The sequence below is a fragment of the Salvia miltiorrhiza genome, chromosome 1 (assembly GCF_028751815.1).
Source record: "Salvia miltiorrhiza cultivar Shanhuang (shh) chromosome 1, IMPLAD_Smil_shh, whole genome shotgun sequence".
Classification (NCBI taxonomy): Eukaryota; Viridiplantae; Streptophyta; class Magnoliopsida; order Lamiales; family Lamiaceae; genus Salvia; species Salvia miltiorrhiza.
The window spans coordinates 74,244,347-74,368,789 of NC_080387.1; the positions used below are offsets into that span (position 1 = coordinate 74,244,347).

Here is a 124,443-nt window from a genome sequence, read left to right on the forward strand (position 1 = left end):
AGATTATCTTGTAGATTGTTAATAGCTACTAAATTTTCATTGTAAATGCAATATAGGCCTATGTGTAAAGTTAACAAAAATATAATTAATATTGTAGTATCTACACTTATCTTCACACTTGCATTGATTGTACTTAAAAATATACTATATTGTAGTATTTACACTTATCTTCACATGATTTGCATTGGTTGTACTTTAACTCTTGACTGAGTCTCATATTCAGATATAGCTCAAGGCTTTTTCCAATATTCAAAGGAATCATTAAGCTAAATAAAGTTCGTGAAATTAATATTTACTTAAATTTAATTACTTCATCTAATCCAGCAAAATCTTAGCAAAGTTAACCATATGAATTATACATTTTCATATATCTTAAACTTGGTGGTCAGTAGATTGGATGTCATGTCTATAACTGATTGAGTCAATCGGGTCTATGTTCTAACTTCATAAAAAATAGTGAAAATTCTTTGATAATTAATATAAAACCATACAATTAGCTTGTTTCCAACATAAACTAAAAAAAAAAAAAACCTATAACACAAATAATATCGATTTAATTGACAAAAAAAAAATCTAAGAGATTTTTAAATACAAATCTAACTCATTCTACATTCTTAAAAGAAATTAATATTACAAGAGGTTATAACATCTATAATCTATAGTATATAAATTAAAAGATGATATCAAAACAATAACAAAATATTAATTATTCAAGATCCAATTAATTATATTTCTCATTTTATGGTTTTGCACCTCAACTTTAAAATCTGCCTATAAATACCTGAACTTTGTAGTCTTTCTAATTTTCCACCCAACGAATTTTTAACCCCAAGTCGTTGCTAACATGGCACCTGAATTGACATCCCAAATCTATAATTACATGTTCTAAATCCGACATTGACAACAAACTTATCTGCTTCGTTATGAATTTCAAACTTCCTTCTCAATCTGGCTGTCATGCATCTCATTAACGATTTGGAGGTAAAAATTCGTCAGGTGCAAAATTAGAAAGAATACAAAGTTTGGATATTTATAGGCATATTTTAAAGTTGAGGTGCAAAACCAGAAAATACAAAAAGTTTGGGTATTTAGAGGCTAATACCCCTTATATTTATTACTTGATCATAGTTTGGCATGATGTTCTAATGATAATTAGTATAGTTTTGATACTTCGATTCAATAAACAAAATTTATAATCAAAATCGAAGAATTTTAATATATTAATTGTTCCAATGGTAATTACTAATTAACATCTTTAATTTGTCAAAATTGGAGAAATGATGCATAAAGTTGTGTGTTATATTATTCATTCACAATAAAGTGCACATTCTAAAAATGTGTTATCCTATATATATATAATTCATCACATCCTTAAGTAATTACATTGATTCAAATCTTTATTCGAAGGGTTAAATTATTTTTTATTTTAATATATATTAATGTGATCATATTCAAAACTTTTAATATATACTAATATATAAATTTAAAATAATATTTGTAGTAATGATATATAGAATTTTAGTAGGATTAAAAATAGAACTTAAACCCTCTCAAAAAAAAAAGAAAAAAAAATTAAGCTAACACTCTAGAAAATTAGTATAAAATAACTTAAAAGTGCATCAATATATACTTATTTGGTGTGTTATAAAAACTTTAAGTCGAAATTGCAAATTAATTAGATGAATAGTTTTTAATGAAATAACCTTTATATTGATGACGTCAACAAAATGTGCTTCTTTTCTATTTAAACATCCAATAAATTGTTTTATTTGCAATACATATTTATTGTTTCATAAAGAATAGTAAGTAGAGGTCTGATATACTTGAGTCAAAATCTTGGTCAGCGAAAGTAATAAAAGGACATCTTGCATAGTTTCATTAGAAAAAATGATTTTAGCTTTAAATAAAAGGACATCTTGCATAGTTTCATTATGCAATTAACTTGACTTCTAAATCTATACTAATAGAAAAAGAGCCTAAGCATTCTATGGGACAACTTGTGGATTGCCTATTTTACCCCTATTATTTATTTTGTATTATATATTTATAAAATAAATCTATTTGATATATATTTATTTGCCACCCAAATCTATAAATAATATTTTATATTATAAAACCAAATATATACATAAAACCGTTGTCAAATTAATTAGATCAAAAATTTCTTCTCTACTTAGGTCCAATATTGCTGTTTCCCTCATCTAATCTAATTATAATTTCTAAATAAATCCCTAATATAATTGGTAACTATACATCACAATTCATTTTTCCCTAAAAGAAGTTCATCAATTAAACCAACGATCAAGGGGATTCCAAAATCTTATCGCATTAGAATTCTATTTAATTTATTACATATTTTATTTTAAGGTTATTTTACAGTATTATATATTTATAAGAATATATTATTCTTTAGATATTACACTAAATCTATGTGATATATATCCTATAAATAAATATATTCATCCAATAAATTATCTAATAAAAGTGATAAATTAATAAATTTTCTAAAATAATAGGTTATTAAATAAAATAACATTAATTACACGTACAACATACGTTCTTTCTAGTAGTAGTCTCCAAAATTGACTCATTTTGCAGTGGGACTTGACTTAGAAAAAATGATTTTAGCATATTGGAGTCTCTTGTTTAGTTAAGTAATCAAACATTACTTCTTAACAAAAAAGTAATTAAATAGTTGCTTTAGTAATTAAATAGTAATACAATAATTAGTCAAACAGAAAACACATTTTATCACTTGACATTTCATCAAACAGTTGGAGGCTTGGAGCATGACAAGGGACGGCCGAATGGAAATTGGGAAATGGAAAGGGACGACCGTCTGGAAATTAATTAAATACGTCAAACACTGCAGTGATTCTTACTCTAACAATAATTTATTAAATTGATTTAGTTTCATTATTCAATTGACTTGACTTCTAAACATAGTCTGTCGCTTTTGCCTCCAAAAATGACTCATTCTGTAGTGGGGTCTGACTTGGAAAAGATGATTTTAGCTTTGAATAAAAGGGCATCTGCTTAGGCTTCTTGTTTGCGCACATAATTACAGTTAATTAGCACTCTGCATTTACAAAATTTAGAGTTTGTAAAGTGTTGCACTACATAGCTAGGTGTTTTTGTTTTTTAATTCAAGGTTGATTTTTATTTTTTCCACATTAAAACAAATTGATTGGTTTTTATTAACTTTTTTCAAAGAAATCACATAAATGATGTCGCAGTATAAATGCCACGCGTTAATCTAATTACCGATTGGATTTTTTGGCACCCGAAAATATTCTGTCACATGTCAACTTCTAGTAAAATATTATTTTACAATATTATTATAATACAATCTTTGGGATTATTTGATGAGGTGTTTGTTAAAGGTATGCCAAATAAAATGAAAAGTAATGTCGTCTCAAACTAAGCAAGAAAATCTATTCTTTTTAATGCTATGTTTGATTTTGCATAGAAAATTAATTCTAGTATATCTCTGTATCTCTATAATCGAATGTGGTAAAGACAAAGAATAATAGGAATGAATTGATTTACCAAATTGCGAATTACATTTGAAGCTTACATTCTGGTGGTAAAATCATGACATGCACAGACTAGTCAAAAAATTGAAGTTAGAATTGATTATTAGATAAGCTTCCCTCATTGCCCATTAAAATGAGATAAATGGTCTTTGTCTCCAATCAATTTTAACTAATTAATTAATTGGAGTGTGAAATTGAAGAAAATTATTTACAAGTGAAGCCAATTGCAGAATGAAATCAATTCTAACTTCTTTGATCCCATTAATGGAAAATGAAATCAATTCTAACTTCTTTGATCAGTCTGTTGCGCAGACTTTTTTTTTGAGCAGAAAAAGGTATTCAACTTTCATTGAAAAACCGGTACCATCAGTACCAAAGAAGAACAAAGGAAAGAAAAACTACAGAAAAAGAAAAAACAGAAATAAACCCAGCTCAAGCACCCGACCATCTCACTACTCTCCTGTTCTTGCTGCTCCAAACCAGCTCCTAAAATCCTCAGGTGATTTCTGAACATTAAAAATCGTCATCCAGCTCCATAGTCTCGACTTAAGCTCCGCTTCAACTTTAAAACAATTCCACTCGCCTTGCTGGAATTTGCATTCATTTCTCATCTTCCAAATACTCCATATCACACCAGCCCACACACCAAGCAAAAAACGTTTTTCTTTCCTACAACCGAGATTGATGAAGGCATTAAAATGATCTTTTACCTTACACTGCAAAGCCGTTTTCTTGCCAAGCCACGCGACCAATCCGCTCCACAGTTGATAAGTTTTTTCACAACTAAAGAACAGGTGATCGATCGTCTCCGTCGTCGTCTTGCAGAGAACACACAAGGCCTCCTGATGTTGAATGACCACCTTTCTTTTCAAAAGATTATCACACGTTGCCAATTTACCTCTGAGCACTTTCCACGCCGTTGTAATTACTTTTGGTGGAGCCGGGGCTTTCCAAATGGAAGAAAACTCCGTCTCAAATCCCCTGTTGGGGCTGTGACTTCCGTCTGTGCTGATTGCCCTATAGGCAGATTTGACCGAGAAGATATCGTCTTTTGAGGCTTTCCATCTCCATTTGTCTGCTTTCCCTTCTTCAATTCGGATTTGGCTTATCATGTTCTCAAGACACTGTACCTGCTCTTTCTCTCTGTCCCTAAGTTCCCTGCTCCAAAAGAAATTCCACACCCAATTTCCTTCCCTCCACTCCCCCATACTCGAAATCGATCCGTTCTGGTTGGTACTAAGGCGCCAAAGTCTTGGAAAAATCTCTGACAGAGTCCTCTCTCCTATCCAACAGTGGTGCCAGAAAAGAACGCAGACTAGTCAAAACGGAAGCTTCTTCCATTTTGCATTAGTGGGGCCTTAAAAATGTGGCTATTTTTTTATTTAGTTTCATTATGCAATTGGGTTGACTTGTAAATCGTCTTTGCCGCTTTTGCCTCCAAAATTCTACCTTCACCACAATTATTCACACTCCCATTTATAAACTCGGCGTTGCTTATAAGATAATGAAAAAATAAGTTGGGGGTAGAGGAACTTATTTTTTAAGAAGTTTATAAGCTCTCGGAGCTTATTTTTACAGCTTATAAGCTGGTTAGGAGCTTATTTTGCCAAACACTTTGAAGGAGGTTAGAAGCTTCTAAACAACTTATAAGGTATTTTGAAGAGCTTATAAGCTTAGTCAAACACCCTCTAAGTCTTGGAGTGTATTAATGTGTTCGGTACAACATTAAATCATGGCATTAACTTTTCCCATTTGCCACAACTACCTTATAGTGACTTAATTCATTTCCCTAATTTCGAATATCATTTGAAACTTTCAGACAAAATAACTGTTGCTCGAAATTATAATAGAAGCTTCTTTCATTTTCCATTAATGGGACCAAAAAAATGTGGCCATATAAATGGCATGAGCTAGGCTTCTTGTCTGCTCACACAACTACAATTAGCACTCTGCATTTGCGATATGGAGAGAGTTTCTTCCTATTTTCTCGTGCTTGCACTACTCTTACCAATCCATTATTTGATGGATTATAGCTCAGCCAAAAACGATATCAACACCGATCGTTCTTCACTTCTTGCCTTGAAATCTCAAATCACTTTAGATCCTCAAAATATATTGACCCAAAATTGGAGCACTGAAGCCAAGGGTCTTGTGGGAACCCTCCCACCAGAAATTGGGAATCTTTCTTTCCTTGTCTCTTTAAATGCGAGTGAGAACTCTTTTCATGGCCCCATTCCCCCATCTATCTTCAACATGTCATTTCTAGAAGTTTTGGAAGTAAGGAATAATAGTTTGTCTAGTAGTTTACCTCTTGATATGTGCAAACGCAATCTGCATAGACTCAAGAGGCTTCGTTTGTCTTACAACAAGATGTATGGGGAAATACCATCGAGTTTGGGGCAGTACTGTTCACAGCTTGAGTATCTTTCTTTGTCCAACAACAATTTCACTGGATTTGTGCCGAGAGAAATTGGGAACTTGACGAAGCTTCAAGAGTTGTACCTTGGTGTAAATAAGTTGACTGGTAAGTTCATTCCTATATTTATGAGGTCAAATCATGCATTTAATGCCATATTATTTAATTCTTTAATTTATGTGCTTTGCGTTTGAGGGTCAAATTTAAACATTATATCGGGTGATAAAGTAATATTTTCCCTATACGTTTCAATCTAGAATTAGCTAAACTAACTTTATATTGATCTTTGTCTTCCGTTGATTAGTGAAATAAATATCATTATACTTAAAATAGTATACAGCTCAATCTCCCAACCGATCGAATCGCGTATTTTATTTATTATTGTTATGATCGTTATACTTAACAATATGGAACTAGACTTTGATGACTTCATTATTCTGCAGGTACTATTCCGAAAGAGATTGGAAATCTTCATAATTTGCAGGAATTGTGGTTGCATTCCAACGAACTTAGCGGATCAATCCCGAGAGAAGTGGGGAACATGACAGCTTTGGTCAACTTAAGCCTCGGCAATAATAGTTTAAGTGGTATGATTTATTATTCACCTAGCCACAAGTTTAGCTCCTCAAGCTAGCTTACGAGTTAATTTCTTTTTCTCTTATTTCATTTTATCTTCGTTAATTATACTATGTTTAAAAAGAATGCAATACATCTATACTAATATAAAAAGAGTTTTGGACACAACACACAACGTGTGGATTGTCTCTATTTTACACTTATTACATGTTTTATTTTAAAGTTATTTTACATATTGTATATTTATAAAAATATATAAGGTTTTAATGAGGTTCGGCCCTTAGTCTGCTCCTTCTGTGCTTTCAAGGGTTTTTTTGGTTTTTTCTTTTCTTTTTTATAAAATCGTCATTTAATAATATTTATAAAAATATATTAATTCATCAGATATTATACTAAAACTATGTGATATATATCTATAGTTGTTGATAAGACTTATAAATAAATATATCTATCAAATAAATTATTCTCCTTAATTCACGTGCCCAAAAGTTTGAGCCACTTATAGTGGGACGGGGGGAGTATTTAGTAGAAGTAATAAACTAATAGATTTTCTAAAAAAATTATTGTATGACTAAATAGACCAAATTGTTAATTGAAAAATTAAATATAATAAATATTATATTTATATTTTTTATTCTATCAAATAAAATAATATTAATTATGCGTAGAACGTACGCTCTTTCTCCTAGTTCCTTATAATTGTTGTTTTTTTTTTTTTTAAATATAGTTCCTTATAATTGTTAAGTAAGATGTTAAACCTTATGTAAACCAAATGTTTTGTGCATTTTTAGATATAAAGAAATTTGATTCATGTCCTTCAGTCTTTCAAGTAATAAATTTGAAGGTCTCGTACTAACTTTCAGGTCAAATACCATCTACCATTGGGAATATTCGATCATTGAGTGTTCTACAACTCTCTTCCAACATATTAATCGGTGAGCTTCCATCCTCCATCTGTAACTTGACATCTCTTGATGCTCTTCTTCTCTCAAGTAACACTTTGGAAGGAACAATTCCACAATGCTTTGGAAACTTGAGCTCTCTGGTCATCTTTCATTTAAATAAAAATCAGTTTCGTGGTCTCATTCCAGCAACATTTAGCAAGGGGTGTAGTCTTGAATCCATCAATTTGAATGGTAACAAATTAAAAAGATTGGATTTTTTGGCACCCAAAAAATATTCTGTCACATGTCAACTTCTAGTAAAATATTATTTTACAATATTATTATAATACAATCTGTGTATTAATGAAAATATTATTTGATGAGGTGTTTGTTAAAGGTATGCCAAATAAAATGAAAACTAATGTCGTCTCAAACTAAGCAAGAAATCTTTTCTTTTTCATGCTATAATCGAATGTGGTAAAGACAAATTAAGAATAATAGGAATGAATTGATTTCCCAAATTGCGAATATTTACATTTGAAACTTACACTCTGGTGGTAAAATCATGACATGCACAGACCAGTCAAAAAAGTGAAGTTAGAATTGATTATTCACACTCCCATTTATTCACCACAATTATTCACACTCCCATTTATAAACTGGGTGTTGCTTATAAGATAATGGAAAAATAAATTGGGGTAGATGAACTTATTTTTTGAGGAGCTTATAAGCTGACCTAATGGTAAAAATAGGACCGTAACTTTCAGGATTTTTAGAAAAAGGACTATAAGTTACGGATTTTGAAAATAAGGACTATACTTTTTTTTTTAACATTTACACTCCTTTTTCGGGCCCAAAATTAATTGTTCGGGCTTTTGATGCCACGTAGAGCCCGTTGCTGACGTGGACTGCCATATTGTCAACTTTTTTGCAAAAAAAAAATTTGTTTCTTTTTTGTATTCCCGTTTTAACAATTAACAGTTATATTTTTTTTAGGAAAATTAACAATTATATTTGTTTTATCTTAATTAATTTAATATCCTAAAAGAAAGCTACATATATACGTTCATTATAATGTTAAAAGGCATGTATTATTTCTTTTTTACATTTATTTAGAAGAATAAATTATAAAAAAATATGCCATCAATTTTGAATAATACATGTCTTTTGACATTATAATGAACGTATATATGTAGCTTTCTTTTAGGATATTAAATTAATTAAGATAAAAAAAATATAATTGTTAATTTTCATAAAAAAAATATAACTGTTAATTGTTAAAACGAGAATACAAAAAAGAAACAAAAATTTTTTTTGCAAAAAAGTTGACAATATGGCAGTCTACGTCAGCAACGGGCTCTACGTGGCATCAAAAGCCCGAACAATTAATTTTGGGCCCGAAACAAGAGTGTAAATCTTTAAAAAAAAATTATAGTCCTTATTTTCAAAATCCGTAACTTATAGTCCTTTTTCTAAAAATCCTGGAAGTTACGGTCCTAATTTTACCATTAGGTCCTTATAAGCTCTTGGAACTTATTTTTACAGCTTATAAGCTGGTTAGGAGCTTATTTTGCCAAACACTTTGAACGAACTTAGAAACTTCTAAACAACTTATAAGGTATTTTGAAGAACTTATAAGCTTAGTCAAACACCCTCTAAGTTTTGGAGTGTATTAACGTGTTTGGTACAACATTAGAGGGTGTTTGGCTGAGCTTATAAGCTCTTGAAAACAGCTTATAAGCTGTTTAGGAGCTTATAAGCTCTTTCAAAGTGTTTGGTAAAATAAGCTCTTAAAAAGCTTATAACCTCCAAAAATAAGCTCTAAGAGCTTATAAGCTCCCAAAAAAATAAGTTCCTCTATCCCAACTTATTTTCTCATTATCTTATAAGCAACACTCATTTTATAAAATAATTCAACTACAATTTTTTATTTTCATTATATATCATTTTAATTTCATTTTTCTTCGATTTTCTTTTTCTAAATTTTTTTTTTCTCTCACTAATTAAAAATTTTCTCTTTAGCTTATAAGCTAAATTACCCAAACACTTTGACAACTTATAAGCTACTAATAAACATCTTATAAGCTCTTGAAACATCTTATAAGCTCTTTAAAATAAGCTTAGTCAAACACAAATCATGGCATTAACTTTTCCCATTTGCCACAACTACCTTATAGTGACTTAATTCATTTCCCTAATTTCGAATATCATTTGAAACTTTCAGACAAATTAACTGTTGCTTGAAATGATAGCTTCTTTCATTTTCCATTAATGGGACCAACAAAATGTGGCCATATAAATGGCATGAGCTAGGCTTCTTGTCTGCGCACACAACTACAATTAGCACTCTGCATTTGCGATATGGAGAGAGTTTCTTCCTATTTTCTCGTGCTTGCACTACTCTTAGCAATCCATTATTTGATGGATTATAGCTCAGCCAAAAACGATATCAACACCGATCGTTCTTCACTTCTTGCCTTGAAATCTCAAATCACTTTAGATCCTCAAAATATATTGACCCAAAATTGGAGCACTGAAGCCAGTGTTTGTAGTTGGATCGGAGTTACTTGTGATTCACACTACAATAGGGTGACTCAGTTGAACATATCGGACATGGGTCTTGTGGGAACCCTCCCACCAGAAATTGGGAATCTTTCTTTCCTTGTCTCTTTAAATGCGAGTGAGAACTCTTTTCAACATGTCATTTCTAGAAGTTTTGGAAGTAAGGAATAATAGTTTGTCTAGTAGTTTACCTCTTGATATGTGCAAACACAATCTGCATAGACTCAAGATGCTTCGTTTGTCTTACAACGAGTTGTATGGGGGAAATACCATCGAGTTTGGGGCAGTGTTCACAGTTTCTTTTTCTTTTTCTCTCTTTATTATTCACCTAGCCACAAGTTTTGTTATGATCGTTATACTTAACAATATTGAACTTGACTTTGATGACTTCATTATTCTCCAGGTACTATTCCGAAAGAGATTGGAAATCTTCATAATTTGCAGTACATGTCGTTGCATTCCAACGAACTTAGCGGATCAATCCCAAGAGAAGTGGGGAACATGACATCTCTGAGAGGCTTACAGCTCGGCAGTAATAGTTTCAGTGGTATGATTTATTATTCACCTAGCCACAAGTTTAGCTCCTCAAGCTAGCTTACGAGTTAATTTCTTTTTCTCTTATTTCATTTTATCTTCGTTAATTATAGGGATAATTGCGTGAAAATACACAAACTTTGCCAAAAATCCATATTTGACGCGAAGTTAGGATTTTACATTTTAATACACCAACTTTCGTTGTTGTCCAAATTTGACACGACTTAATTCTTAAAATTCAAAAAACAACCCCTTTTTGTAAATAATTATACAAAGAGCCACTTATGTTATTATTTGAGACATTTAAACCAAAACAAGATATTTCCTTATGATGTTTTCTTTTAATATTTGATCCGCGCCAAATATGGTTTAAAAGAAAACATCATAAGGAAATATCTTGTTTTGGTTTAAATGTCCCAAATTATAACATAAGTGGGTCTTTGTATAATTATTTACAAAAAGGGGTTGTTTTTTGAATTTTTAAGAATTAAGTCGTGTCAAATTTGGACAACAACGAAAGTTGGTGTATTAAAATGTAAAATCCTAACTTCGCGTCAAATATGGATTTTTGGCAAAGTTTGTGTATTTAGGTGCAATTTTCCCTTAATTATACTATGCTTAAAAAGAATGCAATACATCTATACTAATATAAAAAGAGCTTTGGACATAACACACAACGTGTGGATTGTCTCTATTTTACACTTATTACATATTTTATTTTAAAGTTATTTTACATATTGTATATTTATAAAAATATATTAATTCATCAGATATTATACTAAAACTATGTGATATATATCTATAGTTGTTGATAAGACTTATGTTGTGAAATTTGTTCGGGAAAGCAATCAACGCAGCAAGAACTTAAAAGAAAAGAACACAAAGGCGATTTACGTGGTTCGGATTTTTCAATCCTACATCCACGGTGCAGAACAATCAATTCTATTTCACTATGAACACTCAAGAACTTTACAATTACAATTGAGAACACTCAACACTAGAAGAAGTGTATAGCCTACAAATCTATCAAGATTGCTATAATTCCTCACTCTCAACTAGCTTACAGTAAAGTAAATTCTTAAGCTACGACTCAACAACTAATCTAGGTATTTAATCAAAAGAAATAGCAGTTGAGAAGATTTGAGCTACGCGCCGACTTCTTGAATGACGGAACACAGATCCGTTGAATCTGTTGTAACTAACCTAAAACTGAACTCCCTTGACTCTTGCATATTTGCTAACAGATCCCTCAGCAATAGACTAAACACCTGTGCATATTTTACCCGTCAGAGGAATCGAACTCCAGACCAGAGAAATCACGATACCAGAGAAGTCAATATGCCAGCGGAGTCATCGTCAGAGAAGTTGATGCCAGAGGAGTCGAATGCCTGAATGCCAGAGCAGCGAACTCACATCACCAGAGAACTCAGTTTCAGAGGACTCAAGTCCAGAGCAGTGAAGTCACCAGAGAACTCAGTTTCAGAGGACTCAAGTCCAGAGCAGTGAAGTCACCAGAGAACTCAGGTTCAGAGAACTCAAGTCCATTCCGCTGGTGACCCATTTCTCTGGCGAAGTCAGAGAAAACGTGTAGACTAATTGTACGTAGATACTTTACTCACAATTCTCCACCTTATCTAATACAATTAGAATACATCAAACTACCTGCAAGAATTAGACAAACAACTTGCTCTCCTCGAGAGAGCTCATACCAATCAAAGAACAACACTTTTGGAACTTAACAGTTGGTAATGCTTTAGTAAGAACATCTGCAGCATTATCATCAGTTGAAACTTTCTTCACCACCACATCACGTTTTTCAACTAAATCTCTCACAAAATGGAATTTAACATCTATATGTTTAGACCTCTCATGAAAAGATTGATGTTTAACAAGATGAATGGCACTTTGATTATCACAAAGAATAGAGACAACCTGTTGATTAATGCCTAACTCAGATAGCATACCTCTCAGCCATATACCTTCTTTCACTGCTTCTGTAACAGCTATAAATTCAGCTTCTGTAGTGGAAAGAGCTACCACCGATTGTAGTGTAGATTTCCAGCTCACTGCTGTTCCATAAAGTGTAAAAACATATCCAGATTGGGACTTCCTTGTATCTGTACTTCCTGCATAACCCGAGTCAGTAAAGCCAACTAAAACTTGATCTACATTAGTGGCTCCACCTTGAAACATAATTCCTTTATTAACAGTTGCTTTCAAGTATCTTAATACTCCTTTTAAAGCATCCCAGTGTGCCTTACCAGGATTTGACATGTACCTGCTTACAAGACTTACAGCATAAGCCAAATCAGGTCGAGTACAAAGCATAGCATACATGATGCTTCCTACCACATTTGCATAAGGAATAACACTCATGTTCTTAAGTTCTTCAACAGTAACAGGACATTGCTTATTAGACAACTGAATATGTTGAGCTATAGGAACCTGAGCAACTTTTGCTTCATTCATATTGAATTTTAACAATACTTTCTTCAAGTAATCAGATTGAACAAGCATAAGTTTCATATTTTTCCTATCTCTCTTGATATCCATACCAAGAATTCTTCTAGCAGTCCCTAGATCTTTCATATCAAACTCAGCACTCAGTGATTGCTTTACTTTATCAATCTCATTACTAGAACTACTAGCAATAAGCATATCATCGACATACAAGAGTAAGTAAACAACCACAGACTCAGCAACTACTTCTTTCAAGTATACACATCTATCATGCAATGTTCTCTTGAAACCTATACTCATCATGAATTCATCAAACCTTTTATTCCACTGTCTTGGACTTTGCTTCAGTCCATACAAAGACTTTTTCAAGAGACATACCTGACCTTCACAGCCAGCTACTTCAAATCCCTCTGGTTGATTCATGTATATAGTTTCCTCTAACTCACCATTTAGAAAAGCTGTTTTAACATCCATCTGTTGCAATTCTAAATCTAGGTGTGCAGTTAGAGCAAGTATAAGTCTAATAGAACAGTGTTTAACAACAGGAGAAAAGATTTCATTAAAATCTATACCTTCTTGCTGAGAGAAACCTCTAGCAACTAACCTTGCTTTATACCTGATTACCTCAATGCCTTTGTGAACCTCCACCTTTTTCTTGTACAACCATCTACATGTTACACATTTCTGGTTCTTAGGTCTGTCCACCAAGATCCAAGTCTTATTTTTCAATAAAGACTCTATTTCCTCCTCCATAGCTTTGATCCATTGCTTGCTTTCAGAGCACTGAATTGCTTCTTTATAAGACCTAGGCTCTCTGTAATTTACCTCTTCAGCTGCTGAGAAAGCAAAGCTAACTTGATCTGCTTCAGAGTATCTGGCTGGAGGTTTAATGACTCTTCTAGCTCTGTCTCTGGCTAGATGATACTCACTGAGGTCCTCAGTATTAGCCTGTTGTTGATCATCTTCTTCCTGTTTTATACCTGTCACTTCTGATACTCTAGACACTACATCATTAATAGGAGTGTTATCACTAGTTTTATCAGTGTTTACTTCAACTCCTCTACCAGTAAACTCAGTAGTAGATTGCTCCTTAAGAGGCATTATGTTTTCTTTAAACACTACATCTCTACTGATTAGGAGTTTTCCCTTTCCAGATTCTATGCACCAGAGCCTATACCATTTAACCCCTGTTGGATATCCCACCATAACACATTTCAATGCTCGGGGTTCCAACTTATTCTGCCTAACATGCATATATGCTAAGCATCCAAATTTCCTCAAGTTTGAGTAATCTGCAGCCCTACCAGTCCACAGTTCTTCAGGGGTTTTAAAATCAATAGCACTAGAAGGGCATCTATTTATAAGATAAGCAGCAGTGGTAACTGCTTCTCCCCAAAATTTAGGTGGCAAACCTGAGCTAGAGAGCATACACCTAACTCTCTCAAGGAGAGTTCTATTCATTCTCTCTACAACCCCATTCTGTTGAGGATTTCCAGGTACTGATTTATGTCTTTTAATTCCCCTATCTTTACAAAATTCTTCAAATTTTCCAGAGGTGAATTCTAAGCCATTATCAGTCCTTAAACCTTTCAACTTACATCCCTTTTCATTCTCAACAGCACTACACCACTCAACAAATTTATCAAAGGCATCAGACTTGTGTTTTAAAATGTAAACCCAGACTTTCCTAGAGAAATCATCTATTAGAGACATGAAATATACACCTCCACCTATAGTGGTGGTTTTGGATGGGCCCCACAGATCACAATGAACATATTGAATAGGTGCAGATGAGACATGTTTGCCAACAGGATATGAGAGTTTCTTGCTTTTACTTAATTCACATGCATCACAAGTGTTCAGTTTTTCATCAGCAGATAAACTCAATATACCCTATTTCTTTAGTTCAATTAACCCTTTTTCACTAACATGCCCAAGTCTCTCATGCCACAATTCAATATCACACGTAGAGGCAATTTCAGACTCACCAACAATAGTTTCAGCAACTAAATGATACAAAGTCTGTTTTCTGGTTCCTTTCAACACAATCTTATCTTCCTTTAAAACATATATATCATTAACACATGATTTAAACTCATAGCCTTTCATTTGTAGTGATCCAAGGGATATCAAATTCCTTTTTAGACTAGGAATATATCTAACTTCAGTTAGGAGCCTTACAGAATTATCATGTAGCTTTAGCTTGATTGAACCAATGCCTCTGACAGGGCAGACTTGGTTGTTCCCCAAAACTACAGATCCCAGGTCCTTCATCTGCAAATCAACAAACCAATTCAGGTTAGGACACATATGGAAAGAACACCCTGAATCTAATATCCAACTATTCTCAGTTTTAGAAGATGTGATGTTTAAAGCTTCAGCTTCTTGGATATTTTCAGCAAGGTCGGCAGTGTCTGATGAGCCTTTTTGAGCTTGTTTTCTTTTCCAGCTGTAGCAGTCTTTCTTGATATGCCCTGGCTTCTTGCAGAAGTGGCACTTCTTGGTTTCTTTCTCATCATCCTCCTTCTTCCCTGATCCTCCCTTCTTTTCTTTGAAGGGCTTCTTGGATTTTGCTTTGTTGAACTTTGCTTTGACATTGAGGCTTTCACTTGCGGTTTCTTGTCTACCATCAGAAGCTTTTTGCAACTCCCTGGATTTCAAGGCATTCATGACTTCATCCAGGGAGATAGCAGTCTCCCTCCCATACAGCATGGCATCCCTCATGTTGTCATAGGATTTGGGCAGGGCACTCAGGAGCTGGATTGCCTTGTCTTCATCTTCTAGCTTTACATCAATATCCGCCAAATCATCCACGGCTTTATTGAATTCATCCAGTTGATCAGAGAGATTCTTCTCTTCTGAAACTCTAAAGGAATACAGCCTCTTCTTCAAGAAGAGCCGATTTGCCAGAGACTTAGTCATGTAGAGGCTCTCCAGTTTAGCCCATACTGCAGCTGCAGTGTCTTCTTTTGACACCTCTCTTAGCACTTTATCTCCCAGATGTAGGATGATAGTGCTATGCGCCTTCTTTTGCATTTCAGCAAATTTCGCCTTCCCATCTCCTTCTTTAGGTGCCTTTTCTTGAGTCAGAACATCATCAAGGCCCTGTTGGATGAGAACGGCCCTCATCTTCATTCTCCACAGGGAGAAATCATTCTTCCCTGTGAACTTCTCGGTGTCGAATTTGGCAATCGACATTTGGTAGTGAAAAGAATGGTGATTCCTCCACCGATCAAGAACTCCTCCGATTCAGATCTCGAACAGTTGGTGTGCGTCGATCTTCCGCTTCCCACAGACGGCGCCACTTGTTGTGAAATTTGTTCGGGAAAGCAATCAACGCAGCAAGAACTTAAAAGAAAAGAACACGAAGGCGATTTACGTGGTTCGGATTTTTCAATCCTACATCCACGGTGCAGAACAATCAATTCTATTTCACTATGAACACTCAAGAACTTTACAATTACAATTGAGAACACTCAACACTAGAAGAAGTGTATAGCCTACAAATCTATCAAGATTGCTATAATTCCTCACTCTCAACTAGCTTACAGTAAAGTAAATTCTTAAGCTACGACTCAACAACTAATCTATGTATTTAATCAAAAGAAATAGCAGTTGAGAAGATTTGAGCTACGCGCCGACTTCTTGAATGACGGAACACAGATCCGTTGAATCTGTTGTAACTAACCTAAAACTGAACTCCCTTAACTCTTGCATATTTGCTAACAGATCCCTCAGCAATAGACTAAACACCTGTGCATATTTTACCCGTCAGAGGAATCGAACTCCAGACCAGAGAAATCACGATACCAGAGAAGTCAATATGCCAGCGGAGTCATCGTCAGAGAAGTTGATGCCAGAGGAGTCGAATGCCTGAATGCCAGAGCAGCGAACTCACATCACCAGAGAACTCAGTTTCAGAGGACTCAAGTCCAGAGCAGTGAAGTCACCAGAGAACTCAGTTTCAGAGGACTCAAGTCCAGAGCAGTGAAGTCACCAGAGAACTCAGGTTCAGAGAACTCAAGTCCATTCCGCTGGTGACCCATTTCTCTGGCGAAGTCAGAGAAAACGTGTAGACTAATTGTACGTAGATACTTTACTCACAACTTATAAATAAATATATCTATCAAATAAATTATTCTCCTTAATTCACGTGCCCAAAAGTTTGAGCCACTTATAGTGGGACGGGGGGAGTATTTAGTAGAAGTAATAAACTAATAGATTTTCTAAAAAAATTATTGTATGACTAAATAGGCCAAATTGTTAATTGAAAAATTAAATATAATAAATATTATATTTATATTTTTTATTTTATCAAATAAAATAACATTAATTATGCGTAGAACGTACGCTCTTTCTCCTAGTTCCTTATAATTGTTTTTTTTTTTTTTTTGAAAATATAGTTCCTTATAATTGTTAAGTAAGATGTTAAACCTTATGTAAACCAAATGTTTTGTGCATTTTTAGATATAAAGAAATTTGATTCATGTCCTTCTGTCAAGTAATAAATTTGAAGGTCTTCTACAACTTTCAGGTACAATTCCACAATGCTTTGGAAACTTGACATCCCTTTACAGCATTGAGTGAGGCAATTTTTTTTTTCTACCTTTTATACTTGATAAATATTTTCCCCCTATATTTATGTATGAAATTTGAATTAAAATTTAGCGCTTGGAAAAGCATAACCATAATATGAAAAGAAAGCGAGTAAATATAGAAGTAAAATGTTGTTTGGTAATTAGACGAAGCGATGGCAGTTGATGATGAGTGGATGATTGTTGTGTTGTAATGAAATGGGAGGTGGGGACACACACTACAGTGCGCATACTGTCTGTATCACTTTCGACATTTTCTTCTCAACAATTTAACGTTATTCAATTTGTTCGTTGGGGGCGGGGGGCCTTATCTTCTCCCCCTGCGCAACACTTTGGAAGGAACAATTCCACAATGCTTTGGAAACTTGAGTTCTCTGGTCATCTTTCATTTAAATAAAAATCAGTTTCGTGGTCTCATTCCAGCAACATTTAGCAAGGGGTGTAGTCTTGAATCCATCAATTTGAATGGTAACAAATTGCAAGGACCATTACCTAAATCCTTGATCAATTGCGGAAGTCTACGAGGCCTCGATGTTGGAAACAATAGAATACAAGACGAATTTCCCTTTTGGATGGATGGCCTCCCTTGGCTTCGAGTGTTGGTCTTAAGGTCTAACAAGTTTGATGGGAACATGTCACTTCTATCACATTATTAGAGAGATTGTTGTCAGCCTTTACAGCAATTGACTTATCCTCCAATAGATTTTCTGGGAGTATTCCAAATTCCATAGGAAATCTTAAGATTCTCAAATACTTGAATTTATCCCACAATAACCTCATAGGTAATATACCTTCATCTCTTGGAAATATGAGTGAACAAGTTGGATGGAGAAATTTCAAATGAATTGACAAGGTTGACATTTCTTTCAACACTAAACCTTTCAATGAATAATCTAGTTGGACAAATACCACAATCTACTCAATTTTCCACATTTGAGAATGATTCATACGTCGGAAACTTGGGATTGTGTGGAGTTCCGTTGACGAGAAAATGCAACAAGGAGAATGGACATCGAATGCAGCCAGAAGAAGAAGATGGCGAAGATGATGAGTATGGATTTATAGATGGATTTGGATGGAGAAGTGTGGTGATGGGATATGGAAGTGGATTCATAGTTGGGATTGGAATTGGTTACATCATTATTAGAAATGGAAGGCCAAGATGGTTAGTGGAATTCTTTTTCGGCATTGGATATAATAATAAGAAGAAGAAGAAGAAGAAGAAGAGACGCAGCAGAGCTACACCAACACCAACACGCAGGAGAACTTAATTGAAGGATTGTGCTCGAATTGTGTTTTCTTTTTCTTATCTCCTTTTTAATGGCTACTTTAGTGTACTGTTTGTGCTCGATTTCAACTTTAGAGTTTATGAAATATTGTTGTTTGTTCGTGTTGTTATGTCTTGAATCTCCCGTTTCGAACTACGGGGCTCTCGCTGAGATCTATAAATACTATAAATACTTGAGATCTGTAATAATCTGTAACCCTAGCCGCATAATAAAATCTGTCATCCTCTCTGTCCGTGGATGTAGCTATATTGGTGAACCACGTAAATCTGTACATGTCTTCTTTACATTTTCTGTTTGATTGTGCTCTTTAAATCCTATTCTGTCACAACAGTTCGAATATGTTATGTTTTAATTTCATCTCGTTTAGGTAATTTTTTTTAGATATATTATAACAGTTTTGCGATATCATGTGGCATCTAATGTCCGTATTCGTATTCAAACCTTGTGACCTATTAAAGAAGGAGTTAATATATTAAGTTAATAGTTTTTTAATATCATACTATTTTTCTTAGAGAATTACTAATAGTCAAAATTTATTTTAGCTTGCAATATAAATGGCATCAACTAGGCTTATTGTTTGTGCACAAAATTACAATTAGCACTCTGCATTTTCAGTATGGGGAGAGTTTCCCTATTTTTCCTACTCATATTGTTTTCTTGTCTTAGCCTCATCAAATCAAAAGTGATGAATATTCACTTCTTGCCTTCAAATCCCTCATCACTTTAGATCCTCACAAACTATACCTATTATAAAATAGCCTTATTTTACAAAATTTGATTTGCCTATTGTATCCTTCATATATACTTAAAATAAAGTTAATTATGTAATTTAATATATTATACATATAATAAATCTAAAAATATAGTATTATTGTTTATCTTTTATATTTTAATAGTTATTTAAGTAGTAGTATCGATTAGGACTCTTCATCCACATAAGTTACTATGTTTTATTAATGTAAATTTAATAATTCGGAATTACAATACAAATGATTACTTTTAGAAGTCTAGGTTTACTAGAATCCTTGTAATTAAAATTAATAATGTAAAGATGAAACCTAGAAAATAAACATGACGAAAAAATGGGGTGATATTTAATTATTAAAATTATTTTTTATACTCCCTCCGTCCCACGAATCTTGACACATTTCCAAATAAGGTAATAATTATTACATTCTCTCTCCTACTTTATCATTTTTACACTTTATTAACTACACACTTAAAATACTAATCTACAACTCCTTAATTCTCGTGCCGAAACAAAACGTGTCAAGATTCGTGGGACGGAGGGAGTATTAATTTACATAATTTTTTTTTCAATTTTATGAATTCTACAAAATTATACTTTTACAAAATTATACGATAATTAATTCAAAAAATACATTAAAATAATAAATATTACTATGAAATGAAATATAAATTTACACTCATAAAATATACTCATTCATTAAAATAATTTCTTTTTATATGCAAAGAGGCAGACTTTTCACACTCGCCTCTACCAAAAACAGAACAGAACCCATCTTAAGCCAATTCTACCTCAAGAAAAACCTTTAAAATTTCATTATTCACATCTCGAACTGTTCTACACATATAATTCTTGATGAGATATTCCACATCTTCAATCAATAATCTCATCAAATCGATCACTAAACAATCAATGGAAACCAAAAATGTGGAAATTAATGTACAATATGCATCTTAAATGACTGAATTCATAAATTCTCATCATTCATCATCTTTGGACTCGGTAGCATTAAAGGAGCCTTCTTCATCAAAGGAGCTTTCATCATCAAAGGAGCCTTCTTCATCAACATCAGCAGCATGAACACCCACAACATCAATCTATACTATAATAAGACTATAAGACTGAGCTAGTTTGAATACAAATCAAATTTAATCACAAATATAATCCATCTATACTAATAGAAAAAGTGTCATGAGTACAAAATATTACTCCCTCCGTCCACTAATTGTTGGCCTACTTTCCTTTTTGGGACGTCCACCAAAAAATGTCCTACCCATTTATAGTAAGTCTTTATAATTTTTTAATTGGTGGGTCCCAATAACCAATACACTTTTTCTCCACTCAACTAATAAACAATACACTTTGTGGGTCCCTTTCTCCACTCAACTAATAAACAATATATTTTGTGGGTCCCTTTCTCCACTCACTACATTTTTTCTTAAAATCCGTGTTTTGCCTCCTAGGCCAACAATTAGTGGACGGAGGGAGTATATTAAATCTATTTATAGGAATATATTAATTCATTCAATATTATACTAAATCTATTTGATATAAATCTGTAGCCATTTGATAAGACATATGAATAAATATCTAATATCCAATAAAATATATTTAGAAGAATATATATATATATTGATTCATTGAATATACATTAACATTCTATCTGGTTTCATTTTGTAAACAGCTACAAATTATTATTATTGGTACTTAATTAAACCTAATGATGACATGTGACACCAAAACAAAGAGAAAATTGTTCATATCAAAAGATTAGCTTCCTTCAGTCACATTTATAATAGTAATTAATTAAGTCAGAGCTTATAATCTTCAACACAATCCAGAATAGTACTCCCTCATGTTTTTTTTACAAGTGTCCTATTTAGCTCATTTTTTTGTTTCTCAATAAGTGTCCCATTTCAAAATTTGAGAGTATATTTATGACATTTTTCCTATTTTATCTGTATTTAATACTTGTATGAATGTAATAATTAGTTGTATATATGCATTTATTATGATAATTACTAAGGTTACAAATATAAAATATCTTATTTTATTGGTATGTGTATTTTGACGGCTGAGGACACTTAATAAAAAAACGTGAGATGACAATCTAATACTAATACAAAGACTGAGAGTGGGAATGGAGAATATGGTGCCTCACCTTTCTGTCTCAATCTTTCAAACGTCCCATGCCAGAAAATTAACAGATAAATATAGGGTGTGAAAATAGATAATATTCTGAGGATAATCATGTGTTTGTGTCAAAACGTTGTAGCAACCACAATGAACCTACACACACCCACACACATTATAGAAACACCTCCCTCATTTTAATTACTTGTGAAAATTCTCATCTATAGACTTATTAATAAGAAAAACAAAAGGTTGCAAAGTAAAACACTTTGACCAGAAGAAAATATTTTATACCATCAAAATGTAAACTAAAGTATAATTTGAGAATGATTAGAATTTGAAATCCCATATTCAAAAATTGATCAGCAGTTGCAATACTAACCTTGTAAACTTGATAGCAATGGGTTTCTAGTCGAAAGAAGAAGTGGCAGTAACATCAACGGAAGCATATCTTCCCAGTTGTAATTGCAGTTTCTTAACTCAATCACTCCGAATGAAATTTTAGACGGCCAATGGATCTCTTCTAGTTTGTAGCAATGTTTCATGCTTAGGCACACAAGATCAGGGAAGCTTCCAAATTTTGGTTTCCATTGCACCAAATCACTGTCTTCAATTAGAAGAAACTGAAGTTTCAAAAAACTACCCTCTTCCGCTTCCCACTTTGAACCCCGAAAGGCGTAGGCTCGCAATTTGAGCACTCTAAGATATGGCAAAGAACCAATTACATCCATGTATTCCCAAGGAAAACCCATACCACTCAAATGTAACTTTTTCAATCGACGTGGAAAGATTATCAACGAACTAGGAAACACATAATCGTCCTTAGCCACAGGATTTGTGATACTACATTTCAATATCTCCAAACTTTCAAGTGTTGAAATACAACCAAAGCAACTCAAAAGGTCATTATGGTCATCATAAGGTGTAAGCTCGATCTGAACTCCTAATTTCCTTATACAAGGAAATTTCCAAGAGTGTTCCAAGATAGTACAAATGCTGGCATTCACACCTACAAGTGTTGAGAGTTTTTCTAAAGATGCTGTGGAGTGTTGGCCCAATATCATTAATTCCCCAGCCCAAACCCAAGCCCAAAATCCCTAACCCTCATTTACCCTAAGTCCAAATCAGTCTCACCCATTTTCCCTCTCTCTCATCTCTACGCCGCTCTACTCTCCCTCTCCCGAGACCCTTCATCTCCCCCGGCTTCTGGTCTGCTGATCCCTCGAGCTCTCCCCCCAATTAATGGCTGCCGTTATTGTCTTCCCAAATACCATTTACTCGACCCCTATTAATCCCCGCTGTATTGGCTTTCCATTGGAGAGAGTTTTACACACTGTTTTGACCGGAAGGCTCTGCTATTCCTTCCTGAAGTGTCGCCGGATTCCTGTTCGTGGTTTCCTGATTGGTGACTGTGTGTGTGAACCTCGCTCCGATTGATTGCGTGTATCGCCGGATTCCTGACCGTTGGATTCCTGTTTGGTGATACTTTGTGGATTTTGGTGGCTGTGCAAAGCAAGACTTGAGTGCCGATTAGTTCTCCCTGTTTCCCTAAGCTGTGATCATTGAGCTGCCGGAAGAAGCCGTGCCTACCGTGGGAAAATCTGAGCCAAAGTGTCCCCCAGGACACACTTTTCCCACCTTGATTCTTCTCTGGATTTTCTTCTTTTTCTGTTTTCTTTTGTTTCCCTCTTTGAACTGTTAACTTGCTGTGTTTCTGGTGTTTTGCAGGTACCAGCAGGTAGAAGAAGAAATTGGAGCTGAAGACAGAAGATCTGGAAAGGAAGAGTGAAGTCCTAAAGAAGATTAGAGTGAATTTGGTGCTTGAGCACGAAGTGAGACGGACCGGAGGTTCGGGAACCAAGAGGAGTAATCCCGGCAAGGCGAAGATACCCAACAGATGCAGAGTGACATGGAGCTACAAGGCTCTTCCCCAATATCTCAATATGCTCTAACTCTTTCATATCCCATATTTCTCTTGGTACATATGACGGAGCTCCACAAATTCTAATGTTGTTATGCGGATGTATAATCAAGATTTGAAGATTGAAAAGTTTGGATATGGTAATGGTTGTAGGGAGTTCTCCGTTGCAAGTTAGAGCAAGGTACTTTAGTAGGACTAGTGCCAGAATTTCTGTTGGGAAAGTGTACAAACGTAGATTAAGAGCATCTAGTTTCCCAAGCAACTTGAAATCGTCACCTATTGGGATTGGGTACTGGTGGTATGGACCATAAAAAAGGAGAGAACGTGCACAGGATGCACAGCTCAATCTCACGGAGTTGCAAAAGTCTTTGATACCAAAAAAGAGGAAATAAATAACTGAAGGGAAAAACAGAGTTACATCACATTCAACGATTAGAGTTAAATGATCTTTAAAATAAAATTTCATAATGAAAGAATTAATTAGTTCTGAGAAATTTGAAAAAAAAAATACTCCTACAAGCTTATACGTGTATGTAACGTATTTAAGCCAGCTTTTAAATATATATTCAAATTTAAATATTCAATATTGCTTCTATAAATTAATCTAGTTTGTAACAGAATTACAAAATGTACATATATGTGTTATATTTTCAGATAAAATAATATATTTTTGAAATAAATAATGAATTTTAATATATACCTAGAATTTAGAAAGACCGTTCATGATGCAATTTTGCGTCGGAGTTTTGTTGGGCCTTCTTCGTGGTAGGATTTGGGCTGCGTTGCTGGGCCTCAATGATGGGCTTCTTCCAGGATTCTCTTGAGATGGGGTTCTTGTGGGCTGCCGCTGTGGGCCCTCTCTCCTTATTATATATCGGACTCCGTCCTGCTTTGGTTGGTGGTTTGCAGGTCTTTTAGGGGTTATGGGCCTTATGGCAAAAAAATACACGAATTTTGAAAAAAAATGTAATTTTGTTGCAATTTTCACCTGAGTTTGACTTTCGACGAAATTAGAGCTTAGTTGACAATCGAAAACATCAGGTATAACTTCTGATGATGAGGAGTATTTAGAAGTTCGGAGGTTTAAGAAAGTAAAAATTAATATATTTGACTAAATTTTGACCGTCAATTAAGCTCTAATTTCATTGAAAGTCAAACTTAAGTGAAAATTACAACAAAAATATAAATTCATGTATTTTTTTTGGCTTAATTGAAAGTTGAGGTGAAAATTGTAACTTTTTTTAAAGTTCGTGTATTTTTTTGCTATAATCCTTTTTTTTATTTGTTTCCTATTCACCTTTTGTATGCTCTTTATATGAGTACTCTAGTCCGTTAATAAAAAATTTGTTATAATTTTTTTTTCGTCCACAAAATTTATTCTAATCATTTTTTTAGAAATTATTTCACTAACTATTATCTTTCAGATTTTCATATATTTACACATATTGTCATTACTTTGTGGGGGTCATTCTCCACTCACTAACTATTATGACACAATCAACTTTTCTTAAAATTGATGTCAACCTTCTCTTGGACAAATTTTCGTGGATTAAGAGAGTATATCTTTTCTTTTATTGGTGTTTTTTGCTTTAGGTTTTTTTTAGAAAGATTTGAATGAGACTCGACTCAAAGTCTGTATCTTGTGATTTCAGGTGTTTTAGATTTTTTTTCTCCTTCGGTCTGTACAAAATTAGATTACTACCTTCACATTCACATAGAGTGCTTTGTAAATGAATTATTTAGGAATCTTGGTATGTACAAAAACAAAATAGATTGTAAATAGTTTCAATTAAAAGATTAAAATTGTTAATTAAATTTTATAAACAAATTAAATTATAAGGTTAATTATCCAATCAAATAACCAACACTATATAATAGAAAATTACCAAATTAGTATGCGTGTGCCAGCCTAATAATAGAGTGGTTAATGCTCAGGGTCAAATGTTTCCGATTTGAGTCCATCATGATGATCGATCTTTAAATTTACTCATTAAAACCTCGCAACAAATTGAGGAAAAGAGTGCCCTATGTTTGTTCAGCAACACACTACCAGTTAAGCAGACAACAAATGGAAAACACACACAAATACAACACAAAAGCTAAGTTATTTTGTTTTTGTTTTGTAATTTGGATGCTTGATTTTGCGTAGATTTAGGGCAGCTTATGCAAATGTGGGATTCTATAATATGTGTTGAACATTAACAAAAGAGAAAATTGCACTTAAATACACAAACTTTGCCGGAAATTCATATTTGACGCGATGTTAGGATTTTACATTTTAATACACTAATTTAACAACTTGTTCAATTTTGACACTTTTTTCATTTTCCCCAAATTAAAATTCGACGTAGCGCTTATGTGTCTGGCCGGCACACGCCATTCCGTTCGCCGGTGTAAACACAAAACGATATCATTTTTTGTTAAATAAAACGACGTCGTTTTACACTCGTGATTATTTAACCCCAAATTTAACTCGAACAAAACCGATCTCAAATGAATCCACGAAGAAGATGACAATGACAAAGACGGCGAGGAAGCGGACGACGTCGTATTATTCGACCCCAGAAAGGTGTGGATCCGCCTCAGAGCTCTCATCAATGGTTGTTTTTGTACCAACATTTATGTATACCTAATTATTTGTGTCTACTTCATCAAATTCAAACCTATACACAAAAAAAAAAAAATCTCCCAAATCCGTCTGCTAGGGTTACAACTAAAAATCAATTTCGATGATGAAAAGTCATGATTGATTTGATTTGATTGGTGTTCATCTTTACCTACGGGAGGAGTAGACGAGGGTGGCGACGAGCGCGAGACTGGCCATGGCCGTGACAACGATGGCTATTCTGACATTGAAAGAGGAGGGAATGAGGGCGTTTCCCCCTCTGCTGGAGCCGCCGTTGGCCTCCACGAAAAAGAAGATCCGGCTCCGACCATCACCGCCGAGAAAGATCTCGGGCATATTTAACTCTATCAACTCGAATAAACGACGTTGTCTGCTTCATATTTAATCGGAAACCCTATTTTTAATTCCAAGAACAAAACGACGTCGTTTTTATAAGTATAAAGCGACACCGTCTAATTACACGCAAGCAATACGCTGTCGTTTCCATTCCACGCTGGATAAGTGAATGACACGTAATAGCCACGTCAGATTTTTCGGTAACCGAAAATGAAAAAAGTGTCAAAATTGAACAAGTTGTTAAATTGGTGTATTAAAATGTAAAATCCTAACATCACGTCAAATATGGGTTTTCGGCAAAATTTGTGTATTTAGGTGCAATTTTCCCTTAACAAAATAATTAACGACTTGCACGGTTTTAGTCAAAATTGTTGAAGTTAGAATTAATTGGAAAAGCTTCTTTAATTTTCCACTAATGGGACCATAAATATGTGGTTGTATTTGATCAAATGGGATCCTTTGTCCCAAAATATAGTGTGTACCACTCGTATTATGTTATAATTTTTAATTATTTTTTATTAAATTTTACTCCCTCCGTCCCGCGAGTCTTGACACGTTTTTCTTTTTGGGTCGTCCCACGAATCTTGATACGTTTCCTTTTTGGGCAATAATTATTACCTTCTATCTCCTACTTTATCACCTTTATTATATTCTCTCTATACTTTATCACTTTTTTATTACCTTCTCTCTTCTACTTTATCAATTTTATACTTTATTAATTACACACTTAAAACACTAATCTACAACTCCTTAATTCCCGTGCCGAACCCAAACGTGTCAAGACTCGCGGGACGGAGGGAGTAATTTATTATGCTTTTATATAATATAAAGATAATTAACAAGGGTTCACTCATCCATTTAGGGTTTTATAATTATTTTTTATATTTATTTGAATTAATAATAGATTATTTGGGTTCATTAATTCAAAGTTAGGGTATATAATTTTTTAAATTTTAATTTTTCAATGATAAATGTAACACCCCGATAATTTAGATTTATTTTATAAGTTTAATTAATAGTATTTTCTTGTATAGCTTATTTTTTTAAATAATTACATGATACATATAGATATGCACCGTTAATTTTATCTAGACTATTATTATTATTATTATTATTATTATTATTATTATTATTATTATTATTATTATTATTATTATTATTATTATTAGTATTATTAATGATTCCTATCAGAATTAGAACTCCTTTTATCATCTTTATTCTTTATCTTAGTAGGAGATATACATAGAAAATATTTTTTTTTTATATTTATCAAAAGCTCTTTAGAAACTAGTATAATTATGGGATCTATTTTCAAACCCTAAAGGAGACGGACACACTAATTAATTAGGGTTTTAGAGAGCAGAGAGGGCCAGAAACGTGTAGAGTCAGATTTTCGCAGGAAATCAAGTTCTGGCAGTTTCGGGAGAACGGCCATAACTTCCTCCACATAACTCCGATTCAAGCGAAACAGGTGGCCACGGAAAGCTCTCTCGAAGAGGAAGAAGTCGTATTTCTGGGAAAAATACGATTTGAGGACGTTTGAGGCTTCAAACGAAGGCTTGAAGCTGACTGGTCTGTTCAGCTGCGATTTTGACGATTTCTTCGGGTGCGGCGCTATTAAGACCTTCTTTCCGGTTTTGTTTTGTTTCGACATTAAGGTGAGGGATTTTACGCTTATTCATATAGTTATATATATTTTTATTTTCGCGCTTGATTACTTGTTTACGTGCATCTTATGACTATGTTATGTGCGATCATGGGACCTAAGCCATTGATCTATGTTATGTGCGATCATGGGACCTAAGCCATTGATCTATGTTATGTGCGATCATGGGACCTAAGCCATTGATCTATGTTATGTGTGATCATGGGACCTAAGCCATGATCTATGTTGTTATGTGCGATCATGGGACCTAAGCCATGATCTATGTTGTTATGTGTGATCATGGGACCTAAGCCATGATCTATGTTGTTATGTGCGATCATGGGACCTAAGCCATTGATCTATATTATGTGTGATCATGGGACCTAAGCCATTGATCGATCATGGGACCTAAGCCATGATTTATGTATGTGTTTGGTCATGGGACTTAAGCCATCGACTCAAACTATGATTATGTTTGTCAAGGGGCTCTAGTCTCTTGGCGTATGTTTGCAAGTATGATAATGTGATTTAATTATATATGTGACATATATGAATATTTTGTTATGTTCCTCACTGAGTATATTTTCAATATGCTCACCCCTTATCTTTTCGGTTTTGCAGTTTTAGAGTCGAGGTGGCCATGGAAGTCGAGAATGACTAGAGATTTAGTATTTCCATAGAAATTTAAGTTGAAACATGTTACTTTTTAGTTTATCATTTTATTTCATGTTACTACTTTAGTTTTGACAAGTTGATTTTAAATTGGTTTAAACTTTTATAATTCAAGAAATTTTATTTTTTATATATTAGTTTTCAAAGATTTTATATTGAAAAGTTTATGAAAATTGGGGTGTTACATAGTGGTATCAGAGCGGGTCTACGTTCCTGTAGACTCGTGCTTTAAAAAAAATTGTTTTGTTTTTAAAAAGGTTTAAGTAAGCTTAAAGGGTTAAATAAGCCTAGTCATTCGAAACTCATGTGCTGCATCGACTCCAAGGTATGTGTTTTAATTGTTTAAGTATATGGCCGTTATGATGTTTTACATGACTTTTTTTTTTATGATGCTTTTATGTTCTAGTACTATTATGTTTAGCTTCGTTAGAAATAGTTGAAATTGTGAAATCGTTAGATGGCACGGACACGTCAAACTCCCACTAGAGCTCAAGTCACCCTACAAGCACGAATTGAGAAATTGCGCGAAGAATATGAAAGATTAAGTGAACGTTGTGAATTCTTGCGTGTACAATGCGAGAGATACGAAAGGATTAGGAGGCTGCAATCGGTGTACGACTGCTATACATGGAGTAGCGACTACGGGTTCGTGGAACACGTGCGAAGGATGAAGTTACCTCACAATAGAACTAGATTATATGGCTCAAGAATCGTGACTAGAATTTCGAGGACGAAATTATTTTAAGTGGGGTAGGTTGTAACACCCCGATAATTTAGATTTATTTTATAAGTTTAATTAATAGTATTTTCTTGTATAGCTTATTTTTTTAAATAATTACATGATACATATAGATATGCACCGTTAATTTTATCTAGACTATTATTATTATTATTATTATTATTATTATTAGTAGTAGTATTATTAATGATTCCTATTAGAATTAGAACTCCTTTTATCATCTTTATTCTTTATCTTAGTAGGAGATATACATAGAAAATATTTTTTTTTTATATTTATCAAAAGCTCTTTAGAAACTAGTATAATTATGGGATCTATTTTCAAACCCTAAAGGAGACGGACACACTAATTAATTAGGGTTTTAGAGAGCAGGGCCAGAAACGTGTAGAGTCAGATTTTCGCAGGAAATCAAGTTCTGGCAGTTTCGGGAGAACGGCCATAACTTCCTCCACATAACTCCGATTCAAGCGAAACAGGTGGCCACGGAAAGCTCTCTCGAAGAGGAAGAAGTCGTATTTCTGGGCAAAATACGATTTGAGGACGTTTGAGGCTTCAAACGAAGGCTTGAAGCTGACTGGTCTGTTCAGCTGCGATTTTGACGATTTCTTCGGGTGCGGCGCTATTAAGACTTTCTTTCCGGTTTTGTTTTGTTTCGACATTAAGGTGAGGGATTTTACGCTTATTCATATAGTTATATATATTTTTATTTTCGCGCTTGATTACTTGTTTACGTGCATCTTATGACTATGTTATGTGCGATCATGGGACCTAAGCCATTGATCTATGTTATGTGCGATCATGGGACCTAAGCCATTGATCTATGTTATGTGCGATCATGGGACCTAAGCCATTGATCTATGTTATGTGTGATCATGGGACCTAAGCCATGATCTATGTTGTTATGTGCGATCATGGGACCTAAGCCATGATCTATGTTGTTATGTGCGATCATGGGACCTAAGCCATTGATCTATGTTATGTGTGATCATGGGACCTAAGCCATTGATCGATCATGGGACCTAAGCCATGATTTATGTATGTGTTTGGTCATGGGACTTAAGCCATCGACTCAAACTATGATTATGTTTGTCAAGGGGCTCTAGTCTCTTGGCGTATGTTTGCAAGTATGATAATGTGATTTAATTATATATGTGACATATATGAATATTTTGTTATGTTCCTCACTGAGTATATTTTCAATATGCTCACCCCTTATCTTTTCGGTTTTGCAGTTTTAGAGTCGAGGTGGCCATGGAAGTCGAGAATGACTAGAGATTTAGTATTTCCATAGAAATTTAAGTTGAAACATGTTACTTTTTAGTTTATCATTTTATTTCATGTTACTACTTTAGTTTTGACAAGTTGATTTTAAATTGGTTTAAACTTTTATAATTCAAGAAATTTTATTTTTTATATATTAGTTTTCAAAGATTTTATATTGAAAAGTTTATGAAAATTGGGGTGTTACAATAAATACTAATTATAGTTTATAATATAATAATAATTTTTATTTTTATAAAAAATAATTTATAAAATGAAGAAATGAAGAGTGGTACACGTGGTACACACTATATTCTGGAGCATCTGGTATTTGATTTAGTTTCATTCTACAACATGGCTTGACTTGTAAATAGTCTTTGTCGCTTTTGCCTCCAAAAATCACTCTTTATAGTTCCACAACTTTTTTCTTCGTCTTTGCCCCAATCACACTCCAATTATTTATTTTTCATATGAGGGAAATGTAGGATTGTGTGGATTTCCTTTGACAAGAAAATGCAATGTGGAGAAGTGTGATGAGTATGGATTTATAGATGGATTTGGTTGGAGAAGTGTGGTGATGGGGTATGGAAGTGGATTCGTAGTTGGAATTGGAATTGGTTACATTATCATTAGAAATGGAAGGCCAAGATGGTTAGTGGAATTCTTTTTTGGCGTTGGATATAGTAATTTATAAGATGAAGAAGAGACGCAGTAGAGCTACACCAACACCAACACGCAGGAGAACTCATTTGGAACTTAGTGTGTTTTGCTCGAATTCAACTTTAGAGTTTATGAAATGTTGTTGTATATTCGAATATGTTAAGTTCTAATTTTATCTTGTTTAGGTCATTGTTTAGATTTATTTTGACAATTTTGTGATTTTTTTGTTTTTGTTTTTTGTTTTGAGGGACACTTTTGTGATTTTATTTGGTAAATTTCGTTTTAGGGACATAGAACACTTGATTTTCCACACTAATAATTTTACTCGAGCAAAAATGCTACGTGTGAAGACAAAGAATTATGATTTGCACAGACAAGTTGAAAAGGTTAAGTTAAAATTGATTATATAAGCTTCCTTCGTTAATAGGCTAAAATTGCATAGTTTCATTATGCAATTGACTTGACTTAGAAAAAATGATTTTAGCTTTAAATAAAAGGACATCTTGCATAGTTTCATTATGCAATTAACTTGACTTCTAAATAGGCTCCAAAATTGACTCATTTGAAGCTTACATTCTGGTGGTAAAATCATGACATGCACAGACTAGTCAAAAAAGTAAAGTTAGAATTGATTATTAGATAAGCTTCCCATTAAAATGAGATAAATGGTCTTTGTCTCCAATCAATTTTAATTAATTAATTAATTGGAGTGTGAAATTGAAGAAAATTATTTACAAGTGAAGCCAATTGCAGAATGAAACTAAATCAAATATAGCCACATATCTTTGGTCCCATTAATGGAAAATGAAATCAATTCTAACTTCTTTGATCAGTCTGTTGCGCAGACTAGTCAAAACGGAAGCTTCTTCCATTTTGCATTAGTGGGGCCTTAAAAATGTGGCTATTTTTTTATTTAGTTTCATTCTGCAATTGGGTTGACTTGTAAATCGTCTTTGTCGCTTTTGCCTCCAAAATTCTACATTCACCACAATTATTCACACTCCCATTTATAAACTGGGCGTTGCTTATAAGATAATGGAAAAATAAGAGGGTGTTTGGCTGGGCTTATAAGCTCCTGTTTAAGAGCTTATAAGCTCCTTCAAAGTGTTTGGCAAAATAAGCTCATCAACAGCATATAAGCTCCAAAAATAAGCTCCAACAGCTTATAAGCTCCCCAAAAAATAAGCTCCTCTACCCCAACTTATAAGCTGTTTAAGAGCTTATAAGCTCCTTCAAAGTGTTTGGCAAAATAAGCTCCTCAACAGCATATAAGCTCCAAAAATAAGCTCCAACAGCTTATAAGCTCCCCAAAAAATAAGTTCCTCTACCCCAACTTATTTTTTTATAATCTCATATGCAACAATCTTTTTACAAATATTTTTCAACTATAATTTATATATTATTTCCATCATATATCATTTAAGTTCATTTTTCTTTGATTTTCTCTCTCTAAAAAAATATTTTCTCTCTCTAGCCAAAAAATTCTTTCTCTAAATTATAAGCTCAATTATCCAAACACTTTGATAACTTATAAGCTCTTAAAAATTACATCTTATAAGCTCTAAAAGCTTATAAGCTCTTTAAAATAAGCTTAGCCAAACACCCAGAGGAACTTATTTTTTGAGAAGCTTATAAGCTCTCGGAGCTTATTTTTACAACTTATAATTAAGCTGGTTATGAGCTTATTTTGCCAAACACTTTGAAGGAGCTTAGAAGCTTCTAAACAACTTATAAGATATTTTTAAGAGCTTATAAGCTTTAGCCAAACACCCTCAAAGTCTTGGAGTGTATTCAATGATATAATGACTCAGAAGCGTCATTAATGTGTTTGGTACAACATTAAATCATGGCATTAACTTTTCCCATTTTCCACAACTACCTTATAGTGACTTAATTCATTTCCCTAATTTCGAATATCATTTGAAACTTTCAGACAAAATAACTGTTGCTCGAAATGATTATAGAAGCTTCTTTCATTTTCCATTAATGGGACCAAAAAAATGTGGCCATATAAATGGCATGAGCTAGGCTTCTTGTCTGCGCACACAACTACAATTAGCACTCTGCATTTGCGATATGGAGAGAGTTTCTTCCTATTTTCTCGTGCTTGCACTACTCTTACCAATCCATTATTTGATGGATTATAGCTCAGCCAAAAACGATATCAACACCGATCGTTCTTCACTTCTTGCCTTGAAATCTCAAATCACTTTAGATCCTCAAAATGTATTAACCCGAAATTGGAGCACTGAAGCCAGTGTTTGTAGTTGGATCGGAGTTACTTGTGATTCACATTACAATAGGGTGACTCAGTTGAATATATCGGACATGGGTCTTGTGGGAACCCTCCCACCAGAAATTGGGAATCTTTCTTCTCTCGTTTCTTTAGACGTGAACGAGAACTCCTTTCATGGCCCCATTCCCCCATCTATCTTCAACATGTCATTTCTAGAAGTTTTGGAAGTAAGGAATAATAGTTTGTCTAGTAGTTTACCTCTTGATATGTGCAAACACAATCTGCATAGACTCAAGAGGCTTCGTTTGTCTTACAACGAGTTGTATGGGGAAATACCATCGAGTTTGGGGCAGTGTTCACAGTTTGAGTATCTTTCTTTGTACAATAACAATTTCACTGGATTTGTGCCGAGAGAAATTGGGAACTTGACCAAGCTTCATGAAGTGTTGAACCTTGGTGAAAATCAGTTGACTGGTAAGTTGATTCCTATATATATGAGGTCAAATCATGCATTTAATGCCATATTATTTAATTCTCTGATTTATGTGCTTTGCGTTTGAGGGTCAAATTTAAACTTTATATTGGGTGATAAGTAATATTTTCCCTATACGTTTCAATCTAGAATTAGCTAGACTAACTTTTTGTGATTATTTGGATATGTGAAGGAGTTATTCCAGAAGAGATTCATCATCTTCATAATTTAGCAGTGTTGGACTTGAGTTGGAACAAGTTGTCAGGCACTTTGCCACCAACCATTTTCAACATGTCTTCCTTGACAATGATTGACTTATCAAGTAACACATTTAGCGGGGCATTGCCTTCAGAAATTGGGGACATGAAAGCACTACAGGATTTATACCTTGAAAACAATGCTTTAACCGGTAAGATTTCTAACTCTTGTAGGGTTTTACACACATTCAAATGTTTCTTAATTTTCATGTATATTTAGCATGTGCAGCCATTGTGAGAGCTTTAAATTCTTCTCATCAAATCTATATCTGACTTTTCCATACAGCATTTACAGCTATGTTCTTCTCAAAACTATATTGATCTTTGTCTTCCGTTGATTAGTGGAATAAATATCATTATACTTAAAATAGCATACAACTCAATCTCCCAACCGATTCCATAATCTGTGATGCACATTAAGTCTTTGCTTGAGTCAAAGTCCATTCTATTCCCGTAGTGTAAGGCATGGGCTGCACTTGGAAATTATCAATTAAATTTCCCTTTCAATCAGTTATCTCCAAAAAAGTTAATGTGACAATATCAAGATCAAACCATTAAATACGCAAATTAATTCTAGTATACGTCTCTATGTCCACAATAAAAGGTGGTAAAGACAATTAGAATTAGAGGTGACTTAATGCATTTCCCAAATTTCGAAGGATTCTTAAGTTTAATGTCGTCTCACACTAAGCAAAACTTTTTATTTTTTTTAAATGCTATGGATGCTTGATTTTGCGTAGAAATTAATTCCATAATATGTGATGCACATTAAGTCTTCTGCTTGAATCAAAGTCCATTCTATTCCCGCCGTGTAAGGCATGGGCTGCACTTGGAAATTATCAATTAAATTTCCCTTTCAATCAGTTATCTCCAAAAAAGTTAATGTGACAATATCAATTATCGTTGGTTAACTTATAAATCGTTGGTTTGTATTTGTTGCTTGATTTATAAATAATGTTTTATACATTTTTTTTGGCTCTTTGTTTTTTTAATTAATTATATCAATTACAAAATATCTTACTTCTTATGTCGAGAGCATATTGCAGGAGTATCTTACAAAATATCTTACAAAAATAATACCTTTGTTTATATTTCTATATTCTTTGATAAAATATCTTTAAAAGAATTTACTCAATCTTCTCTCTCGAATTTTATTATAAATTATTTACTTTTTAATATGTGTATTCGTATTGATAAATATCCCGGACACAATTTCCACTCCTTCAGCTCAAAATCACTAAATTTATACTCCTTCCGTCTCATTGATCTTGTCTCGTATTCCTTTTTTGTTTGTCCCACTGATCTTGTCCCATTTCTATAAATAGTACTCCTACTTTATCACTTTATCATTTTATCTCTCCTAATTTATCACATTCTCTCTTCTACTATATCACTTTATTACATTCTATTTTCTACTTTATCTACACACTTAAAACATTACTAATACTCTCCTTAATAATCGTGGCGAAACCAAATGGGATGGTGGTAAAGATTTATGTATTTCGATCCACATGATATCTTATAGTCAAACTAATTGCATAAAGACAAATTTATTGCGGCTTTAGTTTAAAATTCCGAAATTCTACACAAAATTGTTTAATAATTTTTTCCAAAATTCACTATGATTAGGGGTTTATTAAATTCTTTGTTTTAATAATAATAATAATAATAATACTCAAGTTAGATTGAGCAATTGTACTTGGCACCTAATCCGATCAGTTCTTCGCCCCAAATTGTAGCAAGCGGGCCCCGCAACTTAAAGCGCTATATATACGCACCAAATATTTCAGCGTCGAATTAGAAAAAAATAAAATCTAAAAAATATATCGTTGTTAATTAGTATAAAATAACTTAACAAAAAAGTAATTAAATAGTTGCTTTAGTAATTAAATAGTAGTAATACAATAATTAGTCAAACAGAAAACACATTTTATCACTTGACATTTCATCAAACAGTTGGAGGCTTGGAGCATGACAAGGGACGGCCGAATGAAAATTGGGAAATGGAAAGGGACGACCGTCTGGAAATTAATTAAATACGCCAAACACTGCAGTGATTCTTACTCTAACAATACTTTATTAAATTGATTTAGTTTCATTATTCAATTGACTTGACTTCTAAACATAGTCTGTCGCTTTTGCCTCCAAAAATGACTCATTCTGTAGTGGGGTTTGACTTGGAAAAGATGATTTTAGCTTTGAATAAAAGGCCATCTGCTTAGGCTTCTTGTTTGCGCACATAATTACAGTTAATTAGCACTCTGCATTTACAAAATTTAGAGTTTGTAAAGTGTTGCACTACATAGCTAGGTGTTTTTGTTTTTTAATTAAAGGTTGATTTTTATTTTTTCCACATTAAAACAAATTGATTGGTTAACTTTTTTCAAAGAAATCACATAAATGATGTAGCAGTATAAATGCCACGCGTTAATCTAATTAGCGATTGGATTTTTTGGCACCCGAAAATATTCTGTCACATGTCAACTTCTAGTAAAATATTATTTTACAATATTATTATAATACAATCTTTGGGATGATTTGATGAGGTGTTTGTTAAAGGTATGCCAAATAAAATGAAAACTAATGTCGTCTCAAACTAAGCAAGAAAATCTATTCTTTTTCATGCTACGTTTGATTTTGCATAGAAAATTAATTCTAGTATATCTCTGTATCTCTATAATCGAATGTGGTAAAGACAAAGAATAATAGGAATGAATTGATTTACCAAATTGCGAATTACATTTGAAGCTTACATTCTGGTGGTAAAATCATGACATGCACAGACTAGTCAAAAAATTGAAGTTAGAATTGATTAGATAAGCTTCCCTCATTTCCCATTAAAATGAGATAAATGGTCTTTGTCTCCAATCAATTTTAACTAATTACAAGTGAAGCCAATTGCAGAATGAAACTAAATCAAATATAGCCACATATCTTTGGTCCCATTAATGGAAAATGAAATCAATTCTAACTTCTTTGATCAGTCTGTTGCGCAGACTAGTCAAAACGGAAGCTTCTTCCATTTTGCATTAGTGGGGCCTTAAAAATGTGGCTATTTTTTTATTTAGTTTCATTCTGCAATTGGGTTGACTTGTAAATCGTCTTTGTCGCTTTTGCCTCCAAAATTCTACCTTCACCACAATTATTCACACTCCCATTTATAAATTGGGCGTTGCTTATAAGATAATGGAAAAATAAGTTGGGGTAGGAACTTATTTTTTGAGAAGCTTATAAGCTCTCGGAGCTTATTTTTACAGCTTATAAGTTGGTTAGGAGCTTATTTTGCCAAACACTTTGAAGGAGCTTAGAAGCTTCTAAACAACTTATAAGGTATTTTGAAGAGCTTATAAGCTTAGCCAAACACCCTCTAAGTCTTGGAGTGTATTCAATGATATAATGACTCAGAAGAGTCATTAATTCATTTTCCCATTTTCCACAACTACCTTATAGTGACTTAATTCATTTCCCTAATTTCGAATATCATTTGAAACTTTCAGACAAAATAACTATTGCTCGAAATGATTATAGAAGCTTCTTTCATTTTCCATTAATGGGACCAAAAAAATGTGGCCATATAAATGGCATGAGCTAGGCTTCTTGTCTGCGCACACAACTACAATTAGCACTCTGCATTTGCGATATGGAGAGAGTTTCTTCCTATTTTCTCGTGCTTGCACTACTCTTACCAATCCATTATTTGATGGATTATAGCTCAGCCAAAAACGATATCAACACCGATCGTTCTTCACTTCTTGCCTTGAAATCTCAAATCACTTTAGATCCTCGAAATATATTGACCCAAAATTGGAGCACTGAAGCCAGTGTTTGTAGTTGGATCGGAGTTACAATAGGGTGACTCAGTTGGATATATCGTACATGGGTCTTGTCGGAACCCTCCCACCAGAAATCGGGAATCTTTCTTCTCTCGTCTCTTTAAAAGCGAACAAGAACTCCTTTCATGGCCCCATTCCCACCAGAAATCGGGAATCTTTCTTCTCTCGTCTCTTCAACATGTCGTCACTAGTGGTTTTGGACGTAGGGAATAATAATTTCACTGGATTTGTGCCCAGAGAAATTGGGAACTTGACGAAGCTTCAAGAGTTGTACCTTGGTGTAAATAAGTTGACTGGTAAGTTGATTCCTATATTTATGAGGTCAAATCATGCATTTAATGCCATATTATTTAATTCTTTAATTTATGTGCTTTGCGTTTGAGGGTCAAATTTAAACTTTATATCGGGTGATAAGTAATATTTTCCCTATACGTTTCAATCTAGAATTAGCTAGACTAACTTTATATTGATCTTTGTCTTCCGTTGATTAGTGGAATAAATATCATTATACTTAAAATAGTATACAACTCAATCTCCCAACCGATCAAATCGCGTATTTTATTTATTATTGTTATGATCGTTATACTTAACAATATGGAACTTGACTTTGATGACTTCATTATTCTCCAGGTACTATTCCTAAAGAGATTGGAAATCTTCATAAATTGTTGTTCATGTGGTTGGATTCCAACAAACTTAGCGGATCAATCCCAAGAGAAGTGGGGAACATGACAGCTCTTATGAACTTATACCTCGACAATAATCGTTTAAGTGGTATCATTTATTATTACCTAGCCACAAGTTTAGCTCCGCAAGTTAGCTTGCGAGTTAATTTCTTTTTTTTGGAATATTAGAACTCTTTGTCGCTCACACCTTTTTAACATTTATTTAACTTTTCCGCCAGGTACTATTCCTAAAGAGATTGGAAATCTTCGTAATTTACACTACTTAAGTTTGTCTTCCACCAAACTTAGTGGATCAATTCCGAGAGAAGTGGGGAACATGACAGCTCTGGGCAGCTTACAACTCGACAATAATCGTTTAAGTGGTATGATTTATTATTTAGCTAGCCACAAGTTTAGGTAAAGATAATATTGTTTGTTAAAATATTAAAATAGTATACAGCTCAATCTCCCAACGGATCGAATCGCGTATTTTATTTATTATTGTTATGATCGTTATACTTAACAATATGGAACTTGACTTTGATGACTTCATTATTCTGCAGGTACTATTCCGAAAGAGATTGGAAATCTTCATAATTTGCAGGACATGTGGTTGTCTTCCAACGAACTTAGCGGATCAATCCCAAGAGAAGTGGGGAACATGACAGCTCTTATGAAGTTATACCTCGACTATAATAGATTAAGTGGTATGATTTGTTATTCACCTAGCCACAAGTTTAGCTCCTCAAGCTAGCTTACGAGTTAATTTCTTTTTCTCTTATTTCATTTGATCTTCTTTAATTAAGAGGTATGTTGTCTTGAAGTTGGTAGGGGTCATACATTGTCTTGTGGGATTATTCTCCAGGTACTATTCCGAAAGAGATTGGAAATCTTCATAATTTGCAGGACATGCGGTTGCATTCCAACGAACTTAGCGGATCAATCCCAAGAGAAGTGGGGAACATGACAGCTCTTATGAACTTATACTTCGACTATAATAGATTAAGTGGTATGATTTATTATTCACCTAGCCACAAGTTTAGCTCCTCAAGCTAGCTTACGAGTTAATTTCTTTTTCTCTTATTTCATTTTATCTTCTTTAATTAAGAGGTATGTTGTCTTGAAGTTGGTAGGGGTCATACATTGTCTTGTGGGATTATTCTCCAGGTACTATTCCGAAAGAGATTGGAAATCTTCATAATTTGCAGGGCATGTCGTTGGGTTCCAACGAACTTAGCGGATCAATCCCAAGAGAAGTGGGGAACATGACAGCTCTTATGAACTTATACCTCGGCAATAATAGTTTAAGTGGTATGATTTATTATTCACCTAGCCACAAGTTTAGCTCCTCAAGCTAGCTTACGAGTTAATTTCTTTTTCTCTTATTTCATTTGATCTTCTTTAATTAAGAGGTATGTTGTCTTGAAGTTGGTAGGGGTCATACATTGTCTTGTGGGATTATTCTCCAGGTACTATCCCGAAAGAGATTGGAAATCTTCATAATTTGCAGGACATGCGGTTGCATTCCAACGAACTTAGCGGATCAATCCCAAGAGAAGTGGGGAACATGACAGCTCTTTTGAACTTATACCTCGACAATAATAGATTAAGTGGTATGATTTATTATTCACCTAGCCACAAGTTTAGCTCCTCAAGCTAGCTTACGAGTTAATTTCTTTTTCTCTTATTTCATTTTATCTTCTTTAATTATACTATGTAAAGAGCTTTGGACACAACACACAACATGTGGATTGTCTCTATTTTACACTTATTACATGTTTTATTTTAAAGTTATTTTACATATTATATATTTATAAAAATATATTAATTAATTCATCAGATATTATACTAAAACTATGTGATATATATCTATAGTTGTTGATAAGGCTTATAAATAAATATATCTATCAAATAAATTATTCTCCTTAATTCATGTGCCCAAAAGTTTTGAGCCACTTATAGTGGGACGGAGGGAGTATTTAGTAGAAGTAATAAACTAATAGATTTTCTAAAAAAAATTATTGTATGACTAAATAGACCAAATTGTTAATTGAAAAATTAAATATAATAAATATTATATTTATATTTTTTATTTTATCAAATAAAATAACATTAATTATGTGTAGAACGTACGCTCTTTCTCCTAGTTCCTTATAATTTTTTTTTTTTTTTAAATATAGTTCCTTATAATTGTTAAGTAAGATGTTAAACCTTATGTAAACCAAATGTTTTGTGCATTTTTAGATATAAAGAAATTTGATTCATGTCCTTCTGTCTTTCAAGTAGTAATAAATTTGAAGGTCTCGTACTAACTTTCAGGTCAAATACCATCTACCATTGGGAATATTCTATCATTGATTGTTCTACAACTCTCTTCCAACAAATTAATCAGTGAGCTTCCATCCTCCATCTGTAACTTGACATCCCTTGAGTATCTTCTTCTCTCAAATAACACTTTGGAAGGAACAATTCCACAATGCTTTGGAAACTTGAGCTCTCTGGTCATCTTTCATCTAAATAAAAATCAGTTTCGTGGTCTCATTCCAGCAACATTTAGCAAGGGGTGTAGTCTTCAATCCATCAATTTGAATGGTAACAAATTGCAAGGACCATTACCTAAATCCTTGATCAATTGCGGAAGTCTACGAGGCCTCGATGTTGGAAACAATAGATTACAAGACGAATTTCCCTTTTGGATGGATGGCCTCCCTTTGCTTCGAGTGTTGGTCTTAAGGTCTAACAAGTTTGATGGCAACATGTCACTTCCTTCACAAACCAAGATTCCATTTCCTAATTTGCAAGTTTTAGATATATCTCACAATAGATTTGTGGGTTCTCTGCCTCAAAGATATTTCAAGAATTTCAGAGCAATGATAGAGGTAAATGAAACAAACTTGTCAAATGACTACGCCTTCTTTACAGATTATGTGGAGATGAGGCTCACCTTGAAAGGTCTGGATCAATTATTACAGAGATTGTTGTCAGCCTTTACAACAATCGACTTATCCTCCAATAGGTTTTCTGGGAATATTCCAGATTCCATAGGAAATCTTAAGTTTCTCAAATACTTGAATTTATCCCACAATAACCTCATTGGAAATATACCTTCATCTCTTGCAAATATGAGTGAACTTGAATCTTTGGACTTGTCAGTGAACAAGTTGGATGGAGAAATTCCAAGTGAATTGACAAGGTTGACATTTCTTGCGAAATTAAACCTTTCAAGGAATAATCTTGTGGGGCAAATACCACAGTTTAAGCAGTTTTCCACATTCGAGAATGATTCATACGTGGGAAACTTGGGACTGTGTGGAGTTCCGTTGACGAGAAAATGCAACAACGAGAACGGGCATCGGGTGCAGTCAGACGAAGAAGAAGAGTATGGATTTATAGATGGATTTGGATGGAGAAGTGTGGTGATGGGATATGGATGTGGATTCATAGTTGGGATTGGAATTGGTTACATTATTATTAGAAATGGAAGGCCAAGATGGTTAGTGGAATTCTTTTTCGGCATTGGATATAATAATAATAAGAAGAAGAAGAGACGCAACAGAGCTACACCAACACCAACACGCAGGAGAACTTAATTGAAGGATTGTGCTCGAATTGTGTTTTCTTTTTCTTATCTCCTTTTTAATGGCTACTTTAGTGTGTTTGTGCTCGATTTCAACTTTAGAGTTTATGAAATATTGTTGTTTGTTCGTGTTGTTATGTCTTGAATCTCCCGCTTCAAACTACGGGGGTCTCGCTGAGATCTATAAATACTACAAATACTTGAGATCTGTAATCTGTAACCCTAGCCGCATAATAAAATCTGTCATCCTCTCTGTCCGTGGATGTAGCCATATTGGTGAACCACGTAAATACGTGTCTTCTTTACGTTTTCTGTTTGATTGTGCTCTTTAAATCCTATTCTGTCACAACAGTTCGAATATGTTATGTTTTAATTTCATCTCGTTTAGGTAATTTTTTTTAGATATATTAAAACAGTTTTGTGATTTTTTAGGTAGTTTTAAATTTTTAGATTAATGTCATCACGTGAATAGGTAGCTTTAAAACAGTTTTGGATTTATTCAAGCAAAAATACTACACGTGAATCTAGTTGAACAGATTATGTTAAGCCTATGCACTGTTAAGCCTCAAAACATTTATCGGATTCTGTTAAGCCTATAAACCGTTGGTTTGTATTTGTTGCTTAATTTATAAATAATGTTTTATGCAGAAGCCATGAATTCACCTGAAAGGGAGAAATGGTTGTTAGCTATGAAAGAAGAGATGGAATCTCTTGAAAGGAATGGTACATGGATGTTGGTTACCAAACCAACAGGCAGGAAGTTAGTCACTTGTAAGTGGATTTACAAGAGGAAGGTGGAGTGTTTTGAGAAGGAGCAGGTGAGATACAAGGCAAGACTTGTAGCTAGAGGGTTTACTCAGAAAGAGGGTATTGACTACAATGAGGTGTTCTCACGTGTAGTGAAGCATACTTCTATAAGAGTTCTGTTGGCTATAACTGCTCATTTTGATTTGGAGCTAGAGCAAATGGATGTTAAGACAGCATTTTTGCATGGAGATTTGGAAGAAAAAATACATATGTGCCAACCTGAAGGATTTGTTCAACCAGATGCAAGAAACAAGGTATGTCTTCTTCAAAAATCCTTGTATGGTTTGAAACAAAGTCCTAGGCAGTGGCATATTAAGTTTGATGAGCATATGGAAAGAATAGGATTTGTTAAATCTGAACATGACAATTGTGTGTATGTGAAAAGAAGGAATGGAGTTGCAATAGTTTATCTTCTCTTATATGTTGATGATATGCTAATTGCTGGAAAGAAGAGATCTGATGTTATGGAAGTTAAATCTGATTTAAAGAAGTGTTTTGATATGAAAGATTTGGGGGCTGCTAAGAGAATTCTGGGTATGGATATAAGAAGAGACAGAGCAGTTGGTGTCATTTGGCTAGGTCAGGAAGATTATATCCATAAGGTCTTAAGGAAGTTCAACTTACATGAAGCTAAGGTTCTGTCTACTCCGTTAGCTCCTCATGATAAGTTGTCTAATAAACAATGTCCTCAAAGTGCAGAAGAGTTGAGAGATATGAGAGATGTGCCTTACTCAAATCTAGTTGGCAGTCTAATGTACACTATGGTATGCTCTAGACCAGACATCTCTCATGCTATTAGTGTTACAAGTAGATATATGTCAAAACCAGGAAGAGAGCACTGGGAAGCTCTTAAGAAAGTTCTAAGATACCTAAAAGGAAGTGCTGATAAGGGTATTCTATTCCAAAGAAGCTCAGAAAGTTCAAAGTCTGTTCTAGTAGGATATTGTGACTCTGATTATGCAGGAAATGAAGACAATCGAAGGTCTCAGTCAGGCTATGTGTTTACTCTATTTGGTTCAGCTATCAGCTGGAAATCTTCTCTTCAACATGTTGTAGCTTTGTCTACAACGGAGGCTGAATATATGGCTATTACTGAGGCTGTGAAGGAGGCCATATGGCTTAAAGGTTTGCTTTCAGATTTTGATATCAAGCAAGATTGTGTAGAAATAAATTGTGATAGTCAGAGTGCGCTTTGTCTGGTAAAACATCAGACATTCCATGAAAGGTCAAAGCATATCGATACAAAGTTACATTTTGTCAGAGATATCGTTGAAAAAGGTATAGTTCTTATGAAGAAAGTATCTACTGATGAGAATGCAGCAGATATGTTGACTAAAGCAGTTCCTGTTTCAAAGTTTGTTCACTGTATGGAGTTAATCAAGTTGGTTGCTCAGGCCAGTTCCTGAGTTGCTCTGGTTAGTTTTATTCTTTGTGTGGTGGAGTGTGATGAGTGTCTGTCAAAGTCAATTTTCGGAGGAGGAATTTGAGCTGGTTTTCTTCAAGGAAAGGTGGCTGGTGATTTTATGAATCAAGGTGGAGAATTGTTGTGTGTGATTCATTAAATTGCATTTCATCTTTGTGTAAGGAGAAACACGTTGCTGCGGAAGGACTAAGCTGCAAAAGTCAGAAACACGGAGGGACTAAGTTGCAATACTTATTAGTTCCTTTGTGGTTAGATCTTGTCCGTTGATTCTGTTCAATGGTTGGGATTAGATCTGAGCTGTGAATTAGTTATAACTAATTCAGTCTTCTTCTTCGTCGAGCTAGAGGTTTTGCAGAGAGTAATCTACAGCAAGGGTTTTCTTCTTGGGTGTGTGAAATTTGTATTGGGTAGCAATCTAGATCTCTGGGTTTCTCTCTTCAAAGTTTGTGAGGTTGTTTGAGTGTTGATTGCTGCTGTTTGTACATTCTCAGTTTGTGAGTTGTGAATAAAATCGAGCTCTTGTTCTTGGCCCGTGGACGTAGGGAATTTTCCCGAACCACGTAAACTCTGAGTTGCATTCGTTTGTTGCTTTAAATCTTCAAAGAATCTTTGCTTGTTACAACAGTAAGATTTCTAACTCTTGTAGAGTTTTACACATATTCAAATGTTTATTAATTTTCATGTATATATGGCATTTACAGCCATTGTGAGACCTTTAACTTCTTCTCAAATCTATATTTGACTTTTCCATATAGCATTTACAGCTATGTTCTTTGTCTTGCATTGATTAGTGGAATAAATATCATTATACTTAAAATAGTATACAACTCAATCTCCCAACCGATCGAATCGCGTATTGTATGTATTATTGTTATGATCGTTATACTTAACAATATGGAACTTGACTTTGATGACTTCATTATTCTGCAGGTACTATTCCGAAAGAGATTGGAAATCTTCATAATTTACGGTACATGCGGTTGGGTTCCAACGAACTTAGCGGATCAATCCCGAGAGAAGTGGGGAACATGACAGCTCTTATGCACTTATACCTCAGCAATAATAGTTTAAGTGGTATGATTTATTATTCACCTAGCCACAAGTTTAGCTCCTCAAGCTAGCTTACGAGTTAATTTCTTTTTCTCTTATTTCATTTTATCTTCATTTGATCTTCTTTAATTATACTATGTTTAAAAAGAATGCAATACATCTATACTAATATAAAAAGAGCTTTGGACACAACACACAACATGTGGATTGTCTCTCTATTTTACACTTATTACATGTTTTATTTTAAAGTTATTTTACATATTATATATTTATAAAAATATATTAATTCATAAGATATTATACTAAAACTATGTGATATATATCTATAGTTGTTGATAAGGCTTATAAAAAAATATATCTATCAAATAAATTATTCTCCTTAATTCACGTGCCCAAAAGTTTTGAGCTACTTATAGTGGGACGGAGGGAGTATTTAGTAGAAGTAATAAACTAATAGATTTTCTAAAAAAAATTATTGTATGACTAAATAGACCAAATTGTAAATTGAAAAATTAAATATAATAAATATTATATTTATATTTTTTATTTTATCGAATAAAATAACATTAATTATGCGTACAATGTACGCTCTTTCTCCTAGTTCCTTATAATTGTTTTTTTTTTTTTTGAAAATATGGTTCCTTATAATTGTTAAGTAAGATGTTAAACCTTATGTAAACCAAATGTTTTGTGCATTTTTAGATATAAAGAAATTTGATTCATGTCCTTCTGTCTTTCAAGTAATAAATTTGAAGGTCTCATACTAACTTTCAGGTCAAATACCATCTACCATTGTGAATATTCTATCATTGATTGTTCTACAACTTTCAGGTACTATTCCATTCTCTCAAATAACACTTTGGAAGGAACAATTCCACAATGCTTTGGAAACTTGAGCTCTCTGGTCATCTTTCATTTAAATAAAAATCAGTTTCGTGGTCTCATTCCAGCAACATTTAGCAAGGGGTGTAGTCTTGAATCCATCAATTTGAATGGTAACAAATTGCAAGGACCATTACCTAAATCCTTGATCAATTGCGGAAGTCTACGAGGCCTCGATATTGGAAACAATAGAATACAAGACGAATTTCCCTTTTGGATGGATGGCCTCCCTTTGCTTCGAGTGTTGGTCTTAAGGTCTAACAAGTTTGATGGGAACATGTCACTTCTATCACAAACCAAGATTCCATTTCCTAATTTACAAGTTTTAGATATATCTCAGAATAGATTTGTGGGTTCTCTGCCTCAAAGATATTTCAAGAATTTCAGATCAATGATCGAGGTAAATGAAACAAACTTGTCAAATGACGACGCCTTTCATGCTTATGTGGAGATGAGGCTCACCTTGAAAGGGTTGGATCAATTATTAGAGAGATTGTTGTCAGCCTTTACAACAATTGACTTATCCTCCAATTGGTTTTCTGGGAGTATTCCATAGGAAATCTTAAGATTCTCAAATACTTGAATCTGTCCCACAATAACCTCATAGGAAATATACCTTCATCTCTTGGAAGTATGAGTGAACTTGAATCTTTGGACTTGTCAGTGAACAAGTTGGATGGAGAAATTCCAAGTGAATTGACAAGGTTGACATTTCTTTCGACATTAAACCTTTCAATGAATAATCTTGTGGGGCAAATACCACAGTCTAAGCAGTTTTCCACATTCGAGAATGATTCATACGTCGGAAACTTGGGCCTATGTGGAGTTCCGATGACGAGAAAATGCAACAAGGAGAATGGACATCAGATGCAGCCAGAAGAAGAAGATGGCGAAGATGATGAGTATGGATTTATAGATGGATTTGGATGGAGAAGTGTGGTGATGGGATATGGAAGTGGATTCATAGTTGGGATTGGAATTGGTTACATCATTATTAGAAATGGAAGGCCAAGATGGTTAGTGGAATTCTTTTTCGGCATTGGATATAATAATAATAAGAAGAAGAAGAGACGCAGCAGAGCTACACCAACACCAACACGCAGGAGAACTTAATTGAAGGATTGTGCTCGAATCGTGTTTTCTTTTTCTTATCTCCTTTTTAATGGCTACTTTAGTGTGTTTGTGCTCGATTTCAACTTTAGAGTTTATGAAATATTGTTGTTTGTTCGTGTTGTTATGTCTTGAATCTCCCGTTTCGAACTACGGGGCTCTCGCTGAGATCTATAAATACTATAAATACTTGAGATCTGTAATAATCTGTAACCCTAGCCGCATAATCCTCTCTGTCCGTGGATGTAGCTATATTGGTGAACCACGTAAATCTGTACATGTCTTCTTTACATTTTCTGTTTGATTGTGCTCTTTAAATCCTATTCTGTCACAACAGTTCGAATATGTTATGTTTTAATTTCATCTCGTTTAGGTAATTTTTTTTAGATATATTAAAACAGTTTTGTGATTTTTTAGGTAGTTTTAAATTTTTAGATTAATGTCATCACGTGAATAGGTAGCTTTAAAACTGTTTTGGATTTATTCAAGCAAAAATACTACACGTGAATCTAGTTGGAACATATTCTGTTAAGCCTCAAAACATTACCTCAAAACATTTATCGGATTCTGTTAAGCCTATAAATCGTTGGTTTGTATTTGTTGCTTAATTTATAAATAATGTTCTATACATTTTTTCTTTTGGCTCTTGTTTTTTTAATTAATTTAATCAATTACAAAATATCTTACTTCTTATGTCGAGAGCATATTGCAGGAGTCTCTTGTTTAATTAAGTAATCAAATAGTAATACAATAATAATTACTCAAAACGAAAACACATCTTAAACAGAAGGGTTGCGATATCATGTGGCATCTAATGTCCGTATTCGTATTCAAACCTTGTGACCTATTAAAGACGGAGTTAATATATTAAGTTAATAGTTTTTTAATGTCATACTCTTTTTTCTTAGAGAATTACTAATAGTCAAAATTTATTTTAGCTTGCAATATAAATGGCATCAGCTAGGCTTCTTGTTTGTGCACAAAATTACAATTAGCACTCTGCATTTTCATTATGGGGAGAGTTTCCCCATTTTTCCTACTCATATTGTTTTCTTGTCTTAGCCTCATCAAATCAAAAGTGATGAATATTCACTTCTTGCCTTCAAATCCCTCATCACTTAATTTAGATCCTCACAAACTATACCTATTATAAAAGAGCCTTATTTTATAAAATTTTGATTTGCCTACTGTATCCGTCATATATACTTAATATAAAGTTAATTATGTAATTTAATATATTATACATATAATAAATCTAAAAATAACATTCAACATAATTATTCTTATATTCCAAAATAATAATTATAATAATAAATTTGTAAAATAATAAATTTGAATTTAAATCTATATAATATATGAATTTAGAATGCTAAGTTGATGAGTTCATCAATTTTTTCATCAATACATATTAAATCATTAATTAGTCATGTAACGTTATTGAAGAAAAATAACTAACTAATTAAATAAGAATATGAAACAATAATTTGACTGCAATTTTAATTACTTGATTCTTCTAGTTGAGTTTGAGCTAATTTATGGGATGTAAATCATTGATAAATAAAGCTGTATAATGAAAATTGATTCATAATTTAATTTAAGGAAATAAATAATTTGTTATTAAGGAAAGATATAAGATTGAAATTTGAATTGTACATTCCTTAATTATCTCAAAGGATGATTACGTAAATTAATTCCATAATTTATGGAAATTTATAGAATGACAAAAATATTCAATTATGTGCGCACATATTATGTGAATTGAGCATTTCCCTAATAAAATTGCTAAAAGTAATTATAAACACGTGGATGGAGAATAGCAATACCTCAAAGTTAATATATAGCAAAATAGAGGGCGTGACACCTTTCTGACCCTTTTATTCAAACCCAGACCAATACCTGAAATTTAATAGCAAAACAGAGGGTGTGAGCACATAAATATTCAAAGAGTAATCATGCACTCTTGTGATATATGTGGAAGTTGTTGTAGCAACCCACAATGAACCTACACACACCCACACACATTGGAGCAACACATCCCTCGTTTTTATTTCTTGTGAAACTATTTGACCAAAACAGAATATTTTATAGCATCAAATTTGAATTAAGGGGAGTGTTTACTTTGTATCCTCAATTATCGAGTTTAAAATTATTTCAGGCCATTATCTTAGGGCGATTTGCAAAAATAGGCCACTATTTTTCGGACTTGCAAAAATATGCTAATTATTTTAGTTTTTGGTATTTTTAGGCCACATGTGTACCCAATCAGGCTATTTTGGGCCACATTTTGACCCAAAAAAGTGGCCTATAAATGCTGAATTGAGCTCAAATGTGGCCTAAAAATGCCAAAAACTAAAATAATTGGCCTATTTTTGCAAGTCCGTAAAATAATGGCCTATTTTTGCAAATCGCCCTAAGATAATGGTCTGAAATAATTTTAAACTCAGATTTATCTAATCCCACACTTTCAATGGGATAAGAATATGCAAAACTAGTTTAAATGATAAAATTAATCAGGGGCCTTAGAATATGCCAAAATTTCAATCCATAAAAAACAAGGGATTAACCTTATTATTTTTATCTATTATGAGCCCCATTTCAAAGTAATCGCTCCCTAAGTCTATTATGAGCTGTCCCCAAGGGGACACCAAGCGGTGCGGCCTCTTGTGTGTGAACAGTGAGGTCTCGGGTTCAAACCCCACCGCTCCCCCTCCCCAACCCCCCAAGTCAAAAAAAAAAAAAAAGTCTATTATGAGCTAGTGTGATTTAAAATGAAATCTCATAGCTAATTTGAAGTATATGTTAAGTAGGACATAAATTGATGAGTAATTGCAAGACTAACCTCGTAAACTTGATAGTAGTGGGTTTCTCGTCAAAAGAAGAAGAGGCAGTAACATCAAAAAGAGTAGGTTGAGTCGGTTGTAACTGCCTGACACAAGTCAAAGCTATTGGATTGCAATTCACTAATTCAATCGTTCCCCTCCCCGAACGAGACGACCAGTGGATCTCTTCTAGTTTGTAGCAATGTTTCATGCTTAGGCTGACAAGATAAGGGAAGCTTCCAGATCTTGGTTTCCATTGCACCAAATCACTGTCTTCAATTAGAAGAAACAAAAGTCTTAAAAAACTTCCCTCTTCCCACTTCGAACCCCGAAAGGTAGGCTCGCAATTTGAGCACTTCAAGATTTGGCAAAGAGCCAATCACACTCATGTATTTCCAAGAAAGACCCATGCCACTCAAATGTAACTTTTGCAATGCATGTGGCAACATCATCAATGAACTACGAAACACATAATCGTAGTTAACCACAGGATTTATGATACTATATTTCAGTATCTCCAAACTTTTAAGTGTTGAAACACAACCAAAGCAACTTAAAAGGTCGTTATGATCATCATAAGGCGTTAGCTCGATCTGAACTTCTAATTTCCTTACAAAAGGAACTTTTTTGGAGAGCTCCAAGATATTACAAATGTCGGCATTTACACCTACAAGTGTTGAGAGTTTTTCCAAAGAAACAGAATGACATGGAGCTACAAGACTCTTCCCCAATATCTCAATATGCTCTAACTCTCGCATATCCCATATTTGTACGGGTACATATGATGGAGAACCACAAATGCTAATGTTGTTATGTGGATGAATAATCAAGACTCGAAGATTGAAAAGTTTGGATATGGTTGTAGGGAGTTCTCCGTTGCAAGTTAGAGCAAGGTACTTTAGTAGGACTAGTGTCAGAATTTCTGCTGGGAAAGTGTACAAACGTAGATTAAAAGCATCTAGTTTCCCAAGCAACTTGAAATCGTCACTTACTGGGATTGGATATCGGTGGTATGGACCAAAGAAAAGAAGAGAACGTGCAAAGGATGCACATTTCAATCTCACGGAGTTGCAAAAGTCTTTGATGCTAAATAAAAGGTTATTTTCAAGACACAAGCAACGCTGACCTTTTACACCATCTTCTAAGACTTGAACAAGCTTTTTGATAACATGATAAAACTTGTTCTTCCGAGCTTCTCCTCTACACACATGACGCCATGAAGAATGAAGGCGACAGGTTTTAAACGCAATGGCATAACTAATATTCCAAGTCCTTGAGTTGGATAAAGCAAGATTCCTAAGATTACAAAGCTCCTCCAAATATTCCGAGATAGATTCCTCCAAAGATTGTTCTGTCTTAATGCTATGAAACCAGCCCTCAGTATCCAACATATTCATGAACTTAGAAAAGGGGATGTCATAATCCGGAGGAAAGACTCCCATATACAGAAAAGGCATTTTAAGATATTGAAGTAAGTAGTCGTAGCTTGGAAAAAGTACCTTCGATATCTCATTATATGCATCGGTGAAGACTGAATTTCGCAATTCTGCTACGTCCTCCCAATATTTCGGATCTATGTTATGGGCTTTTGATAGGATGCTAGCCACTGTGACTATCATGAGAGGAAGACCTTCACAGTTCTTGACAATTTTGTTAGCGGCTTTATCAAGTTGAAAAGGGCAACTCTTCTCACCAAACACCTTCTCGCATAGCAGCTCCTTACCTTCGTCCTCCTTCAAAAACCGCACTAACATTATAGAAAAAGGATTAATCATTGCAAGAATTACGTTTCGATCTCGAGTAGTAACCAAGATATGAAATGATCCATTATCAATGTTCCTGAAGCATCGTTTCAAGGAATCCAATATCTGTTCCTCCCACACATCATCGAGCACAATGAGACATTTCATTCCCTCCGATCTTTCTTTCAAGTAGGCACCTAATTCATGATCTCCTTGTGTGATTCCATACATTTGAGCTAGAATGTCTCGTGAAACATCGTCGAATTGAGATTTTCTGCCCACAGTAACCCATATGCGATGCTCAAAATGGCTAATGATTTCAGGATCTTCAAAAACTGCCTCAGCCAGAGCTGTCTTCCCAACGCCTGCAGTTCCAACAAGTGCGGCGAAGAAACATTGCTTGGAAGTTGCCGTAAGACTCCATTTTAGATGTTGGAATTGATCCGATAATCCAATCATCTTGGACTTGGTCCCACTTCTTGAGGAAATAGATTCGACCTCGTCGTCATCTTCATCTTCAGGCATATTGTCTACTTCATAAATGTATTCCTCTTCCATTTCCTCGAGCCTCTCGATGAAGGAAGGAATATGATGTTGTAGGAATTGCAGATCAATGGTGAATCTGATTTTCTCACCGCCAACATCATCTTCATCTACTTGGTCTGCAGGAAACTGTGAAAGAATATGTTGGTAGACAAGTGATTCCAATATATCCTCGAATTCCCAAATCAACTCTTTGATTCTTTCATCCAAAGCATTCACCTTCTTCCTGCTCCTGCTCCTGCTCTTGCTCGTGCTGTCCAATCTTTCAAGAATTTCTTGCAATGGATTCAACTCCTCGTAGGCGACTTGTATGATATTTGGAGAGGGATCAACGAGGCTAAAATGAGAAGAATGGAGAATATAATCAATTGTATTCCTCAGAGAATTCACTGCACCATAAGCCGTCATTCCTCTCTGGTTGCCTGTAAAAATTAGAATAAATTTTAAATCATAACTACTCAATTATAATATTCTTGAAAATAATGAAAATGGACATACTATGAAGAATTTAAGGTGGGATTTGGAGTGAGCAAGAAGAAGAGTAGATGAAAGCAGAACAACTTCTCTTCTCCTCTCTTAGATGGAATCTTAGCTTCTTGTCTTGATTTTCAATTGCAAGAAATCATTTGACTCAATCTTGCCGCCATTGCCATTTACAGAGTTTGGTGGAAATTAGATAATTTGCTACTTAATTTCACAAGCACTAGTTTATGATATTTTTGTATATGGTGATGAAATGGGAAATTCCAAAATTTTAGCCCACATATTATTTTTTATCTTTGCATGTGATTGGTTGGTGTATATTATTGTAGATTGGATTTGGATGAGAAAAGTCATATACAACTTAAGACATTCTGCTTCACTAGAAAATTCTAGGGGCAACTCGGATAAGCAGACTTCATTGACTGTATATTTTATTATGGTGTTTTTATATTTTTGAAGCACATAATAATAATAATAATAATAATAATAATAATAATATATAACTTTGAGTTCTTAATTATACAGTTTATAAACTGCTTAAAACACATTGCAATTAATTCAAATTTAAAAAGACCTAAATCTATCAGAGAACAAATTCGAACATTCTAATTGCAATAAGAAACAGTCATATATGACATTTACACACATTAATAACAATTAAAAACCCTCAAAAAAGAGGAAAGAAATAACTCAAGGGGAAAAATAGAGTTACCAGCTGTGACAAAACGGCGGTTGTGAGCGCAGCCGCAGAGCTGCTTCTTCTTCTTCTTTGGGCTGAGAAAAGGTTATGTTTGAGTTCGGGTTTCTGAATTATAGTAAAACTGCGTCGTTTTTTGAAAAAAACAATAAAACTACGTCGTCGTTTTCTGTAAGCACAACATCCACGACTTTTTAAACAATAAAATTGCGTCGTTCTCGCTTAACACAATCTCAGGATAAAAGTTCTTATTTAATTCAATCAATTCAGTAAAAAAATTTAAATATTCAATATTTCTTGTATAAATTAATCTGATTTGTAACAGAATTATAGTATGTACCTATGTTTTTCTTCTTCATGGGCCGCTGATGTGGGCCTCGCTCTCTTTTTAATTTTTCGGACTTCGGCCTGCTTTGTTGCAGCTCTTTTTTTTATTTAGGAGATTAAATTGTTAACTGAATTTTGTAAACAAATTAAAAATGCATTTAAGAAGCTTGACTGGCGTGGACCACACCACTTTTCCCCTTCCCCTCAAAAGTAAATTTCTTAATACAATTTCTATTCATTCTTGCTCATGTATTCAATAATATTTGTATGCTTTATTTGATGAATGCTATTGTACCCCCAAATTGTGGGCCGAGTAGGGGCAGGCCTCATTAAAAACCTCGAGACAAAACGAGGAAAAGAGTGCCCTAAGTTTGTTCACCAACACACTACCAACTAAGCAGACAACACGTGGAAAAACACTCACAAATGCAACAGAAATGCAAACTCAACATGAATAAATGAATGAAAAAAGTTTTGAGAGATGAAGAAATGAATGTGGAAGTGAGGCTACTCAATACTGTGGGTTGATCCGCACTCCCTTTGCGGCTACGAATTTAATAATGATCCGACGAGATTTCACCTGATGATTTTAATAAATTTTTAGTAAGGAAAACGGGTCAAGTCTTGAAAATAATTATTTGAAATTAAACATCATGACCGAGCGAAATTAACATGTATAAAAATAAATAAAAAAATTGATCGGGCGACGACACGAATTTTAAGGAAAAATTGTAAAGTGTATTGATAATAGAGAAAAAAATGTTATAGTTATTATTTTAAGTTGTGAAAATGTGTTATAATTAATATTGAGAATGGTTACATAAAAATTGACAGAAAGTTTGGGGAAATAAGCAAATATTGCATTGTATTAATATTGTATTGACCATCATCAATTTATCCGAACTAAAAATAACCTAAAACAAAGAGAATACCTGATTGTGTGTTCTCTTATGATGGAACACAAAAATTTAGGTACAATCTGGTGTACCGTACAATCGGGTTGACCTGTACCGATAATACTGTTATTCATACAATTCGGGTCAGAATACGGATTCAAATCAGGGTGCGGGTTAGGATCTAAGTGTGAGTATAACCCGACTGTATCCAAGACCATCTCTCGATGGAAAATGGTGTAATACATATATATTTCCCTCCCTTTTCCATTCTTTTTATACGTTTTCTTTGTTGGAAAATTTTTTCCTCGAGCAGGAGGAAAAATTTTCACAGGTAGTTCATTTTCCCATCTTTTCACTCAATCTATGATAATACTATCACAAGTTATAGGTGTGATAATATTTTTTTATATTTTTGAACAATTTTTTTTATGTTATATACTTTTAAGATCTTTCAATTTTATTATAAAAACTTATACAATTTAACTCATCTCTCTATATTTCTCCTTCTCTCAATTTCTTTTCTCTCTCTCCTCTCTCTCTTCATAATATTTTGCCACCAAATTAGAGACATGAGACAAAAAAAAGTGAAAACCACTAAAATATGATAAAATTTTCCTATATTTTCTTTTCTCTTATTTTTTACTGATAAATTTATTACCAAAAGAATAAAGCTTAAATGGAGAAACAGCATAAAAGAAACAATGCAGGCCGAAATCTGAATAATAAAAGAAAGAGAAGCAAGGCCTAGAAAAAGGCCCATCACTGAGGGCCCAGCAATGTAGCCCAACATTACCAATACGAAGGCCCAACACAATTCCGACCAACACCCTGCAAATCCCAATCTACTGACTGATTTTGGTAAGAAGAATTTAGGGGGAAATTGTCAGCAGCACATGAGATATTTATAAGATATTTTGAGAGTTTATAATTTGTCAAAATATTTGAATAATTGAGCTTGTTACAAACTAGAGAAAGAATTGTGAGCTAGGGAGAGAATCTTAGCTAGAGAAAGAAAATTGACAAAAAAAAAATGTATTGGAAGGAGGATATATGATAGAAATAAACAAATTATATTAGATTGTTTTTGTAAAATGATTGTTGTTGTAAAAAAGATTATAAAAGAATAAATTAAGGTTTATCTGAACTTATTTATATAAATCACTGGAGCTTATATTTACAATTTATAAGTTGTCACGAGTTTATAATCCAGAAGTTGTAAAACAAATTATATTTACATTTCCGGAGCCCAACCCCGAGCGCACCCAGAAGTTGTAAAAAGCCCCCGAAAAAGCTCCAGCAACAACCACCAATCGCTCCCAAAAATAACAATGAGAGCAAAAATAAGAACGGGAGCAAAGACCCCAAATGACGGGATGGGCGCCGGCTGAACGCCGGCAGAAGCTGCCCAAGCGGAGACCGCCTAAGAAACGTGCACAAACCCCTCTTCGATCATAGACGACTAAGTAATCCTTTATCATTTATGTAAACAAAACTAGTATACGCTCATTCGTGCGATGCACGATGGACATCGAAATTAAGAGGTATTCAGATTAAAAAGTTTAAGGAGGTTGGTATATTTTAAATAAAAATATCCTTAAATTTTATGAAAAATATTTTAATACACATTCTTCATAAAATAGGGGATTCAAATATTATATGAAAATTTATTCGCATGCCTAGTTTATAAATGGATTGGTTATTGTGAAAATTATGTTTTTCGTAAGAATGTGAGAATACTGTATTGAATTTATAAAGTTAATGTATTTAAAAATATATATATTACCAAAAAAATTATTGTTAAATTAAATAAATATAAATCATATGTTCAATTTTACTTTTTTTTACAGGAAAAATAAATTACAAATCTATGAATTTATCTTTTTTTTTCTATTAGATTAAAGAATTCTAAAATAAACCAATATAAACTCCTACACCAAGTTGGATTTAAAAAAAATATATTATAATTAAAACTCATGTAAAACTCAATTTTATATCATTAAATTTTATATTTTTATATATAACCAATACGAAATAATCTATTGAAGCAATCCAAACATATGACAAAACATATGAAAATAATTAAATGCACTATGGTCCTTATCTCTCTACACTAATAACAAAAAAAAACCTATAAGTATAACGCAAAAAGAAATTATGAAAAACTCATGCAAGTTTAAAACATGAATATAGTGAAAAAATAAAATAAAAACTTGAAATAAAAGAGTAATAAAAATAATTGCAGTCTTGCATAATAAAATGTACATAATTTTCATGATTTCATAAAATATTTTATGCAAATAACAAAAAAGATGAAAAACTAACTTCATTTATAAAATAAGAGAGAGAAAGAGATTAATTTAAAAAAAATTAATTTGAATATATCTTCTTTTTACTTTAAAGTTTTTTTATATACTATTATAAATTAAATTAAAGCTCATGTCATGATATTTAATTCATATCGTATTAAATTTTTTAATTAATTTAAATGTATAAATTTTAGGGAAAATAAAAATTCTAAATGTAAAAAAAAAAATAAAGAAAAGAAAACAAAAATTGAAAACTTGCAAAGAAAAAGAAAAAGGAAAGAAGAGGGAGAGAGAGAGAAAGAGTGAGTGACGGGTAGTTGGTTAGAAGTGAGAGAAATTGGTTAAATTTAGAGAAAATGGGAGAGAGAAAATTTGGCGGTAAAAAGTTACCGTTATACTGATCTTTTATATTATATATAGATAAGATACTCATCAAAGCTGCATAAACACCAGCAAACACAAACTAAAAGAGGTAAGTTATTTCTGTAGGTCAAACAGCAGAATGGTTAATGCCTAAACCCAAAGATCTTGCGTTCGAATCCACCTTAGTGCGGTAAACCCCATGAAACCAACAGCAAAAGTACGATAAACGAGTCGAGCTCATATAAGCACAGACCCAAGCTCAGAACAACTCCAACTCGGAAGAAATCTTCATCAACATCTGCATCACGAGCTGAAAAATTACTCAATTCTTTTTATATCTAAACTATCATCCAAAACAAACACATGAAATTCTTTAGGTGTATCATGAAATTCTCATACTAAGATGGGCACAAATTCAATTGCTCAAAAAAAAGTGATGGACAAAATTCACAGAACCAGAAACAGAATGTGATTCAAAAATATCCACTCATTTGATTATTATCATAATTGATACTCCCTCCGTCCCATGAAGCAAGACCAAGTTTCCTTTTTGGTCTGTCCCACGAAGCAAGACCAGTTTCTAAAAGTAGCAAAAAATTTACTATTTATTCACTTTTTCACCAACCACGCTTAACACACAAAATATCAATTTCTTAATTCCCGTGCTGAAAAGAACTTGGTCTTGCTTCATGGGACGGAGGGAGTAGTTAATTAAACCTAATGACGACATGTGATACCAAAACAAAGCTACTACAGTTTTCATTCCATACATAATTCAGTCAGAGCTTATGATCCTCAACACAATCCAAAATAAGTCACAATTCTTAATATGGTGTCTCACCTTTCCATGTCTCTTCTTTAGACCCATACCTGAAAATTTATAGATAGTATAGTGTGTGAGACTATATAAATATTCACAGGATGATCACGCAATATTAACGTGAAATATATATTAAGAGTAGGACATGAATTGATGGGCAGTTGCGAGACTAACCTCGTAAACATGATAGTAATGGGTTTCTCGTCAAAAGAATAAGTGGCGGTAACATCAACCCAAGTCATTGGACACGGTTGTAATAGCTCAGCACAATTCAAAGCTTTAGGATTCCAGTTCACTAACTCAATATTTCCTCCGCATGTACAATGAGACAGCCAGTGGATCTCTTCTAGTTTGTAGCAATGTTTCATGCTTAGGTGTCTAAGCTCAGGGAAGCTTCCAGAACTTGGTTTCCATTGCACCAAATCACTGTCTTCAATTAGAAGAAACTCAAGTTTCTGAAAACTTCTATCTCGCGCTTCCCACTTTGAACCCAGAAAGGCGTAGGCTCGCAATTTGAGCACTTTAAGATATGGCAAAGAGCCAATTACATCCATGTATTCCCAAGGAAAACCCATGCCACTCAAGTGTAACTTTCTCAATCCACTTGGAAACATCATCGATGAACTAGGAAACGCGTAATCGTACTTAACCACAGGATTTGTGATGCCACATTTCAGTGTCTTCAAACTTTCAAGTGTTGAAACACAACCAAAGCAATTGATAAGGTCATCATGCTCGTCGTAAGGGGTTAGCTCGATTTGAACTCCAAATTTCCTTATGCAAGGAACTTTTCTGGAAAGCTCCAGGATAGTACAAGTGTTGGCATGAACACCTACAAGTGTTGAGAGAATTTCCAAACAAGCAGAATGAGATGGAGCTACAAGGCTCTTCCCCAATATCTCAATATGCTCTAACTCTTTCATATCCCATATTTGTATTGGTACAGACGATGGAGCTCTACAAATTCTAATGTTGCTATGCGGATGGACAATCAAGACACGAAGGTTGAAAAGTTTGGATATGGTTGTTGGGAGTTCTCCGTTGCAAGTTACAGCAAGGTACTTTAGTAGGACTAGTGTCAGAATCTTTGTAGGGAAAGTGTACAAACGCTGATTAAGAACATCTAGTTTTCCAAGCAACTTGAAATCATCCCCTACTGGGATTGGATATTGGTGGTATGGACCATAAAAAAGGAGAGAACGTGCAGAGGATGCACAGTTCAATCTCACCGAGGTGCAAAATTCTTTGATGCCAAATAAAAGGTTATTTTCAAGACACAAGCAACGCTGACCTTCTACATCATCTTCTAAGCCATCAACAAGCTTTTTAAAGACATGATAAAACTTGTTCTTCTGAGCCTCTCCTCTACACACGTACCGCCACGAGGAGTGAAGCCGGCAAGTTTTAATCTTGGGAATGGCATAACTAATATGCCCAGTACTATGGTTGGATAAAGCAAGATTCCTAGTACAAAGCTCGTCCAAACATTCCCAGACAGAACCTCTATGAAACCAGCCCTCAGTAGAAAGCATATTAGTGATCTTGGAAAGAGGGATGTCATAATCTGGAGGGAAGACTCCCAGATACAGAAAAGGCATTTTAAGATATTGAGGTAAGTAGTCGTAACTTGGGAAAAGTACCTTTGATATCTCATTATATGCATCAGTGAAGACTGAATTCCTCATTTCTGCTACATCGTCCCAGTATTTTGGGTCTGTATTATGGGATTTTGATAGGATGTCAGCCACTGTGACTATCGTGAGAGGAAGACCTTCACATTTCTTGGCAATTTTGGTAACGGCTTTGTCGAGTTGAAAAGGGCATTCCTTTTCACCAAACACCTTCTCGCATAGTAGCTCCTTACTTTCTTCTTCATTCAAAAACGGCACGAATATCGTATAAAGGAAAGACCTCGAGAAAAATACGTTACTGTCTCGAGTTGTAACCAAGATATGAATTGATGCATCAAGCATGTTCGATAAGGAAATCATCAAGGACTTCAATGTCTGCCCCTCCCATACATCATCGAGCACAACGAGGCATTTCTTTCCTTGTGTGATTCCAGACATTTGAGTTAGAATGCTTCTTAAAACATCATCGGATTGAGATTTTCTGCCTACAGTGACCCATGCGCGATGCTCAAAATGGCCCAAGATATCTGGATCGTCAAAAAGTGTCTCAGCAAGAGCAGTCTTCCCAATGCCTGCAGTTCCAACAACTGCGAAGATATAATGCTCATACTCATTTTTCATAACTTGCTCTTTGAGGTGTTGAAATGTATTCGATAATCCAATCATCTTGGGCTTGTTCCCACTTCTTGTGGAAATGGATTCATCCTCGTCGTCGTCTTCAGGCATATTGTCTACTTCGTAAACGTATTCCTCCTCCATTTCCTTGAGCCTCTCCATCAAGGAAGTAACATGAGATTCATTCATTATTCTTGCCATGTTGAAGTTTCTTACAATCTGTGGCTGTGAGGGAAGAGATTCCAATAAGCCTTGGAATCCACATGCTCCCTCTTTCATAATTCCTTCATCTTCTACTTGTGAAAGAATCTGTTGATAGAGAAGGGATTCCAATATGTCCTCGAATTCCCAAATCAAGTATTTGATTCTTCCATCCAAAGCATTCACCTTCTTCCTGCTCTTGCTTGTGCTTGTGCTGTCCAATTTTTCCAGAATATCTTGCAATGGAGAATGTAAGATGTATGGAGAGGACCCCACAAGGCTAGAATGAGAAGAATGGAGAATGTAATCAAGTGTATTCCTCAGCGAATTCACTGCACCGTATGCCGTCATTCCTCTCTGGTTGTGGCGGCGGCGGCGGCCACAAATTAGAATAAATTAAATCATAGCTGCTGAGTTATAAAATTCTTGAAAATCAAAGCAGAACAACTTCTCTTTTTCTCTCTTAGCTTCTTGTCTTGATTTTCAATTGCAAGAAATGACTCCACTCAATCTTGCAGCCATTGCCATTTACAGAGTTTGGTGGAAATCAGATAATGTGCCATTAATTTCACACCTACTACTTTATGATTTTTGTAGATGCATGGTTATGAAATGGGAAATTTCAATATTTGGGCCACTTGCTATTAATTTTCTTGTTTCCTTTGCATGTGATTGATTGGTGTGTCATTAAAACATATATTAATGTAGATTGGATTGGAGTGAGAAAAGTCATACTCCCTCCGTCGACGTCCCGGTCCAATAGTCCCATTTTATTTGGGCACGGAGATTAAGAAACTTGCTTTTTGAGTGTAAAAGTGAGTAAAGGAGTGGGACGTCCCGAAAAGGAAAATGAGACTATTGGAGTGGGACGGAGAGAGTACATCTTAAAGTCAGTCTGCTCCACTAGAAATTAAAATTCTACAGGCGACTCAGATAAGCAGACTTCCTTAATTAACTTCATATTTTATTATGGTGATTTTATATTTTTGAAGCACATAATATGTTAATATTCCAATATTGGCCCACATGCAATTTTCTTGTTTCCTTTGGATGTGATTGGTGGTGTATCATTTCAAAATATTTTTGTGGGTTGGATTGGAATGAGAAAAGCCACACAATTGAGACAATTTTGCTTCACTAAAAAATTATATGGGTGGCATAAGTGGTACTTCCTTAATTTATGTTTTAGTTCGATGTTATGGTGTTTACATATTTTTGAAGCATGTATATATGATTACAAGTTCATCATATTAGTGAGAGAGAGAGATGTTAATCAAGTATCCCAAGCTGTTTTAAATTTGAATATTTACATTAGATTTTTGTTTCAAGTTAAATATTTTGGTACTAGTGTTAGACTATGTTTATCGATAACCTATCTTAACCCAACTTTTTAATAAAAAAATTATATCTCACTCTTCCACATACTGTCATACACACCTATAACTCTACAATTTGTATACTTTATTTATCAATAACTCATTCCAACTTAAATATTTCTCTTTTACTTCTTTCGTCCACGTAAAATAGTTTTTTTTTTTTTTTTTTTTTTTCATTTTGAGATGTCCACAAAAATTAGTCCTTTTATATTTTTAGAAACTATTAATCACATGGTGAGCTCTATTCTCCACTCACAATACAATTAATTATCATTATAAACACTACTTTTAAAGTGAGACATTTTCTCCACTCACAACACAAATACTATTTTTATTAAAACTTGTATCGTCCCTAAGTATGACTATTTTTTATGGACGAAGAGGGTATTATTTATCATGATAATTTTTAATTGTAAAATACCAAATGCCATTTTACTAGTATTTGATTGAAAAAGGTGAGTGGCAAGGTTGGTCTGCAAGATGCAGGCTCAACGGGTTAATTATCCTATCATTGAATATTTCATAATTTTTTTGGTTAATTTTTTTGTCGTATTCTATGACGCATCACCATTATTTGTTAATGAACATAGTCTCATGCCACCAAGCCAAGCTCTTGGATGAGGTTATAAGCTTTTTAAAATAATTTATAAGCTCTAAGAGCTCATTTCTTTATAAGCAGCACTCATTTTACAAAAATAACTATAATTTTTTATTTTCATTATATATCATTATAATTTCATCTCTTTTTGATTCTCTCTCTAATAAAATTTTTCTTTCTCTAACTAAAAGTTCTAGCTCTTTCTAACTTATAAGCTCAATTATCAAAACACTCTAACAATTTATAAGCTCCAAGAGCTTATAATTAATATCTTTAAAATAAGCTTAGTCAAACACCCTCTAAGTATGACATGATTGACTCTATGAATCCTAATTACCGGGTTCGAGTCCACCATCATACGTACCGTCTTTCAATTTCTTTAATAATAATAATAATAAAGTTCGATCAACACTTTACGAATACCCAAAATAACCAGGAATCTAGGATGTTCAAACATATTACAGATGATGAAATAGATCAAGACAAAATCACTTCTACCACCTGCCTCTGCCCTTCTAGTTCACATCCTGCAAAATTTACAGATTTTTGGAGTGATTACTAATCTTCTGATAGCATAAAAGTGTTTATGCAGTCGCATCCTCCATAAACCGAATAATAAAACGAGTAAAGTTATAAACACGAAGATGGAGAACATGAAATCTCACCTTTCCGACTTTGTTATATATCCTCATTCCTCATCCTGAAAATTGATGACAAATCAATATAGTGTGTGTCAACATACATGAAATCTCATAATTAACTTGAAATATATATATATATATATATAGGGGCGCGCTCCAGTGAGACCCCCTATATTTCGTGTAACATGAGTACAATGAATAAGACATATAATACTAATGAACAAAACGTATATCTAATGAACAAGATGTATATACTGATGAAAAATAAAATTTAAAAAATTCGTAATGAATAAGACATATATACTGATGAACAGAGCCGTATATACCGATGAACAATGTAGTATATACTGATGAATAACAAAATTTAAAATATTCTGCTCCCTCTAGGATTCGAACCATGAGAAAAAAAATCACTCTCCAGATACAATATCAGCCATAGGATTGATAAAATAAACGCACCAGATCGTACCCTAGATCTCATTAAAATTAGGGGGTCTCATTGGAGCGGCCCCCTATATATAGGGTAGGGTTAATATATATAAAAACCCCTCTTAAGATGAAAACTAGGAACCAATTTAAATCCATTGATTTAAATAAAATAGAGGGCTGAGATTAAACTACAGATGCACAGTTTCGATTGCATAGATGCACAGTTTCAATTGCATAGATGCACAATTTCGATTTGCTTGAGTATTTTGCATTGTTGGTTTCAATTGCAGAAATTGCATATTTTTTAAGTGCACAGTAAAATATAATAGATGCACAATTTCTTTTGTTGACTAAATCCTAACCATTAAATCTAATATTTAAAAGGTCAAGATTAGGTTCCTAATTCTCATTTTAACATAGGTTTTTATTAGAACCTCCTCCTATATATATATATATGAACTATAAAATGGCCTTTTAAAACTTTTAAAGATAAAAGTTAATTAGCCACTAACATAAAAAAAGAGATCGATAGATTTGGTTGTAAATTATAATCGACCATATTATTTCCTCTGAAAATAAATGACGGCGAATTATGAAGAAAATCATAAAGAATGTAATGATGCTTTAATTAGTCAATGATAGTAATTAATGTTCACATGCATATTAATTGCCGTGACACGTCAGACTTTGTTTATAGTTATAGATATGGAAAATCATAAAAATAATTTTAGAGGGTTTATTTGTGTCTATTATATCATCCCTAATGGTTTCTCTATCCACTTCATTTTGGAACAAGCATCAAACATTAGATTCTGACGAAAGATTTTTGGTTGGAACATGATCGTATTTTATGTTTATTTTTTCCATTATATATATTGGTTTTATGTTGGTCAAGATTTGGTTGTATGTGTAAACAATTTTTTTGTATAAAGAATTCATAAGTAAACGCTCCTTTTTTCTTTTCTTTTTTTTCCTTTGGAACTTAATAAAAAAAAAAAATTATAGGAATTTTTTTTTAAATAATTTATGTGTGAAATGATTAATTGACGAGTAATATATACTTTACAACAAATTAATTGCGTGAAAAACTATTGCTAATCTTTTGTTGCCACGCCACATCCCTCTGCAGCCCTTTTTCTCTATCGTCGACGCCACCTTCTCCATCGTTGTCATAACCACCTCTCTCCGTCGTCACCTCTTGCATCTTTATTGTTACTGTAAAAATTGTTTTTCATTTATTATTAATGTGTTTGATTGGTCTCTTTTCTTTGTTATATGGCTTTTGGTAACTTAATTGGGCTAATCATTATTGAAATTACTTAATTTTTTGTTTATCACTGAAGAAGAAGATTGCATTTTGCATTTTTGTGTAGCAATGTGTTTGATGGGACTCTGTTTTGTGTAATTAGTCAGCGCATACATGCTCTTTTTTTTGTTGTTATTAGCTGGTAACGAAGCTATCAAAATCTTGAGGGAAACGAATCCAAAATAGGCAAAGGGGTTATTCTGCTTCATCTTTGGATAGGTCAACAAGTTTCAGAGATGGAATTGAGGATAGGAACTTTGCTTCTGGGAAGGCAAATACACAAATTTTCGACAAATTTTGGTTTTTTCCACAACCTTTTAATTTGAAAAAGAAAAAAAAAAACCTTCCTTTGATTTTTTCAAACTTCTCCCACGTCCACGGTGACTTTTTTCGATGAATTTAAAGCTGAGGTGACATAATAATGCCAGGGTGTCGTCACTGTGGATCAAAAATGAAAACAACGTCGTACAGGCTTTGTAAATACAAATTTGAAGAACTTTTAATGCGGAAAATCATAAAGTAAATAATTTTGCTCATTTTTTTAGAAATTAATTTTGCTCACTTAAAACCAATTTCAAAATAGATAAACTATCAAATAAAATACGCAAATAAACCTTGAATTTAAAAGCATCAAGCCATGACATAAACATAATATAATAATATTATAACTTAACTTGATAAATCGAATATGATATGAAAATAGTTTAAAATGCATGCAAAACTTATTCTAAACAAAATATGAGATATTGCATTAAATTCAAAGGGGCAACATTTTTCAAAATATGACTTGAGATGCCATTCGACCCTCCACTGCATCTCCAACTTCAATTACCTGAAATATTTGTAAAGTATGGGATGAGCATGCACAGTATACTCAGTGTGGGATATCATGCAATAATTGTCCAAGTTAATAAAACGATAACACATACGATATTAACATTTATAACATTTACTCGCACGGTGGCATACCAAGGACCTTTCCGTCCTGGACCTATTCAACGGGCCCCTGGCTATTATGGTTGCAACCTTAACTTTTACATTTAAATCGTATTGTGGCATACCAAAGACCTTTCCAGCCTGGACCCATTCAACGGGCCCCTAACGATATATAATTTAACTCGTATACGGTAAACACATAATATTAAAATGACCACAACATGTATTAAAATAAAATCTCACACTGAAAATTTTGTACTTGATTAATAACTTGAGTAATTCACATCAACAGTTACGTTCTAGTCACGCCGTACCTAGTCAGATAAATTCAGATAATAGATGTAATCAAGCTTTTTTTTAAGATAATTTAAATAATTTTAAGAATTGTTCTATAGCACTAACCCAATGTCATGAGCCTAATAAATAAATAAAATACTAAAATATGTATACTTTCTTCTTGTGGAACTTAGCTCAAATTTTTTAGGGTTAATGGTTGAAAATACCCTTTTTCATAGATAAAACCTAAAATGTACCCACCTATTTTAAAACATACAAAATGTACCCACTTTGGACAACTTTGCCCTTTAGCTATTTCCACCCTTTGTTTTGCTATTTCCAAGAATTCTCTTTAATTCATTATATGCATTAAAATTGGGGCTTGAATGGTATATCGGCTGGAAACTTTCCTCGTGCCCGATAGATTACCTGGTAATCTGGGTCTGGACTGTGAGACAATGCCACGTACTTTCAAGTAAATAAACAGTTAAAAGATCCTTGTTTAAAATGGTATCAGAGCGGGTTTTTATAGAGGATTTATATAATTTTTAGTTTATTTTATTATTAACCCATGTGGGAGGAGACTCCATTAAAAGTTTATGGATCCGGACGAGTGTCCGAGATGTGTACACTACAGGAACTCTCTCCAAAATTTGGAGATAGAAATCGGTCACTTTCTTAGTGACCTAAGATGGAACAATCGAGTCCTCATCACCAACCTGAGACGAGGAGGAGATATCGAGCTTATTCGCAATATTATTGCGAGTATCCAGGGCTATCATCGGCAACTGATGATAATGGCCACAGCCAGGGCGACTATTGAACAAAACATGGAGGAGGCCCATCAGTCACACGATTGATGGAACCAAAAGACAAGGCGGGAGTAGCCTTTCCAGGCTACCAAAAGATCGAGCCAAGCTCTTCCGACAATGTCAATTTGCGGGAGATCCAAAAGACGGTGGAATATTATGGCGTCAAGCTATACGATCTACCGATGGAGCTGAGCAGAATATCACTCAAACAAGAGGAAATACTCATCCTCTTGCGTGATATCCAGAAAAGAATGGAGGAAATCGAAAGGCGAAAACCATGTTCCGGAAAAATTCGGAAGCAATGGACCAACGACCCAACAAATTCCCCTATATTTGAGGCAGCACCCAAGGAGTTGCAGCCAAAGGATATAATCCGAATCATGAAAGGCAAATATTATGAATAGCCTGGACAGAATCGGATTGGAAGATCTACAGGAGTTAGCAGAATCTTTTGCTAACCTCAACATGGTTGATCTAAAGATGAACCATGGAGATGAGGTTCCCAAAACCGAGCTTCAAGAAGAAAGTTCGTCAAAAAGGGGTGGGGCTTCAGATGATGCCAGCCATTACCAACGAACCAAAAGACGCAGGCCACAGATGCGGGATACTCCTGTAGGAAAGGCCACACTTGAACCAATCCATCCATATGGATTGATTCTCAACCTTGACGAAGCCAGATTTAAAGATTGGGAGGATCTGATCGACGAATGGGCTTCATCATTAAATATCGTAGTCACCACAATTGAGTACGATAAGAAGGAGTTTGCCAAAATCTTCGAAGCAAGTCTTGCAGGAATGGCAAAACAATACTGGGATAAAATCGAGATCTCAGCAAGGGAAGAGCTGTTTACTAGCACTAAACCTTATGAAATCATTAAGGAGGCTACTAAACAGATAAAAATCCATTTTTTGGGAATGGGTTTTTTCGAAGGAGCTGCAGAGGAGAAACGCAAGAAATATCATCAGGCACTCTACAATCTAAGATTAGTGGTGCTGGAGCCCAAAGCTCTTGATGAATTTCTACGTCTTTATACCCTATATGTTCATATGGGGGTAGTTGATGATACAATCGCCAAGGACCTCTTTTTCACAAAGTTTCCGAGTCCATGGAGGGAGATGCTCATCAACGAGTACGTGTCACCAGGAGAATATCCTCTTGATAGTGCATCAAGAAGGATGTCTTATGTTCACAAGAAGCTGTCCGAATGGTGCCATAAGGCGGCGGACCTGAGGAATCTCAAAAGATTGAGAAAACTCAACAAGAAATCTCCATTGATGTGCGACAACATTGATCTTCCGACAGAGATTGGTGCTGAACTGCTATATCAAAGAAGGAGTAGAAAGAAACATAGGTACCAACCCTATGAAAGAAAGTCCAGAAGGAGTTCTTGGAAGCCAAGAACTATGTGGACCAGACAGAAGGCACGCTCCTACAAGTCAGGCCAACGGAGCGGACCATCAAGAAACCGATTCTCGAATCAAAAGAGAATCCCGGCGAGGAAAACTTTCAGGCGTACTCAAGCCAAAGCAAATGAAAGTTTCAAGGATTGCAACTGCTGGACATGCGGAGCAAAGGGGCATATTTCAACCAACTGCCCAGACAACGAGAAAAAGGAGATGAGAAGATTCGAATCCACACCGGATATCGAAGACGCAATCTTCTACCAGAAATTGATACCCGTGTATCAGTTTGAAGATATATCCTCTGATGAGAGTATATATGAGCAAGAAGAGATCTTTAGTTCTGAAAATTCGGAGATGTCCGATGGATCAACCGGGTACGAGTCAGACTAAAGAAGAGCACGAGATCCACCACACCCAGAAGGAGGATCAGAATGGATTCACAAGCCATTTTCTGATTCCACAAGAAGAGGTGGTGAATAAACTCGTGAAGAAACTCAACAAGGAAATTGGAGAAGTACAAACCTATCAAGGATTCTCTAATGGAAGAATGAATCGAGTTCTTAATAGCTTGATACCATCGAAAAGGAAGCATCATGTCTATTTTGGTGTTACAAACCAAGAAACGGCGCTTCCAATCGAGATTACAAGTAATCAGGTGGAAATCCAGCTGGTTCCGTCCGAGGATATTATGAAGGACCTCCAGAAAATGAAGCCAGAAGTCGCTTGCACGATAAAATGGATTCATATTGGAGCCATTCAGTTGGTGATCAAATCATCCCTTACCCCAGGGACAGACCAACCAATTGATGTCGCACTTTGCGACAAAAGAATCAGAGATACTAGAGCTTCAGTTCTTGGAGCTTTTTCAGGCAATCTCTATGCCAAGAGGATTATAACAGAATTCTACCCACAGATCTCTTATAATCTGCAAGATTCATCCTTCAGCCGGGCCCTGACACTCTATCAGGACTACAAGAAGAAGGAGCTAATGACGGATGGAAATAGGCCATACTCACTGACTTATCAAGTCTCGTATGCCTTATCAAATTCCCATCACACGGAATTATTTCTGGGAAAGAAATTTATTGAAATTCCAGAAATATTCAAAGAAGTTGCCAAGGCGGTCAATCCAAACCGAGTAGGAACTCCTCAGATTGGGGAAATCGACATCGATGTTGGAGACAAGCCGATACTTAGCCATACCCAGAGTCTCAGACTGGGGGAACCAAGGCTATCATTTCAAGGAAATAGGCTAACTTCAGGGCCTATTACAAGAAGTTTCTCTCATTCATATGAGAGAAAGGCGATCCAGGAAACACCAGTTCCGGACATAAGGGTTAAGCTCAAATGTCCCGAAGGATGGAGACAGGTTTCCACAAGAATCGATACAACCAACAAGGAAAACCAGTTTCCTTGCAGTTCGTTGTATTACTTGGCGAATCCAGGAGACAACCGATACATCGGAACTCTGGTGGTTGGAGGTTTTGAAATCCAAACCGAAGGCCAAGCCGGACAAGAAGCAGACGTCCTAATCTTAGGACGAGATTTCCTTGACAAATACAAACCATGGTCATGGAAATCAGGAGGAATGGAGATCACCATTGGACGCCAAAGAGTGATGATCCAATGACCAGCCCATTCTCGATATACATCTCAGTGGGGATGTTATACGAGAAATACAAAGCAGAATATTTTGCTGCTTATGTGGATTCGGGAGCAGGAATCTGCACAGCAAAACGAGGAGTCTTCCCAGCAGAAGTGGAAGAAGATCTACCTCGAATTGCAGGAAGGGATTTCTCCAAAAAGATTTTGCTCTTATCAAAAGGAGTAAAACAGACGGAAATATTGATCGGCGGAGCAGGACGGACACCTTGGTACAAAGTCAAAACTCCACCAATTTATTTCCACGATACCGGAGCAGATATATTATTCGGAAATAATTTTCTGCAAAGTTTCAAGAGGTACATACAAGACAATGAGGCCAGGAGGCTAGTGTTCACAACCAATTGTGACCACAAGATCATTGTGCAAAGGCTCCACGGAGCTTTTCATCGCTCGATGCCAATCAAATTTCGCAGCAAGCGTGGTGATGATGGCAGACTCCGACGACCACAAATGAAGGATCAGCGGAGATTCGGAGAAGTTTTGCTCAAATGCAGAACTGAGGGATTCCCAGATCTCTCCGAGGAGGAAATTCAAATCCTCAAAGTATCCCTGATATCACACAAAGATATCAAGGAAGAAGAACAGGTGTCCATTGCCGACGTCAAAAGAAGGATTCAGAAGTGTTACCACGAGGATCCTTTGGCATGGTGGGACAAGAACCAGCTCAGAGCAACCTTGAAAGTTAAAACTGGAAAGGAGCATGAGTTCGTTAGGTTCAAACCTATCCTAATGAACCCTCGAGATCAACAGGATATGGGAAGTATAATCAAGGAACACCTTGATTTAAAACTTATCGAAGATGGAAGATCACCCTACAGCAGTCCTGGATTTCTGGTGAGAAATCATGGGGAGATCAAGCGAGGAAAACCAAGATTGGTCATTAATTATAAAGGGATTAATGACATTCTTGAGTTTGACGGATATTTCATCCCAAGTAGAGAACACCTTATCGACTGCATCAGAAGTGCAAAGGTATTCTCAAAGTTCGACTGCAAATCAGGTTTCTACCAGATTCGCATGGATGAAGGGAGTAAGAAGTTCACAGCCTTCTCAACTCCACAAGGACATTATGTCTGAAATGTCATGCCAATGGGGTTAGCCAACGCGCCTCAGATATTCCAAAGAAAGATGGATAATCTATTTAAAGATTATGCTTCGTTTATGTTTGTTTATATTGATGACATCCTTATTGCATCAAAAAACATTCATGAACATGTCAGGCATCTGGAGATCTTTGCCGATGTTTGCCAACAAGAAGGACTAGTGCTGTCAGAAAAGAAGGCAGTTATAGCCACCCAGAAGATGGAGTTTCTGGGAATCGAGATCGATGAATCTGGAATCATTCTACAAGATCACATTGTGAAAAAGGTCCAGAATTTTCCAGAAGATCTCAAGGAAAAGAAGCAGCTCCAAAGCTTTCTCGGAGTTGTTAACTTTGCAGGAATGTTCATCAAAAATCTTGCGGAGTACAGGAAAATCTTTAGTCCATTACTAAAGAAGGATGTTCCATTCATCTGGAAGGAAGAACATCGAGAGGGTATGAAGAAGTTGAAAGAGATTTGCAAAAATCTCCCAAAGCTTTCAATACCACAAGACGAGGATGATTTGGTCCTCTACACGGATGCTAGTGATTTCTGGTGGGCAGCAGTGCTTACAAAGATCACCCCATATGGAGAAGAACCTTGCAGATACTGTAGCGGTCTTTTCTCCGACGACGAGGCTGTGCGATGGCACATCAACGAGAAAGAATTCTTTGCAGTGCGAAAGGCTTTTAAAAAATGGCCGCTTTTCTTACTGGCTAAAAAATTCGTTTTGAAAGTTGATAACACTAACGTTAAAGCTTTCTTAACAAAAAAGTTTGAATCTAAACCCGAAAGGGCTAGATTAATTAGATGGCAAGCAGAATGCCAATATTATGATTATGATATTGTCGTTTTGAAATCTGACCAGAATGTTCTTGCAGATTTCCTTACAAGGGATGGAGCTCCCTGAAGTGGAGGCCATCGAGGCAATACAGGCGCAGCTCTTTGAAAGCCTAGAGCTGCTACAACAAGAGTGGCACAGATGTGTGCTGCATACTAAACAAGCAGGAAAGATACAAGCGGCTGACGAAGCCAAAGTATCTAGCCAAATTGATGTCTGTTTCATGAAGATGTTCAATCTTCAGGAAGCAACCGAAAAGCCGCTCTTGCGCGCAGTCCGTGAAAATCGGGCTAAAGCAATGCTTTCCGTACAGGGCGGATTACCTGTAGCAGGGGATTCAAGTACCCCTAGCCCAAGTCCTGAGAGAATGGCTTCACAGCCGGACGCTCGAGGAAAAGATGTTGTTAAGGAGTCAATCCCTGAAGCAACATGTCAACCCTCCACCTCTGGGGTAAAAGAGGGAGAGATCAGCCTTAGGCCCATGACAGGCCAAGTTAAGGTTGATACTAATCTTTTTATTCCTTCTCCTTCTTGGCAGAATTATCAAGACAGGTGGGAAAAACTTCTTACGAGAAGAGGCATTAATCCGGGAAATTGCCGGGTTGATGTTGCAGGAAAATATCCAAGGGTTTGGTTCACTCCAGGAGCCAATCCAAACGATGTTAAGGAATGGTATGAATTTGGGGCATTAGCTTCAGTTTATACCACTTCTCCGGCCTTCACCGAAATCAAGGGTCTACCCAAATGGATCCAGAAATCGGTGTTCGACACATGGGAGAACAACGAGTCCCTCAAAAGGGGAGATGTCCTGGAACTGTATTTCTTCAGTGCAGCTCCAGAACCAGTTGGCAAGGGAGTCTACGAAGCCTTCCATTTCATCAAGCTTCGGAGGCCAGATACAGGAGCTTTGAATCGAATCAAAGTTCCTGGGTTTAATGCCGCAATCGTCTCAACAATCCCGGAGGATCAAATCTCCACGAGACGAGCATGGGGTCTTTGGGTCTGTCTCACAGAGATGGACAAAATGAAGTCCAGGTTCAAGTTCAATCAAAGTTCGGATCTGGGAACGTTCCTGGTCAACACAATGACAGGAACCACAACTCAGTTTGCTGAAAAGTCTTTCGAAGACAAGAGGCAAACAATCTGGAGTAACAGGATAGCGGGGAGCAAAGAAACTCGTCGCAAATTCTGCAATATGGCTCATGTAAGCCATTGGATCGATAGGATCTGCGATCAATGCTCATCGCAGAAGGAGCCAGAATTCGGCAAAGGATTCTTTCCAAAGCCGGATAAAAGAAGATTCCGGTCTGATGAACATGACAAGCATCAGACCCCAAAGGGAAGGACACCTCGGGCACCAAAAAAGTAAGGTGGCCGACAGAACATTGTGAATCATGTGATTCACAGCCAGGATCGCACCCACAAAAGAAACGACAAAAGTGGGTAGAAGAACAGGAGGACCACTTACCAAAAGCTTCAGGACAAAAGTAAGTGGAGAAGAAAGCAGCCGGCCCCTACCAGCATTATCACAAGAAGATAAAAGAAGGGGTCCAGCACCATGTGAGGCCACTAACAAGTGTTGGCAATAATGGCCAACAAAAGAAGGTGGATGTCACAATCAAGCAAGCTGGCCACGAAGGAAGAATCCGAGGCCACCAACCAAGCAATTATAGAGGGGCTCAAACCTCTATATAAACACAAGAGCTGGAGAGAAGAAGGGCATCAGAAAATCACACCCATTTCACACAACACACATCTTCTCTCTAGAAATTATCTTTGTATTTTTTAATTCTGTTTTAAAAGTTTTCAATTTTAGTCTAGTTTCCTTTTATTTTTATGTACACAAGTATTGGCTACTATGAGTAGCTAAAACAAGTTGTCTCCTCCCTTGGGGGATATTTTATGAAATAAAATTAGATTTTATATAAATCCTCTATAAACGCTTTGTTTTTGTCCAACTATTCCGGGTTGAGTAAAAATATTTTCTTTATTTTTCCAACATATTATTTAGTCGGCACTTAGTGAAGGAGAAGGGTTGCAACCATCTCTTGCGAGTGTGTGGTTGGTGCGTGCCGTGGAGGCAGACGAGCCGTAAAACGCAACAAGACCGACTCCTGAAGAAGACCAGTCGACAAAGGTATAATGTTGGTTTAATTTAAGAATTATTTTGAAGTGTTTACGGAAGCATGTTGGGCCTGTTTACTGTTTAAAAACATAAATGATTATAATGAATTTTAGAGAATCATTTGTTCAAAGGTTGAAGTGTATATTGCTCGACGCACTCGACGTGCTCGTTTGTTTGTTGGCGAGCAATATACCAGAATGTGCATAGGGGTATTATTGTCTTGAATGGGTAGATTTTATATGTTTGGTAAAGGGTGGGTACATTTTTGTTTTTGTCTTTGAAAAGGGGTACTTTCCATTTTGCCTCAATTTTTTAACTAATAAAGCATGTTTCAATACTTAAATATATAAAAGTAGATTTGAGCCCATTTATGCCAAAAATCAAGTTCACTATTTAAAGTCCATGAAAAGAAAGTGTTCAGCCCAATTATAGAAGCCCATATTAAATATCCCTAAGCCCAAAACTCATTTCAATTTAGTAGATTGTTAGTTATGCTTTCTTTGTTCAATTTAATTATGTTTTATTTCGATAGCATAGCAAATTTATTAATTCAGTGAGTATAATGAAACACTAGTCTAAAATATGTGACCTAATTGTTTTATTGATTGATACATTTAGATGAATTATTTACATCTCAATCAGAAGAAGCTTTTAGTTTAAGAAGGGATATTCGTGCTTATAATAGAATATTGTCATTTACTTCGTTCAGTATAAAATTGGATAAAGAACTCGCATCTGTAAGACGAAGAGTTTATTCTTTACAAGCACAAGGAATGGTTTATCATGATCTTCCTGAATTGATCCCACAATATACATGTATTTTCAATAATACTTTTACGACACACAAAGTAAGGTTGAGAACCGAATTAACATAAGATGCACGTAGAAATTTTAGAGTTCAACCCGTATGAAAAATTCTTACAAATTAATTTATGTAAGAATTTACTGGTGTTTTTGATAAAATTATTTGAATTTGAATACACTTCCTCGCGTTACCAAGAGCTTATTATTATTATTATTATTATTATTATTATTATTATTATTATTATTACTCAAAATGACTCGAATTCAAATTGCAACAATTGCTCTATTTTCAGGGGGCAATTGCGTAGAGCTTGGTTTTAGATTGCGAAGTGTGAATTACCCTTTATTATATCTTATTCAAAGATCACAAAAAGGGGGATTTAAAGTCTCCCAAATCTATTATAAAAATAGAGAATATATTCTACTTTTGCATGTTATTCTACCACTTCAAATAAACAAACAGGTTTTGTTGTTTATTCAACTGACGTAGCCCTCTGATCACGGCCAAAACTTATAATGCTATTTTAATATGAATTTTAGGGTCATTTTTTAAGATTTGGGTTAGACTCAATCTCCCAAATCGAACAGAAAGTAGCTTTCCATATAAATAGTCTTAGTTGCTTTTGCCTCCAAAAATCACTCTTTATAGTTCCACAATTATTTTCTTCGTCTTTTCCTCATTCACACTCCAATTAATTATTTTCTCCGTCTTTGTCTTTCCAATGGGAAAAATATTATTTTAGCTTTGAATAAAAGGAAACTCTGCATTTCCTACTTTCATCATTAATCCTTCCCATTTGCCTATCATATCCACACACACACTATATATACATGTATATGGATTTCATAGTTCAATATTCTAAAAAATTACTACTGTCAAAATCAAGCCAAAAAATGCCAAAATCTCCCCATTTTCTCATCCTTGCACTACTCTTACCAATCCATTATTTGATGGATTATAGCTCAGCCAAAACCGATATCAACACCGATCGTTCTACCCTTCTCGCCTTAAAATCCCAAATCACATTAGATCCTCAAAATATATTGACCCAAAATTGGAGCACCGAAGCCAGTGTTTGCAGTTGGATCGGAGTTACTTGTGATTCACGTTACAATAGGGTTACTCAGTTGAATATATCGTCCATGGGTCTTGTGGGAACCCTCCCACCAGAAATTGGGAATCTTTCTTCTCTCGTTTCTTTAGACGTGAACGAGAACTCCTTTCATGGCCCCATTCCCCCATCTATCTTCAACATGTCATTTCTAGAAGTTTTGGAACTAAGGAATAATAGTTTGTCTAGTAGTTTACCTCTTGATATGTGCACACACAATCTGCATAGACTCAAGAGGCTTCGTTTGTCTTACAACGAGTTGTATGGGGAAATACCATCGAGTTTGGGGCAATGTTCACAGCTTGAGTATCTTTCTTTGTACAATAACAATTTCACTGGATTTGTGCCGACAGAAATTGGGAACTTGACGAAGCTTCAAGAGTTGTACCTTGGTGAAAATCAGTTGACTGGTAAGTTGATTCCTATATATATGAGATCAAATCATGCATTTAATGCCATATTATTTAATTCTTTATGTGCTTTGCATTTGAGGGTCAAATTTAAACTTTATATTGGGTGATAAAGTAATATTTTCCCTATACGTTTCAATCTAGAATTAAACTAACTTTTTGTGATGATTTGGATATATATTTGTAGGAGTTATTCCACAACAGATACATCACCTTGATAATTTAGGAGTGTTGGACTTAAGTTTGAACAAGTTGTCAGGCACTTTGCCACCAACCATTTTCAACATGTCTTCCTTGACAATGATTGACTTATCAAGTAACACACTTAGCGGGGCATTGCCACCAATCGAATCGCGTATTTTATTTATTATTGTTATGATCGTTATACTTAACAATATGGAACTTGACTTTGATGATTTATTATCACCTAGCCACAAGTTTAGCTCCTCAAGCTAGCTTGCGAGTTAATTCTTTTTCTCTTATTTCATTTGATCTTCTTTAATTAAGTGGTATGTTGTCTTGAAGTTGGTAGGGGTCATACATTGTCTTGTGGGATTATTCTCCAGGTACTATGCCGAAAGAGATTGGAAATCTTCATAGTTTACAGATCATGCACTTGGGTTCCAACAAACTTAGCGGATCAATCCCGAGAGAAGTGGGGAACATGACCGCTCTTATGAACTTATACCTCGGCAATAATAGTTTAAGTGGTATGATTTATTATTCACCTAGCCACAAGTTTAGCTCCTCAAGCTAACTTACGAGTTAATTTCTTTTTCTCTTATTTCATTTGATCTTCTTTAATTAAGAGGTATGTTGTCTTGAAGTTGGTAGGGGTCATACATTGTCTTGTGGGATTATTCTCCAGGTACTATGCCGAAAGAGATTGGAAATCTTCATAGTTTACAGATCATGCACTTGGGTTCCAACAAACTTAGCGGATCAATCTCGAGAGAAGTGGGGAACATGACAGCTCTTATGAACTTATACCTCGACTATAATAGATTAAGTGGTATGATTTATTATTCACCTAGCCACAAGTTTAGCTCCTCAAGCTAGCTTACGAGTTAATTTATTTTTCTCTTATTTCATTTGATCTTCTTTAATTATACTATGTTTAAAAAGAATGCAATACATCTATACTAATATAAAAAGAGCTTTGGACACAACACACAACGTGTGGATTGTCTGTATTTTACACTTATTATATGTTTTATTTTAAAGTTATTTTACATATTGTATATTTATAAAAATATATTAATTCATCAGATATTATACTAAAACTATGTGATATATATCTATAGTTGTTGATAAGGCTTATAAATAAATATATCTATCAAATAAATTATTCTCCTTAATTCACGTGTCCAAAAGTTTTGAGTCACTTATAGTGGGACGGAGGGAGTAATTAGTAGAAGTACTAAACTAATAGATTTTCTAAAAAAAATTATTGTATGACTAAATAGACCAAATTGTTAATTAAAAAATTAAATATAATAAATATTATATTTATATTTTTTATTTTATCGAATAAAATAACATTAATTATGCATACAAGGTACGCTCTTTCTCCTAGTTCCTTACAATTGTTTTTTTTTTTTTTTTTTGAAAATATAGTTCCTTATCATTGTTAAGTAAGATGTTAAACCAAATGTTTGTGCATTTTTAGATATAAAGAAATTTGATTCATGTCCTTCTGTCTTTCAAGTAATAAATTTGAAGGTCTCGTACTAATTTTCAGGTCAAATACCATCCTCCATCTGTAACTTGACATCTCTTGGTGCTCTTCTTCTCTCAAATAACAATTTGGAAGGAACAATTCCACAATGCCTTGGAAACGTGAGCTCTTTGATCATCTTTCATTTAAATGAAAATCAGTTTCGTGGTCTCATTCCAGCAACATTTAGCAAGGGGTGTAGTCTTGAATCCATCAATTTGAATGGTAACAAATTGCAAGGACCATTACCTAAATCCTTGATCAATTGCGGAAGTCTACGAGGCCTCGATGTTGGAAACAATAGAATACAAGACGAATTTCCCTTTTGGATGGATGGCCTCCCTTGGCTTCGAGTGTTGGTCTTAAGGTCTAACAAGTTTTATGGTAACATGTCACTTCCTTCACAAACCAATATTCCATTTCATAATTTGCAAGTTTTAGATATATCTCAGAATAGATTTGTGGGCTCTCTGCCTCAAGGATATTTCAAGAATTTCAGAGCAATGATAGAGGTAAATGAAACAAGCTTGTCAACTAACGACACCTTCTTTAAAGTTTATGTGGAGATGAGGCTCACCTTGAAAGGTCTGGATCAATTATTACAGAGATTGTTGTCAGCCTTTACAACAATCGACTTATCCTCCAATAGATTTTCTGGGAGTATTCCAAATTCCATTGGAAATCTTAAGATTCTCAAATACTTGAATTTGTCCCACAATAAACTCATAGGAAATATACCTTCATCTCTTGGAAGTATGAGTGAACTTGAATCTTTGGACTTGTCAGTGAACAAGTTGGATGGAGAAATTCCAAGTGAATTGACAAGGTTGACATTTCTTTCGACATTAAACCTTTCAATGAATAATCTTGTGGGACAAATACCACAATCTACTCAATTTTCCACATTTGAGAATGATTCATACGTCGGAAACTTGGGACTGTGTGGAGTTCCGATGACGAGAAAATGCAACAAGGAGAATGGACATCGGATGCAGCCAGAAGAAGAAGATGGCGAAGATGATGAGTATGGATTTATAGATGGATTTGGATGGAGAAGTGTAGTGATGGGATATGGAAGTGGATTCATAGTTGGGATTGGAATTGGTTACATCATTATTAGAAATGGAAGGCCAAGATGGTTAGTGGAATTCTTTTTCGGCATTGGATATAATAATAATAATAATAAGAAGAAGAGACGCAGCAGAGCTACACCAACACCAACACGCAGGAGAACTTAATTGAAGGATTGTGCTCGAATTGTGTTTTCTTTTTCTTAATTATCTCCTTTTTTAATGGCTACTTTAGTGTGTTTGTGCTCGATTCAACTTTAGAGTTTAAGAAATATTGTTGTTTGTTCGTGTTGTTATGTCTTGAATCTCCCGCTTAGAACTACGGGGCTCTCACTGAGATCTATAAATACTATAAATACTTGAGATCTGTAATCTGTAACCCTAGCCGCATAATAAAATATGTCATCCTCTCTGTTCGTGGATGTAGCCATATTGGTGAACCACGTAAATATGTGTTTTCTTTAAGTTTTCTGTTTGATTGTGCTCTTTAAATCCTATTCTGCCACAACAGTTCGAATATGTTATGTTTTAATTTCATCTCGTTTAGGTAATTTTTTTAGATATATTAAAACAATTTTGTGATTTTTTAGGTAGTTTTAAATTTTTAGATTAATGTCATCACGTGAATAGGTAGCTTTAAAACAGTTTTGGATTTATTCAAATAAAATAAGTCTTTACTGGCAATGTTGATAATCTATACTATATTAAAAAGTCGAGATTTCAATTTGAAATTAATTTTGTAGTTATAAAAAAATTAAAGATCACAATAAAAACTATAATTTGATATATTTTATGTAAATATTTGATTTAAAATGTAATTTTTTTTAAAGATTAAATTTAAAAAATTCTCTGTCCTCTTTCATCTTTTTTTTAATAAATAAAATTTCAATCTTTTTTATTTTTATTTTATTTTTAACTTTATTTTTCCTTTTCATAATATTAATTTTTATTACTGTGATTTTTTTTTTCAATATTAGGCTCAAATATATTCAGTTAAAATAAATTTTTTATTATATTTATAAATATAATAATTGAGTTGTTATTAATTTTATATAAATATAAAAGTATAAAGGCGTTTCTTGATTGCACAAGATGCAAATGCTAGTGTATATAAATGTGCATATATCATCCAGAGATGTTCAACCTAATCGGAATCGGCGGTTCGGCTCGAAACTGGACCGGCGGTCAACGGTTCGGGCTCGAAATCATTGACCACGAGCCCATCTGAAACCAGAATCGCCAAGAAGAAGGTCTAGGCCTTGTATTAGCAACTGTAAGCAAATAGTTTTTTTTTTCTTTTTTATTTTTTTAAATTTTCAAATTCAAATTAAAAAAAAAAACTCTTATTTTTATCTATAAATACCTTCATCTCCCACCTTCATACTCGCTCCAATTATGTACATATAAATTGTAACATGTTTACTTTGAATTCAGTATAGATTTGAATTTTATTATATAGTTGAATGTTGTAGTTTTATTTCATTTTTAGTTTTCAATAATTAAATTAAATATCATATCTGAAAAATTAATTAAATGTAATGTACAATAAATTATGTAATTTCAAAAGAGAAATATACACAACAATTAATTAAATGTAATATACAGTAAATTTTGCAATTTCCCCCTAAATTCTGGTTACCAAAATCAATACTACAACTTGGTCGCAGTTGCCGCTGGGCAGCGTTGCTGGGCCCACTGTGATGGGCTTATGCCGGGATTATCTTTAGATGGGTTACCTGTGTGGGCCTTGCTTGCTCTTATAATTTTCCGACTTTGGCCTTCTTTGTCGGGTATATTTTTTATTTTAATCTTTGTAGTACTCCCTTTTTGGTAATAATTTTATACTACAAATAATATGGCCCGGCACACCTTTATATACTTTTACACTACAATCTTATTCTCTTTAAATCTCCTGCCGAAAAGAAGCGCACCGCTTTCGTTGGGACGGAGGGAGTAGTATTCTTAGACTCATTTTTTGTGTTTCTCCGGATTAAGGTGCGGGTCATGGTCTAAGTATGAGTGCAATTCGATTGTACGGTACATCTGATTGTACCCAAAACCACATCTTTTGTCTTGGGCTACTTTTAATTTGGATAAATTAGATTTTTTTTTTTCAAATCAAAAGACAAGTCAACAAATTTCTTCACAAATCCCACCTCCATTTCTATATTGGTTCGCAAATAGTTTTAGGCAACAATAAAGTCTATAAAGATTAGGAGTGAGCATAACCAAACTGAATTAATTGTATTAAAAATAGTGTCAAAACCAGCATAATTCATGACTATAAGTTAGAAGCTGCTTATTTAAGATGTCCATATATAGTATAATGCAATATTTGCTTATTTCCCCAAAATCTTTGTGACCACATCTTCAAGTTTTTTAATCACGGTCTATACTTTTAGTGAATTCTAATTTTTTCTATAACTTTTCAATTTTGAAATAAAATATATCACTTTCACAATTCGTCTAATTGTTTAGTGTCAAATTCTTCCAAATTAATACTGAGATGGACGCTTGAAATGCTAGAAACTTTCTTAAATTGGACTAATCTGTCATATTCAATTGCTCATTGGAAATTTCTAGCATTTCAGGCGTCCATCTCAAAATTGATCTAGAGAAATTTGACATCCATGACAAAAAAAATCAAACAAATCGTGAAAACGGTGTATTTTATTTTTAAAATAAAAAGTCATGAAAAAAAAATCCAAAATTCACATAAAATTGGTGTATTTTACGCCAAATAATCCTTGCCTCCTCTCTTTTTCCCCCAAATCCGTGACAAAATCGAACTCCAAAATCTTCGGACTCGGTAGCATTAAAGGAGCCTTCTTCACCAAAGGAGCTTTCATCATCAAAGAAGTCTTCTTCATTAATGGAGCCTTCTTCATCAACATCCACAGCATGAAATTACACAATTTTTTTTATATCTGAACTATCATTCAAAACAAACACATGAAATTCTTTAGGCATATCATTCTATTACCATAATAAGACTATAAGACTAAGATAATAATTAATGAGCTAGTTTGAATGCAAATCAAATTAAATCACAAATCCAATCTATCTATACTAATAGAAAAAGTGTCTTGAGTACAAAATGTAGATGGCCTATTTTAATTACTGCCAATGTTTTTAATAAAAAAATTGAAAAAATATCTCCAATGTTTTTTTAATAAAAATGATAAAGTAGTAGAAAGAATGTAATAAAAATGATAAAGTAAAATAAAGAAGGTAATAAAAGTGATAAAGTATGAGTAAAAATGTAATAATTATTACCTTATTTGGAAATGTGTCAAGATTCGTGGGACGGCCCAAAAAGAAATACGTGTCAAGATTCGTGGGACGGAAGGAGTATAATTCGATATATTTTATGTAAATATTCGATTTAAAATGTAAAATTTATTTTTATTTAAAGATTACATTTAAAAATTCCCTGTCCTCTTTCATCTTTTTTTTAATAAATAAAATTTCAATCTTTTTTATTTTTAACTTTATTTTTCCTTTTCATAATACTTATTACTGTGACTTTTTTTTTTCAATATTAGGCTGAGATATATTCAGTTAAAATCAATTTTTTATTATATTTATAAATATTATAATTGATTTTTATTAATTTTATATAAATATAGAAATATAAAGACGTTTCTTGATCGCACGGGATGCAAATGCTAGTGTATATAAATGTGCGTATATCATTCAGAGATGTTCAACCTAATCGAAATCGACGGTTCTGGCTCGAAATTGGACCGGCGATCAACGGTTCATTCTCGAAACCATTGACCACGAGCCCATCTGAAACCAGAATCGCCAAGAAGAAGGTCTAGGCCTTGTATTAGCAACCGTAAGTCGATAGTTGAATGTTGTAGCTTTATTTCATTTTTAGTTTTCAATAATTAAATTAAATATCGTATCTGAACAATTAATTAAATGTAATTTCAAAAGAGAAATATACACAACAATTAATTAAATGTAATGTACAGTAAATTTTGCAATTTCCCCCTAAATTCTTGTTATAAAAATCAATACTACAACTTGGTCGCAGGTGCATTGGGCAGCGCTGCTGGGCCCACAGTGATGGGCTTTTGTGGGCCTTGCTCGCTCTTATAATTTTCCGACTTTGGCCTTCTTTGTTCGGTTTTTTTTTTTTAAATCTTTGTAGTAGTATTCTTAGACTCATTTTTTGTGTTTTTCCCTTACTCGACATTAATTAGATACCCCATTTTGTCTTCACAGAAACATGGGTACAATCGGGTCTATTGTATATTCGGATGGGGGTATAATCGGGTCTATCTTATATTCGGATTGACCCGCACCTATAATAGAGTTATTTATAAAGTTCGGGTGAGGATACAGATTCGGATTAAGGTGCAGGTCAGGGTCTAGGTATGGGTGTATTCCGATTGTACCCAAAACCACATTTTTTGTCTTGGACTATTTTTAATTTGGATAAATTAGATTTTTTTTTTCAAATCAAAAGACAAGTCAACAAATGTCTTCACAAATCCCACCTCCATTTCTATATTGGTACTGAGAAATTTGAAAAAAAAATACTCCTACAAGCTTATACGTGTATGTAACCTATTTAAGCCAGCTTTTAAATATATATTCAAATTTAAATATTCAATATTGCTTCTATAAATTAATCTAGTTTGTAATAGAATTACAAAATGTACATATATGTGTTATATTTTCAGATAAAATAATATATTTTTGAAATAAATAATGAATTTTAATATATACCTAGAATTTAGAAAGACCGTTCATGCAATTTTGCGTCGGAGTTTTGTTGGGCCTTCTTCGTGGTAGGATTTGGGCTGCGTTGCTGGGCCTCAATGATGGGCTTCTTCCAGGATTCTCTTGAGATGGGGTTCTTGTGGGCTGCCGCTGTGGGCCCTCTCTCTTTATTATATACACGGATTTTGAAAAAAATTGTAATTTTTACATGAACTTTTAATTAAATCAAAAAATATATAAATTTATATTTTTGTTGCAATTTTCACCTGAGTTTGACTTTTGACGAAATTAGAATTTAGTTTGCAGTCGAAAACATCAGGTATAACTTCTGATGATGGGGAGTATTTAAGAAGCTCGGAGGTCTAAAAAAGTAAAAATTAATATATTTGACTTTGCATAGAAAATTGATTCTAGTATGCCTCTGTATGTCTATTCGAATGTGGTAACGACAAAGAATAATAGGAATGAATTGATTTCCCAAATTGCGAATTACATTTGAAGCTTACATTCTGGTGGTAAAATCATGACATGCACAGACTAGTCAAAAAAATGAAGTTAGAATTGATAAGATAAGCTTCCCTCATTTCCCATTAAAATGAGATAAATGGTTTTTGTCTCCAATCAATTTTAACTAATTAATTAATTGGAGTGTGAAATTGACGAAGACTATTTACAAGTGAAGCCAATTGCAGAATGAAACTAAATCAAATATAGCCACATATCTTTGGTCCCTTTAATGGAAAATGAAAGAAGCTTCTCTAATCAATTCTAACTTCAACTTTTTTGTCTAATCTGCGCAACAGTACAAGTCATTATTTTGTCTTCAAGTTTCAAATTAAATTCGAAATTTGGGAAATGAATTAAGTCACCTATAATTCTAATTGTCTTTACCACCTTTTATTGTGGGCATAGAGACGTATACTAGAATTAATTTGCGTATTTAATGGTTTGATCTTGATATTGTCACATTAACTTTTTTGGAGATAACTGATTGAAAGGGAAATTTAATTGATAATTTCCAAGTGCAGCCCATGCCTTACACGGCGGGAATAGAATGGACTTTGATTCAAGCAGAAGACTAAATGTGCATCACATATTATGGAATTAATTTCTACGCAAAATCAAGCATCCATAGCTTAGTGTGAGACGACATTAAACTTAAGAATCCTTGATCATTTAATTTAGATTTTTCGACGAGAAAGCTTTAGCTGAATAAATGATCCAATACTCATAGTCGTAGCAAGAGATAATCCCAATATTGTTTAAAATTCATTTTTATCATGTTGATATATGTATAACATTTACACTCTTTAAGATGAATTTCTCTTCCATTTCATTAATATAACGATTGTATTATAATTTTGGTAAAAGAATATATTTTTTTTTCTTTCAAAAAAGGATCGAGAACGGTTCTCCATTTTCAAATTCCCCACCTATTGGTTAAAATTATCCCCGACCTACAAGAAGTTGATTGTGAATTCACTACAAAAAAACAGTAGAACTGCGACAGAATTAACGACGACATATATTTTCGACAATTAACGATTGAATTTACATGATGGAATTTACATCGAATTTACTACGAAAATTTTTTAACGACGGAATTTCCGTCGTAAGTATTTGCTACTGAATTGTTCTGTAGTTAAAAGTAAGGAATATTTAATTATTTAAATAATTAAATATTAACTATGGAATATTTCCATAGTTAAAAATAATGAATATTAATTATTTATATAATTTATATCAGTCTGTGCAACAATGAATATTAATTATTTATATAATTTATGTCAAAAATCTTTTTTCTTGTTTCTCTATATTTGAGTGAGAACTCTCTTCATTGTCCTATTCTATAACGTATTGCATTTGAACCTTAGACCTCACGGTGTTATATTATACTTCTTCCGGCCACGATAAGTTTGGTCTTTTTGTCATTTTCGTTCACCACAATAACTATGGTTTTTTCATTTTACTCTCATTCATACACAATATTTATAAAAACCCACCACACACCATTTATTAATTAACTAACAATTCAATTTTAGTGGGACTCTTTTTTTCTACTTTATACACATCTTTCAATATTTTTTTAAAACTTGCGCCCCTTCCACACCACACTTATTATCGTGGAAGGAGGGAGTAATAGAACTCAATTAAATATCTTGCATATTTGGACTGTTGCGCAGACTAGTTAAAACAGAAGCTTCTTCCATTTTGCATTAGTGGGGCCTTAAAAATGTGGCTATTTTTTTATTTAGTTTCATTCTGCAATTGGGTTGACTTGTAAATAGTCTTTGTCGCTTTTGCCTCCAAAATTCTACCTTCACCACAATTATTCACACTCCCATTTATATACCGGGCGTTGCTCATAAGATAATGGAAAAATAAGTTGCGGTAGAGAAATTTAATTTTTGAGGAGCTTATTTTTACAGCTTATAAGCTGGTTAGAAGCTTATTTTGCCAAACACTTTGAAGGAGCCTATAAACTTCTAAACAACTTATAAAGTATTTTGAAGAGCTTATAAGCTTAGTCAAACACCCTCTAAGTCTTGGAGTGTATTAATGTGTTTGGTACAACATTAAATCATGGCATTAACTTTTCCCATTTGCCACTACTACCTTATAGTGACTTAATTCATTCCCCTAATTTCGAATATCATTTGAAACTTTCAGACAAAATAACTGTTGCTCGAAATGATTATAGAAGCTTCTTTCATTTTCCATTAATGGGACCAAAAAAATGTGGCCATATAAATGGCATGAGCTAGGCTTCGTGTCTGCGCACACAACTCTTCCATTTGCGATATGGAGAGAGTTTCTTCCCATTTTCTCATCCTTGCACTACTCTTAGCAATCCATTATTTGATGGATTATAGCTCAGCCAAACACGATATCAACACCGATCGTTCTTCACTTCTTGCCTTGAAATCTCAAATCACTTTAGATCCTCAAAATATATTGACCCAAAATTGGAGCACTGAAGCCAGTGTTTGTAGTTGGATCGGAGTTACTTGTGATTCACATTACAATAGGGTTACTCAGTTGAATATATCGGACATGGGTCTTGTGGGAACCCTCCCACCAGAAATCGGGAATCTTTCTTCTCTCGTCTCTTTAGAAGCGAACGAGAACTCCTTTCATGGCTCCATTCCCCCATCTATCTTCAACATGTCATTTCTAGAAGTTTTGGAACTAAGGAATAATAGTTTGTCTAGTAGTTTACCTCTTGATATGTGCAAACACAATCTGCATAGACTCAAGAGGCTTCGTTTGTCTTACAACGAGTTGTATGGGGAAATACCATCGAGTTTGGGGCAGTGTTCACAGCTTGAGTATCTTTCTTTGTTCAACAACAATTTCACTGGATTTGTGCCGAGAGAAATTGGGAACTTGACCAAGCTTCATGAACTGTTGAACCTTGGTGGAAATCAGTTGACTGGTAAGTTGATTCCTATATATATGAGGTCAAATCATGCATTTAATGCCATATTATTTAATTCTTTGATTTATGTGCTTTGCGTTTGAGGGTCAAATTTAAACTTTATATCGGGTGATTAGTAATATTTTCCCTATACGTTTCAATCTAGAATTAGCTAGACTAACTTTTTGTGATTATTTGGATATGTGAAGGAGTTATTCCACAAGAGATTCATCATCTTGATAATTTAGGAGTGTTGGACTTGAGTTGGAACAAGTTGTCAGGCACTTTGCCACCAACCATTTTCAACATGTCTTCCTTGACATGGATTGACTTATCAAGTAACACACTTAGCGGGGCATTGGCTTCAGAAATTGGGAACATGAAAGCACTACAATATTTATACCTTCAAAACAATGCTTTAACCGGTAAGATTTCTAACTCTTGTGGAGTTTTACACATATTCAAATGTTTCTTAATTTTCTTGTATATTTAGCATGTGCAGCCATTGTGAGAGCTTTAAATTCTTCTCATCAAATCTATATCTGACTTTTCCATACAGCATTTACATCTATGTTCTTCTCAAAACTATATTGATCTTTGTCTTCCGTTGATTAGTGGAATAAATATCATTATACTTAAACAATATACAGCTAAACTTCCCAACCGACTGAATCGTGTATTTGACTTATTATTGTTATGATAGTTATACTTAACAATATGGAACTTGACTTTGATGACTCCATTATTCTCCAGGTACTATTCCGAAAGAGATTGGAAATCTTCATAATTTGCTGGACATGTGGTTGTATTCCAACAAACTTAGCGGATCAATCCCAAGAGAAGTGGGGAACATGACAGCTCTTTCTGACTTATGGCTCGACAATAATAGATTAAGTGGTATGATTTATTATTCACCTAGCCACAAGTTTAGCTCCTCAAGCTAGCTTACGAGTTAATTTCTTTTTCTCTTATTTCATTTGATCTTCTTTAATTAAGAGGTATGTTGTCTTGAAGTTGGTAGGGGTCATACATTGTCTTGTGGGATTATTCTCCAGGTACTATTCCGAAAGAGATTGGAAATCTTCATAATTTGCAGGACATGTGGTTGGATTCCAACGAACTTAGCGGATCAATCCCGAGAGAAGTGGGGAACATGACAGCTTTGGTCAGCTTAAGCCTAAGCTATAATAGTTTAAGGGGTATGATTTATTATCACCTAGCCACAAGTTTAGCTCCTCAAGCTAGCTTGCGAGTTAATTTCTTTTTCTCGTATTTCATTTCATCTTCTTTAATATGTTGTCTTTGAAGTTGGTTGGGGTCATACATTGTGTTATTATTTTATGTTATTCATAATTTCTCCTCTTTTCAGGTCCAATGCCTAAATCCTTGGTCTGCCAATTGTCAAAGTCTAAATAAAAATAACAATAACTCACTAACATAAAATAAATAGGGTACATATCACGTAAACTTTATATTTTATATATATGTTATCAGACCTTGAGATGTAGTATATGTTTGATAAATTAGTATGACCCCTAAATTTCTCAAATATTATCATAGACCTTATACAAATAAAATTATAATAAACCTTATACAAATAAATAATAAACCTAGCCTATACAAAAACTATAATAAACCCTTACAACGCAAACATTAAAACTTTCATAGGTAGACTGATAATATTTTCCATATACGTTTCAATCTAGAATTAAACTAACTTGTTGTGATGATTTGGATATATATTTGTAGGAGTTATTCCACATGAGATACATCATCTTCGTAATTTGGGAGTGTTGGACTTGAGTTCGAACAAGTTGTCAGGCACTTTGCCACCAACCATTTTCAACATGTCTTCCTTGACAATGATTGTGTTATCAAGTAACACACTCAGTGGGGTATTGCCTTCAGAAATTGGGAACATGAAAGCAGTACTAGAGTTTTTATACCTTGAAAACAATGCTTTAACTGGTAAGATTTCTAACTTTCTTAGAGTTTTACACATATTCAAATGTTTCTTAATTTTCATGTATATTTGACTTTTCCATATAGCATTTTACAGCTATGTTCTTCTCAAATCTATATTGGTCTTTGTCTTCTGGTTATTAGTAGAATAAATATCCTTATACTTAAATAGTATACAGCTCAATCTCACATCCGTTCAAATCACGTTTTTTTACTTATTATTGTTATGATCGTTATAACAATATGGAACTTGACTTTGTTGACTTCATTATTCTCCAGGTACTATTCCGAAAGAGATTGGAAATCTTCATAATTTGCAGGACATGTGGTTGTATTCCAACGAACTTAGCGGATCAATCCCGAGAGAAGTGGGGAACATGACAGATCTAATCTACTTAAAGCTCAAGAATAATAGTTTAAGTGGTATGATTTATTATCACCTAGCCACAAGTTTAGCTCCTCAAGCTAGCTTGCGAGTTAATTTCTTTTTCTCATATTTCATTTGATCTTCTTTAATTATATTGTTTTTGAAGTTGGGAGAGGTCATTCATCGTGTTGTTATTTTATATTATTCACAATTTCTCCTCTTTTCAGGTCCAATGCCTAAATCCTTGATCGATCAATTGTCAAAGTCTAAATAAAAATAACAATAACTCACTAACATAAAATAAATAGTGTACATATCACGTAAACTTAAAATTCTATATATATGTTATCTTACCTTGAGATGTATGTGTTTGATAAATCAGTTTGACCCCTAAATTTATCAATAAATTTCTCAAAAATTATAATAAACCTTATACAAATAAAATTATAATAAACCTTATAATGAATAAATTAACAACTTTTTAGTTTATAAAGTATTTTCTTAATTTCATAATTTACATTTAAATCAAGTTATAATGAGTAAAAACAAAGAGAGAGAATATTAAATTAAATAAATAGATGTATCAATCAAGTCATTTTGGTTGATATTAAAGGAGATCCTAATGATGATCAAGCTGAAGATGATTTAACAGTAAGTTCATACTGTAAAAAGTTTAAATAGTATTCATAATTGTAATATTTTAGTAGTACTATTAATTTATAATATTAATGGGACCTATATATACAATAATCTGCGTCCTGCCGGAATTCAGTCACCGAGACATTAATTAATAAGAAAATTTTGACTTTAGGACGCAAACATTAAAAGGTTCATAGGTTAGGGTGATAAAGTAATATTTTCCCTATACATTTCAATCTAGAATTAGCTAGACTAACTTTTTGTGATTATTTGGATATGTGAAGGAGTTATTCCACAAGAGATTCATCATCTTCATAATTTAGCAACGTTGGACTTGAGTTTGAACAAGTTGTCAGGCACTTTGCCACCAACCATTTTCAACATGTCTTCCTTGACATGGATTAACTTATCAAGTAACACACTCAGTGGGGTATTGCCTTCAGAAATTGGGAACATGAAAGCAGTACTAGAGATTTTATACCTTGAAAACAATGCTTTAACCGGTAAGATTTCTAACTCTTGTAGAGTTTTACACATATTCAAATGTTTATTAATTTTCATGTATATATGGCATTTACAGCCATTGTGAGACCTTTAACTTCTTCTCAAATCTATATTTGACTTTTCCATATAGCATTTACAGCTATGTTCTTTGTCTTGCATTGATTAGTGGAATAAATATCATTATACTTAATATAGTATACAGCTCAATCTCCCAACCGATCGAATCGCGTATTTTATTTATTATTGTTATGATCGCTATACTTAACAATATCGAACTTGACTTTGATGACTTCATTATTCTGCAGGTACTATTCCGAAAGAGATTGGAAATCTTCATAGTTTAGCGATCATGCAGTTGGGTTCCAACAAACTTAGCGGATCAATCCCGAGAGAAGTGGGGAACATGACCGCTCTTATCTTCTTACAGCTCGACAATAATAGTTTAAGTGGTATGATTTATTATTCACCTAGCCACAAGTTTAGCTCCTCAAGCTAGCTTACGAGTTAATTTCTTTTTCTCTTATTTCATTTTATCTTCTTTAATTATACTATGTTTAAAAAGAATGCAATACATCTATACTAATATAAAAAGAGCTTTGGACACAACACACAACATGTGGATTGTCTCTATTTTACACTTATTACATGTTTTATTTTAAAGTTATTTTACATATTATATATTTATAAAAATATATTAATTCATCAGATATTATACAAAAACTATGTGATATAAATCTATAGTTGTTGATAAGGCCTATAAATAAATATATCTATCAAATAAATTATTCTCCTTAATTCACATGCCCAAAAGTTTTGAGCCACTTATAGTGGGACGGAGGGAGTGTTTAGTAGAAGTAATAAACTAATACATTTTCTAAAAAAAAATTATTGTATGACTAAATAGACCAAATTGTTAATTGAAAAATTAAATATAATAAATATTATATTTATATTTTTTATTTTATCAAATAAAATAAAATTAATTATGCGTAGAACGTACGCTCTTCTCTTAGTTCCTTATAATTGTTTTTTTTTTTTTTTGAAAATATAGTTCCTTATAATTGTTAAGTAAGATGTTAAACCTTATGTAAACCAAATGTTTTGTGTGTTTTTAGATATAAAGAAATTTGATTCATGTCCTTCTGTCTTTCAAGTAATAAATTTGAAGGTCTCGTACTAACTTTCAGGTCAAATACCATCTACCATTGGGAATCTACCATTGATTCTTCTACAACTCTCTTCCAACAAATTAATCGGTGAGCTTCCATTCTCCCTCTGCAACTTGACATCCCTTCAAGTTCTTCTTCTCTCAAATAACACTTTGGAAGGAACAATTCCACAATGCTTTGGAAACTTGAGCTCTCTGGTCATCTTTCATTTAAATAAAAATCAGTTTCGTGGTCTCATTCCAGCAACATTTAGCAAGGGGTGTAGTCTTGAATCCATCAATTTGAATGGTAACAAATTGCAAGGACCATTACCTAAATCCTTGATCAATTGCGGAAGTCTACAAGGCCTCGATGTTGGAAACAATAGAATACAAGACGAATTTCCCTTTTGGATGGATGGCCTCCCTTGGCTTCGAGTGTTGGTCTTAAGGTCTAACAAGTTTGATGGGAGCATGTCACTTCTATCACAAACCAAGATTCCATTTCCTAATTTACAAGTTTTAGATATATCTCAGAATAGATTTGTGGGTTCTCTGCCTCAAAGATATTTCAAGAATTTCAGATCAATGATAGAGGTAAATGAAACAAACTTGTCAAATGTCGACAACTTTCATGTTTATCTGGAGATGAGGCTCACCTTGAAAGGGCTGGATCAATTATTAGAGAGATTGTTGTCAGACTTTACAACAATTGACTTCTCCTCCAATAGGTTTTCTGGGAGCATTCCAGATTCCATAGGAAATCTTAAGATTCTCAAATACTTGAATTTATCCCACAATAACCTCATTGGAAATATACCTTCATCTCTTGCAAATATGAGTGAACTTGAATCCTTGGACTTGTCCGTGAACAAGTTGGATGGAGAAATTCCAAGTGAATTGACAAGGTTGACATTTCTTTCAACATTAAACCTTTCAATGAATAATCTTGTTGGAAAAATACCACAATCTACTCAATTTTCCACATTTGAGAATAACTCATATGAGGGAAATGTAGGATTGTGTGGATTTCCTTTGACAAGAAAATGCAATGTGGAGAATGGGCAGCGGCTGCAGCCAGAAGAAGAAGAAGAGTATGGATTTATAGATGGATTTGGATGGAGAAGTGTGGTGATGGGATATGGAAGTGGATTCATAGTTGGGATTGGAATTGGTTACATCATTATTAGAAATGGAAGGTCAAGATGGTTAGTGGAATTCTTTTTCGGCATTGGATATAATAATAATAAGAAGAAGAAGAGACGCAGCAGAGCTACACCAACACCAACACGCAGGAGAACTTAATTGAAGGATTATGCTCGAATTGTGTTTTCTTTTTCTTATCTCCTTTTTAAAGGCTACTTTAGTGTGTTTGTGCTTGATTTCAACTTTAGAGTTTATGAAATATTGTTGTTTGTTCGTGTTGTTATGTCTTGAATCTCCCGCTTCAAATTACGGGGCTCTCGCTGAGATCTAAAAATACTATAAATACTTGAGATCTGTAATCTGTAACCCTAGCCGCATAATAAAATCTGTCATCCTCTCGTCCGTGGATGTAGCCATATTGGGGAACCACGTAAATATATGTCTTCTTTACGTTTTTTTTTTTATTGTGCTCTTTAAATCCTATTCTGTCACAACAGTTCAAATATGTTATGTTTTAATTTCATCTGGTTTAGGTAATTTTTTTTAGATATATTGTGATTTTTTAGGTAGTTTTAAATTTTTAGATTAATGTCATCACGTGAATCTAGTTGGAACAGATTCTGTTAAGCCTCAAAACATTTATCGGATTCTGTTAAGTCTATAAATCGTTGGTTTGTATTTGTTGCTTAATTTATAAATAATGTTTTATACATTTTTTCTTTTGGCTCTTGTTTTTTTAATTAATTTAATCAATTACAAAATATCTTACTTCTTATATCGAGAGCATATTGCCGGAGTCTCTTGTTTAATTAAGTAATCAAATAGTAATACAATAATAATTACTCAAAACAGAAAACACATCTTAAACAGAAGGGTTGCTATATCATGTGGCATTTAATGTCCGTATTCGTATTCAAATCTTGTGACCTATTAAAGACGGAGTTAATATATTAAGTTAATAGTTTTTTAATGTCATACTCTTTTTCTTAGAGAATTACTAATAGCTTGCAATATAAATGGCATCAGCTAGGCTTCTTGTTTGTGCACAAAATCACAATTAGCACTCTGCATTTTCAGTATGGGGAGAGTTTCCCCATTTTTCCTACTCATATTGTTTTCTTGTCTTAGCCTCATCAAATCAAAAGTGATGAATATTCACTTATTTCCTTCAAATCCCTCATCACTTTAGATCCTCACAAACTATACCTATTATAAAATAGCCTTATTTTACAAAATTTGATTTGCCTATTGTATCCCTCATGTATACTTAATATAAAGTTAATTGTGTAATTTAATATATTATGCATATAATAAATCTAAAAATATAGTATTATTGTTTATCTTTTATATTTTAATAGTTACTATTTAAGTAGTAGTATCGATTAGGACTCTTCATTCACATAAGTTACTATGTTTTATTAATGTAAATTTAATAATTCGGAATTACAATACAAATGATTACTTTTAGAAGTTTAAGTTTACTAGAATCCTTGTAATTAAAATTAATAATGTAAAGATGAAACCTAGAAAATAAACATGACGACAAAATGGGGTGATATTTAATTATTAAAATTATTTTTTATACTCCTTCCGTTCCACGAATCTTGACACATTTTCCTTTTTTGGGCCATCCCACGAATCTTGACACATTTCCAAATAAGGTAATAATTATTACCTTCTCTTTCCTACTTTATCATTTTTATACTTTATTAACTACACACTTAAAATACTAATCTACAACTCCTTAATTCCTGTGCCGAAACCAAACGTGTCAAGATTCGTGGGACGGAGGGAGTACTAATTTACATGATTTTGTATTCAATTTTATGAATTCTACAAAATTATACGATAATTAATTCAAAAAATATATTAAAATAATAAATATTACTATGAAATGAAATATAAATTTACACTCATAAAATATACTCATTCATTAAAATAATTTCTTCTTATATGCAAAGAGGCAGACTTTTCACACTCGCCTCTACCAAAAACAGAACAGAACCCATCTTAAGCCAATTCTACCTCAAGAAAAACCTTTAAAATTTCATTACTCACATCTCAAACTGTTCTACTTCTACACATACAATTCTTGATGAGATATTCCACATCTTCAATCAATAATCTCAACAAATCGATCACTAAACAATCAATGGGAACCAAAAATGTGGAAATTAATGTACAATATGCATCTTAAATGACTGAATTCATAAATTCTCATCATTCATCATCTTTGAACTCGGTAGCATTAAAGGAGCCTTCTTCATCAAAGGAGCTTTCATCATCAAAGGAGCCTTCTTTATCAATGGAGCCTTCTTCATCAACATCAGCAGCATGAACACCCACAGCATCTGTGGTATCACAAGGTGAATACACAATTTTTTTTTATATCTCAACTATCATATGAAATTCTTTAGGCATATCAATCTATACCATAATAAGACTATAAATTAAATCACAAATCTAATCTATCTATACTAATAGAAAAAGTGTCTTGAGTACAAAATATTATATTAAATCTATTTATAGGAATATATGAATTCATTCAATATTATACTAAATCTATTTGATATAAATCTGTAGCCATTTGATAAGACTTATGAATAAATATCTATATCCAATAAAATATATTTAGAAGAATATATATATATTGATTCATTGAATATACATTAACATTCTATCAGGTTTCATTTTGTAAACAGCTACAAATTATTATTATTATTGGTACTTAATTAAACCTAATGATGACATGTGATACCAAAACAAAGAGAAAATTGTTCATATCAAAAGATTAGCTTCCTTCAGTCACATTTATAATAGTAATTAATTCAGTCAGAGCTTATAATCTTCAACACAATCCAAAATAGTACTCCCTCGTGTTTTTTTATAATTGTCCTATTTAGCTCATTTTTTTGTTTCTCAATAAGTGTCCCATTTCAAAATTTGAGAGTATATTTATGACATTTTTCCTATTTTATCCTTATTTAATACTTGTATGAATGTAATAATTAGTTGTATATATGCATTTATTATGATAATTACTAAAGTTACAAATATAAAATATCTAATTTTATTGGTATGTGAGATGACAATCTAATACGAATACAAAGACTGAGAGTGGGAATGGAGAATATGGTGCCTCACCTTGTCTCAATCTTTCAAACCCATGCCTGAAAATTAACAGATAAATATAGGGTGTGAAAATAAATAATATTCTGAGGATAGTCATGTGTTTGTGTCAAAGTTGTAGCAACCACAATGAACCTACACACACCCACACACATTATAGAAACACCTCCCTCATTTTAATTACTTGTGAAAATTCTCATCTATAGACTTATTAATAAGAAAAACAAAGGTTGCAAAGTAAAACACTTTGACCAGAAGAAAATTTTTATAGCATCAAAATGTAAACTAAAGTATAATTTGAGAATGATTAGAATTTGAAATCCCATATTCAAAAATTGATCAGCAGTTGCAATACTAACCTTGTAAACTTGATAGCAATGGGTTTCTCGTCGAAAGAAGAAGTGGCCGTAACATCAACGGAAGCATATCTTCCCAGTTGTAACTGCTTAGCACAAGTCAAAGCTACAGGATTGCAGTTTCTTAATTCAATCACTCCGAATGAAATTTTAGACGGCCAATGGATCTCTTCTAGTTTGTAGCAATGTTTCATGCTTAGGCACACAAGATCAGGGAAGCTTCCAAATTTCGGTTTCCATTGCACCAAATCACTGTCTTTAACTAGAAGAAACTTAACTTTCATAAAACTTCCCTCTCGCGCTTCCCACTTTGGACCCCGAAAGGCGTAGGCTCGCAATTTGAGCACTTCAAGAAATGGCAAAGAGCCGATTACATCCATGTGTTCCCAAGAAAAACACATGCCACTCAAATGTAACTTTTTCAATACACTTGGAAAAGTTAACAATGAACTAGGAAATGCATAACCGTACTTCACCACAGGATTTATGATACTACACTTCAATATCTTCAAACTTTCAAGTGTTGAAACACAACCAAAGTAACTAATAAGGTCGTCATGGTCATCATAAGGCGTTAGCTCGATTTGAACTCCTAATTTCCGTATGCAAGGAACTTTTTTGGAAAGGTCCAGGACGGTATAAATGCTGGCATTCACACCTATAAGTGCTGAGAGTTTTTCCAAAGAAGTAGAATGAGATGGAGCTACAAGGCTCTTCCCCAATATCTCAATATGCTCTAACTCTTGCATATCCCATATTTGTATTGGTATATATGATGGAGCTCTACAAATTCTAATGCTATTATGTGGATGGATAATCAAGACTCGAAGGTTGAAAAGTTTGGATATGGTTGCAGGGAGTTCTCCATTGCAAGTTAGAGCAAGGTACTTTAGCAGGACTAACGTTAGAATTTCTATTGGAAAAGTGTACAAACGTAGATTAAGAGCATCTAGTTTCCCAAGCAACTTGAAATCATCACCTACTGGGATTGGATATTGGTGGTATGGACCGAAAAAGAGGAGAGAACGTGTAGAGGATGCACAGTTCAATCTCACAGAGTTGCAAAATTCTTTGATGCCAAATAAAAGATTATTTTCAAGACACAAGCAACGCTGACCTTTTACATCATCTTCTAAGCCTTCGACAAGCTTTTTTAGGACATGATAAAACTTGTTCTTCCGAGCCTCTCCTCTACACACATGCCGCCACGAAGAATGAAGGCGACAAGTTTTAAACTTGCGATTGACAATCATCCACGTAGTCCTAGAAATGCTCCTTTGGTTGAATAAAACAAGATTCTTATTCTTACAAAGCTCGTCCAAACATTGCCACACAGAATCCTCCAAAGATCGTTTCTTTTTTGTGTTATGAAACCAATCCTCAGTAGCCAACATATTCATGATCTTGGAAAGAGGGATGTCATAATCTGGAGGGAAGACTCCCATATACAGAAAAGGCATTTTAAGATATTGAGGTAAGTAGTCGTAACTTGGGAAAAGTACCTTTGATATCTCATTATATGCATCAGTGAAGACTGAATTTCGCATTTCTGCTACATCATCCCAGTATTTGGGGTCTGCATTCTGGGCTTTTGATAGGATGTCAGCCACTGTGACTATCATAAGAGGAAGACCTTCACAGTTCTTGGCAATTTTGCCAAAATTGCCAAAATTTTGGCAATTTTGGGATGTCAAGTTGAAAAGGGCAACCATTTTCACCAAACACCTTCTCGCATAGTAGTTCCTTACTTTCTTCTTCATTCATAAACCGCACCAAAGTTGTATAACTAGGATAAGTTATGCTCCGGTCTCGAGTAGTAACCAAGATATGAATTGATATATTGTCGATGTTCCGTAAGGAACTTAACAAGGAATCCAATATCCGTCTCTCCCACACATCATCGAGCACAATGAGGCATTTCTTTCCCTCCAATCTTTTTCCAAGTAGCCACCTATATTCGTCATTTCCTTGTGTGATTCCAAACATTTGAGCTAGAATCTCTCGAAAAACATCATCGAATTGAGACTTTCTGCCTACCCTGACCCATGCACGATGCTCAAAACGCCTCAAGATTTTAGGATCTTCAAAAACTACCTCAGCAAGAGCAGTCTTCCCAACGCCTGCAGTTCCAACAAGTGCGAAGTTCATGTTGTCACAACTTTGCATAATATCCTCTTTGAGTTGTTGGATCTGATCCGACAATCCAATCATCTTGGACTTGGTCCTCCTTCTTGTGTAAATAGATTCTTCCTCGTCGTCATCTTCAGGCATATTGTCTACTTCATAAATGTATTCCTCCTCCATATCCTTCAGCCTCTCGATGAAGGATGGAACATGATGTTGTAGGAATTGCAGATCAATGGAGAATCCGATTCTTCTTGTTGTTGTGGTTGTGTGGTGTAGAGGAGGGCTTTCAAATAGAAGGGAGTCCAATAAGTGTTGGAATCCCCATGATCCTTCTTTCATTCCTTCATCTTCTAGGCTTCTAGATTGTGAAGCCTGAGATTCTCTCATGATTCTTGCTTCGTGTTTATGCAGCACCCGTCTTGTTGTTGTGGTTGTGGTTGTGTGGTGTAGAGGAGGGCTTTCAAACAGAAGGGATTCCAGTAAGTGTTGGAATCCCCTTGCTCCCTCTTTTATTTCTTCATCTTCTACTTGTGAAAGAATCTGTTGTGAACTTGTGAGGGAAGGGACTTCAATAAGCCTCGGGATTCCCATGCTGCCTCTTCCATTACTCCTTCATCTTCTACTTGTGAAAGAATCTGTTGGTAGAGAAGGGATTCCAACGCGTCCTCGAATTTCCAAATCAAATCTTTGATTCTTCCATCCAAACCATTCACCTTCTTCCTGCTCTTGCTTGTTCTCGTCCTGTCCAAACTTTCCAGAATTTCTTGCAATGGATCCAACTCGTGGTAGGCGAGTTGTATGATATGTGGAGAGGGATCAACGAGGATAAAATGAGAAGAATGGAGAATATAATCAATTGTATTCCTCAGAGAATTCACTGCACCATAAGCCGTCATTCCTCTCTGGTTGCCTGTAAAAATTAGAATAAATTTTAAATCATAACTACTCAATTATAGAATTCTTGAAAATAATGAACATGGACATACTATGAAGAATTTAAGGTGGGATTTGGAGTGAGCAAGAAGAAGAGTAGATGAAAGCAGAACAGCTTCTCTTCTCCTCTCTTAGATGGAATCTTAGCTTCTTGTCTTGATTTTCAATTGCAAGATATCATTTGACTCAATCTTGCAGCCATTGCCATTTACAGAGTTTGGTGGAAATTCCAATATATTTTTTGTATATGGTGATGAAATGGGAAATTCCAAAATTTAGCCCACATATTATTTTGTTTCTTTGCATGTGATTGGTTGGTGTATATTATTGTAGATTGGATTTGGATGAGAAAAGTCATATACAACTTAAGACATTCTGCTTCACTAGAAAATTCTAGGGGCAACTCGGATAAGCAGACTTCATTGACTGTATATTTTATTATGGTGTTTTTATATTTTTGAAGCACATAATAATAATAATAATAATAATAATATATAACTTTGAGTTCTTAATTATACAGTTTATAAACTGCTTAAAACACATTGCAATTAATTCAAATTCAAAAAGACCTAAATCTATCAGAGAACAAATTCGAACATTCTAATTGCAATAAGAAACAGTCATATATGACATTTACACACATTAATAACAATTAAAAACCCTCAAAAAAGAGGAAAGAAATAACTCAAGGGGAAAAATAGAGTTACCAGCTGTGACAAAACGGCGGTTGTGAGCGCAGCCGCAGAGCTGCTTCTTCTTCTTCTTTGGGCTGAGAAAAGGTTATGTTTGAGTTCGGGTTTCTGAATTATAGTAAAACTGCGTCGTTTTTTGAAAAAAACAATAAAACTACGTCGTCGTTTTCTGTAAGCACAACATCCACGACTTTTTAAACAATAAAATTGCGTCGTTCTCGCCTAGGATAAATGTTCTTATTTAATTCAACTAGGGGTGAGCAAAATATCCGAAATCCGAATATCCGATCCGAACAAAACCGAAATTTAAAATTTGGTTCAGATTTTCGGATCGGATCGGATCGGATTGACACTTTAAAAATCCGAAATCCGAATTATATTTATAATATAATTAATATTATAATATTATTAATAAATATATATAATTATTAGTTTTTAGTAGTTAAATATTTCTAAACTCTAACCCAATACTCTCTAATTTATATGTATGTATTTTCAGATAAAATGGAGTATCTATGATTTTGAAATAGATCATGCATGATGCATCTAAATATATACCTAGAAAGACCGTTTATGCAATTTTCCTCTAAATTCTTCTTACCAAAATCAATACGAACTAGAGGGATTGCAGGGTGTTGGTCGGAGTTGTGTTGGGCCTCCTTGGTAGTGTTAGGCTACGTTGCAGGGCCCTCAGTGATGGGCTTTTCTCTGGGCCTTCTCTCGCTTTTATTATTCGGATTTTGGCCTGTTTTGTCCAGTTTTTTTTTGTTTTTTGTTTTTTTTAGAGGTGGTCTCTTGTACACCCGGATGTATCGTACACCCGAGTTGTACTCGACCCGGATCCTGATCCAATTGAAAATGATACTAACACTAAACTAACACGAAATGACACAACACTAACACGATCTTGGAATGACACTAACACTATTTTGTTTTACAAATAATACTATTTCGAAAATGACACTAATACTGTATTAAAATGATACTAACACTATATTGAAATGACACAAACACTACATGTAAATGACACTAACACTATATCGATATAACACTAACACTATATCGAGATAACACTAACACTTGACATTCGGGTAGGATAGTTCAATTGGATCGGATCCGGGTCAGGATTCGGGTCGGGTACGATCTGGGTGTACGCAAGTTTTTGTGTTTTTTTTGTGTGTTTCTCCCTTACTTGATGTTATTCAGGCATTCACTTTGTTTCAGGCTATTTTTGGTTCAAATAAATTGAATTTTTTTTTCGGATTAAAATATTTCGATTCTAATGTCATTTGACCGATAAGATGGTCAATACAATATTAATACTACAATGCAATATTTGCTTATTTCCCCAAATTTATTGTCAAGTTTTTCAATTTTTATGACCACATCTTCAAGTTTTTTAATTACTGCCAATGCTGAATTCAATTAATTCAGTACGTAACGATCAGAACCCAATTACACAGTCGCCTCTAGCAAAAACCAACAGAACCCAAATGCTTCAAATTTATATGCAAAATTGAACCTAATAGGGAAAATTACAAATATTTCATAGTTCAGAAATAATAGTTTCTAACCAACAAAACAACCAAAAAGGTTTGGTAAACACAACAGTCAATAAACCGAAAAAAAAAAAAAAAAAAAAAAGTTCTCCTGCATAAACTATGCTGCTCAAAAGAGTGAGAATTGGCTAAAACTACCACAGCAAAATGAGATCCAAATATGAGTTTTGATTGGATTTCCATTCTACCTCTTAAGCCACTCTACCTCAAGAAAAAACTTTTAAAATTTCATTACTCACATCTCAAAAGTAATAGTACTAAAAAAAAAGGTTATGCTCAACCAGCAAAGGATGGGACAAAGGCATAACACAGAAACTATTATGGTGTTTTTATATTTTTGAAGCACATAATATTAAATATATTTATATATATAATAAAAAGATTTTTTTTTTCCCTGTTTAGGAGCTTGTCAGGCACCCTCGGCCGTTGTCCGATCCATTTTTTTTAATGATGTAAATAAAAAGTTATCTATATATGTTAATTAATCTCGCCCGATTATAATTATTTTATCCAAATAATTATTTCAAGATTCAATCCATTTTTTTAACTAAAAATTCATTAGAATCATCTGATAAAATCTCGTCCGGTCATTATTAAAGTCAATAAATCTTCCTCTGTCTATAAATCATAGCCATACTTTACAAACATAACAAATATTTCATGAAAATACACAAAATAAAATCACAAACTATTAAAATAAAATTGCAACCATGCATACAAACGTAGCAAACATTTCAAGATTACACAAATAAAATCACGAATTATTAAAAAAAAAATTGCAACTCGAATCATTGGGCAAATTTCATTTGTTGCTCTCGAGCCACTCAAGAATGCCCTCTAATAATCCAAAATAATCTTTGTAGTTTCGCTTGTAATAACTATCCAATCTCTGAGGTTATGTATAAATCCATCAAAATGTATTTAAAGGATAAAAATGATTAAAAATTCATTTGCTTACATAGATAATGCTTTTTAAAATTAATATAATGATGCTTGTTAAAATTAATATGGATTGATTGGGCTAAAGAAAAGATTATATTTGATTTCATTCAATAAAGGGTTTTCAAATAAATAATTTCAGGGTTAATTGTCAAAAATAACACAATACCTCGCAACTTTCACTTAGTACTTTAAAATACGAAAGCATAAGAACTTCTCTTCTCCCTCTCTTGCATGGAATCTTAGCTTCTTGTCTTGATTTTAAATTGCAAGAAATCACTTGACTCAATCTTGCAGCCATTGCCATCTACAAATTTTGGTGGAAATTATATAATTTACTATTTAATTTCACAGCCACTAGTTTATGATTTTTGTAGATGGTGATGAAATGGGGAAATTCCAATATTGGCCCACATGCAATTTTTCTTGTTTCCTTTGAATGTGATTGGTGGTGTCTCATTTCAAGATATTTTTGTGGGTTGAATTGGAATGAGAAAAGCCACACAATTGAAATAATTTTGCTTCACTAGAAAATTATATAGGTGTGGTACTTCATTGAATTTATATTTTATTTTGATATTATGGTGTTTACATATTTTTGAAGCACATATCAATCACAAGTTCATTAATTATTATTAGAGATTCTAATTATTAGGTGTGTATTGAAGTGTGATGCATTTATTTAGAATATTCTAGGTGAGAATAAGCTATGTATATTCTAGAGAATTTACCACTAGCTAGATCAATCTAGAGTATTCTAAATAATACTAAGACAAGTATGAGTATTCTAGAGATTAGATATTTTTCATATAGTATCTAGAGAATTCCATAAGTAGATGCTAGTAGAGAATTCTAGATACAAGTTAGTGTAGTGGGATCTAGAGAGATCTTCCCACACCTATAAATAGAGCTCTTGTGAGCCATTTGTAATATAATCTCAACAATCTCAAACATCTTAAAAACATCACTCTATCTAATAATATCTAAGTTCTTTGGAGACAAGAGCTCCACTCTAAAATCATTCTCTCTATCTTCTACACACACTACACTCACAATATTCTCTACACCACTTCACTACAATCACTCACCACACTCAAACCACTATATAATCACCTCCATTTTCTAACAAGTGGCATCAGAGCTTGTTCGATCATAAGCGGGCGTTATGGCGTCGTCAAGTCTCTCCATCACGACTCCAATATTCAATGGAGAAAACTATGACTATTGGAGTGTTCGTATGAAGACTTGCCTTGAATCCCATGATCTTTGGGATGTCATTGAAGAAGGAATCACCATGCCGGGAGAAGATATCGACAAGACATCCTCATCCGAGGTACGTAAGAAATTAAAGCAACAAAATGCTAAAGCTCTTTATCTTCTCCAACAATCTGTTAGTGATTCTATCATGGCAAGAATTATTCGAGCCACTACTGCAAAAGAAGCTTGGGATATCCTTAAGGAGGAGTTCCAAGGAAACGTTAAAGTTCGAACCATTAAACTGCAAAGTTTAAGGCGAGAACTAGAGAATCTTAAAATGAAAGATTCAGAAGCCGCAAAAGATTATTTCTCAAGAATAATGGAAATAATCAATCAAATGCGGTCATACGGAGATAACGTCTCCGATGAAAGGATCATACAGGAGGTCTTAATCAGCCTTACCGAGAAGTATGATCCAGTAGTGGCGGCGATTGAAGAATCAAAAGATTTATCAAAAATGTCTGTCGCGGAGCTGATGGGTTCCTTGGAAGCACACGAGCAACGATTGAGCAGGCGACATGAAAGTTCACTAGAGAGTGCCTTTCAGTCCAAGCTCAACGTTAGAGGCAATAAGTCAAGCAGCGGCGGAAATTTTAAAAGCAATCACAAGGAAGGAAGCTCCAGCAACAAGGAGAGCAAGGCAAATTTTCCACCATGTGGAATTTGCAAGAAGACAAATCACTTAGAGAAGGACTGCTATCATCGAGGAAAGCCACAGTGCAAAAACTGCAAAAGGTTCGGGCATGTGGAAAAAGATTGCAGAGATAGAAGAAATCATCAAGCCAACTATTCAGAAAATCAAAATGAGAAGGAGTACATGTTCTATGCATGTCACTCGGCAACGGAAGCAGGAGAAGAAGAATGGTACATCGATAGCGGATGCAGCAACCACATGACATCCAACGAGACCATCTTCCGTGAGTTAGATACTTCAATCAAGACGAAGGTGAAGATGGGCAATGGAGAACTGGTGGAGACGAAAGGGAAAGGTACAATTGCCATAGAAACTAACAAAGGTACGCGATTTATTAGAAATGTTCTCCTAGTACCTCGTCTTGCACAAAGTCTATTAAGTGTTGGCCAAATGATGGAAAATGGATATGCCCTCCACTTTGAGAAAGATTCTTGTCGAATTTACGACAAGAAAAATAACCAAGATATTGCAGTAGTAAAAATGGGAAAAAATAGAAACTTTCCCATTCAATGGCAATATCCATAAAAGGCAATGGTGGCTCAACTCGACGATACGAGTCTATGGCACCGGAGATTTGGGCATTTCAACCTAAATGCCTTAAGGCTACTTCATCAGAAAAATATGATGAGAGACATGCCTCTTCTAAATGAAAGAGAAGGTGTATGTGAAGGATGCATGATCGGAAAGCAACACAGACAACCATTTCCAACGGAGAAAACATGGCGAGCCAAGGAGATACTAGAGCTTGTCCACACCGACGTTTGCGGTCCAATGCGCACACCTTCAGTAAACCAAAACAGGTACTTCATCCTCTTTATTGATGACTACTCCAGAATGACTTGGGTATATTTCCTCCAAGAAAAATCAGAAGTCTTTAGAATCTTCAAGAGATTTAAGAACTTTGTGGAGAAACAAAGTGGTCGCAAAATAAAGAAACTGAGAAGCGATCGAGGTACCGAATACATCTCAAAAGAGTTCGACAAGTTCTGTGAAGATGAAGGTGTGGAGCATCAACTAACGGTGGCCTACACTCCACAACAAAATGGCGTGTCGGAAAGAAAGAATCGAACAGTCATGGAAATGGCGAGATCCATGCTGGCGGAGAAAGGATTGCCAAAGAAGTTCTGGGCAGAGGCAGTGTATACATCAGTCTACCTACTCAACCGATGTCCAACAAAGGCCGTGCTAAACAAGACGCCGATCGAAGCTTGGTCAGGACAAAAGCCTTCAGCCAAACATTTGAGGGTCTTTGGAAGTATCTGCTACATCCACATTCCCTCTGTAAAAAGACACAAATTGGAGGACAAGACGGAGAAGGGAATCTTCCTCGGCTACAGCTCTAAATCCAAGGGTTATAGAATCTACAATCTTGAGACCAAGAAGTTGGTGACAAGTCGAGACGTGGAATTTGACGAACAAGCCTCTTGGAATTGGGAGACAGAAAGTGTTGAAAGGCGGACAACAACTACACTCCTAAAAGAAGTCACAGAACATGGAGAACAAGATCAACAAAGCCCACCAAGGTCCTCTTCAGAAGCCAATACCTCAAGTGGATCCGACTCAGACTCCTCACCAGACTTTCCACCTTTTCGGGTAAGAACTCTAGCAGATTTATATGAATCCACTGATATATATGAGACATGCAACTTTTGTTCTTTGGAGCCAAGTAACTATGCAGAAGCATCCAAAGAGAAAGTTTGGATTAAAGCAATGGAGGAGGAGATACAAATGATAGAAAAGAATGATACTTGGGAGTTGGTGGATCTTCCAAGTGACAAGGAAGTCATTGGAGTCAAATGGGTGTTCAAGACAAAGCTGAATCCTGATGGTTCGATCCAGAAGCATAAGGCAAGACTTGTCGTAAAAGGATATGCTCAAATACCAGGAGTTGACTACACAGAAACGTTTGCTCCAGTAGCACGGATGGACACAATTCGAGCACTCATAGCTCTGGCGGCTCAAAAGAGATGGAAAATCTATCAACTTGATGTTAAGTCGGCATTTCTCAATGGAGATCTAATAGACAAGATATATGTGGAGCAGCCAGAAGGATTCACAAAACAAGAAGGCAAAGTTCTTCGCCTCAAGAAAGCACTCTATGGGCTCAAACAAGCGCCACGAGCCTGGTACAGCAAAATAGACGGATATTTCACCGGTCAAGGGTTCATGAGGAGCAAGAACGAAGCAACTCTATACATCAAAACTCAAGGTACAGACATCCTGATTGTCTCTCTTTATGTTGATGACTTAATTGTCACAGGAAATAACACAAAATTGATCGAGGATTTCAAGAAAGACATGATGAGCACCTTTGAGATGACGGACTTAGGATTAATGCACTATTTTCTCGGAATGGAGATAAGTCAAGAGGAAGAAGGCATCTTCCTATCACAAAAGAAGTATATTGAAGATATGCTCAAGAAGTTCAAGATGCAAGACTGTAAGCTGACAAACATGGTTTTCGTACCTCAATTCCACATGTTTTGTTGTCATTTCCCTTCATGTTTTGCTTGTGAATGCTTGTTTGTGCCCGAATATTTAGTTTTATAAAGATTTGATATCTTGGTGTAGTTTTGGAGCAATTTCAGGAAACCTCAATGATTAATTGGAGGATTTTGAAGATATGAGATTGAAGTACATCTCGAGAGGAATCCGTGAGCGCAAACGGCGACCAAATCCGAGTCCGGACGAGGGAGAACGGAGCAAAACGAGCGGACTGCGCAATACGCCCAGTGCCCCGCGGTCACCACCCGCGGCCGCGGGGTGGGACCGCGGGTCAGCTGTTCCCAATTCCAGGGGTGTACCGCGGTCACCACCCGCGGCCGCGGGGCGGGACCGCGGGTTCCCTGAGTTTTGCCCACGTTTGAGCACCACGGGCGCGGGCCATGACCGCGGGAAAAGAGCGGAGTCGCGTTTTTCAGCCCTTAAACCCCTTTCTCCCCCTTTTCCTCACATTATTCATCTTCCCCAACCTCATACTCACCCATTATTCATCATCCCCAACATTCAATACTCATTTTCCTACCTCCATATCCAAGCCCTAACCCCCATTAATACTCATTCCTACCCATTTGAAGAAGGCATTGAAGAGGATAGAGGATTGAAGCAAGCTTCTCAATAGGATTTGTTCATTCTTTCTCTCTCTTTCATTTATGTTTCTCTTTTCATTGGGTATGTTATTGTTGAACATGATAGGCTAAATTTCTCTTTGATTTGGGGATTAGGCTAGATGATTATTGTAATGGATTGATTATTTATGCTCAATATAAATCTTGTTTGTTCATTTGCACATTATCTTTTCAAACCCTTGCTTTATTCTTGTATGGTTTGTTGGCCACATTCTATGCATTTCTAATTTGCACTTTGAATCGGGAGAGGATATTTGCAATAGATAAGGTGTTTGAAACATATCGATTCGATAACCGGGAGGTTGAGAGTTGGGTGAGAGTATGTCGATCTTTGTGTGCTTTTGGGAGTTATAGGTTAGAAGTTGACCGGGGACGGCAACTATGACCCGTAATCTACCGTTCTAGTCGTCCGGGAGGGGGCTAGAACTAGTTGGGAGATCACTCTAGATAATTAGGTTCGTCAAGATTAGTATTGAGCTATAATTGAAGTCCTTTGCTTAACCATCGATGCCTAGTCCCTAAATCGCCTTAATCACTTGTTAATCCACTTTGCTTATTTGATTTTATTTGTCTTTGCACTTGTTGAGTATTTAGTTGATAATTAAATCACTCACCTCCTTGTTTAGTCTAAATAGCTCTAGCATAATGACTTAAGGTAATCACTAGAATTTGACTACTAATCCTTGTGGAATACGACCTTGCTTCCCTATATTGCAACTACACCGTATACTTGCGGCGTAGTAAAAATAATAGCGAACAAGTTTTTGGCGCCGTTGCCGGGGATTAGTTTAGTTTCTTTGCTTGTGATATTTTGCTTCATTGTGATTAACTACTTTAGACATTTTACTTGCTTTAATTTTTGTTTTCTATTTTAAGATTGTGTTTTGACTTCTTGTTCTTGTTGGTTGATAGGTAGTGTATGAACACAAGATCTAAGGGTGCACCTCTTATACCTATAAACCTTGAGGTTGAAGCTTTTTGTCGACACAACAAAGCAAGAACAAGAAGAGATAGAGAGTTGGAGGAAGCTATGGCGGAAAATCACGACTTAATCCGTCAACTTCAAATGCAATTAGAAGCCATGCAAGGGAAAATCAATGAGCAAGAAGCTCTAAGAAATACACCTCCACCACCACCTATTAGCAATATGTTCCAACCCATTGTCCAACAAGGAGGAGTGAATGCCCCGAGAATCAACGCCACAAATTTTGAGCTCAAGCCGGCCCTCATAAATATGGTACAACAAAACCAATTCGCCGGTCTTTCCCAAGATGACCCGAATGGACATCTTGGAAACTTCTTGGAGATATGCGGCACCATCAAGATGAATGGAGTCCCGGAGGATGCCATTCGACTTCGACTCTTCCCCTTTTCGCTAAGGGGCATGGCCAAGACATGGTACCAATCTTTAGAGGGTGGTTCTATCACTACATGGGAGAACATGGCTCAAAAGTTTCTCAACAAGTTCTACCCTCCGGGTAGAACCATGAAGATGAAGAAGGACATAGTCCAATTTCACCAATTTGATGGAGAATCCTTCTACGAAGCTTGGGAGAGATTCAAAGAGATGCTAAGGAAGTGCCCTAACCATGGTTTAGATCAAAACACAATCATTTGTGTATTCTACACCGGGTGTAGTGGTGAGATGCAAAGAGACATGAATGCATCGGCCAATGGAGCATTGTTGGAGAAAAGCCACGCGGAGGCCGCTCACATCATAGAGAACTTGGCCACCAATTGCCATCAATTCCCAACGGAGAGGATCATCTTGAAGAAGGTGGCGGCTACAACAAGCTCGGATCCGATAGCTCTTTTGACGGCTCAATTGAACGCCATGAATAGCAAGATTGATGCTATATCAATGTCAAGGGTAGAGCCCGTGGTTGAAGAACAAACTAGCTTCGAGGATGTGAACTACATCAACAACAACAACAACCGAGGCTATGCGAACTTCCGGCCCCAACAACAAGGTGGCTACCAAGGGCAAGGGCAATACACTCAAGGATTCCAACCTAACCGCCACCCTAACCTCTCCTATAGCAATCCAAACAATTTCTTGCAACCACCGCCCGGATTTGCGGTGAGCCATGGCATGATCAAGGAAGAGAAGAAGCTCAACCTTGAAGAAATATTGATGAAGTTCATGACCACGACTCAAGCTCACATGACAAGAACGGATGAGAAGTTAGAGGCTCAAGCCAAGCAATTGAAAATGCTTGAGATACAAGTGGGACAAATTGCCGAGTCTATAAACAATCAACACCAACAAGGGCAATTCCCAAGCAACACAATCGTGAATCCCAAGGAGCATTGCAAGGCCATTGCTCTAAGGAGTGGGACAACATATGAAGAGCCCAAGATGCCCGACGAAGAAGATAGAAGTGGTGTTGTGGTTGAAGTTGGAGATGGCAACCCTTCAAAGGAACAAGGAGATAGAGGAAAGAAGAAGGAGGTGTACGTGGCTCCACCACCTTATTGCCCACCAATCCCTTTTCCTCAAAGACATCAAAAGAAGAATGTGGAGAATGAATTCTCCAAGTTTCTTGAGATTTTTCGAAAGGTGCACATCAACATTCCACTTATTGAAGCTTTGAAACAAATGCCCTCCTATGCAAAGTTCCTAAAGGAGGTCATATCAAACAAGAGGAAGATGGGAGAGAATGAGACGGTCAATCTAACCGAAGAATGTAGTGCCGTTCTCCAAAGAAAAATCCCCACCAAGATCAAGGACCCCGGGAGCTTCACAATCCCTTGTGATATTGGGAATGATCGCTTTGGGAAAGCTTTGTGTGATTTGGGAGCAAGTATAAATTTGATGCCGCTCTCAATCTTCAATAAGCTAGAGATTGGCACCATCAAGCCAACCACGATTGCTTTGCAAATGGCGGACCGTTCCGTTTCATATCCAAAAGGGATAGTGGAGGATGTCTTGGTGAGGGTTGACAAATTCATTTTTCCGGTGGATTTTGTGGTGTTGGATATGGTTGAGGACAAGGATGTACCTTTGATCCTTGGACGTCCATTCTTGGCGACGGGGAGGGCCCTAATTGATGTTGCAAAGGGCAAGCTCACATTGAGAGTGAATGATGAGAGTGTTACCTTCTCAATCCACAAAGCTCCCAAGCACAAAGATGGGGAAGAAAGAATGAGAGTGGAGGAATGCAAATTGATGCAAGTGATTGAACCTTGCATCAACATGAAAGAAAAATTGAAGGGAGAAAGGAAAGAGGAGGAAGCCCAAGGCTTGGAGTTGAAGCTTCTCCCCACACACTTGAAGTATGCATTCTTTGGTGAGAATGAGATACATCCAATGGGGCAAGACCGTGTACTCCAACTCAAAGAGTTAGATGAGTATCACGCATTTGAGAAGTCAAGCCTCTACAAAGAGAGGACAACAAGTGCTAATGACGAGATGATGCACAAACGGGAGTTTGCACCCGATGATGAAGTCCTTCTCCTCACCTTCCGTCAATCACTACCTCCGGAAAAGCCAAGATCAAAATGGACGGGTCCTTTCAAAATCAACAAGGTTTTCAACAATGGAGCAATTGAATTGAGAAAGAAGGATGAAAGAACCTTTGTGGTTGAGAAGGAAAGAATCAAGGCATTTTTGCCCTTGAAACCAAAAGTTGAAGTGTTCGTTGGAACCACCCCCGAGCCATAACACCATCATGGAGACGTCTAGCTCATGACGTTAAACTAAGCGCTAGTTGGGAGGCACCCCAACAAGGTACCCTTTAATTTTTGTATGGTTTATTTTTTTTTTATATGTTAGTTTTTTTTTTTTTTTGTGAGTCCGAGACAACTTCTCCTTCTCTTTTCTTCCAAACTCATTTTCACTTTGTGTGAAATAAGTTTGGGGGGAGGGGAGAGATGGATTAGTTGTCTCATCTATCTTAAGCTTTACTTGTTTTTGTTTGTTTTAGTATTGTTGTCTTGTTTTTGTTATTGTTGAATAAATGAAAGCTTGAGAGTTAGTTAAGTTGATATTTTTGTTTTTGTTTTGCTTGGGATAATTGTATCAAACTTTGTGATGTTGATTGAATGTCATTGGGCTTATGATATAAATCGTTTCTTGGAAAAATTGTGTGTATCACTTGTGGATTATGCATGAAAAGTTTGAACTTGTGACAAGTGAGTTAAATGTTTTGCCTCCAAGAACTTGAAAATGAGCTTGTGAGAATTGAGCCTTTGATTGTCATACATTTACAATCTCATTTTGTTCTTGAGTGTAAATCATTTGAGCATGTGTGTTGATCTCTAGAACTTGCCATTAGTCCTTTCTTGAAAATAAAAGTAGATGTGTTGTTAATATTGAAGTGATTTAAGGCCATCTTTGTTAGCCACTTAACTCAAATTGTGTCCAAATTCTCATTTGATCCTAGTTTACCCCTTTCGTGCCTTGTAGCCTTTCTTTTAATGAACCAATGATAAAGGGGTAGAACTTAGAGTGTTAGTGGTTGCTTTGATGAAAATGTATGAGAAATGATTGAAATTGCTTGTCAAACTTCGATTGAGTGAAAATCACTAGTCTCCTATAAGCTCAAAAAGAAAAAGAAAGAAAAATGAAGAGACATGTGAATAAAATAGTACAAAGGGGAGTGATTTGCCTTTTGAATCATGGTCTTGATAAGTATTCATAGGGTGAAAAGGAAGAAAAGTGGGGATATTGGTTGATTGATTAGAAAAGAACAATGGTGAATATGACATATTCAATTTGGGAATTGTATGGGATATGAGTCACTTTGCCTATAAACACCTCACCTCACCAAAGAGCTCTCATTGCAACCTAAATAGAAGCCCTTTTTGATCTTTATTTGTAACACATTGAAGTATAGAGAGTTAGGATAAATGGCAAGCTTATGGTAGATTGCATACTTGTTTCAATTTGAGTGCAAACACGTCCATTCTAAACACTTGAGAGTTGAGTGCGTCATTGAAACATCCACTTTGTTAGGATTCAAGCTTGGAGGTTATAATATTGAACTCATTATCACTTGTGACTTCTTGGAATGCATTTCTACTTGTGATGCACTTTTGAAAGATTTTTTGTAAAATTTGAAGCCCTTGAAATGACACCAATTCATGCTCACATGTTTGTTTACTTTTATTTCTCTTCTCTTCGTCGTTTGGGGACAAACAACACTTTAAGTTTGGGGGGTTGACAAACATGGTTTTCGTACCTCAATTCCACATGTTTTGTTGTCATTTCCCTTCATGTTTTGCTTGTGAATGCTTGTTTGTGCCCGAATATTTAGTTTTATAAAGATTTGATATCTTGGTGTAGTTTTGGAGCAATTTCAGGAAACCTCAATGATTAATTGGAGGATTTTGAAGATATGAGATTGAAGTACGTCTCGAGAGGAATCCGTGAGCGCAAACGGCGACCAAATCCGAGTCCGGACGAGGGAGAACGGAGCAAAACGAGCGGACTGCGCAATACGCCCAGTGCCCCGCGGTCACCACCCGCGGCCGCGGGGTGGGACCGCGGGTCAGCTGTTCCCAATTCCAGGGGTGTACCGCGGTCACCACCCGCGGCCGCGGGGCGGGACCGCGGGTTCCCTGAGTTTTGCCCACGTTTGAGCACCACGGGCGCGGGCCATGACCGCGGGAAAAGAGCGGAGTCGCGTTTTTTCAGCCCTTAAACCCCTTTCTCCCCCTTTTCCTCACATTATTCATCTTCCCCAACCTCATACTCACCCATTATTCATCATCCCCCAACATTCAATACTCATTTTCCTACCTCCATATCCAAGCCCTAACCCCCATTAATACTCATTCCTACCCATTTGAAGAAGGCATTGAAGAGGATAGAGGATTGAAGCAAGCTTCTCAATAGGATTTGTTCATTCTTTCTCTCTCTTTCATTTATGTTTCTCTTTTCATTGGGTATGTTATTGTTGAACATGATAGGCTAAATTTCTCTTTGATTTGGGGATTAGGCTAGATGATTATTGTAATGGATTGATTATTTATGCTCAATATAAATCTTGTTTGTTCATTTGCACATTATCTTTTCAAACCCTTGCTTTATTCTTGTATGGTTTGTTGGCCACATTCTATGCATTTCTAATTTGCACTTTGAATCGGGAGAGGATATTTGCAATAGATAAGGTGTTTGAAACATATCGATTCGATAACCGGGAGGTTGAGAGTTGGGTGAGAGTATGTCGATCTTTGTGTGCTTTTGGGAGTTATAGGTTAGAAGTTGACCGGGGGACGGCAACTATGACCCGTAATCTACCGTTCTAGTCGTCCGGGAGGGGGCTAGAACTAGTTGGGAGATCACTCTAGATAATTAGGTTCGTCAAGATTAGTATTGAGCTATAATTGAAGTCCTTTGCTTAACCATCGATGCCTAGTCCCTAAATCGCCTTAATCACTTGTTAATCCACTTTGCTTATTTGATTTTATTTGTCTTTGCACTTGTTGAGTATTTAGTTGATAATTAAACCACTCACCTCCTTGTTTAGTCTAAATAGCTCTAGCATAATGACTTAAGGTAATCACTAGAATTTGACTACTAATCCTTGTGGAATACGACCTTGCTTCCCTATATTGCAACTACACCGTATACTTGCGGCGTAGTAAAAATAATAGCGAACATAAGCCAGTGGTTACACCTCTCATTCCAAATGAGAAGTTGAAGAAAGAAGATGGGTCAAAACCGACAGATTCTACAAAGTATCGAAGTTTGATTGGGAGTCTACTATATTTGACGGCAACAAGGCCTGACATCAAGTATGCAACAAGCCTTCTATCCAGATTCATGGAAAGTCCGAAGGAGACCCACTATGGAGCAGCAAAGAGACTTCTCAGATACCTGCAAGGTACGCTCAACTATGGTATCTGGTACAAACCAAAGTCTGACTCACAGATAAGTGGATATAGCGATAGCGATTGGGCTGGATCTCAAGATGACATGAAAAGCACATCAGGCTATGCTTTCAAGCTTGGCTCAGGAATTTTTTCTTGGGGATCAAAGAAGCAAGACTCAGTTGCACTATCAACAGCAGAAGCTGAGTATGTTGCAGCAGCCGAAGCAGCATGTCAAGCTATATGGCTTAGAAGAATACTAGCGGATATGGGCGAACCGCAAGACTCATCGACAGAGATCTACTGCGATAACAAGTCAGCTATAGCAATGGCTAAGAATCCAGTTCAGCACAATCGCACCAAGCACATCGACATCAAGTATCACTTCTTGAGAGATGTTGAAGCAAAGAAACTTATCGAGATGAAGTATTGTCCAACAGAAGAGCAGTTGGCGGACATCTTCACAAAAGCACTACCAAGGGACAGATTCCAGTTTCTACGAAGAATGCTTGGAGTAACCGATAAATGCATCAAGGAGGAGTATTGAAGTGTGATGCATTTATCTAGAATATTCTAGGTGAGAATAAGCTATGTATATTCTAGAGAATTCACCACTAGCTAGATCAATCTAGAGTATTCTAAATAATACTAAGACAAGTATGAGTATTCTAGAGATTAGATATTTTTCATATAGTATCTAGAGAATTCCATAAGTAGATGCTAGTAGAGAATTCTAGATACAAGTTAGTGTAGTGGGATCTAGAGAGATCTTCCCACACCTATAAATAGAGCTCTTGTGAGCCATTTGTAATATAATCTCAACAATATCAAACATCTTAAAAACATCACTCTATCTAATAATATCTAAGTTCTTTGGAGACAAGAGCTCCACTCTAAAATCATTCTCTCTATCTTCTACACACACTACACTCACAATATTCTCTACACCACTTCACTACAATCACTCACCACACTCAAACCACTATATAATCACCTCCATTTTCTAACAGTGTGCCACTTCATTTCAAGCTATTTTAAGTTTGAATAATTAAATTAGATTTTTTTTTTCGAGTTAAAATATTTTGGCCCACGGCCCCAAATCTAGGTTAGGGACCCAACAGCCGTAAACAAGAAATTAACTTTGATATTTTTATCTATCAAGGCTAATCCTTCAAAGTAAACACCCCCTGAATTCGTAAACACTCCCCCTTAATACGAAGGCGGGAGAAACCCCATACAATCCAAAAGCATCAACAACCATACTCCCCCTTTTTGTCAAAGAAATTACAAGGGAGCCATCGTCTCATCACTCATCAGCCTCATCAACAGCCTCCGGCACATCTTGAGCATCCTCATCCTCGACATCGTTGTCGGACTCGGTAGCGTCAAAGGAGCCTTCTTCATCAAAGTCGGACTCGGTAGCATCAACGGAGTCTTCTTCATCCAAGTCGGACTCGGTAGCATCAAAGGAGCCTTCTTCATCAAAGGAGCCTTTTTCATAAACATCAGCGGCAATGAACACTCGAGGTTCCCACAGCATGAACACCTGTGAATCCTGCAGCATCTGTATCAAGAGGTGAATTACACAATTTTTTTTATATCTAAATTATCATCTAAAACACACATGAGATTCTTTAGGTGTATCATGAAATTCTCATGCTAAGATAGAATTCTAGTACCATAATTAGACTATAAGACTAACTTACCAACAATCACTACTACTATAGGCACAAATTCAATTGCTCAAAAGAAGTGATGGGCTAAAAGCCTAAAACCAAAGTCACGAATCCTATATAAAACATTTTCAAGTCAACTATATATGATCTTACTTTTGTTGTCTGTAATACAACGACTGAGTGGGATTGGAGAACATGGCATCCCATCTTTCCGTTTGATCCATCTTTTATACCCATGCCTGGAAATTAATAGATAAATATAGGGTGTGAGAATACATAAATATTCAAAGGATAGTGAAGCAGTCCTCTTGTGTTAGTGTGTCGAAGTTGTAGCAACCCACAATGAACCTACACACACCCACACACATTGGAGCAACACCTCCCTTGTTTTAATTACTTGTGAAATTCTCATTTATAGATGAACTAATAAGAAAAATGAAAAGGAGCAATTTTAAAACACTTTGATCAGAATTCTCATCTATAAATTTTCATTTATAGACTAACTAATAGAATTTGGAATCCCATAATTAACTTGAAATATATATTAAGACTAGGAAATGAATTGATCGGCAGTTGCAAGACTAACCTTTCAAACTTGATAGTAACGGGTTTCTCGTCAAAAGAAAACGAGGCAGTGACATCAATGGAAGTCTCTGGATCCGGTCGTAGTTTCTTAGCACAAGTCAAAGCTACAGGATTGCAGTTCACTACTTCAATGGTTCCGAGCATATAATGAGACGGCCAGTGGATCTCTTCTAGTTTGTAGCAATGTTTCAAGCTTAGGCGAACAAGATTAGGGAAGCTTCCATATCTTGGTTTCCATTGCACCAAATCACTGTCTTCAATAAGAAGAAACCTAAGTTTCAAGAAACTTCTCAGTTGTGTTTCCCACTTTGAACCCCGAAAGGCATAGGCTCGCAATTTGAGCACTTCAAGAGAATGCAAAGAACCAATCACATCCATGTATTCCCAAGAAAAACCCATGCCACTCAAATGTAATTTTTCAACCAACGTGGCAACATCAATGAACTAGGAAACGCATGATCGTACTTAACCACAGGATTTATGATGCTACATTTCAATGTCTCCAAACTTCCAAGTGTTGAAACACAACCAAAGCAACTTAAGAGGTCATCATGCTCGTCGTAAGGGGTTAGCTCGATTTGAACTCCTAATTTCCTTATACAAGGAACTTTGTGGGAGAGTTCCAAGATAGTAGAAATGCTGGCATTCACACCTATAAGTGTTGAGAGTTTTTCCAAAGAAGTATAATGACATGGAGCTACAAGGCTCTTCCCCAATATCTCAATATGCTCCAACACTTGCATATCCCATATTTCTATTGGTACATACGATGGAGCTCTACAAATTCTAATGTTGCTATGCAGATGGATGATCAAGACTCGGAGGTTGAAAAGTTTGGATATGGTTGTCGGGAGTTCTCCATTGCAAGTTAGAGCAAGGTACTTTAGCAGGACTAGTGTAAGAATTTCTGTTGGGAAAGTGTACAAACGTAGATTAAGAGCGTCTAGTTTGCCAAGCAACTTGAAATCGTCACCCAATGGGATTGGATATTGGTGGTACGGACCAAAAAAAAGAAGAGAACGTGCAGAGGATGCACAGTTCAATCTCATGGAAATGCAAAAGTCTTTGATGCTAAATAAAATGTTATTTTCCAGACACAAGCAATGCTGACCTTTTACATTATCTTCTAAGTCTTCATCAAGTTTATTTAAGACGTGATAAAACTTGTTCTTCCGAGCCTCTCCTCTACACACGTACCGCCACGAAGAATGAAGCCAACAAGCTTTAAACTTGCGGTTACCAAACTCCCACCAAGAATTATAGATGTTCCTTTCGTTGAATAAAGCAAGATACCTATAATTGCAAAGCTGGTCCAAACATTTGAAGATAGAATCCTCCAAAGACTCTTTTTTGTTTATGTTATGAAACCAACCCTCACAAGCCAACATATTCATTATCTTGGAAAGGGGGATGTTATATTCCGGAGGGAAGACTCCCATATACAGAAAAGGCATTTTAAGATATTGAGGTAAGTAGTCGTAACTTGGGAAAAGTACCTTTGATATCTCATTATATGCATCCGTGAAGACCGAATTTCGCTTTTCTGCTACATCATCCCAGTATTTGGGGTCTGTATCCTGGGCTTTTTGATAAGATGTCAGCCACTGTGACTATCATAAGAGGAAGATCTTCACAGTTCTTTGCAATTTTGGTGATAGCTTTGTCAAGGTGAAAAGGGCAATCCTTTTCACCAAACACCTTCTCGCATAATAGCTCCTTACTTTCTTCTTCCTTCAAAAACCGCACCAATATTGTATGAGTAGGACCATGCTTTGAGCAATATACGTTTTTGTCTCGAGTAGTAACCAAGATTTTAATTAATCCATCATTGATGTTCTCAAAGGATCTTGTCAAGGAATCCAATATCTGTCTCTCCCACACATCATCGAGCACAATGAGGCATTTCTTTCCCTCCCAGACACCATCAAGGACGTTTTTCTTTCCCTCCAATCTTTCTTCCAAGTAGGCACCTAATTCGTGATCTCCTTGTGTGATTCCACACATTTGAGCTAGAATGCCTCGTGACACATCATCGAATTGAGATTTTCTGCCTACTCTGACCCACACGCGATGCTCAAAATGGCTCAAGATTTCTGGATCTTCAAAAACTGCCTCAGCAAGAGCAGTCTTCCCAACGCCTGCAGTCCCAACAAGTGCGATGTAATCGTTAAAGCAACGGCTTTCCATAAGTTCCTTTTTGAGTTGTTGGAATTCATCCGATAATCCAATCATCTTGGACTTGGTCCCACTTCTTGAGGAAATGGATTGGTCCACGTCGTCGTCTTCAGGCATATTGTACACTTCATAAATGTATTCCTTCTCCATATCCTTGAGCCTCTCCATGAAGGAATCAACATCATCTTCTATGCAGCGCAGATCAATGGAGAATCTGATTCTCTCACCCTCAACACCATTCATGATTCTTGGCGTGTTGAATTTTCTTCCTTTCTCTTTATGCACCATCAGTCTTCTTCTTCTTCTTCTTCTTTCCTCTTGTGGTTGTGTGGTGTGGAGGAAGTCTTTGAAATACAATCTGGTGGCAGTACTCTTCTTGTTGCTATGGGAAGTGAATACAATTTGTGCCTGTATTCTCCTTCTTCTTCTTGTTGGGATTGTGTGGTGTAGACGAGGGCTTTGAAATAGAATCTGTGGTAGTGAGGGAAGAGATTCCAATAAGCCTCCGAATTCCCTTACTCTCTCTTTCATTTCTTCATCAACTTGGTCTGCACGAGATTGTGAAGGAATTCCAAGAATCTGTTGGTAGAGAAGGGATTCCAATAAGTCTTGGAATTCCCAAATCAACTCTTTGATTCTTCCATCCAAAGCATTCACCTTCTTCCTGCTCTTGCTTGTCCTTGTCCTGTCCATCGTTCCAAAATATCTTGCAACGGCCGCAACTGATAGTAGGCGCGTTGCAAGATATGTGGAGAGGGCTCAACAAGGCTAAAATGAGAAGAATGGAGAATATAATTAATTGTATTCCTCAGAGAATCGCTGCACCCGTAAGCCGTCATTCTCCTCTCTCGCTGTCAAGGGCGGATCTACGAATTTAATAATGACCCGGGCGAGAAAATTTTTTAGTAAAGAAACGGGTCATGTTTTGAAAATAATTATTTGGAATTACACAATCATTACCGAGCGAAAGTAACATATATAGATAAAAAAAATTATATATATAGGTAATAAAAAAATTGACAGGGCGACAGTCGAGGGTACCTGGCCTCTAAAACCGTCCCTGCTAGCTGTGTCCGGCGCCGGCGGTGGTGGCCCGAGGAAAATATGGTAATGATGAAAAAGGAATTGGTTCACCATGAATTATGGTTACCTGTAAAAATTAGGATAAATTAAAATCATAGCTGATCAATTATTAAGTTCTTGAAAATAATGAAAATGGACTTACTATGAAGAATTAATGCTGGTTTTTGGAGTGAGCAAGAAGAAGAGTAGATCAAAGCAGAACAAACTTCTCTTCTCCTCTCAATTTGCAAGAAATCACTTGACTCAGTATTGCAGCCTTTTGCCATTTGCAGATTTTGGTGGGAATTAGATAATTTGCTAGTTAGTTTCACATCCACTAGTTTATGATTTTTGCTGATGGTGATGAAATGGGAAATTTCAATTTTCAATATTTGGCCCACATGCAATTATTTTGTTTCTCTGAATGTGATTGGTTGGTGTGTATTATTGTAGATTGGACACTAAATTCTACAGGCGACTTAGTAGACTTCATGGACTTCATATTTTATTATTGTATTTTTATATTTTTGAGGCGCATAATAATAATAATAATAATAATAATATAATAATAATAATAATAATAATACTCCATACTAGAGCATAAATTATATGTGGGCTAAAAACTAAGAAACCCAAAATTAAAAATCCCCCTTTAAAATTTCATAAAGAAAAAGAAGGCCCATATAATGAACAAGGTAAGCAAGCAATCCCATACATGTAAAACAATAAAAGAGAAGCATAATTAATTAAAAAAAAAAAGAGAAGCATAATCAAATCAGAAACACCAATAAATTTGATAGTGAGAATAACCGAGCTCGAAGATTCCACCTTGTAAGAAAATAAGAATATCGACTATCGAGTATCAATTTCGATTCAAGGAGAGAATTGATTTTAAGGAAGCCTCAACTCCGCATTAGTTTAGGCAATTAAGAGGTTAATTAACCTCCTACCCGCTAGGCCAACACTCGTACATTTTTTATTTTCACTCACAATAAAATGAGACTTTTATTTCACTCGCCACATCTTAAGCCAATTCTTGATGAGATAACACATTTTTTATATATATATTTAAATTATCATCCAAAACAAACACATGAAATTCTTTAGGTGTATCATGAAATTCTCATACTAGATAGACCAAATTCAATTGCTCAAAAGAAGTGATGGACTAAAAGCCTAAAACATATCCACTCATTAAAGAGTAACATTGCAACCATTATCAGATAATAAAATAATAGTGGATTCCCAATAAAATAAGTAACATTACATACATACGACTCCTTCCGTCCCACGAATCTTGACACGTTTCTATTTTCGGTCGTCCCGCGAATTTTGACACATTTCCAAATAAGGTAATAAGTATTATCTTCTATCTCCTACTTATCACTTTTATTACATTCACTCTCATACTTTATCATTTTTATACCTTATTAACTACACACTTAAAACACTAATCTACAATTTCTTATTTTCGTGCCGAAACCAAACGTGTCAAGATTCGTGGGACGGAGGGAGTATAATAAAATAAAATTATTGTATGTATGTATATATGTGTGTTGATATTTTCAGATAAAGTAAATATGATATTTTAAAAATAAAATAATGAATTTAAATATATACCTAAAAATACCGTTATCCAATATTCCCCTAAATTCTTCGTTCCAAAATAAATACAGAAGTAGATTGGGACTTGGTAGGTGTTGATCGGACTTGTGTTGGGCCTTATTCTTGGGGTGCCTTGATGGGCCCTCGATGATGGGTTTCTACCAGGATTCTCTTGGGATGGGGTTTTCATGGGCTGCCTCTGTCGACCTTTGTCTCTTTCATTTTTCAGACTTCGCCTGCTTTCTACGCTATTTTGCACTTTTTTTATCTGCTTCTTGGGCTTGTTTAGCACGCTAGATAAGGTGTGATATATTTGATTGAGATATGTTTTAGTATATCTCATATTAATATCATATTTAAATAATATAGTAAAGTATCTATAAAATAAAGAGAGCACTCGTGATATAGCCATTTTGAAGGAGAAACACAATATTTGGCCATTAAGTAAAAAAAACACAAATTTTGGCCATTTTTTACTTGTAAATATTATTTTACCTTTAATTAGGGTGGATCGAATTCGGGTTTACGTGTGGGTTAAGTACATATGGCACTATTAGTGTCATATGTGCCAACCGAAAAAAAAAAAAATCTAAGTATATAACACTAATGACACTAATATGACCATAAGTACTATTCGTGCAACACTACATAAGAGAGTATATGACACTGATATGGCCATAGATACCATTTGTATGGCACTAATATGGCCATAAGTATCATTCGTACAAACACCGAGTATATGACACTAATAATATCATATGTGCCTAACCCGCGCACAATCCGAATTCCGTTTGAATCCGGTCTGCCCTATTTAAGGGCAAAACAATCCGAAAACGTATAAATGACCCAAAATTTGTGTTTTTTTAATTAGTGGCCAAATATTGTGTTGCATCTTCATATGGTCATTCGACACCATTATTTCTAAAATATAAGATAGTTGTTTGGAATGATATATTAAGATTAAATAAAGTTAATAATAGTTAAATTAATATTTGTATTACGTATACCACCTTCTTAGGTGGTACCGTGATATACATAATCAATCAAAATTTCGGCCTTTTGATTTATAAAGGGTCATGTGTTTCGTATTACTTTTTACCAAACAAAATATTAGGATATCATACGTATATTATACACCACCCTAATCATCTGTACCAAACAAGCCCCTTATTATCTTTTGTACCTTCCTTATACAAATTCTATTTTTGTTGTTTCTCCATTAATATTAATTAGGTATTCAACTTGTTTCAGATTACTTTTATTAAGATAAATTTTAAAAAAAAATTCGGCTAAAATATTCTGACCCTGACATCATTTGATCAATAATATGATAATAACAATATTTATTCATAACTATCACTTAGAACCTGCTTGGATAAGATGCCCATATATTGTACAATGCAATATTTGCTTATTTTTCCAAACTTCTTTTTGTCAAGTTTTCAATTTTTGTGAACATTCATTACTCTAGCAAAAACAGAACAGAACCCAAATGCTTCATATTTATATGCAAAGTGTGCTGATAGGGAAAAATACAAATATTTCATATTTCAAAAACAATAGTTTCTACTAACAAAACAACCCAATAGGATTGGTACACAACAGTCGATAAAGCAAAGAAACTACATCCAAACATAGCCATCAACAGAGAACAAAACAAGTATGAGTTTCGATTGGATTCCCAGCCACATCTTTAAGCCATTCTACCTAAAGGAAACACTTTAAAATTTCATTACTCACATCTCAAGTAATAAAAAAAAAAAAAGTCACTTGCAACACTGCAACATATAATCAAACTAATTAACCGAGCTTTCAAACTTGTTTGCCTCAAAACTACTCACT

General features: G+C 34.8%; 9 protein-coding genes, 1 long non-coding RNA gene and 1 other non-coding gene across 18 annotated transcripts; 6 read left to right on the top strand and 5 right to left on the bottom strand.

Annotated features, from left to right (window-relative positions):
* The first annotated feature begins 5,683 nt into the window (after nucleotides 1-5,683).
* LOC131006141 (MDIS1-interacting receptor like kinase 1-like) lies at nucleotides 5,684-6,722 on the top strand. Its single transcript, XM_057933310.1, has 2 exons — nucleotides 5,684-6,060; nucleotides 6,396-6,722. Exons 1-2 carry the CDS (start codon nucleotides 5,790-5,792, stop codon nucleotides 6,584-6,586), a joined length of 462 nt encoding a protein of 153 aa, XP_057789293.1. The 5' UTR covers nucleotides 5,684-5,789; the 3' UTR covers nucleotides 6,587-6,722.
* An 11,725-nt stretch (nucleotides 6,723-18,447) lies between these two features.
* Nucleotides 18,448-23,522, top strand: LOC131013119 (receptor-like protein 20). Its single transcript, XM_057941134.1, has 2 exons — nucleotides 18,448-18,728; nucleotides 23,462-23,522. The coding sequence occupies exons 1-2, from the start codon at nucleotides 18,448-18,450 to the stop codon at nucleotides 23,520-23,522; spliced, it is 342 nt and encodes a 113-aa protein (XP_057797117.1).
* A 4,236-nt stretch (nucleotides 23,523-27,758) lies between these two features.
* Nucleotides 27,759-31,072, top strand: LOC131006142 (uncharacterized). Its single transcript, XR_009095423.1, has 3 exons — nucleotides 27,759-28,274; nucleotides 28,883-30,335; nucleotides 30,905-31,072. It is a non-coding gene; the product is annotated as an uncharacterized LOC131006142 (long non-coding RNA).
* Nucleotides 31,073-33,444: 2,372 nt separating this feature from the next.
* Nucleotides 33,445-80,400, top strand: LOC131006124 (receptor-like protein 52). Of its 3 annotated transcripts, XM_057933278.1 has the most exons (8): nucleotides 33,449-34,302; nucleotides 34,494-34,709; nucleotides 39,619-39,762; nucleotides 39,921-40,064; nucleotides 40,223-40,366; nucleotides 77,731-77,874; nucleotides 78,033-78,176; nucleotides 78,906-80,400. In XM_057933278.1, the coding sequence occupies exons 1-8, from the start codon at nucleotides 33,669-33,671 to the stop codon at nucleotides 80,117-80,119; spliced, it is 2,784 nt and encodes a 927-aa protein (XP_057789261.1). In that variant the 5' UTR covers nucleotides 33,449-33,668; the 3' UTR covers nucleotides 80,120-80,400. The 3 variants fall into 3 exon arrangements, with proteins under 3 accessions (XP_057789263.1, XP_057789261.1, XP_057789262.1); XM_057933279.1 differs by lacking the exon at nucleotides 34,494-34,709 and having other exon boundaries at nucleotides 33,450-34,302; XM_057933280.1 differs by lacking the exons at nucleotides 39,921-40,064; nucleotides 77,731-77,874; nucleotides 78,033-78,176; nucleotides 78,906-80,400 and adding an exon at nucleotides 41,375-42,922 and having other exon boundaries at nucleotides 33,445-34,302.
* LOC131006135 (disease resistance protein RPP13-like) lies at nucleotides 49,740-53,757 on the bottom strand. Of its 2 annotated transcripts, XR_009095422.1 has the most exons (4): nucleotides 53,507-53,757; nucleotides 52,223-53,430; nucleotides 50,744-50,996; nucleotides 49,740-49,800 (listed from the first exon to the last, which is right to left on the bottom strand). XR_009095422.1 is itself a non-coding variant. In XM_057933302.1 (3 exons), the coding sequence occupies exons 2-3, from the start codon at nucleotides 53,414-53,416 to the stop codon at nucleotides 49,783-49,785; spliced, it is 1,212 nt and encodes a 403-aa protein (XP_057789285.1). In that variant the 5' UTR covers nucleotides 53,417-53,430; nucleotides 53,507-53,757; the 3' UTR covers nucleotides 49,745-49,782. The 2 variants fall into 2 exon arrangements, 1 of the variants encoding a protein (XP_057789285.1); XM_057933302.1 differs by lacking the exon at nucleotides 50,744-50,996 and having other exon boundaries at nucleotides 49,745-49,800.
* On the bottom strand, nucleotides 58,049-62,022 carry LOC131006126 (putative late blight resistance protein homolog R1C-3). Its single transcript, XM_057933286.1, has 3 exons — nucleotides 59,075-62,022; nucleotides 58,922-58,950; nucleotides 58,049-58,378 (listed from the first exon to the last, which is right to left on the bottom strand). The coding sequence occupies exons 1-3, from the start codon at nucleotides 61,696-61,698 to the stop codon at nucleotides 58,263-58,265; spliced, it is 2,769 nt and encodes a 922-aa protein (XP_057789269.1). The 5' UTR covers nucleotides 61,699-62,022; the 3' UTR covers nucleotides 58,049-58,262.
* LOC131006137 (probable LRR receptor-like serine/threonine-protein kinase At3g47570) lies at nucleotides 76,146-77,722 on the top strand. Its single transcript, XM_057933304.1, has 2 exons — nucleotides 76,146-77,164; nucleotides 77,352-77,722. Exons 1-2 carry the CDS (start codon nucleotides 76,474-76,476, stop codon nucleotides 77,618-77,620), a joined length of 960 nt encoding a protein of 319 aa, XP_057789287.1. The 5' UTR covers nucleotides 76,146-76,473; the 3' UTR covers nucleotides 77,621-77,722.
* Nucleotides 80,401-87,292: 6,892 nt separating the features above from the next.
* Nucleotides 87,293-94,143, top strand: LOC131006127 (receptor-like protein 52). Its single transcript, XM_057933287.1, has 7 exons — nucleotides 87,293-88,121; nucleotides 88,313-88,528; nucleotides 88,857-89,000; nucleotides 89,159-89,302; nucleotides 90,345-90,488; nucleotides 91,881-92,024; nucleotides 92,763-94,143. Exons 1-7 carry the CDS (start codon nucleotides 87,488-87,490, stop codon nucleotides 94,025-94,027), a joined length of 2,691 nt encoding a protein of 896 aa, XP_057789270.1. The 5' UTR covers nucleotides 87,293-87,487; the 3' UTR covers nucleotides 94,028-94,143.
* A 1,851-nt stretch (nucleotides 94,144-95,994) lies between these two features.
* LOC131006132 (putative late blight resistance protein homolog R1C-3) lies at nucleotides 95,995-101,267 on the bottom strand. Of its 5 annotated transcripts, XM_057933298.1 has the most exons (4): nucleotides 100,467-100,691; nucleotides 98,471-100,390; nucleotides 97,357-97,699; nucleotides 96,861-97,038 (listed from the first exon to the last, which is right to left on the bottom strand). In XM_057933298.1, exons 2-4 carry the CDS (start codon nucleotides 99,111-99,113, stop codon nucleotides 96,939-96,941), a joined length of 1,086 nt encoding a protein of 361 aa, XP_057789281.1. In that variant the 5' UTR covers nucleotides 99,114-100,390; nucleotides 100,467-100,691; the 3' UTR covers nucleotides 96,861-96,938. The 5 variants fall into 5 exon arrangements, 4 of the variants coding, with proteins under 4 accessions (XP_057789280.1, XP_057789279.1, XP_057789281.1 ...); XM_057933297.1 differs by lacking the exon at nucleotides 96,861-97,038 and adding an exon at nucleotides 95,995-96,219 and having other exon boundaries at nucleotides 97,357-100,390; nucleotides 100,467-100,702; XM_057933296.1 differs by lacking the exon at nucleotides 100,467-100,691 and adding an exon at nucleotides 101,121-101,267 and having other exon boundaries at nucleotides 96,232-97,038; nucleotides 97,357-100,390.
* Nucleotides 101,268-110,171: 8,904 nt separating this feature from the next.
* LOC131007387 (small nucleolar RNA R71) lies at nucleotides 110,172-110,278 on the bottom strand. Its single transcript, XR_009096089.1, has one exon. It is a non-coding gene; the product is annotated as a small nucleolar RNA R71 (small nucleolar RNA).
* Nucleotides 110,279-116,689: 6,411 nt separating this feature from the next.
* LOC131006134 (disease resistance protein RPP13-like) lies at nucleotides 116,690-121,342 on the bottom strand. Its single transcript, XM_057933301.1, has 5 exons — nucleotides 121,160-121,342; nucleotides 120,976-121,084; nucleotides 117,761-120,800; nucleotides 117,328-117,413; nucleotides 116,690-117,062 (listed from the first exon to the last, which is right to left on the bottom strand). The coding sequence occupies exon 3, from the start codon at nucleotides 120,625-120,627 to the stop codon at nucleotides 119,311-119,313; it is 1,317 nt and encodes a 438-aa protein (XP_057789284.1). The 5' UTR covers nucleotides 120,628-120,800; nucleotides 120,976-121,084; nucleotides 121,160-121,342; the 3' UTR covers nucleotides 116,690-117,062; nucleotides 117,328-117,413; nucleotides 117,761-119,310.
* Nucleotides 121,343-124,443: the final 3,101 nt, after the last annotated feature.

What these genes read in the sequence shown, in the direction of transcription:
- LOC131006141 (XM_057933310.1), top strand. Translation starts at nt 5,790, where the DNA reads ATGTCATTTCTAGAAGTTTTGGAAGTAAGGAATAATAGTTTGTCTAGT. An exon ending in TGGTGTAAATAAGTTGACTG is followed by an intron (nt 6,061 to 6,395) that starts GTAAGTTCATTC and finishes ATTATTCTGCAG; the next exon opens with GTACTATTCCGAAAGAGATT.
- LOC131006124 (XM_057933278.1), top strand. Translation starts at nt 33,669, where the DNA reads ATGGAGAGAGTTTCTTCCTATTTTCTCGTGCTTGCACTACTCTTACCA. An exon ending in TGAAAACAATGCTTTAACCG is followed by an intron (nt 34,710 to 39,618) that starts GTAAGATTTCTA and finishes ATTATTCTGCAG; the next exon opens with GTACTATTCCGAAAGAGATT. An exon ending in CGGCAATAATAGTTTAAGTG is followed by an intron (nt 40,367 to 77,730) that starts GTATGATTTATT and finishes ATTATTCTCCAG; the next exon opens with GTACTATGCCGAAAGAGATT.
- LOC131006137 (XM_057933304.1), top strand. Translation starts at nt 76,474, where the DNA reads ATGTATATGGATTTCATAGTTCAATATTCTAAAAAATTACTACTGTCA. An exon ending in TGGTGAAAATCAGTTGACTG is followed by an intron (nt 77,165 to 77,351) that starts GTAAGTTGATTC and finishes ATATATTTGTAG; the next exon opens with GAGTTATTCCACAACAGATA.
- LOC131006126 (XM_057933286.1), bottom strand. Translation starts at nt 61,698, where the DNA reads ATGACGGCATACGGTGCAGTGAATTCGCTGAGGAATACACTTGATTAC. An exon ending in ATTACTATCATGTTTACGAG is followed by an intron (nt 58,951 to 59,074) that starts GTTAGTCTCGCA and finishes ATAAATTTTCAG; the next exon opens with GTATGGGTCTAAAGAAGAGA. An exon ending in TAAAGAAGAGACATGGAAAG is followed by an intron (nt 58,379 to 58,921) that starts GTGAGACACCAT and finishes CTCGTGATGCAG; the next exon opens with ATGTTGATGAAGATTTCTTC.
- LOC131006135 (XM_057933302.1), bottom strand. Translation starts at nt 53,416, where the DNA reads ATGACGGCTTATGGTGCAGTGAATTCTCTGAGGAATACAATTGATTAT.
- LOC131006127 (XM_057933287.1), top strand. Translation starts at nt 87,488, where the DNA reads ATGGAGAGAGTTTCTTCCCATTTTCTCATCCTTGCACTACTCTTAGCA. An exon ending in TGGTGGAAATCAGTTGACTG is followed by an intron (nt 88,122 to 88,312) that starts GTAAGTTGATTC and finishes GGATATGTGAAG; the next exon opens with GAGTTATTCCACAAGAGATT. An exon ending in CGACAATAATAGTTTAAGTG is followed by an intron (nt 92,025 to 92,762) that starts GTATGATTTATT and finishes ACTAACTTTCAG; the next exon opens with GTCAAATACCATCTACCATT.
- LOC131006132 (XM_057933296.1), bottom strand. Translation starts at nt 99,113, where the DNA reads ATGAAGAAGAAAGTAAGGAACTACTATGCGAGAAGGTGTTTGGTGAAA. An exon ending in ATTGCTATCAAGTTTACAAG is followed by an intron (nt 97,039 to 97,356) that starts GTTAGTATTGCA and finishes GTTAATTTTCAG; the next exon opens with GCATGGGTTTGAAAGATTGA.
- LOC131013119 (XM_057941134.1), top strand. Translation starts at nt 18,448, where the DNA reads ATGAATAATCTAGTTGGACAAATACCACAATCTACTCAATTTTCCACA. An exon ending in AGAAATGGAAGGCCAAGATG is followed by an intron (nt 18,729 to 23,461) that starts GTTAGTGGAATT and finishes GGTGTTTTGCAG; the next exon opens with GTACCAGCAGGTAGAAGAAG.
- LOC131006134 (XM_057933301.1), bottom strand. Translation starts at nt 120,627, where the DNA reads ATGGACAGGACAAGGACAAGCAAGAGCAGGAAGAAGGTGAATGCTTTG.